The 144,179-nt window shown below is 39.6% G+C and overlaps 4 protein-coding genes across 5 annotated transcripts; 2 read left to right on the top strand and 2 right to left on the bottom strand.

Annotated features, from left to right (window-relative positions):
• Nucleotides 1-82,259: 82,259 nt before the first annotated feature.
• LOC139739122 (quinone oxidoreductase PIG3-like) lies at nucleotides 82,260-103,405 on the bottom strand. Of its 2 annotated transcripts, none has more exons than XM_071649741.1 (7): nucleotides 103,301-103,405; nucleotides 95,073-95,240; nucleotides 93,290-93,398; nucleotides 92,626-92,784; nucleotides 84,139-84,351; nucleotides 82,929-83,125; nucleotides 82,260-82,478 (listed from the first exon to the last, which is right to left on the bottom strand). In XM_071649741.1, the coding sequence occupies exons 1-7, from the start codon at nucleotides 103,370-103,372 to the stop codon at nucleotides 82,260-82,262; spliced, it is 1,137 nt and encodes a 378-aa protein (XP_071505842.1). In that variant the 5' UTR covers nucleotides 103,373-103,405. The 2 variants fall into 2 exon arrangements, with proteins under 2 accessions (XP_071505842.1, XP_071505843.1); XM_071649742.1 differs by lacking the exon at nucleotides 103,301-103,405 and adding an exon at nucleotides 95,540-95,621.
• An 8,253-nt stretch (nucleotides 103,406-111,658) lies between these two features.
• LOC139739137 (uncharacterized) lies at nucleotides 111,659-117,252 on the top strand. The gene is made up of 5 exons (XM_071649754.1): nucleotides 111,659-111,669; nucleotides 111,886-111,991; nucleotides 112,696-112,868; nucleotides 114,336-114,414; nucleotides 116,959-117,252. The coding sequence occupies exons 1-5, from the start codon at nucleotides 111,659-111,661 to the stop codon at nucleotides 117,250-117,252; spliced, it is 663 nt and encodes a 220-aa protein (XP_071505855.1).
• Nucleotides 117,253-119,767: 2,515 nt separating this feature from the next.
• On the top strand, nucleotides 119,768-123,831 carry LOC139739135 (uncharacterized). The gene is made up of 3 exons (XM_071649753.1): nucleotides 119,768-119,868; nucleotides 121,055-121,230; nucleotides 123,728-123,831. Exons 1-3 carry the CDS (start codon nucleotides 119,768-119,770, stop codon nucleotides 123,829-123,831), a joined length of 381 nt encoding a protein of 126 aa, XP_071505854.1.
• A 10,911-nt stretch (nucleotides 123,832-134,742) lies between these two features.
• Nucleotides 134,743-139,180, bottom strand: LOC139739120 (sialate:O-sulfotransferase 2-like). The gene is made up of 4 exons (XM_071649739.1): nucleotides 139,081-139,180; nucleotides 136,466-136,669; nucleotides 135,817-136,023; nucleotides 134,743-135,104 (listed from the first exon to the last, which is right to left on the bottom strand). Exons 1-4 carry the CDS (start codon nucleotides 139,178-139,180, stop codon nucleotides 134,743-134,745), a joined length of 873 nt encoding a protein of 290 aa, XP_071505840.1.
• Between the last annotated feature and the right edge of the window lie 4,999 nt (nucleotides 139,181-144,179).

Genomic DNA, 144,179 nt, shown 5'->3' with positions numbered 1-144,179 from the left:
TATCACTATGGTCACACCATGGTCATGACATGCGTGATGCGTATCGTGGTACATCTCTGTCAATCACACACACCCACGCACACACACACACACACACACACACACATATACTAGGTGTTTCAAAAAACATTTCCCACTTTTGATCATAAATATTTCAAAAACTTTTCATTCGATAAAACTGTCATTGATATGAGTATAATAGCTGGATAGTGTGTACAATTTGGTTGAAGGTAATTTGCACGTGAAAGCATAAATCAGTTTCATTAAATCTAAGATTGATTTTGAAGTAAAGTTTCAGATTTTGGTCAAATTTTAACCCTCTGTACAAAAATTGAACTTCGCACAGGAACCAATGATGTGTATGTGAGTGTGTGCTGACAATGGCCCTGAACAATGGACATGCCTGAACCACCTGTTGACTAGGCGTCAGTCTGGCGCTCCCTGGCACATGAATGCTTAATCAATAATTCATGTGATTGCCCTGGGCACCGCTAGTCTGAATTCATGCACGGTAAAGTGCTTGCAAACACCACATTTCATTCCAGCTGGCAATCATTTTCAAATTTTGCTTCTCACATATCACTAAATTTGGGATATAAATAAGCATGAATGATCTAAAGTTCCTCATTTTAATACAACTGTCTACTAATTAAATAGTCTGACAAATTTTTCACTTTTTCGATAAAAAGAAATCATTTTTGGTAAAGAGTTCAGCAGCATTTATCATTGGGGCGATTTGTTTCAGAATAGATTTATTTAAGGCTCCATATACACAAGTGTATGTATACTCTAATTGGTTTTCTTTACTTCCTGTCACCACGTTTACGATAGAACAGAAGGTATTCATTGTAATTTTGTTTTTCAGAAGTAGGGAGAGCACTGACGCGACTCAACGACAGTATCGACAGGCGTTTGACTTTACACAGATACTGCCAGAGGCTGAATAAAAACTAGCTGTGATAGTGGAATTTCTCATGAATGAATAATAAAGCATTCAAACCCTGGCCATTGCTCAGGACCATTGTCAGGGTGTTAACCACACACTCCCATACACACCCATTGACCCCTGTGCAAAGTGAAATTTTGTACAGAGGGTTGAAAATAGAGCAAAGTCTTGAACCTAACTGTGAAATTAATCATGGATTTCATGAAACTTATTTATGCTTTCATATTTAAACCACCTTCAACCAAATTGTACACTATTCAGCTATCACTCATATCAATGACAGTGTTATCTGATATATAGTTTTTGAATTATTAAGAATCAAAAGTGGAAAGTGTTTTTTGAAACACCTAGTAGATATCTGCTCACATAGAAAGGAGAACTAAAAATCAAAAGTCCCCCCCCAAAAAAAAAAAAAAAAAAAAAATCAAACACATACAGGCCAGCATGACTGTTTTCAGTGCGAGCACGCATTGTATCCGGACTTTGGTTCGATTTTGTGTTCAGTTTTGTCAAGAGTCACCCTTATACGCGTACCGGATAAACTTCACATTTCTGTTCACAGTTTAGTAATCCTCATAGCAGCACATTCATGAAGCAAAATAATTGTCATCATGACGCTACTGTACTGTACGTCACAAAGACTATACACATTTTGTTTCTTCATCGGTTCATTTGTTTGTTGTTTCCCGTATCTAGTGTCAATAAGTTGTGAAAGTTATACAGCACAATGTGACATCTACTATATGTTTAGTTTAACCTATTCCCTGCCTTAGGGGAAATAATAACAAAATAATAACAAAACAAAATTGAGAATGGACACTGGAAAAATGTGTATGTATGTGTGTACGTATGTATATATATATATATATATATTATATAAATATATATATATATACCGGGTGTCCCAAAAAAAGCGGAACGGTGGATTTTCAGTACCTTGTGTTCTAAAAGTGATATGTTTTTTAACATCATTAGAAAGAAAACTTTCCGCAGAAGACAATGATACCAAATCATAAAATTTGGTTCATTACTTCTTATTCTACGCCAATTCCTGACAAAAGCAGTCATTTTCAAATTTCGCCAGATTTCTGCGTCTTATGAGATAATAATTTGAGTGCTACACGCGATCCATACGGTGAATATTGTGTAAGCTCAGTGATCCATGTCAACAAAAGATACAGCTTACACATTGGGCACGGGCCAGAAAAAAAAAAAACACTGTGTATGTGTATGTGTCTGTGTGTGTGTGTGTGTGTGTGTGTGTGTGTAGGCGCCCAACAGAAAGCGTTATCTTTTGTTGACATGGATCAACGAGCGTACACAATCACCGTATGGAACGCGTGTCGCGCCCAAATTATTATCTCATAGTCGCAAAAAATTGAAAATGACTGCATTTACAGAAATTGGCGTAGAATAAAAAGTACTGAACCAAATTTAATGATTTTGGTATCATAGTCTTCTGCGGAGATGCTCTTACTAATGATGTCAAAAAATATATCACTTTTAGACCGCAGGGTACTGAAAATCCACCGTTCCGCTTTTTTTGGGACACCCGGTATATATATATATATATATATATATATATATATATATATATATATACTATGTACTATTGATTATTATACCTGGTCCTATACAAAGATATATGTACACTGGAAATATGCAATTACAGAAATATGGAATGTGTGTACATGTCAATGCAAATGACTGCATTTAGAACGTAGATCTATTGGAAATAAAGAAATGTGGCACTGGAAAATGTGTGTATACATACATGTATGTAATAATTTTATATAGTATATTATACCTGGTCCTGGAAACTATACACAGATATACATATACTGGAAATAATACAGAAATATAGCATGTGTGTACATGTCAATGCAAATGATGACTGAATTTCATGTGGAGAGTTAGATTTAGAAATGAAAAAGAAATGTGGATAAGAAAAAAAGAATACCATGATAGTCATGCCAAAACGTTTACTTCTTGTCACTATGTTCCTATCGTGAATAACATGCATTTCAAATGTGGCATAGTGGATACGACTCCCGACTCCCGATCGGAGAACCCGAGGAGTTCGAGTCCCAGCGCTTACGTCCTTGGACAAGATTTTTTCCCCACCATGTCCCTCTTGACCCAGGTGTATAAATGGGTACCTGGCAACGCTAGGGTAATAATAATGGCAGCTAGGGCCCTCTGGTAGAGCAGTGGTGACACTGAAGAGGCTACCCTTGGTAAATAAGACATTATTATTATTATTATTATCATTATTATTATTATTCTTATTAATATTATAAATATCAAATGCCAGCCTTGGAAGTGCAAGGTTGTAATAAACTTGACACAAACCCTAAATTGAATTTCTGTGAGTGCACTCGAGAAAATTTACCTTTATACATTCTTTGTTCCAAGGACACTACGTCATTCCCAGTTAAATATAAATGAACACTACTCAATCTAAAGCAATTTTTCCTTGACCAGGAAGAATGGTGATATATTCGGGTGAGACACACAATGGCCTCGATACAAAGGGTGTTGTATGATGCCCTACTTTTTTTTAATAACAAAGTAATTAAGAATATTGGTCTTTTGAATTCATTCACTTCAGGGCGGATGGTACCACGTCTGTAATTATGCTTTTTAACATGTAATAACACTATTGTTGAAACAGAGAAAGTTACGAACGCATATCGTTATTGTAACGAGACAAGCGTGGCAACAATAATGCACACATCAGCAGTCTTTCTAGACTTTATTTCTCTACGACTGTGGATGGAGTTATTGTCACGCACTTGAACAGATTATCTTAAACCTATATAGCTCACTTATTGGAGAAGGTAAAATTGGTGTATGAATGTGTTTACAAACTTCCTGTTACGTCTGATGTGTTCAACCTCAACATCTGTTTTGTGTACATATTGTGAAGATTATGGTCGTACGTTGTATTGTCAACCGATGGTGTTCAGTGAATAAAGTGTGTAAACGTGGTTTAAAATCATAAAAGTTTTACTCCGTTTCATTATACTTCAGAGCAGGAAAGCACAACAATTATTTTCAAGTTAGACAGCATCAAAATAATATGTTGCTAAGCTTGTTTTCGTGTTTGCGGAGATAATCATGACAACTGTTTCAACATCTCTTGTAGGTTCTATGAAGAATACAAATGACAGAAAGTAAACAGGGTAATATTTTATATTGTCCATGACATTTCAATTCATGGTTTGTACTCTTCCTTTTATTTCTGCATCACAGTTGCACTGTACACCATTGTCCGATGCTGCCACTGAAAGCCCGAAATGTTTTCACAAGATATCTTTACGACTATAACCTGCTCAAATACTCCTTGTATTCTGTAGCTAAATCAGGTACACCAATACAAAATATAGGGAAAAAAGAAGACATCATGATGTTTTTGCAATATTAACTTGTTCACATAAGGGGGAAGGGCAGTACCCTCTCCTACAGTAGTTACAATCTAGCCCACGCTGCATGATCCTGCAGGTTCCCAGATTGCTTCTGCGTTGTGATGGTAGTAAGAATCCAGCACGTATGCATCTTTTTACTAGTACCTTATAAATACATGAAGGTACATTGTAGCTGTTTTCTCAGTGCATTCCCAATCCACTTCGTGATATATCGACAATGGACATTCCAGTTCAATTCCATATATCTGGCAACATTAAAGGCAATAAAAATTGTATCTCACTGCAGTAAAAATATACAGAATACGTAAAGGACACCCCAATAAGTATCATGCGCATAACATACATACTTTTATGAGTTTGAAGAATTCCTTTTCATCAGGTGCTAAAAAAAATATCAAACTGGACTTTTTAAAGAAATGTATTTTTTTTTTTCAGGAGTCCCATCTAGTAAACTCTTCAAATTACAGAAAATCTTGTGAGAAAGTGACAAATCAGGCAATCAAAAATCAGTTTTGTTTCAAAAGGTACTCCATCTAAGTGACCAATCAGAAACCTGTTGGCATGTTTTTACCTCACTTTGACCCCATAGTCAGGCAAGACTCGCTAGCTAAGCTGCATGGTTTTCCATACTGCAGGTGATCCACACTATATAATAATGCATACGTGAGAGTGCTTTAGGTGGAGATGCAGTGCACTTGATGAGGGTATTTATAGTGGTGCAAAATACACTGTATACACGACATTGTGAATACCCAAGAGAGCGCTGCATCTCCACTAACATCACAATCTTAATTCTGTGCATTATTTGATTTATAAAATGAGTCATTGAACTATCTTTAGTATGATTTGAGATAATATAACTTTATATTTCAATATGATTAGGCAGCTATTCAATTAGCCATACAGCAACCATGTAAAAGTGATTTGATTTATTTACTGCTCTGCCAGGATAGCCCAATTCAGCAAAAGTTCATTTCCAGCGCAGTTCTGGGATAAACATAACAATCATAAATATACATCATAAAATAATTGTATACATGGGCATATAAAATAAGAAATACAATGCATGTGACAGTACAATGACTAATAGCATAAACAATGCACCCTATCATCAACAGTATACAACGGAAATACAGAAATTCTGCTGACATAAATGACAAAAAAATTAAAATGAGATGTAAAAATTACAATACATCAAATTTAATCTGCACATAATGCATATGATATAAAATATTTGTTTGTGGTTGAAAGTCCCAACAGTAAGACTGTTTCTAATGACATAGAGTAACTGATTTAAGAGCTTGCATGCAACTATACACAGGGCATTATTATGATATTCTGTATTATAATTCTTCACTATAAGATGGGCATCGGTTGGACTTACAGTTGTATTATGTTTTTTCAGAGATCATCGCTGTACAAATCTGATAATACATTTACATATGTATACACTTGTATTTAAAACCAAACATCTTATACAACATAGATTGTGTAATGTGAAAGGCAGCTATTTTATTTGCAACTAGAAATGTCGCTATGGCGACTGATGCCTCCGCCATAATGCATGATTCTCCCAATAGGTATATAGTACAATGTCTTTACAATGTGTGATGAAAGTTTCACATAACTGGCAAAATATTGAAATGACAGGTTTGTCAGAAATATCTTGAATGCTTACTTTCCTTGAACTGGGTTTGCTATAGTTGTCTAAGAGTGCAGGTACACATATTTGGGGAATTGAGGATTTTTATTTGACTTCTGACCGACCTTTTTATAAGTTTATGCATTGAGTAATTCTCAAGGTATGAAGAAAGAGTGATCGATTTTTTTTTCCATTTAAACCTGGCCTTTGACCCTTAACCATTGACCTTTGACCTTCTGGCTGGTTGAATTTCCCAGAGAATTTCCATTAGGTAATACATGTATATATCAAGTTTTAAAACTAATAATGCAAGCATTGCATATACTAGTATATGAGGGAAATAGAAAATTTTGAGGAGTTCACCTTGACCTTTGACCCCCTGACTATTGACCCATAAGTTCCATAGATAATCCCTGCCAGTCAGTACATGCGTATGTACCAAGTTCCATGAAAATACATTTAACCATTTGTGAGAAAAGTGAAATTTAACATTTTCACCTAATCTTTGACCTTTTGACCTTTGACCTTATGACATGAAACTCTCTCTGGAGAATCTTTACGCAGCAGTACATGTCTACACTAAGTTTCAAGAAAATACCTTCGGGCATTCGATAGATATGGGGGAAATAGCAACATTTTTAGCATTTGACCTTGACCTTTTGCCAATGTCACTAAAATCTACTCAACTAATTGCCCCATCATACATCATCCTTGGACCAAGTTTGGTGAAAGCTGCTTCATCCAGTTTTGAGTTATCACGTAAACAGATAAATTTTAGGATTTGACCTTGATCTTTGACTGCTGACCTCTGTTCGATTTCACTAAAAAACTAATCAAGTAATTGTCCCATCATACATCATCCTCGGACAAAGTTTGGTGAAATTTGCTCGATCCAGTCTTGAGTTATCGCGTAAACAAATACAATTTCATAATTTGACCTTGACCTTTGGCCTTTAGCCGATTTCACCCAAAATCCAATCAAGTATAAATTGCCCCAACATACTTTATACTTGGACCATGTTTGGTAAAATTCCAGTTGATATTACTCAAGTTATCGCGTAAACAAATGCGGAAGGCCGTACGGACGGACGGACGGACAACCCGAAAACATAATGCCTCTGACACCACTTCTTGGCAGAGGCATAAAAACAACTCTTGAAAAGGAGTGTAAAAACTGCCCTTCAAAATCAATCTAGCAGCTCTTACAAGAAAATTCTATAATTTTGTTAAAAGATCAATATGCATACTAAAATGATTGCCCCACATTTAACAAGACATACTCACCCAATCACACATTATGGTATATACCTTTTTCTGTCAAAGGAAGGTAAACACCTCAGAAGCCATCACACAATTTATATGGGAATTGTTTAAGTGAAAAGCTTGAAACAAGGCTGGCAAACTGCACTACTCCCTTTTGGTAGATGCTTATGTATTGTACTTGTCAAATTTGCATAACTCACTGGCATGGTCATTAGAATACAGACACATAAATTGCAAAGTTATTCATATTTTTAACCCTCAAATGGAAAATGCTAGTAGTTGAGAAGTAAAGTGGACTTTTTATATTGTCTCCAGTGCACCGAAGTAAAGCTATGTTCACACCGACGCCGAATGTCGCGCTTTAAATCGGCGATCAATTCGGCGTCATTTTTGTTTGCTTTTCAAAAAATCTCACGATCTCCTCAGTTGTTATGCTCTGATAAGCTCTGATACGAAGTTCGTTCTCGCTTTTAGCGACAATTTCCCAAATCGCTACAGCTTCTCACGCTTTGACGCCGATTGGTCAGGATTTGCTACGCTTTAAATCACGCTTTGATATGCTTTAATACTCTTTGATAAGCTTTGATGCGCTTATCACGCTTTAAATAACGCTCTGATACGATTATCAAGCTCTCTTGTGCATTGAAAGGCTTTGTTAAGCTCTGTAACGCAATGGAAAATTTCGAGAACCCGATTGCATCCCGCCTCTGATCCAGAGCATATATAAAGATACAGCAGATACACAAAATCATTGCATCTTTGGCAGAAGAACAATATATGGAAGTTCAAGATGTACCATAGTATGAACCATCTTATGAAGTAGACATGACCTTTGTCTCCCTGCTCTATAACTGATGGGTATTTCCAGAAAGTTGGGGTCCAGTGTCAATATGACCATATTTCCACAAAGAGAGCTTCCTATTTTAACAGCAAGTAATCTTGACTGACTTTCTGTTGTTATGTGTGGATGGTTAATAGAGCTTATACATAAATAGATATGAGATCATATCTTTGTCGAACCATTTTTTTTTTTTTTTTTTGCATGTGTTTGTGCTGGTGTCTTGAGCCCCTTTATCCCTTTTTTCTGTGACATCAAAACAGCTTGCCTTCATATGCCAATATATAACAAACAACATTGTTTATTTCACAGAAGTCTGTATAACCATGCTACACGATGCAATGCCCCTTTAAAACTATAATGAGATGCACGGGGAAGTTTTTGATCAGTCTGAAATTGCGTCTAGAAATTGCGTGTACCAACGTTACACGCGGTGTCCAATTATTTAACAACGTGTAGTAACGTTGGTATTTCTGTCTTAAAAACTGCAGTGGACAATCTTGTACTTACAAACACCACATATCTGAATAAAAGAGTCATTCAGTGAATGCCAAATAATGACCGAAAATAGAGGCAAAATCATGTTGGCGCGCAACTGAAATTCCCCGTCGAAGAGCCATAAGAGCGGGCGGTGTCTCATGCACAATTTGTAACGTTGGTACAAACTCGCGCAGTCGGCATGATCACTCACACCGAGAGCGCTAAAAAATTCCCGCGAAAGTAAGCTACAGACTGCAATACTCGTATGTAGTTGCGAGGCGAAAGTGCTGCAGTGCGTCGCAATTTCGGACCACTCGCTCGGGATCGTTGACGTCATTCATGACGTCACTCGTAACGTTGGTACAGGCGTAGCAGAATACGATGTCGATGTTACGGAAAGTGAGGGTAAAATCTTCGTCTCGTCTTCAGGTGAAGCAAAACTGTAAGTACATCCCACCGCTGGTATTCATGCTGTATTTATGCATGTTTGTTCTTATGATTTGGGTCTTATATATATTATTATCGAAAAACTATTATTAGATGCAGAACTCTTTCGTACTGTAGTGGGATTTGGTTTGGGGGGATGGTTGGTTTTAACTTCCCCTTCTATCTACTGTACCTCACGACCTTAACCAGACCCGGACTGTGACTTTAACCTGACTAGGGGGTCACCTGACTGACACATCCAACTCTATATCAGGTGACAATAATTGACCCCCACGACCTTGACTCGACGCTGATGGACTCACGGTTTGGGAAAGGAAAGAACTACAAGGCATACACCTGTATTAATCCACCTGAATCAAGCCCATCGTCAGCCTGGCGTAGTTGGTAAGTTGATATTCCCTTGAAGTGGACTTAACTCCCACTTTATTGGCGTAGTCGGCAGGATTGCTGGCCTATTTGCGCGAATTTTGCCGATTTTAATCAACCGTATCGGTTGGGCTGCGAGGTAAGTCGCAGGGCAATGGCCGCGTAAATACATTATGTGTGTGTATTAATGTTCGCACATTACGCGTTGCACTGTGTGTATAATTACTGTACTGTAAGTTGTCGGTTCGCGGACCGGGTCGGCGCTGACTGCAGGGAGACGGGGATTGTCTCAGGGCGGTAGCGCTGAAAGGGGCGAGCGACCGGCGGGGAATCAAAAGTGAACGATTGTGTGCGAACTTACGTGTTGATTGTTATCATCGTTGTGTTTTGTGCGACGTCCGAGCGAGTGATTGGAACGATATTTTTGATTGCGAACTCGTGTTACTGTTTAGCGTCACATCGTATTATTATAGACCCCCGCATTCTAACCCTACTGAGTTTCTTGGGTTGCTTCATGATCTCCTCTCTGATAAATATTTTGATAACAAGACATGCATTATCATGGGAGACTTTAATATAAATCTCCTTAGTTATAATGATACTACAGTCTGTCAAGATTTCCTCAACCTTATGTTGTCCAAATCCTTCATTCCTTTTATAAGAAAACCTACTCGAATTTCCGATGTCACTTCAACTCCTATCGATAATATATTTGTTAATAATTTATCTCTTGATGTTACATCTGGCATTGTAGTCTCTGACATTTCTGATCACTTCCCGATTTATACCCTTGTACCTCAGTTTACAGCAAGAAAAACTCCAACATCTAACCATGGTATTCGTGACATGTCTGAACGCAATCTAGATAGGCTCAGGGAGGGATTTGGGTCCGTTGACTGGTCTCCTGTCTACAACGCAGGAAATGTAAACTCATCCTTTGAGGTTTTTATGAAAATTTTGATAGAAACTTGTGATAATCATATACCTTTGTTAAAACGATCTAAATCTAATTATAAAAGAATACCAAGACAGCCTTGGATCACGAAATCTCTTCTTGGGTCTAGTAATAAGAAAAACAGATTATTTTGTAGATACCGTAAATCCCCAAATGTTTCAACTAAATCTCGTTATGTTTGTTATCGAAATACCCTGACGTCTACGTTACGCTTAGCTAAGCAACAGTATTTTTACCGACAGTTCGATAGATGCAAATCTGATATACAGAGTACGTGGAAGGTGATTAACACAGCTTTAAAATCCAGCACTAAGGCGAATTCTCCAAATCGTATTCTGAAAGAGGGTCGCCTGATAGACAATCCAGAGGAGATGGCAGATGCATTCAATGACTTCTTCGTTAACCTTGGGCCAGATCTTGCCAAGAAAATACCTCGCTCCGGGACACCTTTTCATTCGTTTCTAAGGGATAGGAATGCACACACTTTGTTTTTTGTTCCCATTGTTGAGGAAGAAATTAAAGAAATTGTTCGCAAACTAAATAGCAAGAAAAGTACAGGTGATGACGGAATTTCAGTTTTTCTGTTAAAAAACATAATAACTGAAATAATTACTCCCCTTACTTATATTTTTAATCAATCTTTGTCGACTGGAAAGGTCCCTGAAAAGATGAAAATTGCTAGAGTCGTTCCCATATTCAAAAAGGGTGCTGAAGAATCGGTTAGCAATTATCGTCCAATATCTCTTTTAACTTCAATTTCAAAAATCTTAGAAAAGCTTGTTCACAAACGAACTCTTAGATTCCTTATCAACTGCAATATTCTTTCGAATTTTCAGTTTGGTTTCAGAAAACAGCATAGCACAACCCACGCTTTGTTAGCTTTCATTGATAAAGTAGCACATGCTTTAGACGATGCTTCCCATACTATAGGTGTTTTTCTCGACTTCTCGAAAGCGTTTGATACGATAGACCATGATATCTTGCTTTATAAGTTAAGCCATTATGGCATTCGTGGGACAGCTCAAGATTGGTTTAAAGACTACCTTACTAATAGAAAGCAATATGTTTATGTAAATGGATATGAGTCTCTTTTGAAAACAACTTCTTGTGGTGTCCCTCAGGGTTCCCTACTTGGCCCGTTATTATTTATCCTGTACATAAACGACCTCCAAAATTCGTCCCAGATTCTTTCTTTCATGGATGCTTTGCTGACGACACAAATTTATTTCTTTCACATCGTAACTCAAAACACGCTTATACATATGTTAAACAATGAACTGAAACTTGTCCAGTCCTGGATCCACGCAAATAAGTTGTCACTAAATATTGATAAGACGCATTATATGCTTTTCAGCAATTCTCTGAACTCTGTTTCTGATTATGTTAAGATCAATGGTATCAATTTAAACCAGGTAGATAGTATCAAGTTTCTGGGACTTTACATTGATAGTGATCTATCCTGGAAAACCCATATTAACTATTTAAGTAAAATTTTGTCCAGAAACATTGGAATTTTAAACAAGCTGAAATATAATTTCCCCATACGTATATTACAAATTATATATTCAACAATGATTTCCCCTTACCTCAACTATGGAATTCTAGCATGGGGTAATTCGTCCAAATTTTTACTTGATTCGCTATTCCTTCTATAAAAACGCGCCATCAGAATTATCAATAACGCCGGATATTTATCTCATACAAATGAATTTTTTCACAAGAATAAAATTCTGAAATTGATTGATTTGTTTGATTACAATCTAGGTATTTTCATGTATAAGTACTCAACGAATGATCTTCCTGATGTTTTTCTTCACATGTTCAAAAGAAACTACTCAGTTCACAATTATCCCACCCGCCAACGGGACGCTTATCACCTTCCACGTACTCGCACAATTTTCGCGATGAAAACAATTATGTATGCGGGACCGAAATACTGGAATGACCTCCCCCCTGAACTCAAAGGTTGTTTATCACTATCATCCTTCAAATGCAAATTAAGACAGTATTTATTGAATAATTACGCTACATCAGCTCATTGAAATTCTGTTTTGTGCTGTCCAGGACTATCCCGTTATACTGTACTCCAGGGTTGTTGTCATGTAAAACCAGACTTTAAGAGCCCAGCTGTTTGCGCCCTTAAATTCTATCACTGTGTTTATGTATATTTTTCCTTCTTTAAAGATAGCTGGGACGAGGAAACAGCTGGTATTTCACATTCTCACTGCACTGCAACTGGTTGTTCGATGTCTTTTTTTAATGGATTTGTAGGTGCATGTGTTCCCTTCTTAATACACGCAATGTACACATTTCTAATTCTGTCTGAACGGTATCATTGTTATTATAACTATATTAAGTCATATTGTATTGCCAGAACGACAATGGTTCATCCGCCTATATACAGCATGTGGCTTTTCCGATCCCTAACCTGCACTAGAGAAGAATTTTGTTATATAACTGTATATTTGTACTTTTTTATTTATTTTTTTTTTGTTTTTCTCTTATGTTCCGGTCATTGTTGTACCCGTGCTCCCCTTCTCAATCTTAAACTCTTTTTTAACCGGGACCTACGCTCAACAAGCTCGCTTTTTAAGTAGGTTCCTTCATATTTCTTTAGCATTCATTCACAGATTCCAAACTGAACAGATCGACCACTATTATGTTTTACATATTTGCAATATTCTATGTATGTCATGTATTTCATTTAATTTTGTTATATTTGATGTAATTTTTCATCGAGAAATATGAAAATAAATTGAAATTGAAATTGAAATTGAAATTTGTCAAATCGTCGTCTAAGTGAGAGATAGATTGACGTTCGTAAAGGCAACTGTTTAGTCAGACCGTCCTACTCTAGCTGTTCTATGTTACTGTTGTGTGTTAAATTCTCCTGGTAGTTTTGTAGACCTAGATTTGTTTCTCTGACTCTAGGTTTGTTGAGTGTGTTGGGTGTGTGTGAATACAGTCTGTGATTGTTGTTTCATGTGTATGACGTGCCCACCCAGCTAACGTCTGGGGAGCCGCTCGGGGTTGAAGAAAAGGAAACAGAAACAAAAAGAAAAACGAACAAAAACAAAATAACAAGACCACTTTTAGTCCATGAGCCAAATCTGAAAAAGCCCTTATTTTTCGATTTGGTTGCACCCCCGGAGGGCCCAAGATTTCTTGTTTCCAAAAGATAGGTACAAGTCTGTAGTTCATGGAAATGACATTTTTTACCTTGAACTCTTGATCGTTACCATGGCAACGCAGTCGATATATCACAACCTTTGGTAGTGTGTGCAATTTCAGTGTCAAATCAAGAAATTGGGTTAAATAGTTCAAAGTTTATTTTTTATGAACATATTCTTAGCATATAAATAGTATTTTGTAAGAATGTAGGTTGAATAAATTTCTTGAAAAATGATTGGTTTAAATGAACATGAGTGTTGCATTATGGGTACTAATGCCGTTTGAATGTCATGTGACTCTTTTCATTGTAAGTCATATCAATGCATTGTCAAAATTTTAGTAAATGTTATTTTATATTGGCATTATTCAACAAAAATGGACAAAATTCGTTATAACGGAGCATATTCATAAAGGATAGTGTCTAATGACTTCAATTTTCCCATATTGAGGCAGACTACCAATTTGTTACCATGGCAACTGAAGTCATGTAAAGAGCATGAAAACGTGATTCTGCCTACACAAAGCTCCAGTAAGGGCAATAATGTCTGTAAAGTCTACAGTCTTAAAACCAAAACTTCATTAAAAATTATTGACTGTCCCAATAAAGGACCAAAATGATTGACCTATGAACAATTAAATATTTTTGTCAGGTCAGTGTTCAGTGTCATTTCTAGGTCATTCTCAAGGTCATTCTCAAGGTCATGCTCAAGGTCATATGATACAGTGACATCTTGCAGTTTTATAACATGGTTATGTAATAAACACTGCAAAGAAAATAAAAAAATATACGATATACTAAGCAATGCTAAAGGAGCACCATGACATCAAAAAACAAGTTTTCAGATCATCAAAAAAGCGCCCTCTTTTGTCCAAATATGAAATAATACTTCTACATCTGAAGAAGACAAAGGTGGCGGAAATGGCGGAAATATTTCTTTGATGGCATGATCCAGGTGTAAGTTGTTTTTGTCATAAGGGAGAAAGCTAACCAGCTGATACACCACGAACAGAGAGCATTGATTACAATAGGTAAGTGTTTACAAAGTTTGTGTTAATCTTTGATCTCAATATTTAGAACTAGAAAACCAAGGTCTTGAAAGATTAGTCCCATATATTAATTTTCATGTAAGTTATATGAACTTTCATTAAAGGCTAAAGCGTAGTCTTCATTAAATCTCAGTTTGTCCAAGCTATCAAAAAGGAAATCAGTTGTTCAGATTAGGAGCATTGGCATTGTGACAAATAGATAACAATAGTCAGATTAAAATCATTATACCTGATAATCAAGATTAGGTAAAGAATATGGACCAATGCAAGAATTAGGTTCAAAACTGTTTTTTTCTTTTAATTTAGACCAAAATGTTAAACCAGGACCAAGATCACGATCACGTTATGAGCTGATGAATAAATATGTTATCAATACTACGATCATTGGTCTTTGCTAGTGAACAAAACCTTTTACCCTATCCTAATATTAAGATTTAGAATATGATTAAGAACATCATAGGGCTCAGGCACATATTAAATTAATATCAGGAATAAGACTTAGTGACTTAGACTGAGTCTAAGATAAAATATCAGGACCAAGATAATGGAAATGCCATGATCAAATTAAACAAAACAAAAGAAAAACCCGGTCAATGTTGGTCAAAATAAACGCTAAACAAAGTGGAAAAATACCGGAATTAAGATGATAAAATTTGATATAAAGAAAAAACATTCTCATATTTAAGAACAAAGTCAGTATGATTTAAACCAAAAGGAAGACCAGATCTAGGTCAAGGGCGCAATGGACATAGTGATCACTACTTAGTCCAAGCTACTCCTAGATTCCATGGCACAAGGTTGGCAAAGGGCCCATTGTGCCACCTCCGTGTATTTTCTTTCTTTTTCGAGTGATTGCTCTAAAATTTGGCGCAGATGTAAAACAAGTCATGATCTAAATTTGGTTCCATAAGAAATTTTGATGGTATTATGGTGACCTTCAGATATTCATTATCTGAAGGTTGCCACGTGCGGGCGCTATTTCATAAAACGTGCCACAAAGTAGTGAAAATGTAGACCATTTGATTTACATCTTTTTAAAATTGTTTTATCCCAAAAAATAAATAAATAACTGTCAAACAAAAATATACAGGATCTCCATTTCCATCGAAAACCTTTATTTCCACAGGCTCTTCCTTTAAATCACTTTCATAAAATCTCAGGGAATATTTCATTTAAAGTATTTTTTTTATTTGCACTTTATGTCATGTTTTATATCACTAGTAGATTTAATTATAAACTTGTTTGTGTATGAACTCTTTTTTTCAGATATGGATGCCTTTTCACTTAATGTATCCCACCAGCCGGTCAAGCGGTCAGTTGTGAGTGAGAGTACTTCTCCATCTATTCATGATGGACCACTACCTGAAAAGCAAACAACTAGAGCTAGCATTGCTCCAAGAGATCTCAGGAAATGTATCTTTTGCCAAGCAATGACCTATGTCAAGTCACACTCAGGTAGTAGGGTGGCAGAGACTCTTATAACTTGCCAATCTCAGGAGGTTGCCGAAAACATCCAAAGAGCCACAGAAGTCAGAGAAGATGAAGAACTCCTACTAGCCATCAGAGATCTCACAGTCAAGCACATCAGATACCATAAGAGTTGTCACAAACGCTTCATGAAGCGCAAATCCTTGGAACGCTTGACTCAGAAGAACGATGCTCACATTACAAGCTCATATGATGCTGCATTTGATGCCTTAAAGGAATACATCAATACTGAAATAATCAAGGATATGAAGGTAATGCAGATGGCTGATCTTCTTAGGAAGTTCAAAGAGCTCCTCTTTGATGCTGGCACTGAATCTGACTATCGATCAGAAAAACTTAACAGAAGAATAGTGAGCCACTATGGAAATCAGTTGTCTTCTTGGAATCCGAAGAATCGTTCCCAGTCTGAGATGGTATTCCTTGAAGAGGTACCAAAGGGCCAAATTGCTGAGGCAGGTGTGCAGTCTGCATCTACTTCTGTGGAAGAAGAAGCATGGAGCAGCGACATCATCTCAAATGATGAAAGTGAGGGAAAAAGCTTGCAACATGTGGTAGTTATCGTACAACAGGCTCTACTTCAGGTGAATTCAGCGGTCTCCCAACCCATTAGGCCTGAAGATGTACTCTCTGAAAAAAATCGAGTGAAAATATTCACTCTTAAAGGAGTGAATACAAAAAAGAGTGAATTGAGAGTGAATTTTGAGTGAATTCTGAGTGAAAATGTCCATTTTTACTCATTTTGGAGTGACCTCAAGGATCACTCGAAGATTTTGGAGTGATCCCTGAGGTCACTCTAAAACGAGTGAAAAATGAACATTTTCACTCAAAATTCACTCCAATCTCAGTCTAAATTCACTCTTTTTTTAATTCACTCCTTTAAGAGTAAATATTTTCACTCGATTTTTTTTTAGAGAGTAGATGAGAACAATGTTCACATTCCGAATTCTGCGTGTACAACCTGCTGGCCTGCATTATTCACGGAAAATGCAAGTTTCAAGTAGATCAATGGGTTTCTGTACCAGCTACCATCCATCGCCAAGTCCTCTCTATCAGTCAAGATCTCATACATGCCATGAGTCGGGGACGAGTAAAAACTCCAAAGCATGTGGCACTTCCTTTCCTTGTAAGAACCCTAGGTGGATCTTCAGAAATGATAACTGTCTTGAACAGAATGGGTCATGGTTTGTCTCACACACAGGTAGAAGAGATGGAAACTTCGCTTGAAGAAAATGTCTCAAAGACTTACTCCAATTTGCCAAGCAACTGACAAAATGGTGTATTTGAGACATTTTGTTAGGATATAACAGTGACCTTCAAGAAGAGACGCTCTCTGGACGTGGAACTACACACTGCACTAGTGGCATAGTACTACAAACTAGACGTCAAGAAACAGGGTTGTCACAGTCTTCCACCAATGCTCGAAACACAAAATCTGACGGCGCCGTCAACAATTGCAGGCGTTCCATTAAGCCCGAGCCAAATGCAGTGATGCCGTACCAATCAGTTCCAAGGAAAGGACCAGCTAGAGAAACTAGTAGTTGATCAAGATCTTCTGACAGCATCGTCTTCTGAAAATGCTGTAGCAAGGAAAAATGATTTTGCTTGGTTCTTGACTAGCTTGACTAGGTAGGAAGTGATGTTCCAAGAATGTGATGACAAACATCAGAATGTCCCAAGCTGGACTGCTTTTAACAGGCTTATTCAGGAGAGCGTACCAAGTCTGAGCATTATCAGCTATCGCCCGTCAATCGATGCAAGCCTGACGGTTATGTCTACTGTTTACACCTTGTTGAGTAGGGGGTGTGCGTGGCCGCATTAATGAAGAGGATTCATCCCCTATCACGTCGCAACCGGACAGTACCCCCGTACCTGATTTCCCATGCCCATGACGTAAGGCCCCTTCCCACTTCCCTCCCCTTCCCGGCAACCGAGGAGAACTGTGCGAGACTTGGAGACTGGCTACTTGCATACTACCGGTCCAGCACTTTCAATGTGTGTGATCACCAGCCCCTACCGATGATGTCTGGTACCCCTATGCGCCTACTCGTGGAAACGGGAGCCAAACCAGTGACTCACCATACCCCCATACCCATCCCCATCCGTTGGCAGGATGACGTGAAGAAGGGCCTTGATCAGGACGTCCGACTCGGGTAAGCCCAGGCGTACGGTTGACTTCCAGGCACTCAATCGCCATGCTACCCGCGAGACCCACCATACACAATCCCCGTTCCACCAGGCCCGTGTGGTTCCATCTAACATGCACAAAACTCTGTTTGATGCATGGAATGGATATCACAGCGTTCCCCTTGATGTGCGGGACCGCCATCTCACCGCCTTTATCACCCCGTGCGGTCGCTTTTGGTACCTCGTGGCCCCACAGGGGTACATCGCCTCGGGGGACTGCTATAGCCGCCGGGTTGATGACATCGTGGCAGACTTCCCAGCGAAGACAAAGTGTGTGGATGACACACTCATGTGGTTGGATAGCGTAGTATTCAGGATGCCTTCTTCCAGGTGGCTTGATGTATGTGGCCGCAACGGCATCACCTTGAACTCATCCACGTTCGTCTTTGCACAGCAGACCATCGAGTTTGCCAGATTCGAGATAACCCCAGCGACTGTCCGCCCCTGCCCGTGCTTCCTCCAGGCCATCCGCGAATTCCCCGCACCTGAGAACGTCACCGATGTCCGCAGCTGGTTCAGCCTGTAGAACAAGGTGTCCTACACCTTTGCCTCTGCAGACCAGATGCTTCCCTTCAGAAGACTCCTCAAGCCAGGCAGCCATTTTCAATGGACAGACATCCTGCAAGAGCTCTTTGATGAAGCGAGGGCGCTATGCATGCTTGACAGTCGGACGCATATTTTTTAGCTCTGCAAATTGCAGTTTAAATCCTATCAAATTTTTAATTTTCTTCGAGGCATCTGCGTTTTAATCGGTGATATTATAGTGTTTTTTACTATGCTGATCCATCTGTGATGGATTTTTTATCCTTATGTGTGAGAAATTAGCGAGAAATTTTGACCTACAAATTGGACCAACGTCTGCTCTGAGGTGGAAGCTCAAGCAACACAGCTCTACGGACCGACCTCACGTGTGTGATAGTGCAATCAAGATTTTCGTGCATCCAACAAGTAACGCACCAACATATGTGCCGACCGCCATCTTGGATTTTATGCCTTGTGGGATGTTTTTAAACATTTTTTGTAATAAAAGTATTTGTATGGTTATTAAATAAGTGTTTGTTTTGGGAGTATTTTTTATGAACAACGACAGCCTGCATTATGGCGATTTTACAGTCATTCTGGATCCCAGCCCTAGTAATGATTCTCAGCCTGATTATTAGAACCAGCAGCAGCACAGCTGAACATGAGTGTGGCGTCAACAGAGAAAATCTGCAATCAAATATCTTCCGTGACAACTGGATGGCATCATCTTCCGCCCTTAGTTTTTCGCAACACAGATTATACAAGCAAGAAAACCAAGTGAGCATGTTCCATTACTCTTTGTATTTGTTGAAGTCAAAATCACCAAGAACAATGTTGAGTGTGAAGAGGGCTAGACTTATGGCCTTTGTGTATGTTTTGCTGTCAGGTGATATTGAACTAAATCCTGGCCCCCGTAAACCAAAGTACCCTTGTGAAATTTGTAAGAAAGCAGCCAAATGGGGACAGAAAGCTGTTGAATGTGAACAGTGCCAGGGTTGGTTTCACGCTTCATGCCTGAAAATGAGTGATGACATGTATGATTATTTGTCAGATCATCCATCTTTTTCTTGGATCTGTTCTAATTGTGGAAACCCAAATGTGTCGTTTTTCTCTCTAAGCGCTACCAAGTTAGAACTGTCCAACAGTTTCGACCCATTGACCCAGTTACCAAGTAATGCCATTAACGTTTCATCAGATGATAGGCAAGACCTAGACATTGGACAACCTGTTCAAACATCAAGCCCAAACCCAAAACCTAAGACTCCAGTGTTTAGCAGAAAGAATGCAGGAGCCAATCCCAAGGACAACTATAAAAGAAGGAACAAACAGAAGCCTGAGTTAACAAAACGGATGAAAATGATTAATTTGAATTGTCAGAGTATAAAAGCTAAATTATTGAGCTTCGAAGCTGTATTGGCTTGTGAGAACCCAGATGTGGTAATCGGGACTGAGTCTTGGTTAAACAGCTCTATTTCTACCGGGGAAATTTTTCCATCATGCTACAATGTTTTCAGAAGAGATAGAGCGACTGATCAGAGAGGTGGTGGAGTTTTCATTGCTGTAAGAGATACCTTCCTTGCGTCAGAAGAGCCACATCTCCAAACAAACTCAGAAATTATATGGGTCTCAATCCACGTGAAAGGAATACCACCCTTGTACATAGGTGCATTTTATAGACCACCCTCGTCAAACTTAGAGTACTTGGAAGAGTTGGAATTATCGTTATCAAGAGTTCCAAAGAATGCTTCCGTGTGGATCCTTGGTGACTTCAACCTACCACACGTTGATTGGGAATCAGCCGTCTTCAAACCTGGTGGCCAGTACCCAGCAGTGAGTAGGAAAGTGATAGATATCATGAATGACAATAACCTACAACAACTTGTTAAAGATCCTACAAGAGCAGAGAATATACTGGACTTGTGCTTCACAAATCGCCCTGCATCTGCAGAATCTGTGAAGGTGGACCATGGTATTAGTGACCATGATATGGTGATTATAGCTAGAAGCTGTGTTAAAGCCCAAAGTTAACAGACCACCCAAGCGGAAAGTTTACATCTACAAGAAGGCGAACTTCGAGGAAATCAACAGGGACATGGAAGATTTCAACAAATCCCTCACTCACGATCGCATCTCCTCTTCAAGTATGGAGGAACTTTATACTGACTTTAAAACAGCCCTTCAGTCATCAGTTCAAAGACACATCCCCTCTAAGATGACCTCAAGTCGTTTCTCATACCCATGGATAGACAGATCACTCAAAAGGGACTACAGAAAGAAGAAGAGACTCTACAATAAAGCCAAAAGGTCACAGTCTCCCTATGACCAAGAAGCATTCAAGAAACTGAGAAGAAGTATTGACAGGAGAACCAGGAAGGCATATAAGAACTACTTGAGAGATGTTATCGGGGCCAGCCTAAGAACCGAAAACCCTAAACCTTTCTGGAAATTTATTAAGGCTAAGAGACCAGAAGTAAGTGGAATTCCACCCCTCAAAGTCCGTGGTAATATCATCCCAGGGGCAATGGAGAAAGCAGAGGCATTTAATGAATACTTCTGCTCAGTATTCACTGACGAAGATGACAACATACCAGACCTAGACGGTAGTAATATCCCGGATATAGATGATATTGTGATAACTGAAGAAGGAGTTCGTAAACTGCTTTTGAATATCAACCCGAATAAAGCTGCAGGTCCTGATGGAATACAAGGAAAGGTTCTTAAAGCCTGTGCAGGTAGCATTGCCCCAGCGCTGCAAAAGATTTTTCAGAAATCCATCTCTACCGGTGATCTTCCCAAGGATTGGCGCACCGCGAATGTAACACCTATCTACAAAAAAGATGATCGTTCCCAACCACAGAGCTACAGACCAGTCTCCTTAACCTCGATCGTTTGCAAATTACTCGAGCACATCATCCATGGCCATATCATGAAACATTTCGAGAGGTTTGGAATTTTAGCTGATCAGCAGCATGGCTTTCGAAAAGGCAGGTCGTGTGAGTCACAACTTTCAGGCTTGATCGACGACATACAGAAAATTTTGGACAATAGGGGCCAAGTTGATTTAATAATATTGGACTTTAAAAAAGCTTTTGATGTAGTTCCATATCATCGTCTACTTCATAAGCTTGAATATTTTGGAATTCGAAACAAAATCCATGTTTGGTTGAAGAATTTCCTAAACAACCGCCACCAGAGAGTTCTTTTGGAAGGGATTACCAGTGGACCCTTACCTGTGAAGTCAGGCGTTCCACAGGGCACAGTGATGGGGCCACTGTTGTTCCTCACCTATGTTAATGATCTACCCAGTAACCTCTCATCTAAAGTACGCCTGTTCGCGGATGATTGTATTTTGTATCGTGGGATTGAAACCTCTTCAGACCAAACTTCACTCCAAGCTGATATTGACACACTTCGGGCCTGGGAACAAAAGTGGCAGATGGGCTTCAATACTTCCAAATGCTTCGTTATGACTGTCACTCACAAATCAAGACCCCCTCAGTTCAGTTACTCCATGGGAAACAACACACTAAGTAGAGTCGATCATCACCCATACCTTGGAGTTGAATTGGCATCGGATCTGTCTTGGACCATGCATATCAACCAAGTAATCAACAAAGCCAACCGTCAGCTTGGTCTGCTGAGAAGGAATTTGTTTAGCTGCGACATACAAACCAAAGCCATAGCTTACATCACCCTGGTACGTCCACTCTTGGAATACTGTCACGCAGTTTGGGACCCAAGTCAACAAAACAACAAACAAGCAATCGAAAAGATCCAAAAAAGAGCTGCAAGATTTGCATGCAACAATTATGACAGATCAGCTAGTGTAACAAATATGATGAAGCGACTGGAATGGGAAAGCCTCGAGAGACGTAGAATCAAATCTCGCCTTCTCATCATCTATAAAGAGACCCAAGGATTAATCCCCAGCAATATTAAACATCTGCAAAGCTCCAATTTAACCAAGAGAAAACCAACCACACGACACTCCTCCAAGAAATTTGTGTACGACCATATAAGAGCAAATAAGAGCTGCTACCGGGAGTCTCTATACCCAAGGACAATCCCCCAGTGGAACAACCTCCCAGATAATGTCAGAGAAGCTTCTACAATCCAAAAATTTAAAGACCTTCTTGAAAATATTAAGTTTGAATAAGATATGCCTCCGACTCAAGCATATATTGCTACCTACATGTACGGGATAGCCACACCAGGCGTTTGTACATCAAGGATATCAAGATCAAGATCAAGATATTGAGAATACCTAAAATGCTTAATCACGATAAATAATGAGAAATGATAAGTTGAATGGTCATTATTTTACATTGTTACACATTTTAAACACAAATTTCTATCACGTGGGCCTGTTACAGAGCCAAAAGCTGTTCTTTGCACAAGAGACTCAACTTCCGTTTCCATGGTAATAACTTAGCAGACTGAGGTCATGTGGTAGAGTTAGAGTCAGCTTGCTTCCTACTTTGTGTAGCAAACTCATAGTAGTATGTACAGTTCCTTGAAGGATTTGACAAAAACTCTATCACAAAAATTGGTGCTGAATTTGTATAAATTTTGTGATATTCAATAATTTGACCTTGAAGTGACCTTCATATCCAGGAAGAATGAGCCATTTTCATATTTATTGCAAAAATCTTTAGTAAGTTACTTAAGCCTTTATTCCAAGACAAGATTATCCTACTAATTCGATTTCTTACAGAAAATTTTTACCTTTAATATATTGTCTCATTCTCTAGAAATGACATTGAATCGGCACATGGTTTAAGAGGTTGTGATATATCAACTGCGTTGCCATGGTAACGATCAAGAGTTGGAACCTAAGATCATCATTTCCGAAAAGTAGAGACTTGTACCTATCCAACGGTACCAAGATATCTTGGGCCCCCTGGGGGTGCTACGAAAATGCAATTTTCAGGCCTTGGCTCATGGACTATTTTGCCCGAGCGAGTCATTTTGTGAGTAGATTGGTGTTTGGTTGCGTTTGCGTCGACTAGCTTGTGTTTGTGTTTGTTGGTGCTTTTGAAGTTTTGTATTGCGTTAAGCTTACCACGCGAATATCAGGAACGCCAGCCCACGTTTAATTAGGTCTAGTAACTGTTCTGTTTGTAGTGTTACTGTCAGCTTTTGACGTAGTAGACCAGGACCTGCACTTGGTCTAACTTCTACTTTTTGAGTGCATACACACGCTGCGCACTGTACTGTAGCTAACTTTAGATCCGTAGCTAAGGTTGGTGGTACTGCGCGCTCATTAGTTTTCTGCGAGTGTGTGTGCTACATACACTGTGTTGCAGCGCGGTTCGCCGTCGCTCGCGCTTACTAATCGTTATTCGTGGTAGCGTTAACGTTGCATGCATATGCGGCGCGCGCGCTTGGTCTTGGACCAAACGGAGTACGGAACGCCGGTCTATTTCGCATCGTGAGCGTGGATTGCACATTGCAGCTGTGTACCATTCGCGCTGTACGTTGTAATAGGACGCTGCATTGTATTCGATCTACGGCCGCATTGTCCCTGTACTTATTGCATTGCATCAAGCGGTGTGTTGAACACCGCACAGTGTGAATGAACAGCGGACAGGTACAGCCGTTCCGTAGCAGAGCATAGCAGTCTATGGTACGCCAGCTGACTCTTCGTGCGTTGTCAGCTGTACTCCGTATTCGTTTACGTGTATTTTGTGGTGCACTCCTGTCATATTGTAACATTGTTTCTTGTTATTGTTCTTTTCTACTGTGTACCGTACTATCTTTATCTCCCTCTTCCCTAATTGGTAGGGGGTTGGATCGCTTTTGTGCAACCCACATAGCTCCCAACATTTTAATTGTTAGGTAGGTTTATAGGTTTATTTAATAGACAAAGGTCGGGTTTGGAGTAATAGTTGGATATTCAGTTGGCATTAATATTTGATTTATATGAGATATTGGTTTGGTCAGGGATAACACTTTTGATAAAAGCATAAGAGGAAAAAGTTGTTAGGATATATAATTTGGAATTATTTGGAAGGATAGGTTTAATAGTTTATTGAGGAGTTTAGTTAGGTATTTGTTTAAATAGTGAGAATTGAGATATATATTAACTCATTAACTGGGAAGTTTTGAGGAAAGATTGTTTTGGTTAATGTCTTACCTCAACATAGGGTGTATTGAATTGTTTGAGAGAATCTGGTAAGATTTGATAAAGTGTATGATTTGTAGGTTAACTGTTGAATAGGGAAATAATTCTTCAGGTAAAGTTGAAGAATTAGATAAATAGAGTGAGTATATATTTTAATTGAGTAGGGTTGAGAAGTATAAAGTTAAAATTAAAAGGAGATATTTTGGGACTTAGTGAATGGAATTTATTAAAGTAAGGTGAATTGTTTTGAGGGTATAGAATTTATTGTAAGATTATAAGTTGTGAAAGGCTGTGATAAAGTATTTTGGTATATAACTACTATTTTTGGTAGGTTTGGGATGTTAGTACAGCCAGTATAGGTGAATTATATAGATTTGGGATGTATACTCCTAGTGCAAGACCAGGTGTGGGGTTGGCCAGCCATGTCGCCACCCCGAGTTATCAGGTCTTGGAGACAGGCCCGCCCTGTCCTTTAGGAGGGCCTCCATCAACAGAGGGGGCAGTAGGACAACATCTACACCCCTACAACAGCTATCCACACTCTTGGCGTGGAACCCATGTAGGCGGACGTGCAGGTTGCAGCATTCCGTTAGGACGTCCACGGGTATCGACCCCATTACAGTCCCTTCCTACTAGGTGTTACCCACAGGGTCAAGGGGGTAGGATTGATAATGACAGGTTGGAGGAGCAGTGGTATAGTTACTCTGCACCTCAGTCCACAGGGGACAGCTCAATCCCAAAACCTTATGTGGAGGGATCAACCCGCTGTGGGGTGCTGCATTCTAGCTGGCGAGATTTAGCAAACATGAGTCTGAGTGGGTGGAATACCTCTCAGGAAGTAAGGAAGCTCCCATCCTTGCCCAGGTCAATCTCATTTGACGGGAAGGGAAATTGGGGAGCCTTCCATGCTAAATTCACCGCTTTCGCTGACGAGAGTGGGTGGTCGCCCATGCAGCGACGTGACCAAATGTGGTGCCTGAAGGGGCAAGGGAGCGATCACTACCGGGTGCTCCTTGAGAGAAACCCTCTTGCTAGTTACCAGGAAGTGGTGCTGTGCATGGAAAAGCAGTTTGGTGCTACCGATCCACCTGAAATGGTTCAGATGGAATTCTCCCGGGCCAAACAGTCTGAGGATGAAACCACCTTAGAATGGTCAAGGAGAGTGGTATCTCTTGCTAATAAAGCATTACCAGGAGTACCAGAGCCCCTCGTCCAGCGCCAAGCTGTTGTCCGTTTTTGTCAAGGTTGTCGCAAACAGGAGGCAGGCTTGTCTGCTCTTAGTTCGAAACCCAAGACAGTGGAAGCTGCATTGGAGTTAGTCACCTCCCGACATGCGGTATTGGGACAGGCTTCTCAAGGAATTCGCAGTTACTGGGAAGTGTGCAGTGCTTCTGTACGTTGGGATACTTCCCAGCCTACAGAGGCAGGTGTCCGCCAGGTAGATGTTAGTCCAAGGTCTCCCTGTCAACGTTCTGGTGAGCTTGATAAGGTTGAGATTGAGCAGCACGCCACACCTGAGGGACCAACGCCAAGTGTGGGGCAGCGAATACAGAGCCTAGAGCAGAAGTTTGTTTCTCTCCAGGACACTGTAAATCAGCTGTCAGCAAGGGTAGCCAAAGCGCTCTCGCGCAGTCCATCTACCACCACATCCACAGCTGACCCCTACTGCAATCCGTGCTACCTTTGTGGGAAATTTGGTCACTTCAAACGAGACTGTCCGGAGGTGGACAGGAAAATGGCTCTTGAAGAGGAGCTGTCAAACGACAGCGGGCCAGAGGAGGAGGCCACTCCCTGGCCCGAGCAGGAGTTGGCCAGTCCCGAGAAGGATTAGAGAAGCTAGGGGATATGGCACCTAAAGAGATCAAGGTTGCTTTTCCCCAAGCTCAGGAGTCGAGGGTTGTGAATCAATCTCGCTCCTCTAAGGATAGGTCTACCAAGGACTCAGAGCTGTTAATTGGATTATTTTCGTGAGTTCATGGAATTCGTAGAAAATATCAATCATACAGCTCCAGCTACAGATAACATTGAGGAAGAAGATGCGAGCTCAAGTTATTCGACTAGCAACTTCATTTTACCTGTAACGGAGGGGACGCACGAGAGTCTTAACCCTGATGGATCCACTGTGGAGGATCTGTGTGATGAAGACCATGGGAACCCACATCAGAGCTCTGAGCCTGATAAGTTGGGAACCACTCCTGCTGACCCGAACGAAGTTCTTCTGTCGGTCCCAGATGACCCTCCCAATACCATCCAGTTACCATGGGAGAGGTGGAAAGACACACAGAAGGGAGATGCAAGCTTTGCAACTCCTCATGAGTGGGTCTCCACTGGCATAGAGCCGAGGGATAAAACAAGGATGGTGTGGGACCCAGGTGGGAGGTGACGGGGGATACATGCGACACGTCCCGCATGTCACAGCATTGACGTTGGATCGCCTTCAAGTGCCAATGTGCGACTCCAGAACCAATGCAATCTTGGGAGGTGGGGCTGGATCATCATGTCCGCCCAAGACCTTCATAGCCCAAGAAGGACTCCAGAATTGGATCCTCCTACTGGGTGTGTGGATCCCACAGTCACCAAGTCCACTGAATTGGTATGGGCAGCTAGAGCATTGCTCCCATCACCAGCGGGTCCACATCCATTGCTGCCAGCCGGCTGCAACTGAAGCAGTGGCGTGGAGGAAGGCGTTTCCACATGCTTACTTCAGTTACAACACAACGGTTTCCCGTATTGGAGCTGAATAGTGAAATGCCTCAGCGGGTGTCCCACTAAGTCAGCTTTTGCTAGAGTTGTATTGGTGGCAGAGGGTAGGCAGGAGCAGGGGGCACAGGGCATTGATGCCACCAGCCAGGACAATGCCATCCCATTGTCTGGACCCCGCTAAGCTGGCGGCAGATACCAGAGGTGCTATGCATATAGGCCTCCGACTAAGTGGAAGTCGGTTCCAGAGGTATTTATTTATATTGTGTTATTGTTTTTATTCCATTTCTTATGGGAGACAATTTTGCACGTGCTTGATTGCATTTGTGGCAAAAATAATCTGGTACCGGTAATCTTTGTTATATTTTGGAAAATATTTTTAAAGTAAATTTGGATTTTATAGTGTAGGGAAAACCTCTGGATACTGAGGGGACCATGGTTACTCAATATTATTAGTGTGCGTAAACAAAGAAAACAGGGGACTAAATCATAGTCCGGGACGATGATTATAAATCAACAGGTGTAATTAAAATGTTTCACTATTGTTGAGTATTTGGGTCATTGTTGTTGCCCAAGCCAGTGTTCGTCTAGTGTTGAATAGGGACGTTTTGTTCCCAGTGTTTATAAATTGTTAACTGTTTTTATAGTTGTCCACGGTTGGACGTGATTTCCCCCTGTTTGTGGGATGTTTTATGTAGGCATAGTGAAAGGTGATTTTTATGGGATTTAATTTGGGTTTGTTAATCACAGTACGGGGGCTCCTCCTATTTAATAAAACGGGGGAGACTGTAGTGGGATTTGGTTTGGGGGGATGGTTGGTTTTAACTTCCCCTTCTATCTACTGTACCTCACGACCTTAACCAGACCCGGACTGTGACTTTAACCTGACTAGGGGGTCACCTGACTGACACATCCAACTCTATATCAGGTGACAATTGACCCCCACGACCTTGACTCGACGCTGATGGACTCACGGTTTGGGAAAGGAAAGAACTACAAGGCATACACCTGTATTAATCCACCTGAATCAAGCCCATCGTCAGCCTGGCGTAGTTGGTAAGTTGATATTCCCTTGAAGTGGACTTAACTCCCACTTTAGTACTCTCCGACTACGAAGAGTCCGAGTATTTGTGTAGTCCCACATATTCAAAAATAATTTAGTAATATTCGGAACTTGACAACGCGAAATCTCCCCTCACATTCAACGGAAATATCAACAAAATGGGAAAATGTTCTACTTCTTGCAGTTGAAGTTGATTTTCTTCGTCTTTAGTACCATTTCGTGAACATTTAAAATCAGAAATTTCACTTTGGGTTGTGTAGATATTGTTCTTTTGTTGACTGTTTTGAAGGTGTACCGTGGTCCGTGTGAATGAATGATACCACCGTAAATGAGTTTCCCGTATTCACCCGTCTCGTCGGGGCCCCTGGGAAGACGATAATGCTCTCCCATTTTCAGTTAACTTCCTCTGCGTATGAAACTCATATCTTTGACTTCTTTATTGCAGTCTAGAGCCTATCGACTGCTGTTGTTTTAAGAAAACTATTCTGCCGAGTACTAGAGTCCAGAGAGCCTATCCACTGGTACTAGTACTACTACTGCTAGTAGTACTACAGTACTACCTGGTACTAGTAAAGTTACTGGCGTACTGCTACTAAGATATCTAGTACTAGTATGTGAAGATGTGTACTTCTTCGACTGAGAGAGATGCATGCATGAACTTCCTGACTTGATTTTAGATGCTTCCACTGCTGACTTTGGTGGCATGTTTACGTGGGTTAATACTTTGTGTTTGAAATTGTTTTTTCCTGATGTTTAATTGTGTTGCTTGTGGAATATTAGCTTGGAATTAGAAAGACTGACTTCCTTGGGTTTTGGTTTGTAAATTTCAGCCTCCACTAGATTATGTCTAAAGAAAAATGGCTAAAACTTTTGTGAAGATACTGTAGTTGATTTATAATTTTTTAATCTAGATCTAGACCTTATTTGTTTTTCTTCTAGCTTTCCAGCTTTGCTTTATTGAGTCATAATCTTGAAGGTTTATTCTGCTTACCTTGACTTGAATTCGAACCATCACCACCACCAGATTTTCCTCACCAGGTCTAGACTAGTACAACTACTATTCGTATTCTAGCGAGGATGAACGGCAAGTTGTGGTTCGCTTGTCATACCAATGTTAAAAGGTCCTGTCTAACTTGTACAGAGTTAGTCGAACAGCAACCGATTGATTTTTCAAAATAAAATGTTCGCAACATGCAATATTCCACAGATTACTAATTATGATACTATTACAGTATAATTTGTGAGTTCCCTGCCCTAGCCTTGGCATAGTTTTGTTTTACAGGAATTTGTTTGAGCATTCCCAAAGAAATGTAATGGCTAGAAATACAGTAATTTTGCTATCGTTAATCAAGCAATGCATCCATTTGCTGTGTGGTCTTGCTGCTTTAAATTTGGTATTCATTTACAGTTCATTATGCTGCCCAAGGAGACATAGCTAGAATCTAGTTGTGTTACATCAGATGATGCATCCATCTGTCATCCTGTCCCATATAGCTTTTACTTTTTGTTTTTGAATAGAATTGTTTTTATTTGTGCTTGGCTCAGGTGTCCATAGACAATCAGATATATACTGTAAACGTGGAAATTTTCGCGGTACATTAATTTTCGCGGATTTCGCGCTACGTTCGGCTAGCGCGAATTCAAAAACGCGCGAATATATCTTCGCAATTCTCTATGCACATTTTGAACGGCCTGGTGCGCTTCGTCGATGATACTGCTACGTTGTACAGACATGTTTACGCATATAGCAGTAGCATCGCACGCACCGCATGCACCGAGCCCACGGCCGATTGGTGTTCTACATCCCCGTGACTACAGTACTAGTCCTACAGAACATGTACCTGTATCGACTAAAAATACATGTACTACGTAGTTGAGCGCTTGTACTCGCACTCGCGCCGCTCGCTACGTCGCTTATCGTACGCTGGCATCGCTGGATGAAAACAGCGACTGTGTATTAACCCGCTGCCGAGCGCGAATTTAAAAACCCGCGAATATGTTTTTGAGCCGCTCAGCGCGAAAAATTAATCGCGCGAAAATATTGACGTTTACAGTAGCTATTAAAGATAATTATTTCATTCTGCCCCTTTCCCTGCGGGTTCCATAGGAGTGCTTGGCATATGGTGCTGGATGCTGGATTCCTGAGTGCTTCCTGAGGGACCATGTAGACCAGTGGCTTACTCTTCATCTGGCCTCAACCCTTCGACCAATCCGGCTTGGGTGGTTCCATAGGAGTGCTTGCATATGGTGCTGGATGCTGGATTCCTGAGTGCTTCCTGAGGGACCATGTAGACCAGTGGCTTACTCTTCATCTGGCCTCTACCCTTCGACCAATCCGGCTTGGGTGGCCCACAGTGGGAGCTCAGATGACAAGACTCCATAATTAATACAATTCATAATTGTTGTTTCCTGCATTTTTATTTTCTTTCCTGAAAAGCAACTATGAGTCCAATACGGTTAAAGCCACGTCTGAAATTGAGAATACAATTTCGTCGGAGTAGCAGGATCTCCCAACAAAAGAACTCTTTGGACCTCATTGGTGAAGGAAACGAAGGCAAACCAACTCACTGGAGGAAGAAACTGAAGAGAGAAAATCCCCAAAGTATGAAGATGTTCGGAAGCTTGAAGCAGCACAGTCAGCTTACCGCAGAGCTACAATGAATGAGGAACAGAGGGAGCGGAACAGAGAATTATGCAGAGTGAGAGTAAGAAGATATAGGTTACGACAGAAAGAAGAAAGGCTGAAAGGAACAAAAAAGAAAATCACCAGGAAATCTAAGAAAGAGCAAGAAGCTGAGAGAAAAATATGGGCAGCCAGCAAGAAAAAAGAGAGAGCCCTCTGGTCAGAAGAAAAACGCAGAACAGTTAATGAGAACAGAAGAATGAAACACAGACAAGAAAAAGAAGAATTACAAAGACTGAGACGAGAGGAAGTGGAGAAAAGAAAGAAACTAGTGGAGCAGGAAAAAAACACGACAAGAACAAGAAAAACAAGATGAACAGAACACCCAACAACATGAAAAGGAAGCAGAGATCGATGAAGCATCCATGCCAGGTACAAGTTGGTCAAGGAGTTCTCGTTGAAAACTTCTTAGCAGGATGAAAGTTCCATCACCTCCAGCAGTCTTAGCTGATTTCCTTACAGATGTCATCACGAAGGCATCCCCAAAGAAAGCAGCAGCCATCAGGGCAAGTGGCATCTGCCTTCAGGGCAACTTGGACCAGCAGATAAGGGAGAGGGTAGAGCAGAAAATGTTGAAAACTCGCCACAACCGAGATAAACAAATGAGAGAAGTCCGTCGCCAATTTGCTTCAACATTTTCCATTGCCAAGAAGTACAAGACCATTGCTCGCAAGTTTGGAACCACCAAGAAAATTCAACGGAATAGAGCAGACAGATACAAAAGTTCACATGGTCTACCAAGAGCAGCAAAAGAGGCTATTGAGTCTTTCTATGAGGCCAATGCAGAAACCACAGCCAACAAGAAGGAAATCAGTAAGAAAACTGAAGAAAACGGCCTATCTAAAGAAGTCGATCGCATCACTGTACTGTGAGTTTAAGAAGTCTCATCCAGAAGTGAAGGTCAGCAAGTCCTCTTTCTATGTGGCACGACCAACACACATTAAACCAATGAGCCAAAACAAGTTGAATGGCTGCCTCTGTGAATATTGCCAAAATATTCACTTGAAACTACAATGTGTCAATGCCCTTTGTGTCAAACATAGTGAACATGAATGCAGAATCAAAGATGAGTTTGACTGCAGTAAAATGTCTCTGTGCTCAGACAAGCCAGCATGTGTGAACCGCAGTTGCAAAGAATGTGGAGTGAGGAAGATACAAGAACACTTGGCTCCTCTCCTTCATGCTGCAGAAGAAAGGAACGACAAATCCTGCAAATGGAAAAGATGGGAATGAGCCAGTCTCCACAATGGGACTAAGAAAATGGCACTAGTGGAGAAAGAAGGAACACTAACAGAGCTCATTGAAGAACTGTGTGTTGAACTGCAACCATTCTCCCTCCATCTCTGCAACTGGATCTGGCGGCACAAGGCCTACCAGGAAATCACCAAAAATCCACCGGATGGAGCAGTTGTCATGGTCATGGATTTCGCTGAAAATTTCCGATGTGTCCAACAGGATGAAGTACAATCAGCACAATGGGCTATCCAGCAAGCAACAGTGCATCCTATCGTCTGTACGTATAAGGGCTCTGAGGAGATCATTACACATTCGCTTGTCTACATTTCTGATGATTTGCAGCATGACTTCAATGCTGTAGAGACCTTCTTTCAGCATGCTGTTCACCACCTGCGGAATGAGCACCATGTGGATATCAACAGAATCATCAGGTTCAGTGATGGTTGCGGGAGTCAGTACAAGAGCAGAGGACCCTTCCTAGATATCTCCAACAACACTACCCAGACTGAGCATCATTACTACGGCTCATGCCACGGCAAAGGTGTTTCTGATGGGGAATCTGCTGTCATCAAACGGCAGGCATCATTGTCTGTGGCAGCTCGTGGAGCTCACATTCCTCATGCACATTCCCTTTTCCTGTACTGCCAGGAGAATCTGACACGAGATAATCCTTCCTTCAAAAGGGATGTATTCTTCATTCCATCATCGTCAATCGACAGAAATCGACCTACACCAAAGTGTGCCGTCAAGAAAACGCGTAGCATCCACGCTATCCGCAACACAGGGAGGCCAGCTGAAGTAGTGTGGAGAAAACTGTCTTGCTTCTGTCTTTCCTGTGAAAGTGGGAAGGGGAAATGCAAGAATAGCAGCTATGTGGAGGAGTGGAACACAGCCCTTCTTCACGTAGACAGCAACAGAGGTAAACAGTTCTACTGAGATGTAGAGATTGGAAGCTAAGATAATTTATTCAAATTTGCTTTGACTTGTTTGCACTTTGAACACAGAATTGTTTTCCTTTTATTTAATCATTTAAATCTTTAAAAGTCCTTTCCCCTGACCTTTATATTGCACTATGAACTCGTTTGCTACAAAGAAATGTGTGTGTTGTTGGTTTTTTTTAGCAAGTGTACAATGTTTGATATGAGAAAACTTTGAAATCAAATATTAAGCTTTGATCATGGGATGGGTACATTTACATTCTAAACTATTTCAAATTTTTGATTTTCCTTACATACCTTCCCTTTCTTTTCCACACAAATATAATAAAGTGAATATGAAAAGTATTGAATTACGTGAAAAATCTTATTGTAACCATCCCTGGCCTTGAATATCTTTATGGAAATTCAGTTATATTTCTGAATCTTATTATGAATAATGCAGACAGCCCTAGTACTGCTGCTGGTGTTGTCCTGGGGACTGCGGACGTCGTCACACCACGGTCTGCGGATGTCGTCACACCTGGGCCTGCAGATGTTGTCACAGCCGGGCATGCCAACGCTGTTTACCCTGGTCCTGCCACCAGCGTCGACTCTTGTGTCTGCAGACATCGTCACAACTAGGCCTGCTGATGCCAACCCTGACCCTACCAACACCGTGTACCCTAGTCGTTCCACTACTATTGACCCTGGGCCTCCTGATGCTGCCTCTGGGCTTGCCAACACTGTGTACCACGGTCCTTCCACTGCTGTCAACCACGGGCCTGTCGCATCTCAACCTGCTGATCCTGTCAATGCTGGTTCCTTTGTTCTTGTAAGAGTGCCAGTGCTGGGACCCAGAAAGGAGGCATTTTACATAGCGAAGGTAATTAATAAATTAATGCAATGATGCCAGATCCTGTAATATCCACTGTGAATTTCTAGTGTGAGAACTTTAAGATGAAGAGGTGGTACTTCAATTCTCTGTTAGTGAATAGTATCTAAGATACATGATTGCTACTTTGTGAAAAAGAAGAAAAAAAATAGATTCTGATGTGAAGTTTTAATTCAGCAAGTGCAATGTGGTGATTTTTTTTTGTGCCAAATTTCTTCATTACTTGAGGCAGACCTATATGTTTGAGCTCGAGCCAGTATGTCAACAATTAAACAAACAAACAAACAAACAAACATAACTCCTGTGAAATGTTGTGCTGGAGGAGCTGTCATGGTCTATTGAACGTGTATTCCATACCTTGGGTCCTGTCTTGGATTCTGTGCTTTTAGGCACAGCACTCTGTTCTCATTTGCCTAGTCCCTCAGAGGGGACTTAAACCATTGGTCCTCTTGTAGCATACTTTCAAGAGCTTGCTTTCCTAGCAACCAGGAAACCTAAATCCTAAATTTGTGATTGTTTAATAGTCATTCTTTCAAAATCAGTTAAAAATAATGCTGTTGCTAATAACTACAATAGTTCTACGTATGCTTACAATGCAATCCTCTGTAACTGCTTCTTTTGTGCTTCGGGTTTTACAGGTCATCAGTAAACAAGAGAACAACCTGTGTTTGCTGTACATGAACGAGAGACACCCCCATCTCTACACATGGCCAACACAGGAACACCACTTTCTTCACCCACAAAGTGACATCATCAGAGTTCTTGAACCACCTAAACCAGTTTTAAAAGGGTCCCGTATGTTTTTTCAATTTCATACTGAGGAATAAGAGGATGTCTGCATTGATTTGAATGATACAAAAGGAAAACAGGGACACATTCCAGCCTGGATGAACAATTGACCATTAAAAACTACATGGTGTCCCTGTAACAGCGGTAATTGTGCATTCAATCTCTGAATAACTGTCAGTCATGTATGTTGGCTTTCAACTATCGTTAGTGATATTGCATAGTATGTGTCGGTTCTTTTACAAAGTTTTCTTGATGAGCTTATGTCCTTCACTCCAACTGAAGACTACTGTAGGCCGTGTGCTGCTGAGCAGGTCCGGTGCATTTGGCACATTTTGACATAATTGAAGTGTAAATAAGTTAGCCAAGTGCTTTTGAGTTCCTGCAGCCATGAAGATGTTGAGCTTGTTATCCTTGAAATTACAGTCAACTTCGGATACCTCGAAGTCGTCGGGACTGAAGAAAATGGTTCGAGGTATGCGGAATTCGAGGTACGCGTACGTACGTCGAATTTTCTTCGACTTATCCGACGTTTATCGATCTTCAACATGGTATCTGTTATAGTGCCTACCGATTGTTTGCATGCTTGTCAATTGGAATTGAATCGACTTTTATATGAATGAATTGAAGCAAAATCGGAATTGAAATCAAAATTTCAGAAATGAAGATTTTGGTGGCCCTATCGCGCCACCAAAAAAGTCGGATGTTTGCCTTTACTTTTGAAAATGAACAGCGGTAACAATTGGCTCCGTAAGATACTAAAATAAATGTCGGATGTTTGCTCATACTTTTGGAAATGAAAAACGATAAGACTCAGCTCCGTATGGTGCTAAAACTAATGTCAGATATTTGATTTTGCGTTCGGAAATGAATAAAGATAACATTCGGCTCCGGAAGACGCTGAAATAAATGTCGAATATTTGCTTTGACGTTCGGAAATGAAAAACAATATTCAACTCCGTACGATGGTTAGATAAGTGTCGGATGTTTCCTTATACTTTCGAAAGGAAATAGCAATAATATTCGGCTCCGGAAGATGTTAAAATAAATGTCAGATGATCGCTTTCATGTTTGGAAGTTGCAGTAATATTCTGCTCCATACGATGCTAAAATAGCTGTCTGATGTTTGCTTTTAAATTTCGAAATGAGTAACAATAACATTCAACTCATGATGATAAAATAAATGCTGGATGTTTGCTTTTACGATCGAAAGTAAATGGCAATAACATTCAGCTCCGGAAGATGCTAAAATGCATGTCGAATGATCGCTTTTACGTTTGGCATGTTTGGAAATGAATAGCAGTAACATTCTGCCACATATGATGCTCAAAAAAACATTGGATATTTGCTATTACATTTCGAAATGAATAACAGTAACATTCAGCTATGTTTGATGGTAAAATAAACGTCTGATGTCAGCTTCGACGTTCAAAAATGAAAAACAGTAACATTCGGCTCCGTGCGATGATAAGATAAATGTCGTATGTTTGAAATGAATAACGGTAATATTCTGCTTCGTACGATGCAAAAATAAATGACAGATTGTTGCTTTTCCATTTGGGAATGATTAACGGTATTAATCCGTTTGTTTTAGACATGGGCATCTGTATCACTTTAATAATGCTTAAGCTGGTATCTCACTGAGCGGCGAACGTTTGCGAACGTAGCGATTTGAGATTCGCCAACTTTTCTGACGAATGTTTGCGAAAAATCAAAGTTCGCTTCTGCCATTAGCGACAGTTAGCGACTTTTAGCGATGTTTAGCGACAATTAGCAACACTTTAGCGAATGTTTGCGAACACAGGTGGCGAATATTAGCGAATGTTAGCAAATGTTAGCGACAATTTTGCAAATGTTAGCGACAATTTGCAAATGTTAGCGACAGTTTTGCAAATATTAGCAACTGTTTGCAAATCCTTTGCGACAATTTTGCGAATGTTCTTGGACCTGGAAAAGTACCAGGCGATTGTGTATAGTAAGACCCATAAAACGACATAAAACCTTCCACTGAATTCAGATCTCTTGTGACAACCGTTCAAGATGGATTTCCAGGATATGGAAATAAATTTCTGCCAAAAAGAGGCTCAAGGTGTTGCTATCCTTGAAGAGCTGCTTTGTCAGGCTGCTGCTACAGCTATTCTTTCTAAAAAAGAAAGAGTGAAAATGTTCACTCTTGAAGAAGTGAATAACAGAAAAGAGTGAGTTTCAAGTGAAATTAGAGTGATTTGGACTGAAAATGTTCATTTTCACTCATTTTGGAGTGACTTCAGGGATCACTCCAATATTTTCGCGTGATCCCTGAGGTCACTCCAAAATGGCGAATCATATAAAAACGTTAGCGACACCGTATTACGACCGTTTGCGAATTCTAACGAGTGTTTTGCGAATGTTTGCGAATGTTTGCAACTGTTAGCGAAAATACAAATTCGCAAAGGTTCGCAAAGAAATTTTGAACATGTTCAAAATTTCTTTGCGACAAGAAAAACCGTTTGCGAACTTTCTTGCGAATGTTAACGAACCTTTTGCAACTGTTTACGAACCCTGGCGAATTCCCAAATTCGCTACGTTCGCAGCTCAGTGAGATACCCCCTTAAATATTCATTTTTCTATGTTTAGTAGGACCGATTTAATTTTTCTAATGTTTTTCTCCATTTTTGTGTGTGTGTGTGTGTCGCCAGATATTAATTTCGAGTAAATTCGACCAACAAAAAATAAAAATCAGTGATACTGGTGGCCCGCTAAAAGTTAGTGTGGAGCCCTGTCTATTCTATTCTTTATCATGCTCAGCCTATACTTCCACATCATATTCCACAATATTTTCATAATCGCATTGCTGAAAAAAAAAATCAGTGCGTGCATTCTCGGGAAAGAATGAATGAAACATACTTCGTGAAAGGCAAACAAAAAAAAAAGTTTTAAAAAGGCACTACGCAGGAGATTGAAGTTTGGACAGTGGAGCGTGATTAATGCCAAAGATATAACTGTCAACACCTATGCAGGTGCCCCACGACGGTTTAGAAATCTACGCGCACGGTATGACTATCATGATCAAGAATTAAAACACAGTGGTTAAAGAAAAGAAGATGATGGGGCATAGCGTAGTGCTATCGTAAGCACTCCATTGGCAAGGGTGCTATGTGCATACCGTGTACGTATGTAGGTAGGTGTTGGGGATTTTTCTTGTCAGCTGTGTACTGGGTATTTCTTTGGGCGCGCGATTGTTCTGGTCGGGAATTTACAGTCGAGTGTGAAAAGATTTGTGACATGTCTTCTTCGCTGTCCACGCACGCTTAATCGGAGATGCTGCTGAGTGATGTTTGCAATTTCGATTCGAGCTACATGCTGGGAAAAACAATAAGTTAATTAAGATCGGGACAGTAGATTTCACTTTGAGGTAACCGAACTTCGAGTTATTTTCTTCGAGCTACGTGAATTTTAATACACGGAAACTCCATAGGAACAATCGGGACTTTCATTTTGCCCCCGAGGTAAGTGATATTCGGCTTATCCGACGTCGAGGTATCCGAAGTTGACTGTGTATCATTATCTGTGAAGTAAGATTTTATGGTCTTAAAACCATACATGTGCTGCTCTTGACATTTTTCGTCTCTCATTCTTTAAGCTTTTTAATAGTTGAGTAAACTCTAGAAAATGCAAGAATACTGATTTGATTGCTGAAACTTGATCCTCAAGTTGACATATTGAGAACATACCTCTATATTACAAGGACACTCCATCGTAGTAACATAGGTGATGCATGCATGGATATGATAAATACAAGCATGTCAACCAGTGCCAGCAGAAAATATCATTTCTATTCACATAAGGACTAAAACTTGATTATCAAAAGCATGTTCACGTAGTTATGAAAACTTGGTTTGAAACTACCATTCTTCATACCATTGTTACTATGACGCGGTGTCCATGTAACACTGGTAATTTTGAATATATGATCTCGCTGAATAATTGCCAGTTGTACAGACCTACTATAAATTTTATTGGCATTGATCTACATTGCTTGGTATGTGCCAGTTCTTTCCCAAGTTTTAGAATGTTAAGAAATAAGCACGTGGCTGTTTTGATCCTGCAACTATGAAAAGGTTGCAGGTTTCTTTACCATTAAAAAATACATGGTGTCCCTGTAACAGCGGTAATTGTGTATTTAATCTCTGAATAACTGTCAGTCATGTACAGTAAACCTCGGATAAGTCGACGTCGAGTGAGTCGAAAATCACTTAACTCGAAGCAAAATAAAAAGTCCCGATTTTTCCCTATGTATTTTCTCTAAGAAATATTTGCATAAGCCGAAGTACGAGAGTCGAATTTCAGCTGTGTCGAAGTAAAACATTCAGTCCCTTTTGTACAAAATATGCGTAGTTTACATCACTTGAGCCGAAGAAGATTTGTCTGGCATTCTCATTACATTTAGAGGAGAACAAAAACAATCGGCATGTCGCAGAACCCCGTCCCTGGCCTGCTGCAGGTATAAGCATGCACACTCACCGCACCGCTCAGCACGCATGTCGAATACATGCACATGTATACATGTATACACACAGCACATCCATCCATACTTTATCCATACACTGGGCACATCCATACTTTATCCATGTCAAGCCAGAACTCCTTGGTCAACCAATCGCTGCTTTAATATTTTAGTGACAGGCCAAGTGGGCGGAGCTTGTTTGTGCGTGCCCGGCTGGCTGTATAGTTTTGTTCAATGGAGGTGGGATGGGCCTGGGAGAGTGTTTGTCTCTCAGGGTAGGTTGACAGAGATGGCTACCTATGTTGCACCATGGACATACGATAGCACATGCACATTGCCACATTAGCGCAGACATTCTCAGAACTACGTTTAACTACTAGTACTTGTATTGATACAAATTCCATGTTCAATTTAGAACAAAATAAGAACATTATCTTCAAGAACAGACAAATTTGAATGCAAACACACACACGCACGCACACACAAACACACATGCATGCAAATGTACTATAATACATGCACATAACTGTGAGTCGAAAAAAAATCGACTCTCGCGAGAGTCGAAGTTCACTTAAGTCGACGCATTTTTGTCAGTCCCGAGAGCTTCGACTCATGCGAGGTTTACTGTATATTGGCTTTCAACTATCGTTAGTGATATTGCATAGTATGTGTCGGTTCTTTTACAAAGTTTTCTTGATGAGCTTATGTCCTTCACTCCAACTGAAGACTACTGTAGGCCGTGTGCTGCTGAGCAGGTTTGGTGCATTTGGCACATTTTGACATAATTGAAGTGTAAATAAGTTAGCCAAGTGCTTTTGAGTTCCTGCAGCCATGAAGATGTTGAGCTTGTGATCCTTGAAATTATATCATTATCTGTGAAGTAAGATTTTATGGTCTTAAGACCATACATGTGCTGCTCTTGACATTTTTCGTCTCTCATTCTTTAAGCTTTTTAATAGTTGAGTAAATTTCTAGAAAATGCAAGAATACTGATTTGATTGCAGAAACTTGATCCTCAAGTTGACATATTGAGAACATACCTCTATATTACAAGGACACTCCATCGTAGTAACATAGGTGATGCATGCATGGATATGATACAGTGTTAAATACAAGCATGTCAACCAGTGCCAGCAGAAAATATCATTTCTATTCACATAAGGACTAAAACTTGATTATCAAAAGCATGTTCACGTAGTTATGAAAACTTGGTTTGAAACTACCATTCTTCATACCATTGTTACTATGACGCGGTGTCCATGTAACACTGGTAATTTTGAATATATGATCTCGCTGAATAATTGCCAGTTGTACAGACCTACTATAAATTTTATTGGCATTGATCTACATTGCTTGGTATGTGCCAGTTCTTTCCCAAGTTTTAGAATGTTAAGAAATAAGCAAGTGGCTGTTTCGATCCTGCAACTATGAAAAGGTTGCAGGTTTCTTTATAAAATTATGAATTATCAGTGAGAACTATGACTTCATGTTCATTAAAATCACCAGTTTTTCATTGGAAAATGGACTACTCCAGAAGTGTATTGTTTTTTTTCATTCAGTTCTCAATACTTTTTCACAATCTAGTTAACAAATGTTGTGAATATCATTTTGAAAGCTGAAATTTGATGCTCAAGTTTAGACATCAAGGATATACCAAGGTTACAGGGACACCGCGTCCTAGTAACATTGGTAATGTATGCATAGATTTGATAGATATTAGCTCAACAAGTGCTAACAGGAAATATTTTTATTCCCCTTTCCACAAGGACTATCACATGACTATCAAAAGTTTGCCTACATGGTAACTAAAAATTGGCTCAAATCTACCTATCTCTCTACCAGAGTTACCATGACGCGGTGTCCATGTAACCTTGGTAATCTGAAGTACACATCTATCCACACCACAAGCATACATGAACCATAGATTTTAATTGGCATTTGTTTGAAGAGTGGAACTTCTTCTTTCAGCAAAGTAACACAGGTGCAGAATAAATGAGATTATATTAATAAAAACTAAAAGAAGGCAGTTTCATGAAGATTTAAGCTACATCATACATTCTGAGAGAGACGTGATAGGTGCATGGAAAAAAGAATTAATGAGAGATGTGCCATCATTTTTGGTCAATTACTCAACCAGCTAGCATGCATTGAATTAATTACAACTACTTACTTCTCGTGGATTATTCTTCTGCAATAATGATGAATCATTAAACTTGTCTACAGAAATGGTGTCCATGTAACATCGGTATTTCTTCAAATATATAGCAGTGCATTAAAAAAATCTAAGAGAGGCATAACTGTAATCCCAACTGTAATATATTACTATTAATAAAGATCATTTAAAGGCAAATTCAGTCTCCATTACATAGGTTTACATTTTGAGGTGTATGTCACACATTGGGGTCCCAACTTTTTGGAAATACCCAACTACAGTACATCCTAGCCCTCGAGGTGGAAGAGAGAGAGGAAGAACAGCAAAGACAAGAGGAGGTTGAACTACCAGCAGGAGGGAGAAGACCATTCATCAGGAGCTGCTGGACCAGGCCATGGCTCACTGAAGAAAGAAGACAGCAGTACGGCCAGTACACTAGCCTCCTGAACACACAACTGAGATTAGAGGACCCTGTTGTCTTCAGAAACTTCACAAGAGTGACCCCTGAGGTGTTCGATGAGATCCTGGAGAGAGTGGCATTAGTCATCCAGAAGCAAGGGACTAACTACAGGCACCCTTTGTCTGCTGGCCTCAAACTGGCAATCACCTTGAGACATCTGGCCACTGGGGAGAACTACAGATCACTGGCATATGGTTTCAGATGGGGTATCTCAACCATATCAGAGATGAATCCAGAAGTGTGCAGGGCCATTGTAGAGGCATATAAAGATGAGGTCTTCAACATACCTACCACCCCTGAAGCATGGAGCACCCTTGCCCAGCAGTTTGAACAGAGATGGAATGTCCCACATGCAATTGGTGCCTTGGATGGAAAGCACATAGCCATTAAGAAGCCAGCAAACACAGGCAGTCTCTACCACAACTACAAGGGGTTCTTCTCCATACCACTGCTAGCATTGGTAGATGCAGAGTACAAGTTCATCTGGATTGAGCTGGGAGGTAAAGGACACTTATGTCTGACTCTCAGATATTCACAGACTCTGAGCTCTTCGAATGCCTAGAAGATGGGTCCACAGGGCTGCCTCCACCATGCCCTCTCCCTGGAGAAAATCAGCCTGATATTCCCTACTTCATCCTGCGTGACAATGCTTTTGCCCTGAAGAGCTACATGATGAAGCCATACAGTAGAAGAGGGATGACAGATGAGCAGAGGATCTGCAACTACAGGATCTCAAGGGGGAGAAGAGTGGTGGAGAATGCCTTTGTCCGCAACCACCTGCAAGGGGGAACCTCGCCACTGTGGATGCTAGACATCAGAGAGATCATCTCAGAGAATACTTCGTCTCTCCAGTGGGTGCTGTTGACTGGCAACAAAGAATGGCTGGGGTGGTACTTCCTGACTGAGTTAAGAAAGGAGTGGCTCAGATACTGTCAGAAGCAGATGATGAAGATAAAGACTTGTGTGTCTGGAAATAAGAACATTCTCCCATATGCACACTTTGTTTATTTTTAATATAAGTCTGAAATAATTTTTGTATTATGTGTACTTGTGAAGATGTTATTATTATTGATGTTATTGTTGTTATGTATTTCATCTGCTTGAAAATTACATAAATACAGACTTTATTGATTTTTTCCCCATGAAAAATCAGATAATACTACCATTGTAAATCAGGAGTGAAAATTTAAAGAAATCAAGTTGTAGAATTTGAAATTTAGATATGTGCGATAAAAGATCTTTAAAATACGCAATTTTTTGTTAAATTGATTATTACAAATTATTATTACAAATTGATTTTCTTACTAATTAAAAAAATTAGTAAGAAAATCAATTTTGTATGTGAGATAAATAACCCTTACTGTAACAAAGAAAATAAAACAAAGGAAATTACGCGGTGCGTAATATATGTCCCCGCCGGAAGTAGCATTTAGTAGCAAAATGTACAATATAGGTAAAAAGATCAAGGTCAAAGGTCAAAGAAGTCAAAGGTCAAAATTCTATGTAGAAGTTTTGAAGCCCTCACCTAGTGCCATCACATAAAGCAAATGGAATCGAAATCGGGTTAGAAATGGCAAAGGAGTAGCATTTTGTAGCCAATGTACAATATAGGTAAAAAATCAAGGTCAAAGGTCAAAGAAGTCAAAGGCCAAAATTCTGTGTAGCAGTTTTGAAGCCCTCACCTAGTGCCATCACATAAAGCAAACGGAATCGAAATCGGGTTAGAAATGGCGAAGGAGTAGCTTTTGGTAGCAAAATGTACAATAGCATTTTGTAGGCAATGTACAATAAAGGTAAAAAATCAAGGTCAAAGGTCACAGAAGTCAAAGGTCAAAATTCTGTGTAGAAGTTTTGAAGCCCTCACCTAGTGCCATCATATAAAGCAAACGGAATCAAAATCGGGTTAGAAATGGCGAAGGAGTAGCATTTTGAAGCAAAATGTACAATATAGGTCAAAGGTCAAGGTCAAAGGTCACAACTGAAATTCTGTATAGAAGTTTCAAAGCTCCCATGTAGTGCTATCATATAAAGCAAATAGAATCAAAATCGGGGTAGAAATGGTGAAGGAGTAGCATTTTGAACATTTTGATCACACACGGACGCACGGACAGACAGACAGACGGACACTCAGACACACACACGTACGGAGCCCGTTTCATAGTCCCCTGCTCGAACTCGTTCGGCGGGGACAATAAAATGTAAAACATTGTAAAATTAAACAAGGAAAAGTAGAAATTACGCGGTGCATAATATATGTCCCCGCCGGAAGTAGCATTTAGTAGCAAAATGTACAATATAGGTAAAAAGATCAAGGTCAAAGGTCAAAGGTCAACGAAGTCAAAGGTCAAAATTCTGTGTAGAAGTTTTGAAGCCCTCACCTAGTGCCATCACATAAAGCAAACGGAACTGAAATCGGGTTAGAAATGGCGAAGGAGTAGCATTTTGTAGCCAATGTACAATATAGGTCAAAAATTAAGGTCAAAGGTCAAAGAAGTCAAAGGTCAAAATTCTGTGTAGAAGTTTTGAAGCCCTCACCTAGTGCCATCACATAAAGCAAACGGAATCGAAATCGGGTTAGAAATGGCGAAGGAGTAGCATTTGGTAGCAAAATGTACAATACAGGTCAAAAATCAAGGTCAAAGGACAAAGAAGTCAAAGGTCAAAATTCTGTGTAGAAGTTTTGAAGCCCTCACCTAGTGCCATCACCTAAAGCAAACGGAATTAAAATCGGGTTAGAAATGGCGAAGGAGTAGCATTTTGTAGCAAAATGTACAATATAGGTCAAAAATCAAGGTCAAAGGTCAAAGAAGTCAAAGGTCAAAATTCTGTGTAGAAGTTTTGAAGCCCTCACCTAGTGCCAGCACATAAAGCAAACGGAATCGAAATCGGGTTAGAAATGGCGAAGGAGTAGCATTTGGTAGCAAAATGTACAATACAGGTCAAAAATCAAGGTCAAAGGTCAAAGAAGTCAAAGGTCAAAATTCTGTGTAGAAGTTTTGAAGCCCTCACCTAGTGCCATCACCTAAATCAAACGGAATTAAAATCGGGTTAGAAATGGCGAAGGAGTAGCATTTTGTAGCAAAATGTACAATATAGGTCAAAAATCAAGGTCAAAGGTCAAAGAAGTCAAAGGTCAAAATTCTGTGTAGAAGTTTTGAAGCCCTCACCTAGTGCCATCACATAAAGCAAACGGAATCAAAATCGGGTAAGAAATGGCGGAGTAGCATTTTGTAGTCAATGTACAATATAGGTAAAAAATCAAGGTCAAAGGTCAAAGAAGTCAAAGGTCAAAATTCTGTGTAGAAGTTTTGAAGCCCTCACCTAGTGCCATCACATAAAGCAAACGGAATCAAAATCGGGTTAGAAATGGCGAAGGAGTAGCATTTTGAAGCAAAATGTACAATATAGGTCAAAGGTCAAAGTGAAAGGTCACAACTGAAATTCTGTGTAGAAGTTTCAAAGCTCCCATGTAGTGCTATCATATAAAGCAAACATAATCAAAATCGGGTTAGAAATGGCGAAGGAGTAGCAAATTGAACATTTTGATCACACACGGACGCACGGACGGACGGACGGACAGACGGACGGACACACAGACACACACACGTACGGAGCCCGTTTCATAGTCCCCTGCTCGAACTCGTTCGGCGGGGACAAAAATGAAATATGATAAAAATAAATTAAAAAAAAACTTTGTGAAAAACTCAGAATACTAAGTTTTCCAGAGAGTTTTTCTATTTATTTTTTATTCTATTGCCTTTTCTATTTTATTGTTTTATACAGGCAGTCCCTGTTACGCTTTCCTATGCTTTGAGCAAAACTTTGATAAGCTTTGTTACGCTTTGATAGGCTTTAATGCGCTCTAAAAACTCCCTGCTTTACTCAATTTGTGACAGATCGCCTCAAATTTTTAAACAGTTTAAAATTTTTTTGGCGCTCTTGCCGAATGTCCCGAATTGCTCAAAGCGTTCTCATGCTCTATTACGGTCTGTACACTTTAATTGTCCCCGCCGAACGAGTTCGAGCAGGGGACTATGAAACGGGCTCCGTACGTGTGTGTGTCCGCGTGTCCGTCCGTCCGTCCGTCCGTCCGTCCGTCCGTGTGTGCGTCCGTGTGTGATCAAAATCTTCAATTTGCTACTTCTCTGTCATTTATGATAGCACTACATGGGAGCTTTGAAACTTCTACACAGAAATTCAGTCGTGACCTTTGACCTTGACCCTTGACCTATATTGTACATTTTGCTACAAAATGCTACTCCTTCGCCATTTCTAACCCGATTTCGATTCCGTTTGCTTTATGTGATGGCACTAGGTGAGGGCTTCAAAACTTCTACACAGAAATTTGACCTTTGACTTCTTTGACCTTCGACCTTGATTTTTGACCCATATCGTACATTGGCTACAAAATGCTACTCCTTCGCCATTTCTAACCCGATTTCGATTCTGTTTGCTTTATGTGATGGCACTAGATGAGGGCTTCAAAACTTCTACACAGAATTTTGACCTTTGACTTCTTTGACCTTTGACCTTGATTTTTGACGTGTATTGTACATTTTGCTACAAAATGCTACTCCTTCGCCATTTCTTACCCGATTTCGATTCTGTTTGCTTTATGTGATGGCACTAGATGAGGGCTTCAAAACTTCTACACAGAATTTTGACCTTTGACCTTAATTTTTGACCTACATTTTGTTGTACATTTTGCTACAAAATGCTACTCCTTCGCCATTTCTAACCTGATTTCGATTCCGTTTGCTTTATGTGATGGCACTACAGTAGGTGAGGGCTTCAAAACTTTTACACAGAATTTTGACCTTTGACTTCTTTGACCTTTGACCTTGATTTTTTACCTATATTGTACATTTAGCTACAAAATGCTACTTCCGGCGGGGACATATATTACGCACCGCGTAATTTCTACTTTTCCTTGTTAAGCTTTGTTACGCTTTTCCGCCACTTTGCTCGCCGATTTAATTCGCCATCAATTCGGCATCGGTGTGAACTAGGTATTACAAGCAGCAATGCTATGGAACGGGAAGTTGTCCGAGATGACACTGACATACAAACAAAATCTCATGGCTGTCTTGGTTGCAAAGTCAAACATTTGTGTATTTTATTGTTTTTGCAGCCTTAATTGACAAAATATTAATTCAATATACTGACAGATGCGTATTTTGAGTATTCATTTGATGTTTAATATGTAATGTAATTTGTTATTTATCTGTAGTCAATATGTGTTCATGAAAGTGTGACAAAACCAAATTTCCATTCCATGTTTTTATACATAATTTGGACAATAAAGAAAAGAAATGAAATGAAATGAAATGCATGGAAGTTAATTTCTGGTCCCAAGAAGTTCAATGTATGCAGTACGACTAATGTCGTTGAACAGTTACATGTACATGCCTATAGAGTCAGCATAAGTATCAAATTTTGAGACATATATGATGAATCATTGTCAGACTGCTAATTACTGAAAAGTGAGTTAAATCACTCATTCTACGACAAGTATGAGATCACTGTACATGTAACTTAAAGAGGTATTAGAAATATGAATGAAACGTCAAACTGTTTCGTTTTTCGAAAGATAAAACTCTCCCTGTCGAGGATAAAACATTTGTCTTCCCCTATTATACCTGTAGTTACGATGAAATAACATGACAAACATTTGAGTTTGAGAGCGCTTCCTCAGCCCAAAAGGAGAATAGATCTTATCATGATAATGATATGCATATGATCCCGCCACGTCATAAGTAGGAAACAGCGGAGCTTGTGGGCATCGATCGAGCTAGAAAAGACGAGCTGGTACGTGCACTTACACATTTTCTAGCTGAATCGCATGTTGCAGGGAGGAATTACATACAAATTTCGGCAAATCAATACACTCAAAATTCTGATTTCTGCAGTATTCAAATGTAGGTTTAGGAAAGGAAAGCTTTTGAAAAGGTACCACTATGCCACTTTCATGTGTTGTACACGTAACACACATGTACACGGAACAAACAGAAAAATCCAGAAATGTTTTGGCTTTGACTGACTTTTCCCAAGGACACTGCTACTTGACAAACGTGGTTTCGTTTCGTGCGAAATACCATGTCCAAATTTCAGCTTGCCAAACATTCTTTAGTGTACTCAGCACACTTCAAAGATGAATACATGTACATGTATTGATGAGTCTGTGGTAAGGAAATTGGGTTTCCCTTGTAGATTTCAGTTGAAGCGTTTCTCAGATCCGACAATCAAAGCACTGACATGTTAGACACCTACAATGGTCAAAACATATTAAATTTCAAAACTGCTTCCATCCTCATAATGTCATTACTTAGAATTTCTGGTTCTGAATTTCACACACTAGACATTTTTCTGTTAGAAAATCAATTTTGAAATAGTAGTACGCTGTAAAGTCCATGTGTGTTGTGAATATGCTCATTTTAATCTGTTTAAGGCTATTTTTAGAATAATGTCAAGCCAGGTCAAATGATACTACATTGCATTTGTAACTCAAAATGGAACAAAAGAAGGAAAATGATTTGCAATTATTAGCTATAACTCATCAATAATATTGAAATGGCACACAATTCAAAGTCGGTATATTCAACACCCTATAATTATTCAATATTGGAATTTGAAGGTTTGTTGATTTTTGAATTTTTTGATTATTGAAGTTTTTTAGCTGTATTTTGAAGGTCATTGTCATGTTAGACAAAATAATTGATACCAGATCCTCTAAAAACTCATTACAGCCTACCAATACTGCAAATATAAACATGATCAAGCATTCTGTCTAGGAGAATATTTTGTAATTTGGTGTAAATCTTGTGTGTCTGGAATATGCTAATATTAAGGAATTTACAGCTATTTTCAAAGCAATTTCAAGGTCAAACTAGAAATGTCGCTACAGCGACTGGTTATACTCCCGCCAAACAACATTTCATAAGCTTTGGTCAAAACAACATTTCATAAGCTTTGGTCAAAAAAACTGAGGAAGTAGTTAAATCCGCAAGATCTTTCCTTGATCTTCTGCCATTAATATGCCGTTACCATGGCAACGTACTTTCGGGTACTGTCGAAAAATGCGTCTTGCACATCTACAAAGAAAGGCACACATCTGTACCAAGTTTCATGGAAATTGGGCAAAAACTGAGGAAGTAGTTTGCAACACAAAATTTTCCATCATTTTGGCTCATAATATGTGAGCTGTTACCATGGCAACATACTTTTTGTCACTGTCAAGAAATGTTTCATGCTGACCTATATCCTAAGACAAACATTCAATATGAATTCCATGAGAATTGGAAGAACACTGATGAAGCAGTTTTGCCATGAAGCATTTTGCCCTATATTTTACCAATAACATGCCGTTACCATGGCAACGCACTTTTTGCCACTGCGGAAATATGTGTCTTGCACATTAACATATTCAGATGAACATCTGTACCTAATTTCATAAAAATTGATCAAAAACTGTGGGAGGAGTTCGCGACGCAAGATTTGTACCCATTTTTGCCCATAATATGCCGTTACCATGGCAACGTACTTTTGGGTACTGTCAAAAAATACGTCTTGCACATCTACAACCCAAGGCACACATCTGTGCCAAGTTTTATGGGAATCGGTTGAAAACTGAGGAAGTAGTTCACGACGCAAGATTTGCAACGGACCGACCACCCGACCGACCGCCCGACCGCCCGACCGTCCGCTGATTCCTATATATACCCCCTTCAAACTTCGTTTGGCGGGGGTATAAAGATCTGGAGATGACTTGAAATATCATTTGTAGCTTAAAAATAGAATCAAAATGGAACATGATTTGCAATTTTCAGCTTAAAGTCACCATCGGAGATACAGAAATGGCACACAACTAAAAATCAATGTACACACACTTTAACCTTATGGTTACGGAAAATTGACTGATTTATTGTTTTTTTTTAATTTTTTTAGCTGCATTTTCAAGGTCATTGCCAATAAGACAAAATGAATTGTGATGTATTAAGGAGGGAGATAGGACAGACAGGCTTCTGTGGATCTGATTTTTTCAGTGTGTTACCCCACTAAGGGAGGAAAAAACCCTTATAGGAAGTATCCTCCTAGTTGGATGTGTGTGTGAGGAAGATGTAGGAACTTTTGAAAGAGCAGTATGGCAGGGCGAAGTACAATTTGTGCTACTCCATGTTTTCACAGAGGACTTCAGCTACGGTATCGGGCTTTGGTTCTCCTAAAACTGATGTATGCTCACACTGCAAAGGACATGATTGAGGCACGCATCAAGACTCAACAGGATGACTGATGCAGAAAAGAACCCCTCCTTGAACTTCTTGTTCATAGGACAGGTGCACGAAAAATCCATAAGTTACTCTCAATTAGCACTTGTGATATCTTTTGACCTCATGCAGAACCAACCTCTGCCAAAGGCGACCATTGGTGACAGAAGAATAATATGCCTGCCTGCAGGGGTATTATGTCTTTGGGACTATAGCTCACTAACCAACAGGAGAAAGAGGCAAGCAAGCTGAATGGAATAAGAATGATTTGCACTGAGGAGAGCAAGAGATGAGGAGAGGGACCAATCAGGTGGCTAGTGCCCTTCGTGTCTCTCTTTGCTCAAGACTGAAATTAAAATTCTGAAATGAAATTCACTTCTATCATCTTAAAAAACCCCCAACTAATTCAATGTAAATCCCTTAAGCTGATCAAGAGTAAAGTTATTGATGTACTATTGACAATTCATTCTGTAAGAACCCTTCTGGCAAGAATTGTCAAAGGACAGCAGCCCCTTACCATCTCCATCCTAGACTAAAACCATGCAGGCCATACTGGAGGAGTGTGCAGAGAGGGAACATAACCTTAAGATAGCATGCATCGGGGAGGAGCACGCTCTCCGGATGTCAGTTCTGCAAAGAGAGCACTAGAGACGAATGGAAATCTTGGAGCTGGAGAGAGAGTACAATTCTCATCGATTAGAAAATGAATCAAGCTCTGGTTCTCCCAATACTGATGTGTGCTCATACTGCAAAGGACATGATCGAGGCACGCATCAAGACTGAACAAGATGACCGACGCAGAAAAGAACCCGTCACTGAACTTCTTGTTCAAAGGACAGGCGCACGAAAGTTCCATAAGTTACTCTCAATTAACACTTGTGATATCCTTTGACCTCATGCAGAACCAACCTCTGCCAAAGGCGACCATTGGTGACAGAAGCATAATATGCCTGCCAGCTGTGGTATTATGTCTTTGGGACTATAGCTCACTAACCAACAGGAGAAAGAGACAAGCAAGCTGAATGGAATAAGACTGATTTGCACTGAGGAGAGCACTGGGGAGAGGAACCAATCAGGTGGCTAGTGCCCTTGTGTCTTTCTTTGCTCAAGACTGAAATTAAAATTCTGAAATGAAATTCACTTCTATCATCTCAAAAAAACCCCCAACTAATTCAATGTAAATCCCTTAAGCTGATCAAGAGTAAAGTTATTGATGTACTATTAACAATTCATTCTGTAAGAACCCTTCTGGCAAGAATTGTCAAAGGACAGCAGCCCCTTGCCATCTCCATCCTCGACTAAAACCATGCAGGCCATACTGGAGGAGTGTGCAGAGAGGGAGCATAACCTTAAGATGGCATGCATCGGGGAGGAGCACGCTCTCTGGATGTCAGCTCTGCAAAGAGAGCACCAGAGACGAATGGAAATCTTGGAGCTGGAGAGAGAGTACAATTCTCATCGATTAGAAAATGAATCAAGCTCTGGTTCTCCCAATACTGATGTGTGCTCATACTGCAAAGGACACGATCGAGGCACGCATCAAGACTGAACGAGATGACCGACACAGAAAAGAACCCGTCACTGAACTTCTTGTTCAAAGGACAGGCGCACGAAAGTTCCATAAGTTACTCTTAATTAACACTTGTGATATCCTTTGACCTCATGCAGAACCAACCTCTGCCAAAGGCGACCATTGGTGACAGAAGCATAATATGCCTGCCAGCTGTGGTATTATGTCTTTGGGACTATAGCTCTATAACCAACAGGAGAAAGAGACAAGCAAGCTGAATGGAATAAGAATGATTTGCACTGAGGAGAGCAAGAGATGAGGAGAGGGACCAATCAGGTGGCTAGTGCCCTTCGTGTCTCTCTTTGCTCAAGACTGAAATTAAAATTCTGAAATGAAATTCACTTCTATCATCTTAAAAAAACCCCAACTAATTCAATGTAAATCCCTTAAGCTGATCAAGAGTAAAGTTATTGATGTACTATTAACAATTCATTCTGTAAGAACCCTTCTGGCAAGAATTGTCAAAGGACAGCAGCCCCTTGCCATCTCCATCCTAGACTAAAACCATGCAGGCCATACTGGAGGAATGTGCAGAGAGGGAACATAACCTTAAGATGGCATGCATCAGGGAGGAGCACGCTCTCCGGATGTCAGTTCTGCAAAGAGAGCACTAGAGACGAATGGAAATCTTGGAGCTGGAGAGAGAGTACAATTCTCATCGATTAGAAAATGAATCAAGCTCTGGTTCTCCCAATACTGATGTGTGCTCATACTGCAAAGGACATGATCGAGGCATGCATCAAGACTGAACAAGATGACCGACGCAGAAAAGAACCCGTCACTGAACTTCTTGTTCAAAGGACAGGCGCACGAAAGTTCCATAAGTTACTCTTAATTAACACTTGTGATATCCTTTGACCTCATGCAGAACCAACCTCTGCCAAAGGCGACCATTGGTGACAGAAGCATAATATGCCTGCCAGCTGTGGTATTATGTCTTTGGGACTATAGCTCACTAACCAACAGGAGAAAGAGACAAGCAAGCTGAATGGAATAAGACTGATTTGCACTGAGGAGAGCACTGGGGAGAGGAACCAATCAGGTGGCTAGTGCCCTTGTGTCTTTCTTTGCTCAAGACTGAAATTAAAATTCTGAAATGAAATTCACTTCTATCATCTCAAAAAACCCCCAACTAATTCAATGTAAATCCCTTAAGCTGATCAAGAGTAAAGTTATTGATGTACTATTAACAATTCATTCTGTAAGAACCCTTCTGGCAAGAATTGTCAAAGGACAGCAGCCCCTTGCCATCTCCATCCTCGACTAAAACCATGCAGGCCATACTGGAGGAGTGTGCAGAGAGGGAGCATAACCTTAAGATGGCATGCATCGGGGAGGAGCACGCTCTCTGGATGTCAGCTCTGCAAAGAGAGCACCAGAGACGAATGGAAATCTTGGAGCTGGAGAGAGAGTACAATTCTCATCGATTAGAAAATGAATCAAGCTCTGGTTCTCCCAATACTGATGTGTGCTCATACTGCAAAGGACATGATCGAGGCATGCATCAAGACTGAACGAGATGACCGACGCAGAAAAGAACCCGTCACTGAACTTCTTGTTCAAAGGACAGGCGCACGAAAGTTCCATAAGTTACTCTTAATTAACACTTGTGATATCCTTTGACCTCATGCAGAACCAACCTCTGCCAAAGGCGACCATTGGTGACAGAAGCATAATATGCCTGCCAGCTGTGGTATTATGTCTTTGGGACTATAGCTTTATAAACAACAGGTGAAAGAGACAAGCAAGCTGAATGGAATAAGAATGATTTGCACTGAGGAGAGCAAGAGATGAGGAGAGGGACCAATCAGGTGGCTAGTGCCCTTCGTGTCTCTCTTTGCTCAAGACTGAAATTAAAATTCTGAAATGAAATTTACTTCTATCATCTTAAAAAAAACCCCAACTAATTCAATGTAAATCCCTTAAGCTGATCAAGAGTAAAGTTATTGATGTACTATTAACAATTCATTCTGTAAGAACCCTTCTGGCAAGAATTGTCAAAGGACAGCAGCCCCTTGCCATCTCCATCCTAGACTAAAACCATGCAGGCCATACTGGAGGAGTGTGCAGAGAGGGAACATAACCTTAAGATGGCATGCATCAGGGAGGAGCACGCTCTCCGGATGTCAGTTCTGCAAAGAGAGCACTAGAGACGAATGGAAATCTTGGAGCTGGAGAGAGAGTACAATTCTCATCGATTAGAAAATGAATCAAGCTCTGGTTCTCCCAATACTGATGTGTGCTCATACTGCAAAGGACACGATCGAGGCACGCATCAAGACTGAACGAGATGACCGACGCAGAAAAGAACCCGTCACTGAACTTCTTGTTCAAAGGACAGGCGCACGAAAGTTCCATAAGTTACTCTTAATTAACACTTGTGATATCCTTTGACCTCATGCAGAACCAACCTCTGCCAAAGGCGACCATTGGTGACAGAAGCATAATATGCCTGCCAGCTGTGGTATTATGTCTTTGGGACTATAGCTCACTAACCAACAGGAGAAAGAGACAAGCAAGCTGAATGGAATAAGAATGATTTGCACTGAGGAGAGCAAGAGATGGGGAGAGGAACCAATCAGGTGGCTAGTGCCCTTCGTGTCTTTCTTTGCTCAAGACTGAAATTAAAATTCTGAAATGAAATTCACTTCTATCATCTCAAAAAAACCCCAACTAATTCAATGTAAATCCCTTAAGCTGATCAAGAGTAAAGTTATTGATGTACTATTAACAATTCATTCTGTAAGAACCCTTCTGGCAAGAATTGTCAAAGGACAGCAGCCCCTTGCCATCTCCATCCTAGACTAAAACCATGCAGGCCATACTGGAGGAGTGTGCAGAGAGGGAACATAACCTTAAGATGGCATGCATCAGGGAGGAGCACGCTCTCCGGATGTCAGTTCTGCAAAGAGAGCACTAGAGACGAATGGAAATCTTGGAGCTGGAGAGAGAGTACAATTCTCATCGATTAGAAAATGAATGAGGCTCTGGTTCTCCCAATACTGATGTGTGCTCATACTGCAAAGGACATGATCGAGGCATGCATCAAGACTGAACAAGATGACCGACGCAGAAAATAACCCGTCACTGAACTTCTTGTTCAAAGGACAGGCGCACGAAAGTTCCATAAGTTACTCTCAATTAAAGGGAAGGTAAACCCAAAGAGCAATGTGGATTGAGTGAAAGCAGCAACATTAGTAGAACACATAAATGAAAGTTTGAGGAAAATCGGACAATCGATGCAAAAGTTATGAATTTTTAAAGTTTTGGTGTTGGAACCGCTGGATGAGGAGACTACTAGAGAATATGACGTATGAGTGGACAACAATACAAAGAAAATATAAAGGAAATTCAACAAAAATTCACTTTTCTAGAATTATGAAAGAGCAGTGGACCAACCGCTTTCAAAAAGCAGGGGGAATAATTGCTACCCTTAACATATGTCAATATCAAATTGATGGAATTTGTACTTTTCATGAAAAATGGATTTTTGTAGTATTTTCTTTATATTTTCTTGGTATTGTTGTCCACTCATACGTCATAACCTCTAGTAGTCTCCTCATCCAGCGGTTCCAACACCAAAACTTTAAAAATTCATAACATTTGCACCGATTGTCCGATTTTCTTCAAACTTTCACTGATGTGTTCTACTAATGTTGCTGCTTTCACTCAATCCACATTGTTCTTGGGGTTTATCTTCCCTTTAACACTTGTGATATCCTTTGACCTCATGCAGAACCAACCTCTGCCAAAGGCGACCATTGGTGACAGAAGCATAATATGCCTGCCAGCTGTGGTATTATGTCTTTGGGACTATAGCTAACTAACCAACAGGAGAAAGAGACAAGCAAGCTGAATGGAATAAGAATGATTTGCACTGAGGAGAGCAAGAGATGGGGAGAGGAACCAATCAGGTGGCTAGTGCCCTTCGTGTCTTTCTTTGCTCAAGACTGAAATTAAAATTCTGAAATGAAATTCACTTCTATCATCTTAAAGAGACCCCTAACTAATTCAATGTAAATCCCTTAAGCTGATCAAGAGTGAAGTTATTGATGTACTATTAACAATTTATTCTGCAACAACCCTTAAGGGCAGGAAACGTCAAAGGACAGCAGCCCCTTGCCCATCTCCATCCCCGACTAAATCCATGCAGGCTACACTGGAGGAGTACGCAGAGAGGGAACATAACCTCAAGATGGCATGCATCAGGGAAGAGCATGCCCTCCGGATGTCAGCTCTGCAAAAGAGAGAACCAGAGATGACTGGAAATCTTGGAGCTGGAGAGAGTACCATTGGTGATTCTCACCAACTAGAAAATGAAGATTGAACATGTGCACAGAGAATAAAACCTGGTGCCTGATATGCGCCTTTGAATAGTAATCATCGCGCACCAAATTGAAGTGTGAAGGACAGCAACTCTTTGTTCTCAAAACAACCATTCTCTCCTGCCTCTTGGGAGATGATCTCAACCTGGCTTATTACTGCAATCAATTTTATTTCATATTTATTTCAAAATTCATATCATGAATGCGAATTCACATGATAGCGAAGTTGTACTCACTTTGATGCTTAAAATCTTGTTATAGCTTGATTTGACATGAAGATCTTTCCATAAAGATGATAATTTACGGGTATTCAGAGAATTCTGATAACTATAATTGCTACAATTTTAGCGATCTTACTGTGCTTAGACACTGCACGAGTGATCGTGGCAGCTTAGTTTGAAATCATGCCATTTCCCCCTGCACGTGTGTGATTTTACTTTTAACCAATGAACGTTAAGAATTATCTTAGTTGCCAAGAGAGGGCATGGCTTAGGAGCCTTTACTCACTTGAGGACAGGGTTGGCCCCTGGATAAACCCTGGATAGCCCCTAATATATACAATGAAACCCGTCATGTAGCTGGAGTATACATAAAAGGAGAAGGAGAAGCAGAAGATGAACATTTTACCACTTCATCAGCTGATATCATCTTCAAGATTTTTCCCCCTGGCCCCTCTCACCTGAAGTTGTATCTGTACTACAAACAAAGATAAGTATTCAAGACTTTCATACGTTGTCATCAAACATTATAAACATCTTGGATGTATGTCTAGATTATATGATAGAGGTCTTTTGATGACCTGATAGATAAGATGAGGATATTTTATATTTCTGGTCTTGATGACAATTGACCTTGATAAGGTTTAATACCCCTGAAAGTATGTGGTGGCAGCTAAGTTATAAAGGAGGTTTATCAATGGAAGGTTGCCTCATTGGTGAATTTATTTCTACAAAGGGGCCAATAATCCCCTACTCGCGTGATACCATTATAATTATTAACATTTATATTATTACTTGTATTGTTATTGTTATTTTTATTATCATTATCAGTAGTGTTATTGTTCTATCTATTATTATCATAATTATTATTATCATATTATAAGGCATTGTATTATTAACACTATTGCCAAAACTATAACTATTTGTTATTTTGTCCAAACGCACCATTTCAGCAAAACCGGGGGTATTTGGACGAATGATCACGCTCTACTCAATGCGACACACAGGGTTTGTTATCAGTAGTGGTAAGAATGATAGTTAACATGAAAACCAAGGAAGTTTATAATTAGTTACCTTCAGTGACATTTCTGGTTTAATTATCGCTTTGTTTTTCGTTTAAGACATGTTTCCTGCTATCAGTTGGTCAGGCGGCAGAGGAGGAGCCTCAGGACAGTAATGGGACGGTGCCTAACAGGGAGGGACGGGAAATAGGGTTGATGGTAATAGAGAGTGGGAGTGGTGGGGGTGTGAGAGAGGATGGAGGTGGGGATGAGATTGAGTTAATGGATGAGATTGAGCAGGATGAGGGTGAGGAGGATAAGGAAGCATTTTTGTCACCTAAAGGCTATACATTAAATACAAAGCAGAGGACATCATTCGCAGATGGTGGAGAGAAACCACTTACTGGAATTGATTGCTGAGAGAATTAGCATACTACAAAACAAAAAAACAGACATAAAAACAAATGAAGAAAAGAAGAAATCATGGGAGGAAATTACAAGGTTGTTTCAAACAAAGATTGGACATAAGTGGAGTTCAGCGCGAATCAAAGATCAGTGAAAAAAACTTTGGATCAATGCAAAAAAGGAGATTTCGTCCTACCAAAAACAGAGCCAAGAAACCGGAGGGGGGCCACCTCCATCATGCTAAAGGACATGTGTCCCCAAGGTTTCCTTCAAATGAGAAATCCGTATGACGACACATCCTGTGATAATGAAGCAGTTACTGTGTTACAGAATCTAATTTAGCACATTGATTTGAAGAAGAAGAAGAGTGAAAAAAGCCAAACCTTAGCATAAACTTAACTTCAATTTCTATTTTCAACGCAGTTCATCAAATTCCCATCAGGAGCTGAGGCAGACCGTGGGAAGAACTAGTTCTTCGCCATAGCAGGTTTCCCGAGTGTCTTGGGGCTGTGGATTGTACACATGTGGGTTTGAACTCTGCTGTCCTCGGTGTTAATGAACACGTATTCGTTAACAGGAAGTTCCGTCATACCATAAACGTACAAATGGTATGTGACGCCAAATACGTCATCACCAACGTCGTGGCCAGGTACTAGTACACGTACATAACTTGTATGCTATTTTCCCCTTCTTCTTCTTATTCTCTCCATAGAGGGGCCTTGGGTGTAATTTGCGAGAGAGAGCACTAGCATTCTCATTTAGAGGGGCCGGGTGGTGAATGGACCAACAAATAACCCTAATTCCCTCCCCTCCCCCCCCCCCAAAAAAAAAATGTATTATATACATATGTATATATATTACAAACATATTATAATGACACATCCAACTAAATGAAAGAAATAAAGCAATACGAAAGTAATAAGAAACTAAATTAAAACAATTTTGGGGGCGGGACGGTGGAGGGGGTAATGCAAATATGACATAATGAGCAATTTTGAAATTTCAATTGGAATATTTTGATTCCTTATTTCTTTTTAGAATTGTTTGAGTTGGGATGGTATGCCAATGCAGCCTGTAAACCCCTATAATTTCCAAAATTTTCCAATCTTATCTGTGCCTCTATTAAGATATTGATGTACTTCATAAACACACATTTTCATTTTATTTTTTTGGTCTTCTTTTCAGCATTTAATCATTCTTAACGAGAAGGGGTGTGGCGGGCCGATTTGGAATTTCATATTTCTATATAAATGAAATTGATTTGAATAATAACTTTATATTGAATCTTTGTGTATTGGGGATTTTTGTTTTATAATTTAGATGTAATTATCTACAATAGGCCAACTTTTGCTTCAATTTTGTGGTTTAATTTGTTATGAGCGATGTAATTATTCCCTCTCTTGAAACACACTATTCATTTGGAATAAATAGTTATACAAAGACAGAAAGGAATGCAAGATACAAGATACAGGAAAGAAAAATGCATGTGAAAGTCTGACTGAAATTAAATGATTTAATTGTCAATGACAAATACAGCATCTTTAACTTAGATTAAAACAATTTGGATATTTTGAGAAAAAAAGAGAGTAATTGAATAGAAGTTGTAGAAGTATTGTTAGTTTCTATAGTATTGTAATTGTCATAAAAATCATCATGATTGTGATTGTGATGACATTTATAATTTCATTATTATTACTATTAATATTAATGTTATTACTTGTATTGCTGTTACTGTTACTATTTTTATTATCATTATCATTACTGTTATTGTTATATTTATTATTACTATTATTGTTATTATCATCATTATCATTATTATTATCATTATTATTATCATTATTATCATTATCACTATATCATAAGGCCTTGTATCATTAATACTACTGCTATAACCACAACTATTTGTTATTTTGTCCAAACGCACCATTTCAGCATTTAACCGGGGATATTTGGACAAAAAGGAGATTTCGTCCTACCAAAAAGAGAGCCACAAAAACCGGAGGGGGGCCACCTCCAGTGCCTCCGAGTTCTATCTCCATCATGATCAAGAGCATGTGTCCCCAAGGTTTTCTTCAGATGAGAAATCCGTGTGACGATGACACATCCTGTGATAATGAAGCGGTTACTGTGTTACAGTTTCTCTTGCGAGGTACCAGCAGAGCAACGGAATACAAGAGGTCGATTACAAGATTAATTTTCTACTGGGTACATTGAAATCATATTGTATTCTTCAAGTGTTCTTTAAGCTAGGCCTGTAACACTCTGCACTTGATAAGAAGTAATTGAGGAAACAGCCCATCACAGACGGTGTAAATTAAACTATTGAATCTAGCAATAGCATTAATATCAAACAAAATGATACTAGTTATCGTCTGCACAGCTCCAATCACAGCAGTGTGATCCCATGCATACAAAATCATGTGGTGTAGAAATGACATAGCAAGTACCTCAACCAGAGCATCCTAGTATTCAGTAAACGTCTAGACTTGATATTGAAGAATGCATCCAATTTTCACTTGTAGAAAGTTAACATTCTTTATAAAGTTGCTGTTTCAGTTATCCTTCCGCAAGAAGGGTCTTCTCAATGCACTTACGGAAATATACCTGTAGATCTTATCAAAAAACTTGCAATCTTATCAGTAATTATGTCTACAAACAGTCAGTCAAGAGTACGTAAACGAAACCAGTTTGTTCGCCTGCAGCGATGCTCTAACGAGTTACACTAAACTACTAGTAGTATTTGAAATTTGGGATCGGATCGATCGGGTGCACAATCACAACTTACGCAATTCGTACGCAGCACACCCATGTGATTACATTATGCAATCTAGACTTCAACCTAGGAAATTTGATGTTTAGCTTTTAATGGAAACGTGTTTACAAGGACCAAAAACGTGAACAAAATTTTCAGCAAGACTAATGTTAAGTCTAGAGTAGATGTGAACTTCATTCTTTGTACTTCTCACAAGCTCGACGTACGTAATAGTACGATCTTGCCTTAAAATCGATCAGGAGGCAGGGAGGGGGTAGGCCAATTGTTTCTCCTTGTTTTTTATGCCTTGTAGACTCATAGAGCTAAGGTAGAATGTCAGTTTACTGATGTATTTGGTTTTTGATGATATAAAAATGTTGTTGACAATCAAGAATGGTTTTTAATATTGTTGGCAATGTTAGAAGAGATGGGTTTCAATAGTATAGTGACCAAAAGTGACGACTGATAGAAGACAAAATATATATAGATCAAGATTGAGATACTGTACTTAGTCATATGTTTTTTATTGTTTTCATGATTCATTCATTCATATTAGATGAGACCAAGGAGAGACACCAGAGGATGTCAAAGAGAGGTGCAAAATTTGGGATCCGGGATCCCTGGATAGGGGAACATGGATAGATTTTTTAATGATATTCTTGACTTTTTGGACCTCTCTCTCCGACTCCGGATTTTCAATATACAATAATAATTTTTTCACAACACAAACTATTTGACCATTTTGGTTTCATCTTCAGTAGATGTGAATTTTTAATCCTTTTTGAATTTGAATGCAGAAAGAAACATTTTTTGTGGTCTTAGTAAAATCATTCATTTATTAGTAATACCAATCAAGAGAAAATGTTTGCCATACATTAAGAATTTAGTTTGATGTGACAAAGCATACCTCATTAGGAAAACAGTTTATGTACTTTCGTAAAATGAATCTACCGTACTGGTTTAAGGTGGTACTCTTCAGCATTGTTTGCCCACACTTTACATTGGTATATGAAGTATTTATAAGTCCAGGCATTGTGGCAAGATTACTATGGAAACGAATGTGTGCTATAGAAAATCTATAGCTGAAGTCAGTATGTTATAAAGGCATAAATAAGGAAATTGTTTATAAGGATGTGTTTTACATGCAATTATAGCATGTATGGATGCATTATAATGCATCTTCCTTTCAGCAGTTATTGATGCTTAGTGCATGTACAGAGTATGTACACCCCCCTTCCCCCCCCCCCTTTTTTTTTAAACTCTGACTCTTGAGTATTGTCAAACCCATCTGGAGTGGAAAATCCTGGGTAAGGATAAACAGTTGTTTGTGCTGAACAAGCCACAGTCCAAAAAGGTGCATTCTCGAATAGCGAATGTTTACATGGTGTTAAACAATACAGAGCCTGGTGTTTTACTTGCCGAATAGGCATAACTTGCATTTTTTTTTTTTCAACTTGTGCACCTGATCACAGTATCATCCCCGTATCTAGGCTGGAGTCTGGCAAGCAAGAGGACCTGTACCAACCTGGGTTTCCAGCCACCGTGTTAGTTTGGAGAATCTGGACCTAACTTGTCTGCCATTGATCCCCCCCCCCCCCCCCCCCGATAGAATGAGTGATATCCATATTTTGACTTCACTTGGCATTAAGAAGAGTGGTTCATTTTTTATAGTGATGGTTCACATTTTGTATGTGAGGATTGTACTAGATTGTACTATAAATTCTCATAATTATATCATAAAATGTTTCTTGAAGGCTATGGAACAGGTTGGAAAAACACAGACAGTTGTTTTTTTTATGAGAAGAATCTACCTGTTTATACAATTGCCGGGAGATAGAATCTCGAGGCCAGTAAACTATAAGCGAATATACATGCAAACACAAACATATTCACTTTTTTTAACATACTTATCAAATTTTTTCCAGAGGATATCTTGTATGCTCTGTGATTCAGTAATAGTTTTTTCTTATCATTTAAGTGCATTTGCTTTCATTCTTAATTTTTTTTTTTTAACGTTGGTAGGATATTCCAAAAATAAAGGGACCCCAGAGGCCAATACAGCAAGATATCTACATCTTATCAAGATAGCTGCTTGTGTCTCAGTTGTTTTACAGTACATTTGTCGTCTTTGAAGACAAGTGTGATGAATTAAATGATCAATGGATCGGCATATTGAGCATTTGCAGTCACTTTGTTGATTCTGTGGAAGGAGGGCAAATTCATGTGCCAACACAAAAGCTGTGTCTTTCAAAGTATCTGATCACGTTGGTGGCATAGGAACTGCTATTCATATTGATGTCAGCAAAGATGAAGTAGACATCTACCCAAAACACTTCTGCCACAGTTGTTACTGCCAGATAATAATCAATAGGCCTACTGCAACTAAGTGGCAACCAAAGAATGACTGGAGACCACATAGTCGATTGAACAAATGTCATACATGTGATCTGTATGAGCAGAGTTCAAAACCAGGACGGCCAATCAAAAAACGAAAGCACAACCCTGGTCGCCCACCTAATCCAAAACCTGATGCAACCACCCATTTCAGACGCATGACACCGAGTAATATTGAAAAAATGGGCGATGACGGGTTTCACATTGAGCGAGGGGAAATCTTTTCTTGTGTGTTCAATTTGTATGTCATCGTCTTCCTGCCCTATCGAAACATCATGCCATCATTCGTTTTGTATCGACTGTATCTCTTCTTTGTATCGTGCCACTGTGTCTGTTAATTGTCCTGTCTGTGACACCTTGACATGGGTGTATGCAAGGGGGGTCGGGAGGGTCGTACGACCCCCCCCCCCCCCCCAAAAAAAAAAAAAAAAAAAACATTTTCAGAAGGTCCACTTTTTTGTAAAAGACGTTTTTGTTTTTTGAGGGCTTTTTACCCTATATACAACAGGAAAAAAAGTGACCAGGTGGTGTTCCAGCAAATTGTCAAAAAACCTCGTAAATTACGTAACTTAGATTTAATATGCCATACCTTATTTCTAAGCCGCACTGCCATGCCGAAAAAGCTCCGCTCCCTCGCAAAGGTAAAGGTCCAAAAATTTTGATTACAACCCCCCAGAAAAAAATCCTCGATACACCCCTGCTTGATTCCTTTCACAGAAACATTCACACTGCCACACTACATTCAAACACTTCTCAAGGACCTCAAGGTCACTTGCAGAAACAATGAAATACTGTTTGTAACTATGTTTTGCGAGACATCTAAGCACTCGTGTCTCCAGAGACAGGTTAATCAACATCTCACATTCAGAGCTTACAGCATTTCTAATATATTCTTTAACGTGAGAACCATCTCATTTTACCTGTTTTGATACCTCTATATAGGCTTGCTGTTCTGTAGTCCTATGATATGTATCAATTTCCCTTTAGAACCTAAACATTGGACATCATTCTTTTTTTTTTTTACTGTACTTCATCTCATATACAAGCCTTCATTTTCCTTGCAGTCTTCCTGAACAAAATCTACAATTTGTGTTATGTACGATTATGGATGATGAATTGCAATTTTTTTTTTTTTAAGATTTCTGCACAGCAGCTCGACAGCTCAAAGCAAGTAAAGAAATAACCTGACTGGCACTTGTGTAATATTTCTTGCTGTTCTTGTAGTTTTGGTGATGAAGGTGGTGTTAATTTTTTTATTTTATTTTATTTTTTTTTTGTGGTGGGGTCGTTGCTGTTTATTTCGCTGTAATACAATTTGAAACAGAGTACTTACCACCGAAGTTGTTTCTCGAAAAGTTATGTACTTGGTAGCTTACCATTAAAGTAGTTTCTCCATAAGGTATGTCCTTGGTAGTCTTAATCAAAATATCAGAAACTCATGTGAAAACAAAAAACAGTTGAAAATTAGTCGACATGATTCTAACTTAAGGCTGTTGAAAAATCCAAGATTATTGATTAGTTACTTTATGACAATTTTAGAAAATGAGAATGCAGTTTTTAGTATATGGCATCAGAGAATATTGGAAATTGCTCCAGAGAATATTCTAATGAAATATTACAGCTCATTATGTAAACCTTCATTGTACGTCATGGAATTCTCAATGAATATTTAGATAGCATCTTTGCTTTTGGGATGAACCTTGAAGTCCCAGAGGTGACTTGTTTGTATTTATCTGGTACGTTGTACAATGTAAGTTTTTAGGCTATTGTAATCAATGCTCCTCTGATGGGATGAATGTTCTTTGAGAATGAAGCAGCTTTAGGACTGTGTAGCTCATCTAAGCAGCATATCAGTAAGCATCATAAGGCACCGCCTTTGTTCACATATCGCTATGGGCAGGTCTGTATAGCAAGGTTTTCATTTTCACGAAAGCAAACAACTTCTTTAGTTCCTTTCATTTCTGGAGTTTGTATTACTATGTATGCCTACTCATATAGACAATATCTCAGCATGATACAGACAGAATTCATAATCAAGAATTCATTTGACTGGAAACATTGACAGGAAAGTAGTCAGTATAGGCCTATAAATCTGTCTGTTTATAATCCAACATTTCTTCATGAATCTTACTCCACTGCATTGCATTAAATGCAAATATCAGTGTCAATTCACCTCAACTTGTAATATGTTTTAGCATTACTTGTATATGTCTGTTGACTGCCAGAACTACAAACAATTGCATTTTGGGCGAAAGTATTCAGCCAAGACGGCATCAATTGGCATGACCACTGTCACATTCTTTTGCTTCAAAGGGAGTACAGAATGTTCCCTATACACATTCTGGAACCCATATCACAAAGACATTTGCAACTACAAGTATTGTGAGTTGAAATAAGAAATTAAAGCTACTACAGCAGCTAGCAACCAGAATTTTCATGTGTGAATATTGAAAAAGTACATGCTGCAGTGTAAGTTCAACATCATAGAATCTACTTGAACTAACATTTGTGCAATGCGGCATAACTCAACACTGGTATTTGCAGGATGGGCAAAAATGGAACAAAACAGAAGGCGGTAGCATAATCTTTGCATCCCAACAAGCAAGTGTGCAGGGAAAGAAGTCTGGCACTTGAAATGGCAGCAGTGGAGTGCGCAGTGCTGGTTTCGTCTGGAGACTGCGGGAAGGGATTCTTCTGCATTGATTCTACAAACGTTACTATTTTTTAAAGCTAGAGTCGGACGTCAAATATCAACAAGACCTTTGTGCCTAATTATGGAATTATGAGTTCAAATAAACCAAAAGTTTGACTTTTTTCATTTTCACTATACCGTTACTACTACAACATTACAAGTCCTAACGTTAAATGGAACCCCGCCTACTTAACAACGATCTACAAACCAAGAGTAGCCTCTTCCGTCAAAGGCCTGACCCTTTCCCCCATAGTGGGCCATACGATATGGGACTGCCTGCATGTACGGGATATCGCGGGCGCGAGAGAGTACAGCATCCCGTACGTAAGAAAGGTTCTGCAGCTCGGTATGTCACGTTCTGTACTTGCATGTTAAAATAGAAAATAAATACAATGATGATAGAAATCATTGCAATGGCCAAATATGTCAGCCTCACAATAGAACAAAACTGGCGTGTAATGAGTGCTTTGAGCGAAGGTAAATAGTATTCAGCTGGAAGACATGACAATTCTCGACAAAAGCATCAACCTTTCATGATTTTTTACAGTATGATTTGCCCAATCCTGTCGGCAGAGAAAAAAAAAACAAGAATGGAAGGAACAGTTGCCAAGCTAACACACATGTTCTAAAGAACAGACTACCACACTTAAATTTCTTTTAAAAAATTAAAAACATATTAAAAATCTTAACAAAAAATGGTGCTGAAAGTACAGAAATTAACAAATTTTCAGTGCATTTTTTAAGACCTAAGCTATCGATAATTTAAAGACAATTGGGTTTGATGCCTACCCCCTTGATGGCCTGCCAGAGCTTTTGAAAATGTATGTGATAAGTTGTGAATATTCATACTGTCTCTCAATTCCTATTTTTCATTGGTTGTCAGGAAGAAAGGGGTGGGAAATTTTGAAATATGAATATTACCATCGAACGTCATGTAACAGACATTTTCTCCTGACGCAATGCGCATGCATGGCTACACGTAAATTGCGCGTGTGTGTATGAGTACGTGCTTTTACTCCACTGTTAGGATCATTTTGACACCAAGTCATTTGATCATGGAGGTCATGACTCCTAAAACCATGTGGTGGCAGCAAACCAAGTCTTAGACCAAGGACACTCTCGCGTTACAATATATATATATATATATATATATATATATATACATACATGCCTTTATGTTTGACATGGTGGCAGCGGGAAACGGATCTGTGCTATGATGGATTTATGGTTATGGATCATTTATGTCGACAACATTCAGAACGAGTTTGCTTCGTTCGGGCTGCAGTACAGTGCGCGTACGAATGACTAGGCACGTCAGTGTGTAATTGTCTGTAACAGGTTATCAAGCTCAGCCTATACGTTGTGTGTGATCCCATGCAATACTGCCATGGATTTGACGTGAGTAAACCTTCGTTGGTTTAATGTATCAAGCTAAGGATACATTTTGAACGCTTGTTCAAGTTGCCCCGGGTTCGACACTCGTCACCATGGATGTTCAAAGTCTGTATACTAACATCCCACATGAGGACAGTGTACAAGCAATACGCCACTTCCTCCATGACCAAGCTAATGAGGACAAGGCTGCAGATATAGACGCACAACTCAAATGACAGAATTCATTCTGAAACACAACTTTTTCTGGTTTGATGACAAGTATTATCTACAGACAAAGGGCACCGCCATGGAAACTAAGATGTCACCGACGTACGCCAACATTTACACGGCTGCCCTGGAGGAGGAATTTCTGTCAAGCTATCCTCAGAAACCTACAGTATATGTCCATTACATTGAGATTTGACTCATTTCACCCACACCACATCAAACAATCAATTGTTTATAGTCAGATGCTTTGCTTCCGCCAAATAATCTCGGACGAGGATGTGTTTGACAGAGAGGTCCTTGCACTAGGTAGACAATTCCTCAAACAAGGATACCCTCCAATAATGATCAGGAATGCAATTCGTAGAGTAAAAGGGAAATCCCGAAGAATTCTCCTCAACCAAACTAAGTTGGAGGAAAACAAGGCACGCCTTCCATTTGTGACCACTTACCACCCTGCTACCAAATCTTTCATGAAACAAGTCAGGCAAGAATGGCCTACACTGGCTCTCGTCCCGAGTTAGGGAAACTTGTTGGGAGATCAACCTCTGCACGCCCAGCATCAGCCCCCAAATCTCAGAAAATTGCTCATAAGCACCAAACTCCCAGCACCTTTACCACCGTGTGGTAAGACACCATGTGCTAAGCCTAGGTGCCAAATTTGTAAACACCTTAATACTGACACCAGGGTGAAAATCTCCAACAATGCACCCTCCGTCCACATAGACTTACCTGCAATTCCAGTAATGTACTGTATTGTCTGATGTGTGCACAACGCCCACACGCTGTCTATATTGGTGAGGCCAGCACCAAATTCTGGATGCGCTTTGATAATCACAAATCATCCATCCTGAAAAATCGGAACGACCTTCAAGTTGCCAAACACTTCAACCTCCCTGGCCACTCACTGATAGATGTCAGAGTGCATTTTCGGGGAAGGTTATCAATCAGTAGAGGAAAGAAAACTCGCCGAGTTACAAGTAATCGTGAAAAGTAAGAGTTTTCAAGGTGAAGGGTTGAACAGGGATTTATCCATTCTTAACGGTTACTCAGTCTTCCGTTAAAGAGAGGAATAAGTCATGACAGGATTCTAAGATATTTTTGCAAAATATCTTTCTAATTGATAACAGTTTCACTTACACTGTTGTTTAGAGAAATTAGTGGGTTATTCTACCTGAGATTATGATAAATTATAGCAAATATTATGATTTAATGTCTCCATTTTTATAATCAATTTACTCTTTTGTTTTATTTTCTACAGATGGATTCACACTGTCATCCTATTACTCATTTGCACTATACAATCAATTTTACACTTGCATGTTCAAATCTTAGATTTCATTTAGTGAGACACTGAACTGTGGCTTTTGTAATTGATTGATCTGTTTCTTAACAGGAATTATTATACCGCCTTCATCCTACCGATGATTACTGTATTTTGAGTCACGAAACAACTCAATTGTTGGAGCGCTCTTTAACCTATTCCTGAATTTGTCTATTATTTTTGTAACTTTAATATGGTACGTTGATGAGTGCAGATGTTGGTATCGTAACATGTGATAATACAAAGTAATTGGATGCCATTGTTATGTAATAACAACAGGGGTGCACACCAACACATTTTTTCTGCTGTTCCAACCTGTTGGTCGGACCAGTTGGTACCCAGTTTTTCCATTTTTTACTGTTCCATTCCTGAAAAATTTACTGGTCTGACAGTGATTTTTACTGGTCCTGGGCCGTCGGACCAGTGCCAGTGTGCAGCGTTGCATACTGGCATACTGGCATGCCACTGGTCTCTTGCTGGTTTTCAACTGGTCTCTTAATGGTATTCAACTGGTCTCTTACTGGTTTTCAACTGGTCTCTTACTGGTTTTCAACTGGTCTGCAACTGGTATTTAACTGATCTCGTACTGGTATTCAACTGGTCTCTTACTGGTTTTCAACTGGTCTTTCACTGATTTCAACTGGTCTCTTTGGTTTTCAACTGGTCTGCAACTGGTATTCAACTGGTCTCTTACTGGTATTCAACTGGTCTCTTGCTGGTTTTCAACTGGTCTTTCACTGGTTTTCAACTGGTCTTTCACTGGTTTTCAACTGGTCTCTTACTGGTTTTCAACTGGTCTGCAACTGGTATTCAACTGGTCTCCTATTGCATGCAACTGGTCTCTTACTGGTATTCAACTGGTCTCCTACTGGAGTGCAACTAGTTTCTTACTGGTATTCAACTGCTTTCCTACTGGCATGCAACTGGTTACTTACTGGTTTTCAACTGGTCTCCTACTGGCATGCAACTTGTCTCTTACTGGTATTCAACTGGTCTTCTTACTGGTGTGCAACTGGTCTCTTACTGGTTTTCAACTCGTCTCTTACTGAGTATCCAACTGGTCTATGTATTACTGGTTTTCAGTACTGGCTTCACACTGGTATTTCAAATGGTAATTTGTCATCTTATTCCAATTTCCACATTGAAACCAGTAAGAAACCAGTTTACTTTGCTGGTTTCTACTGGCACCAGTTGGCTACAGGTTTCAACTGGTACCAGGTGACTAGAAAGCCACTGGTCTTCACTCTTTTGTTTTGTTTTGTTTGTTTTGACCTGGGTATAAAGCCAGCAGCATCCCAAACTTTCAATTTCAGCCAGAGGAAGTAAGGTCAGACATATGTGATCATAGAGTTGAGTACAATATGTCATTAAACTAGAAGCCCCTTGCCTCCACAATGTCACGTGCAAGAGCGTATTCGTAATTGATGTTTGATACCAGCAGCATTGTCCCACGCATTTTTTTCCTGCAAAGCATAGCATGGAGCATAAATATGGAAATAAGTGCTTAACTCACTCTGTGTCTTTCTGTACAGTCTTTCATTATAAATCTAAGCATCAGAAATGGGTTGCAATTATTATCACATCTTTAAGTGATATGAGCTCCTAAAAACAGGAACTGTGAGTATTTTATTTGATAATCCGCAATATTAGCACCTTTTCTTGCCGTGATCAGTTTTATCATGGAACGCTACTGTGTCCCACATATTGACTTTCGTGTGTGCTGTTATTGTTTGGTCGGTAATGTCGGTTCGGACAGTGATGACAATGTTCCTCTGAATATTTATGTAAATCGCAGATCCAGTCAATACAAATCCAAAAAAAAAAAAACTCTTCTTACCCACACAAGTGTGAAAAATTAGTCGCGGGAAAATATCTACTTTTACAGTATCAGATATCATCTGAGCGTGCTACGTATCGTTACTGGATGAAGATCTTCAGGAACCTTGTAGACATATCGCTTCACAATGCCTATGAGCTGTACAGGCAAAACACAAATGATGTCCTGACATGCCAGAACTTCACTGCTGAAATCATGGAAGGCCTGTGCTTTGATGACAATGCTCAACCAGGAACCACAAATGTTAACCGAGTCAGTATGGAACATGCCATCAAAATCCTCCCAGGTACCAAGGAAAGAGGATGTCAATCCCATCCCATCACTGGTGTCCTGGATGCGACGTTGGTGTACATGAGAAATGTTGGGAGAAATTAGTGCATCAACGTCACACTGCCAAACGTGGCAGAAAGCATGCTGCACAAAATGATGAAATTTAAGCTGTGACTCTGACTCTTGCTCTTCATAGCTTGAATCAGTCTTCTCTCTTTTGTAAGAGATACTGTACGTGTACAGTAGTATGTTATGTACAAAGTAGATGACATCCTGTCCTGTAGTTTGTAACAATACATGAACCTCATTCATTATGAAGCTGTAATATGAGGGCTATTTCAAATTGAGTGTACACTTTTGTAAAAACTGGTTTTTCACTTGTTTGGTCCATTTTTAGCATTACCTTTACTGGGTTGGCAGTTTTGTTTGATGGACCTTATCAACACCAACCTACTAGTTGCAATTTCAAGACAGTTCAAGTAGTAATTCTCTTAATTTTGGGAATTTTTTGTGTATTCTTAATGGAAAATGGATTCTCATTCAACATATTTAATAAAGTTCATTGACATCTTGAATAAATTTAATGAGTGTTGAATATTAATATTACTATCTAAGTACAACCAGAACTCAGCATTTTGAAGCTTGTTTGATGAAATTTGACCCATAAATGTGGAACTTGTGAATGTTTTTGTAAAAGGTATCTTTTCTGTTAAATAAAAAAATTGTGTCCTCTCCAGAACATTACGTGACTAGCAGAGAATGAAAGCGACAAAGATGCGCCAAAACTCTGCTTATTTAATCTTCAGAATGTATGTAAGTTAAGACATATGACAAATCAATGAACATAATGTGTTGGATATGTTTTACTGCTTGGTTATTTTGATGTATAAATTTTCCGCTACAAGTTTGTCCTCTCCAGAACAGGAAACTTTACCATTTTTTGAAGCACTAAGGATTTTGCTATCTATTGAGGTGGTATAGAAATAATTGTGTACCTCAATTCAACATGATGAGGTATGATTTTCTTTCTAAATTCTTATAGATGGTCAGTATTTTACATCAATGCAGTGCTAAACAGCAAGTCCTCTCCAGAACATAGGTAGTTCATCTTTTAACAATGTTCAGAAATAAAAATTTAAACAATAAACCTCCTTCTTTTATGTCAGAAAATAATGATCTGTGGTTGCATACAGTAACAAAATAATCAAAAACTGAAGTTTCAACTACACTGTACTAGAATCTTATTCTGGAATTGCTTTTCATTGGTTCATCTATGTAATTAAGCAATGTCGAAAGTCAGTAGCAGCAATACTCTCACAACATATGTTGATAATTAAGAAAAATCAATGTGTTATTGTTTGTAAATGTTTAAATGACAAAATCCACTGTTTATGGCAATTACTTACTAGCCTGGTAAGCGACAAACTGAATGGCTTTGTGTTGTTCTGGAGAGGACATCTTATATCTTAACACGTTGTTTCATACACTATTTGGTCATTTGTATCTCAAACTAACTACTGATTTGATTATTTCCATTCAAGTACTTGACTCCTGAACACCATGGCAGATAACAGTTCACTTAAAGTTAAATTCAATTGGAAGCTGAGGTCACTCAGGTCACAAACAAATAAACTTGACAAAACAGACAAAAATGACTGTGGAAAAAACAGTGGAACTAGCAGAAGTGCAATGTTTGTAAGAAATATGAAGGCCACTCAACCTTCAAGATTCAAAGAACACCTGGAAAATGATGCTGCCCGAATATATGTAAGCATAAAGGATAAGACTGAGAAGCAGAAGAAGGAACAAAGGCAGAAATGGTCAAACTCTAAGCAAGAGCAACGAAACAAGGGTGAGAAATTGAGTCAAAGAAACAATGGTAAAAAAAATGTTTCAAAGATTTGTCACCAGAAGAGAAGGAGTACTTCAAGCTCAAGATGAAGGAATCAGAGATGAAAGTCTGTAACATTACAATAACATCTGGCACGTTTATGCAATAAAGTAAACAAATATTGGTGCACTGTAATTAACATATTAACTCATTTCCTTGGAGTTGGTTTGTTGTTTAAACAATTGTCCTCGCCAATATACTTCGATAAATTAAGGTTTGGAAGCTCATGGTTCATTGGTTCTTCCACTTTACACCTAAATAAAACACTGAACATCAAATTTGAAATCATATTAAAAGAATTAACTAGAATTTATGATGTCACTACATAAATTTCACCCCATTCATATCACAGTTTGCCCCGTCACACATTTATTTTATGGCAAAATATGGCTAGCCTGAAGTTGAAATGAGTACACTGACACTTGATAAGTAACATATAAATACACAGAGAACCATATTTGTAGCAGCTACAGGCTTGATAAAGGTGATGTGTTTCTTGTTAAATAAAATGTCCTCTCCAGACGCCTATTTTTGTTACCATATTTCAATAACTATTTAAACATGGACTTGACGCTCTATAATTTTAGATATAACTGGCATATACCCTAACGTTTCAGAATCTGTATATTATTTCCCCTAACAACTTTCATTTTTGACCCTCTGTGAGAACAAAAGTGTACACTTGGTGTGAAATGACCCATGTGATATGTACTGGAGTAACTTTTTGTGTGTGAGAGTAAATTTCTTTTTTTTTTCAGGCAGAGTGCATGGATGTATATTTCTGTTCAAGACAACATATGAGACAAACAAAGAATGCAAAACACACAATTCTCAGTCTTCTTTAAGATCATTTCAATCTTTATGGTGTATCATATTGATATGCAGTAGTCACAGGACAAAAATTGAGTATGTATACAAATGTGTACCACAGGTACACTTGATCATGTACTGTGTTCAGGTGTGGACTGAAGTGAATTTTGACTTCCATCGTTTGTGAAATAGCATATCAATACAGCACATGATTTTACTTACCACAATGATTTCATATCTTTTTTTAATGATTGCATTGTAGATTATCACATGTCAAACTGAAGTGAAAACATTATGTTACAACTTAGTATAAATGGTATTGTGAATGATCATTATTTTTTTAGTGTGCTTTCTACTGTATTTTTTGTGATTTTCTTGTGCGTGATTCATTTGGAAGGACTAAACTCTATTTATCTTTGTTTTAATTGATGTTATCATTAGCATTTATTATTATCACAATTATCATGAGTTGATACTATATAAATACTATTTTCACCATGACTGTTGATCACATATTTATGACCTGGTGTAAGTTTCGTTTTTTTTTTTCTTTTTTCTTTTTTTCATGACATGCAACTTGGCTCATTTTCATGGAAATTTTCCCATGCATTATGTACATGTATCTATTTTCTTTTGTATTTCATTGTTTTTTATTGCATGGAAATATATCATTTGTATAGGAATGGGACAATATTCCTTGTTCAAGACATATATTCCCACAAATCATGATACCAGTTACATGATTGTATGATTTGAATGGTTTCTTTTTTTCTCTATTATTTGTACACATAACCATTTTTCTTTTGTATTTCATTGTTTTAATGTTTCTTCTGTATCTTGAGTTTTGTTTGAAATAAACTCCTGTCTCTAACTGTATAATGAGCATTTTTTCCTGTTGCTTCTGATGTGTTTTCAATTGCTGTGGTAATGAAGAAGAAATAGTGAAATTGATATGGCGGCCATGTTTGATAATATGCTATGTGTGATGATGAGTGTGTTACGATTGTATGGATTGAGTAGCTGATGTACTTAGCTTTATAAAAATGTATGGATTGCTACAGTTTGGATGCTTGTGGAGTCTGCAGTATGAGTGAAAACACATGAGTGTCCTCATGGTTGGATACCTATGGGCATTGTACACTACATACACTGGGACACTGCTAGGGTTAAATACAAATTTGTAAAGGTGCAGGAAAGAAAGGCAAACCACTGGAGGGAACTCCTCCACATTCTGGAGGCCCGGGTACTCTTACAGGGCCGGACTTACAAAGACATGCGGCGCTCTTAGAATTCCTGGGTCTCGAAGGCCAAAGATACCACCTAAAAAGGACCAAGACTGGTAAAATGGCATTGTTTTGCTACCATATTTCTATAAAGGTCAATCTAAAACTGAGAGGTCAGTTCAATGAACTGAGTTGGACTGTCCAGACAACACATTCCCAATGGGCAGGCCACTTCACAGTAGGACCTGCGGACACTCCCCGCCCCTACCCCCTGATGACCATGGGGATATACATACAGAGTAAGTTAGCATATCATTTATATTTTGGCTTTGTCAACACAAAATTTCAGTGTCTCAAGAAAATAACCAATATGAAGATATTGACCAAAATTTTCTCAAAGTAAAATGTGCAGAGCATGTTAACTGAGGAAGTATAAGTATGTCATGTCACTGTACTATCTAATCACAGATTTGCTCTTCACAAATTATCTCAAAATAAAAAGTGTAGAGCATGTTAACTGAGGAAGTACATGTATAAGTAAGTCATGTCACTGTACTGTTAAATCAAAGATTTGCTCCTCTGCGACTTAGAATATATGCATTATAACCTTATCTGTTTGTTATTCGTGGACATCTATCAACTACAAGAGGATAAACTTTGAAAATGTAGGCATGTAAACTGTTAAATGTTAAAGTCTACAAGTGATAATTAGGATTTAATAAGATAGATTTTTACTCCTATAATTTCATTTTATCCCTGTATTTTCTTCCTCAATAGTCATTATGTATTCTATTTGTCATGGCTTAACCCTTTGAACCCGAAAGGCCGGAATACCGGCCGCGCGCAGAACGTGCAAATACCCTAAAGGCCGGTATACCGGCCAGAAATCATGTGACTTTGATAACTTGAGTTTTAACTGTCAGGTGACCCCCTAAATATGACGCCATCTCACTACAACGATGTGGAGAGATTCTTCGGTCTATACTTTCGTTGATTACGGTTTGGATTTGCAAGTTTTGAGCTATAAAAATGGCAAAAAGATGCTATTCTGCAGAGGAGGCTCGTGCGATAATCTTAGGTGAATCATCTGGTGATTATGAGGAAGCTATTGACAAGTCATATTATAGTCAAAGCAGTGATTTTGAAGACGAAACGGACACAAATGATGAGCTAGATGCTGCACAAGGTAATGTACAATCTCAGCCGGGTATCAGCGGGGTAATTAGCAGCTGGGATGCCGTTAGAGCTGGAGCTGGAGGTGATCATATTGGTGATCGTCGAAGTCAAGGGGGCGTGGCACAGTCAGGGAGTGAGGTTATTGTTTTTATAGCTAACATTACTATTGTTGATTATCATTATGATTATAATCATTAGATCTATTGTCATACTGAGCTATTATTGCAGCTCAAATAAGATTGGAGTAACTGTAATCATAACCACACTTCACAGACCTGTGGTTATTTGTTCTTGTTGTATTTTTTGTATGTATTACCAATGTATTCAGTCATTTAGCAAAATATGCTCAATATATGCAAATAATGCAGGGTGAGGGTCACGACCATCTCAAATAATGCGGGGTTCAAAGGGTTAAGTACTAGAATGACCAGCATGCTACATAAGCACTTGCCCGATTGCCCGGGGCAATTGCAAATCAAAATCGGGCAAGTGTTTTTGAACAATGCTAAGAACAAATGCTTGCCCGAATTGGGCAAGCAAAAGTTTTGAAGCCACCTTTTTTTCCCACTTATTCCCCCTACAAACCCACAGGGACAAACATACAGAAGCCCAGAAACAATGATTGTTTGGTGATCTGCATCGCACTTTACATTTCATTTCAGGAACTTTCCAACATTTACGTAAAGAATCCCAAATATTTCTATGCATCTCTCTATAATGCAAGTACTATATAGTATACAGACTACGCGTATTCACCTTTAAAGAAGTCTACCTTTACACATCGTTAAAAGTTCACCTACATCCTCGCTAAGAAACGATTTTATTCACTGCCTTCAGTGCATGATGAGATGACAGGTAGCCAAAACCATGCTAAACCATCTTTTGATTTTGTTTAATAGCTCCTGGGCACAATAAGGCCATACCAGTCACAAAGACAATGGATGTCACAAGCGTACAACGGCTTCTCCTGTTCTGATTGGGTTGCTCATGCAAATCACCGAGCTTGAAAATAGTCACAATATTTATGTCTTGATTTCAATTGAGATGTTGGTTCACAGAATCCCGGAGGAAAGTGCTTTTTAAGAGTTATACCTGCCTATGCAGTTATCTGGATTAGAGATGAATTGCTAGAACCACCAGGTATCTATGTTGGGTTCAAAATGACACTGTTTCATTATTTTCATCAAATCTACATATCTTTATAATACTACATTGCATACAGAGTACATGTATTCATAATACAATTAATCATTCTTGTTGGAAGTGTTGCAGTTTCCAGTAGCAATAAAGAGGCAAAGATGATTTTCATTCTATTTAATACCTTTATTTACACCAAGACAAAATAGGGACAATACACAAAATTTGCATTTTATGATTTTATTTGATTTATTATTTCTATACTTTTCCTTATCTGAATCATCATGAGTGCACTTTTCATGGACTTAAATGTTATGTCCTGAATAAGAATGAGGTATCACTTTAGATTTACTTCATTTCAGGTGGTGGTCCTACACTGAAAGTAAAAAAAAAATATGAGGCTGTGCTTGAGGCACATGTAGTGTCCAGGCAGTAGAGGGTTTCGCAGACCAGGAAGCTGAGACAGGCTTTGAAGGAGACATACCAACTGTTTACCACTTCTTTTGCTACATGTGGGTAATGTTGGAACATTTTAGCATACAATTAAGACTTTAGACAATATTTATACTGTTCTGAAATTATAGGCCCACTAGAGAGTTTGAGTGTACCTGAAGAGAAACACAACATTAAAATGAAATGTTCAAGTAAGATAGTCTAAACACAGCTATGCAAAAAACAAACAAACAAACCCAAACAAATATCTCTGCTTACAGGACTTTGATTAACTGTATTCACGTGAATGCTAGTTACTTATATCGAGTAATAAAACAGTATATGTCATTGTTATCACCCCTAAGACAGCTGTTATTTACATTGAGCAGTAAATTATGACAAATTATGCATGTGTTACGCCTGCTAACATTTAAAAGGCTTTTCGTTTATATTACGGTGTTTGTTGTTTAAGCTTCTTAGATGTTGTCCTAGAAAATGGAGAACTACATTTTGCATTGAGAGGTGAGCGAGAGAGGAGGACTGGAGGAGAACCCCTACATGTAATGGTTTCTGTGACAGGAGGAGAAGAACGTTGCCATTCTGAAAGAGATTTTGGATGTTCTGAAAGTTATTGCAAATAAGTAGTACTCGAAATATTAACGAATGTACTTCTCACCTTTGTGTTGTTACGAAAGTTTGACTTTCTTATAGGTAAATAAGGACTACTTGTAAAGACACAGACAAATACTAGGTGTTTCAAAAAACATTTCCCACTTTTGATTCTTAATAATTCATAAACTATATATCAGATAACACTGTCATTGATGTGAGTAATAGCTGAATAGTGTACAATTTGGTTGAAGGTGGTTCTGAATATGAAAACATAAATCAGTTTCATGAAATCCATGATTAATTTCACAGTTAGGTTCCAGATTTTGTTCTATTTTCAACCCTCTGTACAAAATTTCACTTTGCACAGGGGTCAATGGGTGTGTATGGGAGTGTGTGGTTAACACCCTGAATGGTCCTAAACAATGGTTAGGGTTTGAATGCTTCATTATCCATTCATGAGAAATTCCACTATCACAACTAGTCTTTATTCAGCCTCTAGCAGTATCTGTGTATAAAGTCAAATGCCTGCCGATACTGTCGTTGGGTCTCGACAGTGCTCTCCCTACTTCTGAAAAACGAAATTACAATGAATACCTTCTGTTCTATCAAAAACATGGTGACAGGAAGCAAAGAAAATCAATTAGAGTATACACTTGTGTAAATGGAGCCTTAAATAAATCTACTGTGAAACATATCGCCCCAATGATAAATGCTGCTGAACTAAAAAATGATTTCTTTTGATCAAAAACTGATTTCTTTTTATCAAAAAGCGAAAAATTTGTCAGACTATTTAATTAGTAGACAGTTGTATTAAAATGAGGAACTTTAGATCATTTATGCTTAATCCCAAATTTAGTGATATGTGAAGCAAAAATTGAAAATGATTGCCAGCTGGAATGGAATGTGGTGTTTGCAAGCACATGGAAACGTGTGCTTCCTTTTTCCATGTGCATGCAGTTTACCCTTTACCGTGCATGAATCCAGACTAGCAGTGCCCAGGGCAATCCACATGAATTATTGATTAAGCATTCATGTGCCAGGGAGCACGAGACTGACGCCTAGTCAACAGGTGGTTCAGGCATGTCCATTGTTCAGGGCCATTGTCAGCACACACTCACATACACATCATTGGTTCCTGTGCAAGGTTCAATTTTTGTACAGAGGGTTAAAAATTGACCAAAATCTGAAACCTTACTTCAAAATCAATCTTAGATTTAATGAAACTGATTTATGCTTTCACATTCAAATTACCTTCAGCCAAATTGTACACTATTCAGCTATTATTTATATCAATGACAGTTTTATCGGATGGATAGTTTTTGAGCTATTAATGATTAAAAGTGGGAAATGTTTTTTGAAACACCTAGTACAGTGTATACACATGTTATTTTTTCAACATGTTCCATATGCATCAGTGTGATATGAGAAAGAACAAGAAGACAGCACCAAATGATCTCATTTTGAGAGAAAAATGTACAAAATCTAAACACAAGAAGGACTGTGATGACCACCAGATAAATTTTGTAGACAGTCAATGTTGCATTCATCAAAGATTAAAGACTTAGGGAATGGAGAATCAAAACTCAGGTGAGGTCCATTCCAATAAATGGATGCTAAAAAATGGAAGCGAAGCTGGCAACAAGATAATTTCTGCTTCTCACGAAAACAACTGCTCAGCTCATCCCAACATCGACAGAATGCAGTCTATTACACTTCAGTTCCTCCAACCCAACACAACTTTTCATCTGCAGCCTATGGACCCTGGGGGTCTATTATGGATGGAATGATGAAGAAATACTTTTTGGCTCTGGTTGTAATTTGGAAGCCAATAAGACAGCATGTAGTGACTCATCTTGAGGAGAGGAGATTTTCGAGAGTATAAACACAAACCTACTGGCATGTGGCATAGACGAAGATTTTTTTGACAAATACCTAATACGATCTTGGCATGTAGTGTGTTCAACTGAAATGTTCTTCTGCATCTCTTTTGTCATTGCGGCTGGGGCGAATATGCTAGGGGGAGCACTGCCTAGGCATAGTTGTACTGTACAACCTTTTTATCAGGTTGTCTACACTTTGAGCTTCAAGACAAAGGTCAAAGATGTCCATCTGCATATTATATAATGAAGAAAAAGGAAGCAAGTAGACTCTACTGACTCATCTCAACTATGTCCACACGGCAATCCTCACCAGGTACTCAATAAACTGATAGTATAAGGCCAAGAGGAGAGGAATATATTCACCACTATGCCTACCAGAAACCACCGAACCCATTGCGGTAAAGCTGCACATGGTGATTGTCGGTTGGCTTCATGATAGAGAATCAGAGGAGGAGATGAAAAGCAAGAAAGTAACTAGTATCACAAGAGAGGAATAAGCATTATGAAGATAATACCCTATTCACACTGAGAGTTAGCCCGCTTCAAATTTCGACCTGAAGCGAGATAATATCCAGTATGAAAGGTTAAAAAATATTCAGCCGCTCAAAGACACGCTCAGGTCTATTAATGCCAGTATTACAGGTATCTTGATTTCAGCTTAGTCTAAATCAAGTGACCCATGAATGGGAAATCATACATGCTGCTTCTGGAAAACTACTGTCATACTGCACTGCATGCATGCCTGCTATTGCCACTGGCACTCTGTGTGTTGTAGTATCAAAAGGGATAAACAAACCAAAGATGATAGACGACAGAAATCCAAAGTTTCCTGCGAATTTACGAGTGACTTCAAAAGCGGCAGGCGACTTGCATGTCGACCTGGCTCACTTTTTGCAATGAAAATTTATGACAGCACACTCACAAGCTTAGAGTAATGTTGTGTAATGACACCAAAAGTTATACCTATCCCCTTCCAGTATGATAACGGGATATATCTCTTCACCTCTGGTGAGTCAATGATCCTACCTAACCTCTCCACCTGTACTGAATCACTGACCTTTATCATCCCTTGAATATACCACCAGAATGTTAATAAAAGGATCCATTGTTCCCTCACTGTGTTAAGCTGTATCAGAGGATGCACGCGGCAACTCGGGTTATGGTGAGGTTTGGATGCTGCTAGAGATTACAGCGGAGAAAATCAGATGCAATTTTGATGGGAACAAGCTGAGATTCCCAAGTGAATGAAGGCACAGCAGACAGATTCGGGGTGACTGGAGTTACATACTCAAGAAAACAGTTCATTTTCACACAAATAATTTATCCAGTCTGACTACAAGAAACAGAGAGATTATAATATAAAGCGTGGCAAAAAACCTATCATGCAGCGTTACATTTCGCATGAAGCATGCGAGACCAATGTAGTATCCAAAGGTATCCCACATAAATCTCATATCAACTTCACAGACTACTAGTAATAGTATAACTCTTGCAATTGTGTTTACTGCATTACAATTTCAATATAACTGCAGTAAACTATCTGTACCTGTTTATCTAATTTAATTTCTATTGCAGAGACTGATGATTTTGGAATACATACATTAAAATCGATATATCAGTGAGGCAGTAAGTACTTAAAAATGCATAAGTGCCTTATTCAGACCAGTATATACTGTATACGCTATTTATTTAGCGAGTCTACTTTTTCGGAATCAGGACTTCCCAACAAATTCATGAGTAGTTAAATTCGCGATTGTGGAGTACAGTTCTGAATGGAAAAATGTCTGTGTGCAAGTCACGCTCCCCATGTCGGGATGACAGTCGATATTTTCACATTTATAAATCTACAAATAGCGCCCGACTCACAAAATTCGCGACATTAAAAACCCTGCAAAATAGTCAGCGTATTCAGTACCGGGAAATGTGATCACTTATGTGTCCTGCCTGAGTCATGTGACACCACAGTCACATTATCTGAACATATAGAATCTATGGAAGTAGTATCATATCTGTACGGATATCATGTACAATAGACCTTTCAATAAAAGTATTTTGTAAAGACGAAGACATGTTTCTATGTATGTACATAAACATACTTTCAGCATATGCAATTGAAACAAACAGAATTCATGATTCATATTTCATAAGAACACAGGAACACAGCGCATGTTTCACAGCTCACTGTGTGGGCTTGTCTCTGTCTGCTGTACACTGAGGAGGACTTTCCCCAGGGTCTTGTTCTCATCCATGTACCGGTGGGCCGCTGCTATTTCCTGCAGCGGGAAGACACGGTCGACGATGGGCTGAAATACAGGGGCCTCTCCCGGGGACGAGGGTGAAAAGTGTGGCAGCGCCCTCTCTGTGAATGATCTCACCAGCTCAGCCTTGTACTGTGTGATCGAAACAAAAGGAGTATTTTACTTCATGATATTCATGAAATCCCTTTTATCAGCAGAATTTGCTGCAGTAAAAGCAGGAGTAGAAGCCAAGGTAATGGCCAGAAACAACACAGCAGGCTCTAATCAAAACAAACTATAATAAAGGGGCTCCTGTCTCCGAGTTACAAAAATGTTCTTCCAGAAAATTCGAGCTTCCTTATCACATTTGCGAATTGCCACTAGCATTCAATGCATACAGTGTAGGCAAGAACTTTCGCTTGCAAAGCTTGGCTCTCGCAAAATTTGTAAAATTAAAATGCACGCAAACATTTCTCATTTTACAGTAGTCACGTTTGAAAAGGAGGTAAGTATTGTAACTGTGTAGTGGAACTGGACTTGCGAGGGCCCTGTAATGCAAAACACACACAAAACCAAACAACAATAATCACTATGCTAACTGACCTCATTTGATCTTGATCTCAACGTTGACCCCAGAATCCTTATGCGCTTCCGAAGGATGCTTCCAAGAAAGGCGCCCTCCACCTTCGGTCCTCCCAGTAAGCCATACAAAACCCATGTGCCATCTACAGCAATGGCTCTGACATTTTTCTCTACATATGAGCCACCCACACAGTCCAGTATGATATTAACTCCTTTTCCTGTGAAAGGAAAATCAAGCATGTCACTAATAATGATGATAATAAAGTGGTCTTTGTAATCCAGAGGAGCATCTTTAGTGTTGACTGTTCTACCAGAGGACCTGCCACTGTTTCTACCCTAGTGTTGCCAGCTACCCATTTTTATACTATGGTCAAGAGGGATAGGGTGGTAAAAATATTTTGGGTCCTCCGATTGGGAGTCAGGCATCTCATCCACTATGCCACAGTGTCCCTACACTAGCAGCATATCAAGAGGCTTGCCAACCTCTGCTAATTAAAAATACCAGTGCAGGATGAAAAACATTCTTCATGAAAAAAAACCCATAGAAAATGTAATACGATAAACGGGATACATCACAGCACTTTAACAAGTCCAAAATGTTTGAAACAATAAAGAATGGATAAGGACATACTACTGTGGAAACTGCATACTGTTGTTTGTAATACTTAATGGTCGGTGGGAAATGGTATGATGCAGGTGAAATGACTGAGTGACAAGAGTGGTAGGAAATCTCTATTTATACACTATGCCTTCTCTGGTGCATGTGCATGGGCCTTCTGTAGTTTGCTATCTACTGTAGATCAATTGTTACTGAACTGGGCTTGGGAGTCTGTGCTATTTATCTCCTCTCTTTTCCATCCAGAATGCATTTATACCTAATCATTTTTTTTTGTGCTCTTGACACACACTTGTCATGTGGAATATAGCATTCATGACGTCTATGAACTACACTTCTTTAGGTATGTATGATAGTGACACAAATACACAAAACAAAACAAAGAACAAACAAACAAACAAACATACTTTGATTAGATATCTTTGACTCCTTCCTGGATGGAGGCATGAAAGATCGTCCTGAAAGTCAAATGACAAAGTGTGCGAGAATCCCCAAATCTGTAACAAAATGTCAAAAAAAGGGGCATTTCCCACCTCCACCCTCGTACCCACTCACTCCCTTTCCTGAACTCCATGCCCCAAATCAGATGAATTGCTATAAGATTTAAGCAAATACCTTCTGTCACTTCCAGAACTTTCTCGGCAAAGTCCACCTCCTTGTAGTTGAAAGCCTCCACTGCACCAAGACTTCTGGCCTTGGCTAGTTTAGCCTCTGTTCCAGCCGTTACGATAGGAATGCCTCTCGCTTGCTTGACCAACTGTGTGGCTGCTGTCCCTACTCCGCTGCCACCAGCATGGATCAAGACTGTGTCTCCTTCTTTCAGACTTGCTGTGGGAGAGAGTAAGGTTAGAACAAACAAGATGATGAGGTTAAGGACAGGAAATAACTCCTGGGCCCTGTTTTATGAAGAGTTGAAATTGATTATATACTTAATTTCTACTGTAAGTCTATGGCAGCCTGTGTGGTAAGGAAATTTAAAATCGATTTTATCTTTTGATAAAACAGGGCCTTGGGCACCATTTCATGAAAGTTGTCAGCCCTGGGGGGCGTTTCATCAACGAGTTCATCGGAGTTTTCACCGACAAATTTGCTATCAGCCAATCAGACCAAGGATTTCATTAGCTTTTAACAGTTGTCAGTGTAAATCCTTGCGTCTGATTGGCTGATAGCAAATTTGTCGGTGAAAACTCCGACGAACTCATTGATGAAACGCCCCCCTGACAAGTTGTCAGTCTCTAACAATCACCATAGTAGCAGTCGGTGATCAGAGCTTCTCAGCCAATCAAAACCTAGGATTTTACTGACACTGACAACTTTAAAAAAATGGTGCCCTGATGAATAATTCCTAAATTATACAAGTAATAAGAAGTATAATTAGAATTCTATTAGTAATAATGAAGTATAAGTCGAAGAGGTTAGCATTTCCCAGGTGTTTAAGGCAGTGAAGTCACATAATGAAATTCAAAGTAGGTAAAAATTCCAAGCAGTCCCAGTTGGCTATAAATACCCGTGTCAGTGAGCAGCAAGCATCTTTTCAAAGAGAATACGGCTTTAGACAGACCAGCAACACCAGTATTGGGTGTAGCTCACTGGTCCTTCTCATCATACAGACAAGCAATGAATAAAGCACAATCATTGCTGTTCCAAGCTACGGAGCATTCTTATACGTATGGACATCTCATGTCAAGCAATTATTGATAAGCAGAACATCAGCATACAGTAGGGCCCAGCAGTTTTGACTTCTGTACAGTGTTAGAAAGGGAGGGTTCAGAACTGAAGAGTATCGATTAAAATGAGATGCTGGGTGGGAACCTCTTCGACTTATACTTCATTATTACTAATAGAACTAGCAGCACCCGTGGAAATCCACGGGTCTGAGGGGTTTTATTTTTTTTTCTCATAATACGATTTTGCACATTTTTATTGAAGAAATAAAAAAAAAAGTCTTCTCATTCTTTCGTTAATTGTGCTGTCTTCTAAATGACCACCCTTCCCAGAAATTTGATAATACATTTTTGTAGTATATGCCAGGCGATCCGGTCCATTGGTAGGGATCATTCCCGCCACTACTTGCTTTTATTATAGAACTTGAGTTTCGAGGGGTTATTTGCACCCGTTGAAGTCCAACAGTTGTCTTGTTGCCCCTCACCCCTCCCCCCCCCTCACGCACACACACATTTCCACCTCCGCAGGGCAAAAAACAAAAACATTCAGGGAAAAATTACCAAAAACGCAGATGAGATTCCCCGAAAGTTCTGCCCACAGGTTGTTCCCGTTGAAACGGGAAGATATTAACACTATGACTTTGATTACCCCCTGCTCTTGCATCCACGCGGGCACCCGCGGGAATCCACGGCTGGTCTCAAGGCCTCGGTTTGTTTTGTGTTTTTTTTTCATGTTTCTTTTCCCCACGTTATGAGAGAAAAATAAGATATTTTCGTCTTCATAATTTTGCTCCCTCCTTGTTGTTTTTAATCACCAAAACTTGGCTTGATATATCATATCAATATAGAACTACATCTGCTTCAGATTGTACATTATCATAATTAATATTAGGCCTACAATTATTGCTCCTATTATTGTTATTATTATATCATTATTATCATTATCCTTATCATTATTATTATTATTATTATTATTATTATTATTATTATTATCATCATTGTTATTATTTGGGGAGGGGGAGATCATAGTCATCAGGTTTAATAGGCACCCGTGGGAGTAGGTTCTCACGACCTCGTATTTTTTTTTTCTTTAATATTTTTCCCATGTTATGGAAGAAAGAAGAATACATCGCTGCATTCGTCTTCATTTGCTCCCTCTTTTTTTGTCACCAAAACTTGGTTTGATAGACCATAGAACCACACATTCTATTTCCACTTGCAATTTTAAAAATAGGCGGTCGGCAAAGCGAGGTTTTCCTCTACGTCCGCTCATCTTATGAATATGTATGATTACAGCAGCTCTGCAGTAAACGAATGGACACAGCTGCGCGTGTAATCTGATATGTAAGGGTACGATCGGCAAATATATTTAGCCGCGTCCTAAACAGTCTGCGTACAATGACACCGGACTTGAGAGCAAACGGCGAGCAAACTAAATGACGTACCTGAGCTGCATATAGTATTATGCAGTTGTGCAAAATACAATTACATAACCAACGTTCGTTGTTTTCATTTGGGGACGCCAATAATGGCGAACTGTACGTAAATGCCCTTGTAGTCCATGTCACGCACACACAGATTCGTGAGACCATCGTCAATACATTCAGTACACGTAACAGGCGGAGGCAAAGGTACATCACAGAACTATATACACACAGTGTAGAGTGTGTATAGAGTTCTGCGAGGTACATTGTGTGTGTGCGTGCGCGTCCGCCGGAAGATGTCAGAGATTTCGCTGCACCATCATCTTTAGTATCCCCCAGTGTCTCTGCAAGCTAAAAGATGGAAGATCGAGAAAGCAGGAGGCCAGCGCAGGTTCCGTGAATATTGAAACGCTCGGCTCTTTCGTCACGCACAAAAATGCATTATGCATGTAGCTAATTAATTTTTCTTTTTCGTCCTCGACGTCGACACGGAGGCGGAGAGGGGACGAAACCCACGCCATTCGATGTAGGATACTCTCCTGCGGCCGACGGCACCGGTCGCAACTGCCCGGAGCCGACGGCTCGGGAGGAGATAGAGAAACCAGCAACGCCGAAATAAAACAGGAAATACATAAGGCCGCGACAACAACAACAACTTCGAGTATTATAGTATAGGATTCTAATTATACTTCTTATTACTTGTATAATTTAGGAATTCTATTACGTAATACTCGTATAAGTCTTCAGAGGTTAGCATGTTCAAAGTTCCGTACAGAAGTCAGTCTAGTGACATGAGTGAGGGCAAGAGGACATGAAGGATGATGGACAGTTTTCACAACAAGGTTGAAACTTTAGTCATGACACCTCATGCATAGAGAGTGTCTATCGATGGTGACACACATTGTCGCAAACAGGAGAAGAACTCAAGCAAAGTTTGCTTGAGAACCTGCTAGTATAAGGTGCAAGACATACCGGTAGGTTTTGAGTATGATATCATTTTGATACCTTGCGTGCTTTAACTGGAGCAGGATTAAGCATGATAGCGAAGACAAATCAATACAATGGACCTCTTGTACCGATTTTCCAATCAAGACATAATCATAACCATGTTCCTTAATTCATGTACATTTGAAGGAAGAATTAGACATTAACCAGTTCATACTCCGCATAGTAATATTGCAGCAATAATTAGAGGCAACTCCATTGCCATTTTGGGTTGATATTAGAGTTTAAATTCATCAGTTTGGTGGACCGAATCTCCTAAACGAGTGGCCGAGTAATGTGTCGCCATTTTCCAACGGACAACGTAACGTGATTTATGGTTTTGTGTCTTATCTGACTCGTATTAGGACATTGTTCTTAATTGAGATACTGATATACAGGTATACGCATATTATCACAATTTACATGTCCCTTTCTAACTCAGCAGAACTGAGAATTGTTGAACTAATGTGGAATCAATTGTTAGAAGGTAGAAGGTTCAAAATGTACCAGCGTTCGTCCAGTCAGTTGTGGACAAGATTTCGTTAAGACCTTTATACTCAATGCGCAAAAGTTTAGAAGTTGCGGCGCTTCTGTAGCTATGAGCTGAGAATGTGATACCCCTTTCATATTGGCATCCTTGGATGTCTTACCAGACCAGAGTCTGGGATGAACGCGGGATGACTGTGCTCCCAAATCCTTAAATGTATGTGAACACGAGGTACGTCCTGTGGTACCCTTTCATACTGATCTCGAAGACAGTACAAACTCGGTACATGTTCCCATAGCAACAATACATACATAATTGTATGCAGCAGTCAGTACAGTGTACAGGGATGTATACGTACAGCCACTGACAGTATATTAGTTATATTTTAAGTGTTAATACAAGCAGCTGCGAGGGACTGGCTTTCAGTCTCCGCTCCAAGATGCTTGTCGTCACCGATTTGTTGGGACGTTTCAAAGAAATTATGAGTTTGCTTTCTGAACTTGCTCGTTGGAGATGTTCTGTGCATTTAATATACTCGTGAAGAGTTGATCGGAACACAGAGTTTAGGGTTGGAGGTAAAAGAAGGCACTTTAATACCTGGTTTATACCTTTCATATCTCTAATGTGCGAACGTGGCCTCATCTTCCGGTAATGTCGTAAGAACTAGATGTCTCAGCATTTGTGTACGTTTTGCCGAAACGAGTGCAAGCAAGGAAATTTGTTTTTGGCTCAAGGCACTGAAGGAATCTATAGTTCATAGGTATCTTGAAACGATAACTTGAAACATCCCAAGTCTTGTTGTATTTAGGCTTGCGAGGGTCGGAGTTACATACGCCCTTCATAAGTCTGACTATAGGGGCTGTTTGCCTATGTCATAGCTCTCGGTTTCAGGTCTATGAGTTAATCGTGGAGTGGGCTTTGTTGAAAAGCTATGCTATAGGCTTAGAAAGTTGACAACGTGTTCTGTAGATGGGTTAAAAAGGATCACAAGATTGTTCAGAATACAACCATTGCTATTGTCTTCAAGCACCCTCATTTGTTTTGTTTATTGTCTCGCCGTGATGATGAAAGGAACTTTGCAGCGTGCTGCGATGTGTCTGTCACTTGTCATCGCTAGCAGAGAGCACCCATGCAGGCGGCTAGCAGGAGGCTCATCGGTGGGTGAGGGTGTGGGGCAAGACTTTTCTCATGGAGTAAAAGAGGTGGGGCTATTCGCATTTCGAGCAATAATGAGAACAATGGCTGCCGCCGGCATTGGGGCAGTGAGGATTACTCAGGTCACCTTGTTCAGTTGAAGCTTGTGGAGGACTGAAAACGCTCTAGGGTAAAGAAAAAGGCATCAAAATTCAGGGCAATAAAACTTGGCTTCTATTTGACATGAGGAGCGAACTGGTGGTCAGGGGAACCGAGATGCGAATTAAGGTCAACGTCAGGGTCACTGCTAATCTATTATGTAGAGTTTGTGGAGTATGCAATGAAAAACGTGTATAGTAATTAGCTGTTCATGTCTCTGCGAAACAAGCAGAAAACTTCAGAATTATCTACATCTGTTGAATGTGAAGCTGATGTCCAATTGCTAGACACCAATTCCAATGTTGGCTGTGAATTCGTTCCGGTCAGGTATGCTACCAGCTGTAGAAATGTCTGACCGGGTTATGAATAAGCACGTTTTTTGTACACAGGCCACACAGGGCTTCAAGACCGTTCTGAATTGCAAGAGGTTCACACACCTTGCTATGCGGGGAATTCTGTTTGGCACTCCAGACTCTCTGAGCAAAGGAATTGTCATTGCTCAGAATTAACTACTTTCCATACTGAGATGCTAGCATCGCTTGAAATTATCACGCTAATGAAGGTGGAAAATAATTCTTTGTCTTGCGAGACAGCTCCACCACCAAAGAATGTTTTGTATCGCATGACTAGGTAACGAAACCAAACTTTGTGTCGAAGTCATCTTCTGCTTTACGCAGAGCATTAGTTGATTTATTTTTTCTAGTCACAAGTGACGAGAATGTAAATTTCTTTGTGGAAGGCATTAAAATCCCGAAATTTGGTTTCGTTGCTATACAAGATTGAATTTCCAAGGGCAGTAACCTTGTCAATTTTGTTCTGAGGAAAAAACTGAAAATCCTTTGCTGGGAATTAATATGAGAACCAAGGAAGGTCTCGACGTGCTTTGGGTTGAAACTGGATTTGTCGAAATCCTTACTAAAACTCTTTAAGAGTGACAACAAGTTGATCATAAAATTGGCTTTGTCAAGACACTCTTCTCTGGTGTGAGAAAGAATATGAATATCCTGCCACTACTCCTCACCGAGGCAAAGACAGGTTTCATAACTTCAAGGAAAATCTGTGGGGTCGAATTAAGGCCAGATAGAAGGCACTGAAGGGATGCAGTAAAAAATACTATTTCCATTCGAAAGACTTTGCTTGATGAACAAGGTGAACGGATACTGATAAATATGCACCCTTTGGAGGGGCAAAATGAAAGCCTTAATCAAGCGAAACTGTTCCACTCTGAAGTGTTCGTATCTCATAAATTTGTTCAAGTTTTTCAAATTTATGATTGGACTTAGACCGCCAGGCTTTGGTAGCGCTAGAATAGAGTTGATACTCCATGTGAGGAATCTCGCTAATAGCTTGCTTTGCGAGAATCTTCAGAGACAATTCTTCATGGGTTGCCTTTTCCTCCTTGGTAGAATGTACATTTTGTAGAGGAAAAATTTATTGGTATGGGGTTGAAATGAAACTATTGGTTTCATAGCCAAATATTGTGGCCAATATCCAAGGATAGGGAATTATTTTGACCAGTCATCTTTGGAAAGCTTGAGATTTCCAGCAATGAACGGTTTTGGACAGTACTCATCCTTTTTTTTTTTTCATTTTGCTGGCTTGCGTAGAGACATTCATGACCCACGATCTATGCTTATGTGACACTTGTCAATTTTTCTCAGATGTCTTTCTGAACAACTTTGTATCAAGTGGAATCGACTCGCTGCGCAAGTGTTGTTGAGAAGGGTTGAGAAGGGGTTTCAAGATACCTCGATGGTGCATGCTCAGATCATACAATAAGCAAAGCCCGGGAGTGTCGGGCCATCGATGGTGACATGAGTTGTTTAATTCTCGTTGTGTCAATTGCATGGATGATTATTCGTGCATGATCTGTGAATTTCAGAAAGGATTTATCTTTGTGGTAGAAGTCCCTTCACTACATTTTGTTGTAGAAGTTGGGAGCTCACAAGACCCAAGTCCTCGTGAAGGAGGATCGCCCAAATTTTACTCTTGATTTTTGGTGTGAGAACTGCTTGGGCGTTCGATGGCAATTGAGCATTTGCTTCGCGATTTTATAGAGACTTACCTTCTGATGTGGCAGTGTGACTGCCTTCATTAGCAAATCAGCCAGTTTTTAAATTTGGCCCAAATGAGATCAGAATTTAAGTTAAAATCAAATTTGGTACTAGGCTTTGAAAGAGTTTGGCTGTATGGGCATGGCATACGGATCAATTCGGTTGTCAAAATGACCATAACCACAAGGGCAGAGTCAAGGCCACCCATACAGGGCAACGCAATCAGGTTTGCCGGGAAGGAGGCTGGCATGAGTATATCGTCGTCTGATGAGCTGCCGATGGGGTTGGCTAGCTCGCTGAAGTCTTCGATGGCTGTCCCCACAGACATGGCTCGCATGTCCGGACTAATTGCCGGGAGGAGGAGCTCTCCTACACCAGCTGGCATGGCTTGCATGCCGTTTCTCATTACAACGGTGTGCCGCCGCCCTATCCATGAAGCGGGAGAGTATCTCGGATAGATTAAAGGTCTCTCTAGTTGAGCTTCAAGGCGGCCTTCCATGCCCTGATCTCCCCGCGGGGATGGGGGCTGAGAGGTAGCGTCGTCTTCCCGATCACTAGACATTGGAGTTTGAGATGTATAATCAGGGAGGTGTCTCACCTCCCTGGTATAATTCACTGCCGTCACACTTGAAAAAGATGCTTGCTGCTCACTGACACGGGTATTTATAGCCAACTGGGACTGCTTGGAATTTTTACCTACTTTGAATTTCATTATGTGACTTCACTGCCTTAAACACCTGGGAAATGCTAACCTCTGAAGACTTATACGAGTATTACGTAATAGAATCTTGATGCATCAACTTAAGGCAGGGAAGTGGTGCACACACAGAGTTACACAGAGCTTTTTTTTTTTTTTGCTTTTGTTTGTAATACTCCATTATCCCACCTATTGCAGGGCCAGAGATTTCTTTGAAGTTACTTTGTTACTATTTGACTTCATGTACAATTTTCATTCGTTTGTGGACTTCCACTATCTACACAGAAAAATGGCACCAATCAGGCTTTTGACAATCATAATGCATGTAATGCAAGACAGTTGGGGGAGGGGGTGTAGTATTTCATAGAATAACTCTTCTATGGGAGATGATGTTGTGATCTCGCAACGACGGCAGAAAGACACATATGTGGCATGGCAACAGCTATTTCTAGTTTGCTATGATGCGCTGGCAATAATGCAATGAAGAAGATGTGTTTACCTACAAAGTACAACAGCTGAAAGGCAGTCAGCCACACTTCTGGGATTGCAGCTGCTTGCTGTATGGTCATGTGACTTGGAACAAGCATCATGTGATCTTCATGGACTGCAACATACTCTGCATTACCTCCTCCAGGTAGCAGGGCCATCACTCTATCCCCTATAGACCAATCAAAACAATGATTTGTTAAATATTTTGAATCATGATACCCGTATATCAACATCACAAATTTTTTGATCAAGTAATGTTGTCATATCAAGTAAAATCATTCATCAACTGGAAAATGTGGTGAGATCAATGTCATACATTGTACGCAGGCTGAACATACAGATATCTTGACATAGGCAGTCACAATACTTTTCTTTAAACATAAAAATTACTTTCACATGTATTAATTATTGTTATTACAAACATGCAGATAACTTTTTAGATTCATGAGATTCTTTGACAAGTTTCTGGTGATATTAAAGTCACAATGGCTTTGTTATTGAGAGCTATGCACGTTACACTTGATACAAGAAAAGATTTATAATGACATATATATTGCCAGTAAAGAAGCAAGAATTGGTTGTCTGCAGTAACTGGTCTCTAAGCCCATAAATACTTCAATCAAATTAAGAGACATACTAAATGTCCCCAGGAGAGAATGATCACTACCACTTGCCTTTCTTCCATCTGCCAGAGGTGGAAGGTCCCAGCTCATGGACCTGTCCTGCTGCTTCCAGTCCCAGGATGGTAGTGGCTCCGGCAGGTACGGGGTACAACCCTCTCCTCTGGATACCAATTTTAAAATACGATGAACAATAACAATAACAATATAATAATAATAGTAATAATAATAACAAGGAAAAGTAGAAATTACGCGGTGCGTAATATATGTGACCCGCTACAACAAAATGATCCTAAAGTCGGGCGAGGTCGATTATTTGAAAATTGCATGATATAATCCCCTAATCTTTCTGCTTAAAATTGATATATTACACATTTTATAAAAATAATCGGCTGCGGAGATGTCGATGTTTAAAAGAGAGCATGTCGAGGCGTCTGGAAAATCACTGTTTCGAGAAAAGCGCCCTAAAAGTCTTCCTTTCGACGCAATCGCGATCAAGGGACACGCAATTCAGTTTTCACCTCTGGACAATAGAAGGTAAGGCCTAGCAACCCCCTAAGAGTTCATTCAAGCACATCAGCGTCGGCGGTCTCCTCACCAACCAATCAGTGACCAGGATGTGAGAAGCGGCTGAGCATAGCGCACCCCGCCCGCACGCACCAGTCGACTGGGCAGTGTGCGAGCTTCACGCTTCGGTTAGCAGCAAGCAGCAAACTGACCAATGAGATCACTCTGGTCGTTGTTAGGGGCGGAACCTATCTGTGGCGCTCAATCCAAATTTTCGAACCAGTTTCTGCTTCGTTGAAACGCCAAAAAACATGGCTCAGAAAAACACTATTTTTTGGTCTTTCCTTTGATCATTTTGCTTCAAAATTTCGACAGATGATAGAAGACATGTTAGGCTCCAATAATATATCAAAATCTGAAAATCGTAAGTTTTGACCAATTTTAATGCTCTGACTTCAAACTCGATTTTCACGGCTTCGACCGTGCGCGACTTTAGGACCTTTTTGTTGTAGCGGGTCACATATGTCCCCGCCGGAAGTAGCATTTTGTAGCCAATGTACAATATAGGTCAAAAATCAAGGTCAAAGGTCAAAATTCTGTGTAGAGGTTTTGAAGCCCTCACCTAGTGCCATCACATAAAGCAAACAGAATCGAAATTGGGTTAGAAATGGCGGAGTAGCATATTTTGTAGTAAAATGTACAATATAGGTCAAAGGTCAAGGTCAAAGGTCACAACTGAAATTCTGTGTAGAATTTTCAAAGCTCCCATGTAGTGCTATCATATTAAAGCAAACAGAATCAAAATTGGCTCATAAATGACAGAGAAGTAGCAAATTGAACATTTTGATCACACACGGACACACACACGGACACACACACGTACGGAGCCCGTTTCATAGTCCCCTGCTGGAACTCATTCGGCGGGGACAATAATGATAATAATGATAATAATGATAATAATAATAATAATAATAATAATAATAATAATAACAATCAATAGTCAATAGTCAATGAACAATCATTATTTAGCCTTGCACAGTTAAAGCTTTTAAATGCTTTGCATCAAGATCCATTAACCAATAACCCTTGTGTGTGAGTGGCCCACAGAGAGTACTACAATGGACTCCTGTTATAATGAAGTCCTTGGGACTGGCAGTTTTCTTTCGTTATATAGAAATTTTGTCATAACCGAACAATCAAACAATAAAAAACATGGAGCGGATAATGTTGGGGCTTGAATTTTTACTTTGTTGTAACTGGAATTTCGTTATTTTACCCGTGTTTGTCATAACGGGAGTGCACTGTACTAGTACATTACCATTACCATTACCTGCAAGGTGTCTGCCCTATTTATAGCAGATGCTGCTATCTGAATCAGGACTTCTCCTGCACCAAGCTGAGGGAGAGGCGCCTGCCCCACTCTCAGAACCTCCGGACCTCCATGTTCTGCTTGCAACACAGCCTGCATGGTGGATGGATGACAGCAAGCCTGAACAACCTGTCGTGGTGAACATAGTCAAGAGAGAAATTCTAGTTCATCTTTGAATTTAATAACATGAGGTCAACCGTTACATATCTGCATTAAAAAAAAGGAAAAGATTTGGCAATTGTATTTCCTCTTATTTTAACAATCTTTCTTTCAGCAACAATGGTTCCCACCCCCCCCCCCCCCATGAGAAAAAAATGAGGATTACATGTATTTTGTAAAGGGATATGAAAAGAGCCATTCTGAGGTCACCAAAGGCACTGCAGTCTGCAGGCAGCTAGCACACGTCAGTAGATATGAAATCGACTCACCCTGCTGTAGTAGCAGAGACTCCAACCCAAAGCACCTTCTGATCTGGAGATTCTCCCACCTGAAACCCTTAGCAAGCGGGAGACTCCAACTGAAGCATACATCACAAGCACTAAGTTCCTTGCGGCCGGGGTCCAGGGCCCTGGAAGCTATACAATCTCAAGCGAGAGAACAGAAGATATTGCAAAAATGGGCTTTTGGCGGGAGATCTCCCATTGAAAGCAGGAGATCCAGAGTTGGAGTCTCTGTAGTACTACATGTAGTAGCTGTGCTAATGGAGCGCCTGCCCCAGGGCCATGTAGTTTAGGTTTCTATACCCCTTTCAAACCAAACTCCTCCGGACTTCACCCGGGCGCACTTTCGACCGACGTCTGGGGTGCGATTTGTTTTGAGTAAACATGAGGTGCGGGCAGAGCGCCATTTCATACTGGAGGCTTGTTTGGAGTGCGCTCGAGCGCATTCATTTCAGCTTGGGCACAGGTTACTGTAATACCTCTTCTGCAATTTATCATACCCTTTTGAAATCAAGTCAAAATACTAAGTACACGTGTAATGTTAGAGCAATTAACATTAAAAGATCAAAATCATACTTCCTCATTACTTATCGTTACAGACTGTTAATAATTATCATCACTGATTTTATTGTCATTTAACTTACATTGCATGCATACATACTGCACAGTGAAGTAGGTTCGACACAGTTTTTTTTTTTTTTACACACGTAGACCTAATTTAAACAGTTATTAAGTGATAGAAAGTTATGAACGCTTATGCCCATGTTCTAGCCTAATGTCAATTACCGTATAGTTGCCACTTGTGCGTATTTCCTATGCACTTCCGGGTTGGCGAACTAACGATAGGCACTGAATTAGTTAGCCGCCATAGAAGGCCACATATTATTAGCGTGTGTTATACACACACTTCAATGTAGGATGCATTGTGCATCATCGCGTCTGAAAAACTGTATTAATCTACCACCTGAAATCCATTCTAAATCAAAAACGGTATCCTCGCGTTAACAAGGCAATCGCCAAATTGTGTCTCGCCCATTCGCGTACAGAATCAATATCTTTTATAACTCCCAGAAGTTAATTGACCTGCTTATGACTTTTGACCTTGTGGTGACCTTCAACACCCTAAGGAACATTTGTGACCCGCGACAACGGTTTCAGGCAAAAGTCGCAAGAGCAAATTCCCTCCTAGGCGGGGTACAAAGATCTTTACCGTTATTTTTGTCGATTTGGGTTTTTTGCAGAAATCGAATCGTTGATATGTTTTCTACATCTACACTAAATTTCATAGCATAAAACTACGTTTTTCCTATTGAAAATGGAATTTTAAGCACCCTATGTTGGATCGCACTCGTCAGTTTCGAGCTTCTTTCGAACGCCGCGCCAATATCCCCAGCGTTGGTACGGCGCAGGGTCTCGCATGCGATTGGCTGGTGCGTCGCACACATTTACATAATTCGGCTTTCGGAGACACCAGTTGCAGCATTTTGGGAATGCTTTGTCCACGCGTGCATGATTGCATGCTCCATTGTTCTTGCTATAGTGGTTTATACGCTCGCTCTGTAGTGCGTGCTCTTCGTTTGGCTTTCTATCCAAACTATTCTACCGCATTGTTCGACAAAGGAAGTGAGAAAAAAACCATGTAGCACGACATAATCGTGTGAAAAGAAAAAAAATAGTCTACTTGTACATGTAGTAAAAATTATGACAGCAGACTGACTCAAGGGCAGGATGATGAGAGGAAAGGAGAGGTCACATGTAACCAGTTATATTCAAATACTACACATCAAGATCGCACCAAACTAACGAGTCGTACGTGTTTGTTTGTTTGTTTGTTTAGATATAATCAACACCACCGAACAAGGCAACATATGCTTGGCTTGTAAAAGCAAACATACAGGAATCGTGACCCTTGCCAGCACTGGCATTTTTCTGCCTTCAAAAGGGTCGCCAATGATAAAGTCAAATCAACAACAATGAAAACGCGATTTGTAAATGTGTGGATTCGCCACCCGCTCCTGTTACATGCACATGGTCATGGCGTGTGGATGCCATTGCGTAATGCGTGCACCATACACAATGTACACCATACGTGCAATTATCGTATCCGCCATCTTGAAAGACGTACCGGTAATTACGAAACAAACCCGAGCGAACCGCATTGTTTTTCGGCTCCATACGCTGAGCTTCTATGAAGGGTGCCCGGGAAATTTGACTCTCTCAGTGAGCCAATCAGAAGGCGATGTGGTTGCTAGAGGCTGAGCTTAACATCGATTGGCACCATCGTACCGATGGGTGATTCTCACCTCGCATCGCCGCTCGGACATTGTCTTTGAATAAGGTGAAACTTCAAAGCCCGTTTTCTCGCAATTTTGTCAGGCTAACAACTTAAAAAGTGCATATTATTTCGCTTTCCATGCCCACTTATGGTCCCGAAGAATACAAGTGTTTTATATCAATGCAAAGCTTAGAAAATGGGCTATGTGATTCAGTGAAAAAATAAATTTTCAAAATGCCCGACTTTTGCCTGAAACCGTTGTCGCGGGTCACATTTACCATCCAAGTTTGGTCACAAATGGACAAAAGGATCAAAAGAAATGAGCCATAATCAAAATGCGCCCTATAAGAACATAACGTTGGGCCCTAAAAGTTTGACCCCTGTCTGTGACCTTTGACCTTGTGACGACCTTCACCTCCCCAAGGGACATCTTCCCTGCAAGTTTGGTCACAAACAGACAAAGGGATCAAAAGTTATGAGCCATAAACAAAATGCGCCCTAAAAACTTAACATTGGGCCCTAAAAGTTTGTTGACCCCTGTCTGTAACCTTTGACCTTGTGGTTACCTTCAACTTCCCAAGAGACATCTACCATCACCCAAGTTTGATTGCCATTGTAGCAACATGTGCTGAGTTACGTGTGATAAGAGAGTCTTGCAAGTAAACTTTAACGTATGACCTCAAATGACCTTTAACCTTATCATGTGACCTCTTACGGCACTATAACATGAAGGTCCCCCCAGTGCATCCATCACCCAAGTTTGATTGCCATTGTAGCAACATGTGTCGAGTTACATGTGATAAGAGAGTCTTGCAAGTAAACTCTAACGTATGACCTCAAATGACCTTTGACCTTATCCTGTGACATCCAACGGCACCATAACATGAAGGTACCCCCAGTGCATCTATGACCCAAGTTAGGTTGTAATCCAAGCAACTTATGTGAAGTTATTTGTCAAAAGAGAGTCTTGCAGGTAAACTTTAACATAGAAAAGAGAGTCTTGCACATACGGTACTCTTTAATATACCGGTATGACCTCAAATGACCTTTGACAACATCACATGACCTCTGACAACACCATAACATGAAGATAGATACCCCTAGTGCTTCTATCACCCAAGTGTGGCTGCCATTGCTGTAACAGTTGCCAAGTTATGCATCATAAGAGAGTCTTGCAGGTAAACATTTGTGACGGACGACGGACGGACGACGGACGGACGACGGACAGACGCCATTTGGATCCCTTAGTCTCGCCTTCACCTCCGGTGGGCGAGACAAAAATGGTTTTGTCACCTGTTACATATGGTAGAATACATTTGGATTACAATTATTTGTGTTTTTACTGAGTAAAAAGGTGAATTACGAATGAATTTTGAGAGTGATGAAAATCTGTTGCCCAAAAAGCTGAGTTAGTTGCTGCTAAGATTGTCAACAACAAACAGTCTATTGTAGTTGCCTCTTTCTACAGACCAACTAACAATAATGTTGACTACATGGTGGATCTGAGTAGTAGCATCAGCCAGCTTTGCCAAGATAATCCAGGCGCTGCAGTTTGGTTTGCTGGAAACATAAATCTGCCAGATATCAACTGGGAAACCTCAAGCATCATCTCGCATCAGTACCAGCGTACTATCAATGAGGCTTTCTTGAATCTACTGGAGTCAGCAGGTCTTGAGCAAATGGTTGATTTCCCAACTAGAGGGGATAACACGCTTGACATCATCTTGACAAACAGGCCTTCCCAAACAAATAAATGTACAGGTCTTCCTGCTCTAAGTGATCATGATCGTCTTCATGGATGCTAATGTACAAGCCGGCAAAAGAAAGCCCATTTGGCGCAAGATTCTTCTGTAGAATAAGACCGATTTTGACATCATCCGCTCAAGGGTGCAACAGATGTCAACAAGCTATACCTCCAGATTCAATTCTTCTACACCAATCGATGACCTTGCCGATGCTCTCCAACAAGAACTTGATAAGATCATCAGTGACTGTGTTCCTTCTAAGATGACCTCAACTAGAGTCAATCAACCTTGGTTTAATTCTAAAACCAAACGCATCCTGAGACGTAAGCGTCGTGCCTTCAAAAAGGTCCGCCACACGAATAAGGCCAGGTACTGGGACCGCTTCAAGCTTCTCAAGAAGGAAGCCCAAAAAGTGTGCCGTAATTCCTACAACAATTATATATGTGCATGACATCATCCACAGTGTACCAGCTGGCTGCAGAAACAAGAAGTTGGTTGCTCAAGTGAAAGCTAAGCGTTGTGACCACATAGGTGTTGCACCACTGAAATATGAAGGTTTTCTTCATTCGGACCCAAGATCTAAAGCCAACATCTTGAACAGGCAATTCTCATCTGTCTTTTCAATTGATGATGGAGCCCCTCTCCCAGACCTTGATGACAAGGAGTACCCTACTATGGATAACATCAAAGTCAGTGAAAACAGAGTGATCAAGCTTTTGAAAAATCTCAAGTTCTTCACTGCCTCAGGTCCGGATGGGATACCAACTATGCTTCTGAATCGAGCAGCCGTGGAGATTGCACCAGCAGTGACTTTACTTTTCCAAGCTTCTATCAGCCAAGGAAAAGTGCCTTCACAGTGGAAGAAAGCTCAGATAGTTCCATTGTTAAAGAAAGGACATCGCTCTGATGCTGCAAACTACAGACCCATATCTCTAACATCCGTGTTGTGCAAGTTATGTGAACACATAATACACTATGCTGTAATCCATCACCTGACCGACAACATCATCATCTCAGATGCCCAGCATAGTTTCCGCAAACTGAGATCGTGCGAAACACAACTCATCTGTATGCTGGATGACCTTGCCAAGGGTTTAGACATGAAGTCACAAATTGATGTGGTCCTTCTCGATTATGAGAAGGCTTTCGATAAAGTCTCCCATCGACATCTCATGGAGAAGGTTCAGCACTTTGGAATTTGTGGTAAGACAGCAGATTGGATATATCCGACTTCCTCCACTCACGCACACAATCTGTTCTTGTTGATGGCCAGGAGAGCAAGGAATCCCCTGTATACATCGGGAGTCCCACATGGAAGTGTCTTGGGCCCCCTGCTCTTCCTTATCTTCATCAACGACCTGCCGGACTGTATCTCAAGTTCATCTGTCAGACTATACGCTGATGATAGCGTGGTTTACAGGCACATTTCTTCACCTGATGACTCAACCGGCTTGCAGAGGGACTAATAATAGACGCAGTTCAAGAATTGTCTGCAGGTCACCAACAAGAGGAATCCTACACCATTCAAGACCATGTACCGTGTACTAGAAGTTGCCAGCTCAACCAAATACCTGGGGGTCCATATCGATTCAAGATTGAATTTCAACACTCATGTGGATACCATCACCAAGAAAGCCAATGGTACTCGAGCCTTCTTCTCAAGCAACCTACTTCACAGCAGTCAAAAAGTCAAAGAAAGTGTCGACACAACATTCGTCTGGCCAACTGTCGAATACGCAGCGACTTCATGGGATCTGCACACACAACGGAACATAAACAAGCTTGAGCAGGTTCAGAGAAGTGCAGCTCGATTTGTCATCAGCGACTTCGAAAGATCAAGCAGTGTCACAGCTATGCTGGATCATCTCAAGTGGCCTTCACTGCAGGAACGTCACTCCAAAAACGTCCGCTGATGATGTATACTATAAGATCAGACATCACTTGGTTGACATCCATTGGCAGACTTACCTGACCCAGCTCTCAACATCTACCAGAGGACACAGTTCCCGATCACTATCCCTCACACCAGTACTACAGCGTATGCCAACTCATTCTTCCCACGCACCATCCGGGACTGGAACAGCCTGCCTGTTGATCCCGCCGCATACCCATCCCGCATCGCCTTCAAATCTGCATTGAGGGAACTCCGTAGGATGTAACTCTTCATCCAGAGATTTTTACTTGCGCCTGATTTCAGATTTCTGTTGCCCCGGTGCGGCGTATGCCTATCTCGCAGTGCATTCATCCTCGACCATTTGAGGGGAGCACTTTACCGGAAGAAGAAGATCCTTCACGATTTCATATTTTTTCAAGATCGTAAGTATTTCATCAATTTCTACTCATGTTTACATGTGAAATAGCGCTAAGGCCTATGTGTGCATCAAAATCCCATAGGGGTGCTGCAAACCGGACCCATCCCCGACACTGTTGCAATCCTCAAAACTGACAAAGAAAATGAATTTTATAATATTTAACACAGTTACACGAGGAATCCTTACAATGCCAGGCCTCTTTTGATAGTAAGATTGACTAAGAATAAGATTTTGTATAAAGATACAAACACGGGATGATATGGCAGTTGCTTAGCAACAGAACAAAATCTTAACATTTTGTTAAGAAAGTCATACTTTTGTAAAAACAGCGCGACACAGACGATTTAAATTAGAACTATGAGTATGAAGGCCATCTGGACAATCTGCCATCATCCGAGTTATTTCATGAAAATGACATGATTCTGCCATTTAAAATTCTGGCATCAAAAGAAAGCTCGTCAGTTACTCTTCAAATAAAACAATTTAGAAACAAAAATACCCTTCTAACGTTAGTACTTTTGAAGATATGGTTAGTGGGATTCCTTGGGGTGCTGCAAACTGGACCCCTGCACTACCCTGCAGCAAACTGGGTCCACTAGAAATGCTACTCCAGCTTTTCTCGCAATTTCCTTGCTTTTCATGTGGTGATTGACTAACAATCAGCAACTGTTAGGCCCTATTTCTAATTTATTGGATTTGCATGCAAATCTAAGTTTCTGTCAGCTACTTTGTGTGCAAATGTTTATAGACTACGTTTATACAAACCCAGTTACATACGATTAAATTTAGGGCCTAGGTCTAGACTATGTTTGTTTAGGGTTCTACATCTAGATCTGTTTTGGTACAGTAAATGTAGCTAGGCCTAAAATTTACTGGACATTTGAAAGAAAAACAGTTTAATTTAGCCTCTAACGTTAGGTCTAGACCCTCTGACGTTAAAAATTATCCTTCTTTGTAACGTAATAGAATTATATCAGTGATCAATCCCAATGCAATGGGACAAGCAAAGCTTGGCATTTTCTTTTGCAACTTTGCTCACTTCGTTTCGTCTAGAAATTGAATAGCAATTAACATAATTTAAATCCTATATGATGGGTCTACAATCTAACGTCAGATCTGAAAAACAGAATGTTTCTCTCTTCTCAACGCATGACTACGTTGGTGCAGGGAGCTAGCTTGTGAGATTAATGTAGGTGGGAAGAGATCCCACCTCGATCCCTAAACCTGAAACGGACCCTGGCCCTGCCGTGGTTGGTGTCTCAGAATAATGTGGCACACAGCACAGGAGAGTTTCCACCTTTTAAACACATCAGTCATCAATACTTGTAACTACACGCAGCGCTGTGCGCAGCACAGTGTCTGGTCAGGCTACAATACTTGTAGATCCCAGCCAGATCTTCATCAATTATTACCATACCTGATTGAGAATGCTGAGGAGGAACGCAAGAAACAGCAGTAATAGCCCTAGCTCTGGTATTACTACTTTCATGGATACTTCTTGCTGAATCTTTGCACACACACGTAGAGGTTCAAAACTACATGTCATGATGTAGTAGGATGCACGGCTTAAAGGGATCGTCTGCTCACACTGGATCACGCATGGCAAAAATGGTTGCTTGCCGATGCGCGCCGTGATCACCTGATTATTTCGGCTAAACTAGTCACGTGATCTCATGTCCTTGTTTACGTGCTCGGGCTTGCAGCACAGAATTGAATAGTGAGTTCTGTGTGGTACCAGCTAGCTACAAGCTACGGCGCGGCAAGTACGTACACGAAACGTCAAACGAGCAGCAGGCGAGCTTATAGCGAGCCATCCGCCGCGCCGGCGCGCGACAGGCTGGTTCACCCGTCGTAGTACTTGTAAATTTAGTGTGTGTTGGTACATGTATGGTAGTTAGGACTTGGGAGCACATGTGGAGCAGACGGAGTTAATGTGTGAGTTTTCTTCAATTTGGTGAATCTCGTCTGAAAGTCGCAGGTGGCATTTTCACTTTACATTTCCGCGGTGAAATACGCACTGCCCTGGTAACAGACACAGTGTTATTTGAATGGTATGCTTGATATAAATATCTTTTTTGATCGCTTGCGAATGAAAAATTAAACATGGTGGGAATCAGAAAGAAAAGAGATGGAAATAACGCAGCAAGTGCTGGACAAAGCAGGAAGATGAATCTAAATAGATCAAGGAAAAAGCAGACAATGACCTTGTCCACAAGTTCAACAAAAAATAAAGCAACCGCGAGAAGAAAGAAGGGAAATGATCGCAAAAATGTGACGCGAGAGATAGATCGGCTGAAAGCCAAGTTGGCATCGCAAGAAGGTAAAGGTGTTCAAGGACAAGCAAGAAGACCACAGGAAAATGTGATGTCTGCATCCAAGGTATGTATATCAATAATATGGCTATCAATAAAAGTTCATTTTCCTAGCATAACGGCAACAGCGACCCTAACTGCGACAGCCGCCACACGCAGTGTGGCGGCTGCGCCGTGCTCCCATAAAAGATCTTCATGTTGAACAAACGGGTGCCTTTGCGGCGCTATATTTCCTTAATTTTTCAACAGAAACTACTAGGATTACTTACATGGGTCGATGAAACCTAAATGACTATCATCGGCGACTGTTTGATGCATTTCATTGCTTGTGATGCACAAAATGATGTCTTATAAGCAGCTCACCGATGTTCACAGAATTCACAATCACTTGCACAAGCGCACAGAATACTTAGGAACTAACATAAGCGAAACTGCGGGGAAGCCGCCAGGACCGCGCCTGGCGGCGCGGTCTCCGGGGCTACAGCGACCCTAGCCCCGGAGACCGCGCCGCCAGGCGCCACACGCAGTGTGGCGGCTGTCGCAGTTACAGCGACCCCAACACGTACCAGAGTACCAGCTGGTCAAATTGCCCCTCAATGAAACAGGGTTAAACTTATGTATTCACCTAACTAGCTAGTTAGACAGAAAGATCCGTCTGTCCGGAAGAGTCTTTTATTTCTTTTACGTTATCGCTCTCCTCCGTAGACTATAAGGAGGGGATCCGTGAAGCCAGATGCAGTCTCCATGGAACATTTCCCCGATGACCAGATACAGACTGATCTTTCGGTCAAGTATTCACCCTAATCTGTGTGTAATCAATGCAACCAGCACGAAAGCTCCCACACTCCAGTCTCCAGTCAAAATAACAACCGGACAATGACAATGTTTCAATGGGGTGCCCCAAAGTTTAGTCTCACCCTCATTATACTTTGCAGAATTTAGGTAGTGACTACCAAGGAATTTAATAATCCTGAAGTATTTGATACATGTATCATAATTCATATGACATTCTCTTCTCACTCTCCCCCCGTGCATATATCTTTGAGTCCTACAGTTTTGAATGTTTAACAATAATATAGATGTGCAATCTCTGGGGACTGAATAACCCCTGGGCGCTCCTGATCCTTAGCGTTGAGGCTGGACGCAGTGTAGGGAATGCATTTATGATGCAGGGAAACAGATGGTGCGATTGAGAATCCTGTATTTGTTGCTCTGTCTCTGTTTAATTTCATGTTCCTTTCTTGTTTGTTTTTGTTTTAATTTAAGGTCATAACTAGACGAACACGCAAGGCACTTTTGGAGACGAAGAGAAGAGCAGAACAGTCCCAAAGTGAGGAGAGCTCTTTGGGAAAAGTTGATATCACCACAGAGGACAAGGAAGGACAAAAACCTGATGGAAAAAATGATGCTTCCACTTCCACCCCAGTGTCTGTGGACACAGCGGTAATGACTGAAGCTCTGTTCAACATTTAGTGTACCAGTAATGCTTATTCAAGTGCTAAAAGCATCACTCCAATTCATTTGCAGAGACTCCAACCCAAAGTACCTTCTGATCTGGAGATTCTCCTGCCTGAAACCCCTAGCAAACGGGAGACTCCAAGTTGATGTGTCGTGCGAAGTTCCTAGGGTTCTAGATGCTCTCTGGTGCTATCCAAGGCTTATTTTTTCAACGTACAATAGCAATAAGTAAGAAATCCTTTCAAACGGGAGACACAGAGCCAGGGCGGGAGAAATTGAATCTCAAGCGGGAGAACGGAAGATTTTGCAAAAATGTGTTTTCGGCGGGAGATCTCCCGTCGAAAACGGGAGAGTTGGAGTCTCTGCATTTGGTAATTAACTTGCCAGGCTCGTTCCACATACCTAAATGTACAACTGTATGCATTGTACTTGTTTTTATCATATTCTCATGGGGAAAGAAAATTTAGAATAGCACAGTACCGGTACATAGAACATGTTTATGATGAATAAGAGAAGACTGCCTATTGCTGTTTTTTTTTCTTTGTAAATCATATATATCTATGGTTAAAGCCACTTAACCCTAACTAGGCCGGGCTATTTAGGTAGTTGATACCGTTGACCGCGCGATCGCGACGAAAATTGGCATACACATTGCCTATGATGTAATCTAAAATACCGTGAAGTTAATTTTTCAAAAAATCACCATTTATGCTAAATCATGCTAATTTATGCATGATGATGCATAAAATCAGACTATTTGGTATAAATCACCAAAAAAAAGCTCAAAACAGGCACATCTTCTGTGTAAATATTCTTTTTAGTGTCCTTAGCAAATGTAATAAAAAAAGATTGTATCAGAAAAAATTCTTAAGTATTTTATTGTTTTTTTAAATTTCTTATGTATTTCTTTGTTTTTTCGACTTTATGTTTTCCATTGTTTTTTCGATGAAATTTGTCCGCGACATCGCTCTGAACAAGAAAATATGTTATTCATTGATTTTAATCAATAAAACACCAAAATAATCATGCTTTTATGAAATTTGCCAGTAAGCACAGTTTGCATTGAAATTTGCCAGTAAGCACAGTTTGCATTGAAATTGTACACGAATTAACGTTTTTTAGCAATTTTTGGTCTAACATGCATGTACATATTTAGGTGTAACTTCAGAACCGCGCGCCCGGGCGTTGCAAATTTGGTGTCAAAAGATGCGGGAGACTTGAAAGAAAAAAGTCATAAAACGTCGCGGCGATAGCTTTTTGCGATTGCGATACATCGCGCGGAACGTCGAGGGGGGGCCTTGGAGGCCCCCCCCCCCCCCCCCCCCCCGGCCTAGTTAGGGTTAAATGTATTCAATATGTTGTCAATATCATATTTTTTTTCATGTTGACAGACTGACCCTTTGTAAATTTGTGTACCGATACCATTTGATGCTAGAGATACCATGTAAATTCCATCAGAATTGCTGAAAAATTAGCATTGCTTTTTTTACAGTAAAAAAAAAAAATTACAAAATTAATTACAAACAGTATCATCATTTTCATCCTGAAACTGGAGAATTTCTGATGTTAGGAACACAATCATTGATTCAAACTTCCTTTTATGGGATGAAATCATTGACAATGACCTATTTCCTGCCCGTAATATGCTCGAATTATTTAATGGATGCGCCCTGTGTAATTATCATCCAGTTTTGATCCGGGTTTGTCCCACATAGCTGGGGTGGCTGAATTCACCTCACTCTAACAGCAACGACTGGTACTCACACAATCTTACCTGATTTGCGACATCAACTTTCCAATAATCATATGTAGTGATCCAAGCTCCTCCTCCATCTGACTCTTCCATGTCTTCTTGTATCTCATTCATTTTAAATCTAGTACTTTCCTCATAAAAGATGGTCATAATCTTTCCTCAACACATGCCCTTACCATCGCACTTCATTCGCCCTTGCCAGCTGTTCAACTGATTCTTCCCAACCAAGCACCTCCATTGTGAATGTCCATCAGAAAATAATTATTTTATACACCATGTAAATTTTCTGACAGTGAAACAACATTTTTGAATCAGTCGCCTTTGCTGTAACTGATTGACAAATTGCCCTCCATCAACATAAATAATATGTTGCCTTTGCTGTTCTCATTTTTCTCTCTTTTTTCCTAAAGCTGTCAAAACTGGAGAACCTGATTGGCAAAATGGACACGGATGACCCAAGTCAGCTTCCAGACACTCTCACTAAAATAAAACACTTCATATGCAGTTCTTGCAGTAAGTGCATTTCTTGTTATGTTTATAAAACAAACAAGTTAAAACACTGTGTATGATCCTAGTCATCAACGACTTGTATGTCATGCATGGATGTGCAATCCAGTTTGATAGTCAATAAAGATTAAAAAGTTCAGCATGAAAAGAAGTATTTATCCTTATGAGGGATAGAACTTGGGCTGTTTGAAATATCTGTTGTATGTTCTGTAACATGTGTACCGGTACATGTTGCAAGCAGTCCATAGAATGATGCAATGTAATTTTACTTGCCCACTCAGACTCCATATTATAAACCAGAAAAAGTGTTGATACAGTCCTTCAACTTTTCTCTTACTTACTGTGAAGTGATACCACTGCATTGTGAATTTGCACAACCATATTTTGTAACTTTGTTTGTTGCCATGCACAGCTAAATGTCATTCTGTGGAGGTTGTCAGCAAAGCGGTGGAGCTCGGCATTGTCCCCAAGTTGGTGTCGCTGTTGAAGAATGAGGACACAACAAAACTGCCTGTAAGAGATTAATATCTGTTCAATACCAGTGATTTTATCTTCAGGGTTCCAGAGACTCCAACCCCAAGCACCTTCTGATCGGGAGATTCTCCCGCCTGAAACCCCTAGCAAATGGGAGACTCCAATTTGATGTGCGCACATCACGAGCGGAAAGCGCGAAGTTTCTTGCGGCCTGGGTCCAGGGCCCGCTTAAGGGCCCTTGAAGCTCTGTTCTAGATGCTCTTTCGTGCTATCTAAGGCTTATTTTTCAACATACAATGATATTAAAGTAAGAAATCATTTCAAGCGGGAGACACAGAGCGAGGGCGGGAGAAATTAAATCTCAAGCAGGAGAATGGGAGATTTTGCAGAAATTGGCTTTCGGTGGGAGATCTCCCGTCGAAAACGGGAGAGTTGGAGTCTCTGGGGTTCATTGACTGCTCCAATAAATAACATATACTTCATTGCATGTATTGCTATGCAGCATGCAGAAGTCCTCCTGTTGTTTTGGACAGTTCTTTGATGGTGTCACCATCCAGGGACATTGTTCCCACAAGCTCTGCAACAAAACCTGCAGTTTCCCAATCAAACTACCCTGAATCATCGTTGTTGCTATATTCAGGCCTTGGCTTGGACCACCATAAAATGAAAATGTGATACCACTTTGTCTCAATCCTTTTACTTAACCCATTAAGGATGGGCTGATTTTGCTACAACACACATTTCCCATAGGCACTTGCCCAAGTATACTGGGGACTTGTCCTCAGTGGGTTAAGATGGGAAATCACTAGCTTCAGACAAATTGCCAGAGTAATGTAAAATTAAAAAAAAAAAAAAAGAGAAAACATACAGGCATTTCTGAGATGCCATGGACTTAAATATGTACCAAAAAAAAAAAAAATTATTGTTGCTTGGTATTTTTGTCATGTTATGCAATATTTATATTGGGCAAGATATAGCAGTTATGAGTGTGTGTAGATCAACTGAAGCTGAAGACTATTTTTGTCTTTTACTAAAGTGAGTTTATGTTCATTTGTAATTTCATTCTGTGTTTTATGGATTGTCCTTGTATGCGTGTGTAAGGCCTACAGGTGTATGTGTGTGTGTTTGTGTACATATGTATGTACAGTTCACATGTAAATGTATTTGCGTACAGGTTTGAATGTGTGTGTATAGATGTTCATTATTAAGTCATCAGTAGGATACCTAGCCGTCAATCCATTCATTCATATCTCTGTCTAACCTACAGTGGGAAGCCTGTTGGATGCTGGTTAATATCACTTTCTATGATTCAGACCAATGTGAGACACTGATGAGTCTAGAGATCGTACCATCTCTTGTCAAGTTAGCCTCTTCCAGTGACCAAAAGGCCCAGGAGGGGGTGAGTTGTGAGATATCTTTCCACAGTTTGAAAGTCACAATGATTGTCAGAGTTAGATGAGAGGCATGTGTTCTCTCATCATGTCGAGTATACATGTACTTCTTCATTGGCCAAATCGTAATTTGTTCTTTTTTGGTCATACGTATTTGGGGAATTAGAGGAGCTCTTGTGGCTCAGTGGATTAAGCCAATGGACTCCCAATCCATGGTTCCTGGTCCCAGTCCCCCTGGCTGTAACAGTTGCCCCCACCCCCCCCCCCCCCCCCCCCAAAAAAAGGTTTGTTTTATGTTTGTCGGAGCCAGTAATGTAATATTCCTTCAAGAGTGATACTTTCTGGTACTGCATGATGAGTAACAGAGCTGGAAACTTAATGAGTGCACGGCAAAAGTGTCAAGTGGCAGGTAGAATTATTTTGGGTCACGTACGTGGCAAGATTGTCTAAGCAAATATGACTGACTATACCATTGCCTTGAAGAAATCACCAATCAGTGAACATAAGGGACTTAATGTGAAATGCAAAAGTTGCACTTTCTGACTAGAAATGTACTTGAATAATATCCACAAGATGTTTCTGTGTGACCATTGAAGAAATGTATGAAGGCATCTGTTCATGTTCTTCTCTTCATAATACAGGCATTCGATTTATTGAGGAATCTTGCGGGTTCGTGTGCAGAAATGAGAGACAAGGTTCTGGATTCTGGAGTCAGTGATGTGCTTCTCAGGTAAAGTATAGCAGAGACTCCAACCACAAGCATCTTCTGATCTGGAGATTCTCCCGCCTGAGACCCCTCGCAAACGGGAGACTCCAACTTGATGTGCGCTCGCGCACATCACAAGCGCAAAGTCCCTTGCAGTATAGGGTTCTCGATGCTCTCTCGCGCTATTTAAGGCTTATTTTTCAACATACAGTGAAATTAAGTAAGAAATCATTTCAAGCGGGAGAGATTAAATCTCAAGCGGGAGAACGGGAGATCCTGCAAAAATGGGCCTTTGGCGGGAGATCTCCCGTCGATAAGCGGGAGAGCGGGAATCTCTGGTATAGTGCGAAAGAAACCCACTGCCCGTTGGAACCTAGTCAGTGGCAAAATCCACAATCTTGGAAAAATTACACAAATATGGTATATATACCGTGCACTGAGAGGATGTAAAACTTATTTAATCAGAAGTGACAAGAATAGTTCTATTTCTGTGACTAAAGGAATTTATAATTCCTTGAAGCTTGAAATAGTGCATGATCTATACAGTCAACCTTGCATTGCTTGAATCGGATGGAACTGAAGAAAATTATTCTATTTATGGAAATTTTAGGATTCGCGTACATTATATTGTAAGAAGAGGATAAATAGGAACTTTTATATTGCCCTCAATGTTCATCTTATCCAGTGTCAAGGTATGTGACATTTAAGTTCTTTTATTTCATCTCCAACAAATTGAAGATACAGTGAAATGTCTAAGTGTGTCACACAAAATCAGTACAACAATGTAATAAACATAGTAACATGTAATAAAGAAACAGGAAATTGTTAACAGAGATACAAATAAATGCTATATCTTTATGGTAAACTCCGAAACATAGTTGTTGGAAATGCAAGGGACTGCTAAAAACCCTCATTTAAAAGAAAGAAAGAAAGAAAGACATTGACTGTATTTTGTTTTTATAGCCCTGTATCAAATTTGTATTAAGAAAGATAGTTGTATTGTTCAAATAAAATTGCTCATAGGATCTGTCTACTGCAGTAGTGGATGTGATTTACACAGTGGTGTATGAGGTGATACTGTAGCAGTGTAGACATAGGAGGATTTAAAAAATTTATCAATCGTATATCTCTGACAACATTCATGGTACAATTGTACAGGACACATACCACAAATATGTTGTCAGGGTATAGCACAATATTCTCTATCGGCATTTTATTTCAACATCGTTACATCATTGCAGTGTTCTTTAGTCATATGGTGCTATATCAATCATTCTCCAAACAGGATGTAATTGCTGAAGAATTTATTGTAGGACAGTCTGACTGAAATATCTGTGAAGTAGTTAATATTCTGGTGCACAAAGACAGTATTTGACCCTTGTTGTTGCATTTTCATCGCAGACTACTAGAAGCAGCTGATGAGGCCCCCCATGAAGTTTTGGATTGTGGGATCTCCCTCATTGCAAACTGTTTCAGAACAGCTTTTCCATTTCCAGAATCAAACAAGGTAAGACTGATATTTGATGATGAATATAGTTCCACACCCCTTTCCCCAACACATGCATGCACATGTTTGGCTCTTACCAAAAAAAAAAAAAAAGACAAAAAATCACAAAATGACTCTAAATCATAAAAAAAGAGAGTGAAATTTCTAAGCGCTAAGTTTGCTGGTTCTGCCCTGAGATTCTTCCCATCATCAAAGAGGGATAGGGAACATTGACCTTTGACCAAAACAGTGATGGGCACTGCCTCTCTTGACACACACACACACACACACACACATGCACAAAACAAAACAAAATAAAACAAAACAGAAAATTATTGCATGGCCCAATAGGATGCATGAAACTGGCCATTCATGTACAGAGTAACAAGTGCAGAAAGTTCACTGACAACATCAGACAAGATTTGCTAACATCGTATCTCTCAAGGCAATGTCGGCTAATGTTCATCATGTATAATACAGTGGTGGATCTAGAGGGGGGCGCAAGAGGCTCACGTTCCCCCCCCCCCCCTTTTAATATTTATCGTTAAAAACAAAAACAAAAAAGAAAAAGAAAAAAAGGAAACGAAACCCGGAAGTGGCACCAGAAATATTAGTTACGCCCCCCCTTTACAAAATTCCTGGATCCGCCCCTGTAATATGTTAATTTTTTTTTGTGAGTGTTTGTTCAATTGTTGTTGTTTTTTGTTTGTTTGTTTGTAATGCAGGTGGCACCCTTCATCCTACCATTGGGTAAGCTCCTGTCTCACAGTCATCCAGTGGTTGTTGAGAAATCCTGCTGGGCCCTGGATTACATTGCTTACGGACCATACAATCGCATTGCTGCATTTTGCACTACACATGAGGACAGCATTTGCAGGAAGTTGGTGTCACTTCTCAGGTAATGTGTCATCAATGATATCATGTTTGTTTCTATTGGTATCATACACTGCATCTTCATAGCTGCATCTTATATCAGTTAATGCTTAGTTACACATAAATGACATGAATGGCCTACTCATATTGATACAAAATGCTTGAAAGAATGAATGAATCTAGCATACAAATATACTTGAGTTTCTTGTTAAAACAATGGGCAGACGTGACTCCAAAAGAACTATTCACTGAGGGGCGCAGCCCTGAAATGAATAGTTCTTTTTGAGGCACCGAGGCCTATAGTTTGAACACGAAACTCAAAATTAGGTGAAGTATATTTGTTTTATATTTTGGATAAAAGATTCAATCGAAAAGAAGGGGAGATTTGGGGAAATGCAAAGCGATAAGTCGTCTGGTGGATGCAATGTTGTGAAGGGATCCTACATTGACTGTGCCATGAAATATACCATAAAGAAGCATGTCGCTGTGCACGATGTGGGTTAAAAATTTTACATTTGACAAGCGCAATGCATGGTGTTAAGGTGCGAAGCAATGCACAATGTCAGAAATGTTTGTATGATGTCACAATTGTTTGTTAGAAATTGATACATTTCACCTAGTGACGGTACGAGCAAAGCGCAATGTCAAAATTGCTATGTGGCGTCACAATTGTTTTGCTAGACATTGATACATTTCACAGAGTGACGGTGCAAAGCTGCGCACAATTTCAGAATTGCTTTGTGACATCATTTTGCAAATAGTATACTATTTGCAAAATGTTGTCAGAATTTTGCAAATTTTGCAAAAAAAAAAAATTGTCATTTTGCAGATAGTACTTTATACAGTGTCAACTTTCTGAAATAGCTGAAAATACCTACAATCACGTGAAGCTCTTTCAACCAATCATTAGAGGATGAATTTTTGATCCAAAATATAATGGTGGATAAATCCTATGAACTGCGTAGAAAATAATAGTCAAACCCTGATTACTAGTTGGTTCTCTTCAGTGGTCAGGGGATATTGGATTGTAGCGCAGAAATCTGATGAAAATCCACTTGAAAATACAAAACATGTTGTAAATGTTCAGAAAGAAAAATAATAATCTTAAATTGGCTTGTGATATTGTAATAAATATTATATTGTTAGCCATTCTTTCACAAACTCCTGTGTCATAATATCAGATACTTTCACCTCATATCAGCACAACTCAGTATGAACTCCAGGGTTTCAATCCCAAGTGTCACCATTTCTGTTAGAAAGTCATTCTTTAGTTTGTGTAATCAGCTCCCCTTCACCTCTCACATTAGAAATTGATTTTTGATATGCAACAAGATAAATTGCATTAAACTTGGATTATAATGATCACTCACAGGTGAGATGCATGTAGATTAATCATCCTCATTTTATGTATTGCACAGAGTTCACATTTAAGAGAAAGAGCAATGTTTGATAAATGTTTGTTTTTTACTGGCTTTTTCTTTTTGCCATGCAGTCATGCCGACCAGAAGGTTGTTAATGCTGCATTAGCAACACTTGGAGCTATCTCTCATGGAAGCATCTCACAAACACAGGTACGTAGGTTATCTTTATTCTAAGATGTGATGTGTGTTTCTGCCACCAGAAGCAAAAATACTGTCATAATTTTGCAATCCTACAGACTGTGCCTAAGTGTGGATTCCAAGTAGATGCATTGTTAATGATAGTACCAGGCTTCTAATACGATGTAATGATTACTTGATTGGCCTGACTTCAAGTAAAAGAAGAGTGATAAAAACAACAACACTACAATTGAAATTTGAAGCAGTGTATGGAAAAATTGCTAGCTAGCAGATAAATTACACTTACCATGAGTGCAAGTTACAATTACTTCTCTGTGCGTCATGGCATTCATAAGTAAAGAGAGTCATTTGCATACTATAGTGCTCATGGGCGTAAATCGGGGGGGGGGGGGGGAGGGGGGGAATGGGGCATATGAATCCCCTCTGAAATGGAGGAGGGGGGGGGATGGCCTGTACAATCATCCCCCCCCCCCCCTGAAATTTGAAAGAAAAAAAAATGGAGGAAGCAGAAATGTGATTGCATCAATTTTGGCATATTGCATGACGTTCGTACGCCCGCCTTCAGACAGGTAACAGAGTTCAACAGTATTCTATCTTGTAGGATAACAGAGTAACAGAGTTCAACAGTATTCTATCTTGTAGGATAATGTATACAGGTAACAGAGTTCAACAGTATTCTATCTTGTAGGATAATGTATTCATGATATTCTCAAGCGCTAGCTCGCTTCGCTCACTTGTGAAGAAAGTAATATCGACATATACTGTATGTTATGGTCCAGACATTGACAACATCAAACAGTATAGACCTACATGTAAACATGCTATGACGTGAGCAACTTGGGACCATCTACAAAATACGTGTATTTACGGGGGGGGGGGGGGGGGGGGGGGGGGGGGGAGTGTTAGGGCAGACAAATCATTTGTCCCCCAAGCAATTCCCGAGATGAGGACAAATCTCGAACTTTCTTTATGGAAAATTGTCCAAATACAAATTGTACTGCCAGAACTATGCACCAGATCGTTGAATTGCAATCATAAACATGCAAAAGCTCCGCTATACTGGATCCCTTTGGATAGACTTTGTGCACTTTTACTTTTAGGGAATTTTTTTGAGAATATAGGGTTCATGGGGTCAAAGGTCAAGGGCAACACTTCAAAATTTTACTATTTCCCTCATGGAAAAAAAATCCAAAATTTCACCAAAAATGTGCACCAGATTGCTGAATTTCAGGTCTGAAAATGCAGAATCTTCCTCGTGTGGGAGGGGGGATACCCCTCCCCCCGCTCCCTCGCATAGATATGTCAGAAACGAAAAAGGTCTTCATACTTTTAAGGTCTGATTTTCCGTCGAAAGTCATCTGACAAGAAAAAAAAAAAGCAACAACAAGAACAAAAAGTCTTCATATATATTTCATGCAAAAGAGTGGAACATTCGATCCCTGTAAAGTGTGTGTGTGTGGGGGGGGGGGGGGGGGGGCACCAAGCTTTTCTCTCTCTTCCCCCCACCAAGGCTGCGCCGGTCCGGTTATGGGCTTGTAATCATGGTGATGGTGACTATCGCCGATCATCCCCCCACTCCTCAGTACGGATTTACGCCATTATAGTGCTGTAAAATAATATTCACGGAATTAGAACACAGTAGTGGTATCATTTCTTCAGAAAGGAACCAATTCATAAGTTGAATTGATCACAAGTTTTCCATGTCTAACTGCTTTTAAAAAGAAAAAAATCGAGTAAATTGGGGAGCTATTTAACAAAGAGCAGCACAGAGTCGTAGGTATCATTAGTTGTAAAAACTGCAGTTCATATGGAAACAGAAAAAGACCAATCTGCTTTGTACTTCATTCGCTATGGTACTGCACAATTAAGTGTAAACCTTTTGTGCAAAATATAATGCATTACTTTATTCATGCAGCTGATACATCAAATACAACTATGTAGTGCCTTACACAAATACTAAACCAACACTGCAGGTGATTTTGGGCTCTGGGTAGAGTACATGTATTGCTCATTCTGTATTCCTTTCATGAATAAAGTGGTTAGTTGATGAATTACATTTGATATGTTTGGCAGGTTTCATGTGCGATCATAGCCTAATCAGTTAATATAGAAGGTAGAGGGAATAGCACCAATCAGCTATTGAAAACATCATGTCAGCTGTATATATTTGTATATCTAATGTATTGCAAACAGGTTAGTCAAATACAGCTCAGCATCTGGATACACATAATGTAATTGATAGCAGACCATTCGTAATGTTATTTCATGTGCACAACATTTTCTGGAATGCATGTTCTTCCATGGGAAAACACTTGTTCTGTAAACAAATGGCAAGCACGCATCTGTTGCAGTCGATAGTTGGCTAGTTGGCTGTGATGGGCTCACTTGTGATGCTGCAGATATTGCATCCACAGACAATTTTAGAGATTTTAGAGATAAAGATATGTATTCTGTTACAAAAAAAAATGATCTTGTCGACAAATGAAGTATGAAAATTGAATTGAATTGAATTTATTTCTCAAAACTGTATCATATTCTTCTTTTCTACCACCTCAGGCTATTCTTGGGAGTGGAGCACTTCAAAAGTTCAAAGACTTGCTGGAACATGTTGATAAGAAAATAGTCATGAGAACACTTCTTGCCGTGTCAAACATCGCAGGAGATGGCAGGGAGCATATCAAGGTCAGGGAGTGTTCTTTCAGTTCAAGCAGTCATGGGCAGTTTTCCAGCACACTGCCCTACTTTGACAACAGGATAAAACAAGTGGCAGAAAGGAGTTTCGTAGTAAATGGGCAAAATATGTTTTTCTCTCAGATCTCCATTGTAAACTTTAATAATTTCTCAATATAAGGTTATCTAAATACTGTACTACTCAAAATACTGTAAACTTTTAGGATAGCCAGTTACTTATTACATAAATTGTTATTTGTATATCAAATATGGCACTTGCTTCCTTCTGTCAAATACTGTAAAAGTGGAAACTTTCGTGGTGTTGAAATTTTCGCGCATTTCGCGCAACCATAAACTAGCGCGAAAATAAAAGCACGCGAATATTTTTGTTTGCCATATGTTCCCCTGCGTGATGTCTTGATTCCGCGGAATTAAAAACATGCCAAACTCTTCTTACCCATCCAAGCGCGAAAAATTAGTCGCGCGAAAATATCTGCTTTTACAGTAGATAGTCCTTCTGTTTAGAGAAATGGCTCGAACAAAACTACTGTTTTCAGTCATGTGGATGTGTACTTAATTTTGATGTTTGATATATGCAATGCATGATGTAATGATTATTATGATTATTACTTAGAAGTAGCTTGTTTCTACAGTTACGTATAATGATATTGTAAGTAGAGCATGCATTATGTTCAGAAACATTGGTCTGAATTCGCAAAGGTGGTTTAAATCGAAACCATGGTCTGTGCAAATTTCTTCTACGTAAATATGATTGACAGATTGCGTATGCCAACAGATGTCCAATACCAAATACATGTTGATATGTGCATGTCACAGCTACACCTACATCATGCTTATTTTAGACCATAGTCTAGATTTGTACCATGGTCTAAGTTTAAGCCACATTTGTGAATTTGGGTGATTTAGTTTAACTTATTTTAGAATTTTCATATTTTTCTGTAACTGACAGGTAATTCGTCTCACTTTATCAGCTCACATGTGCCAAAGGCTCGAGTGAGCTAATGCAGTCATTCACCATCTGGTGTCCATGGTATGTGCATCATACTACATCTTGCAGAAGTGATGCATGTTGGCCCCTTGTTTTTTGTCGAGCCCACCGGAGGTGCGGGGAGACTTAAGGGATCGCCTGCGGTTTCTGTCCGTCCGTCGTCCGTCTGTCGTCCGTCTGTCGTCCGTCCGTAACGCTACAAAAACTTGAATAACTCTCTACTGAGGACTTTAATTTCAATCAAACTTGGAGGGAAGAGTGGTTATACAAAGTTATACATTTGTGACCCGCTACAACAAAATGATCCTAAAGTCGGGCGAGGTCGATTATTTGAAAATTGCATGACACAATTCCCTAATCTTTCCGCTTTAAATTGATATATAACACATCTTATAAAAATAATCGGCTGCGGAGATATCGATGTTTAAAAGAGAGCATGTCGAGACGTCTGGGAAATCACTGTTTCGAGAAAAGCGCCCTAAAAGTTCTCCTTGCGATGCAATCACGACCAAGGGACACGCAAGTCAGTATTCACCTCCGGACAATAGAAGGTAAGCCCTAGCAGCCCCCGCAATGCTCATTCAAACACAGCGTCGGCGGTCTCCTCACCGACCAATCAGTGACCAGGATTCCAGGAGAAGCGGCTGGGCATAGCGCACCCCGCCACCACGCACCAGTCGACTGGGGAGTGTGCGAGCTTCACGCTTCGGTTAGCGGCAAGCAGCAAACTGACCAATGAGATCACTCTGGTCGTTGTTAGGGGCGGAGCCTATCTGTGGCGCTCAATCCAAATGTTCGAACCAGTTTCTGCTTCGTTGAAACACCAAAAAAACATGGCCCAGAAAAACGCTATTTTATGGTCTTTCCTTTCATCGTTTTGCTTCAAAATTTCGACAGATGATAGAAGACATGTCAGACTCTAATAATATGTCAAATTCAGAAAATCGTAAGTTTTGACCAATTATGATGCTCTGACTTCAAACTCGATTTTCACGTCTTTGACCGTGCGCGACTTTAGGACCATTTTGTTGTAGCGGGTCACATTTTATTGTACACGAAGGTCACCTCAAGGTCAAAGGTCACAGGCAGGGGTCAATGAACTTTAAGGCCCAATGTTAAGTTTTTACAGCGCATTTCGATTATGGCTCACAACTTTTGATATGTATGTGCTTTTGTGGCCAAACTTGGATGGTAGATGTCCCTTGGGGAGTTCAAGGTCACCACAACTTCAAAGGTCACAAACACTGGTCAACAAACTTTTAGGGCCCAATGTTAAGTTTTTACGGCACGTTTCGATTATGGCTCATAACTTTTGATCCGTATGTCCGTTTGTGACCAAACTTGGATGGTAGATGTCCCTTGGGGATTTGAAGGTCATCACGAGGTCAAAGGTCACGGACACGAGTCAATGAACTTTTAGGGCCCAATGTTAAGTTTTTACGGCGCATTTTGATTATGGGTCATCTCACTTTTGATCCATAATTGATATGTCCATTTGTGACCGAACTTGGCTGGTAAATGTCCTTGGGGAGTTGAAGGTCACCACAAAGTCAAAGGTCGTAGGTGGGGTCAATGAACTTCCGGGATTTAGAAAAACATTAATTTCTTCTACACAAATGGGCGAGACACACTTTGGCACTTGCCTTGTTTACCTTCCAGGCTATTATAGATGCTGGCATTGTTCCCATGGCGATCACAGTTCTAAACAAAGGAGAGCCAGAAACGGCAAAGGATGCAGTGTGGCTCCTCAGGAACGTGGCCGTGGATGGAAATATTGACCAAATAAGGTAATTGGTTTCTCACTGTGATTGATGGCCTTTTGTGTTTCTGGTGTGGTGCTTTAGAAACGGTCAAAAAATTGGTCTTTGTAGGATTTGTTGAAGATTTGTTGCTCCTTACATAACTCTCTTGTAAGAGCATGATTATGTGTGAATATCACAGAATCCAACAATTTTTTGGTCTGTTTATTAAAGCTAACATAAAAGTGGATTTGCACTTTAATTGCCTCGTCAGTGGCCAATAGACTAAATCCAAACTCGAATCAAATTCATCTATTCCCTCATATTCACAATTAAATGTGCGTGTCTCTTGATTCACTGCAGCTTAGCATTGATATGACGAGCATATGTCTGCAATACACATTTATAAATGCATACATAAAGCAGGGCTGCACACTAACCGATTTTTTTCTACTGGTCTGACCTGTCAGTCGGGCCATTAGGTACCCATGTTTTCTATTTTTACTTGTCTACTCTTGGAAAAGTTACTGGTCTGACAGTGATTTTTACTGGTCCTGGACCGTCAGACCAGTGCCAGTGTGCAGCACATGCGTAAAGAAATTGCTTGCTTCCCTTGTGACTCAACAGGGAAAGTCGAGTACAAGTCACATGATCCTACATGCACTCTGAACCTGAATACTGTACCTGCCATATATTTAGTGAGTCTAGGTTTTTGTGAATCGGGACTTCTAGACAATTTTGCAAGTTGTCAATTTTGCGATTGTGGAGTCATTACTGATACCGATAAGTGCATGTGTGCAAGGCACATTCATGTCGAGATCAGAGGTAATATTTTCATGTGTTTTCGAGTTTGCTAATAGCACCCAACTGGTGAAATTCACGAAAATAAGAACCTCGCAAAATGTCTGGCGCATACAGTACTTTGTTATTTTTAGGGGTTGCTATATCTGCATGCCTTATAGGCTATAGCAAGAGTCCATTGTATGTTTTTATGAGGATGATGATCACATCAGTTTGATACCATGTAATATGAAAACTTGCTATATTAGTAGCTGTGAAACCATGAGTTAATTGTATGTCTTTGTGCTGAAGAGGATCACATCAGTTTGATTCAGTCACGTGATTCCTTATTTGCAAGCCTTGCAAGAGATGCCTGACTCTACAAAAGAAAAGCATCATAAAGATAGAAGACCTACAATGTAATTACATTTTACTCCTCACTCACTACTGTTAGGTACCTTGTGGATGTCGGCACCATCCCTGCCATTTGTGGTGTGCTGACTCCAGAACAAGTAGACTTCCTGAAACAGTCTCTGAAGAGCATTGAGGTATTCCTGCGCATCGGGCAAAATGATGCTGCCATGTCAGGCAAGCCGAATCGCAATGCCCAAATCATGACGGCTTGTGGAGGTAAGGTGGCTACTGCACATTTTCTTGATGCTACCAGTACATAAGAAAGTAATTTATACTATAGGTATTTAAAAAGTAGGAAATTTCACACCCATTCTGTATACAAGTTTACTTTTATGAAGGTAATGGGAGGGAAAACATTCAGAACAGTGAAGAAGTTCATGTAGATTAACAGTTTTTGCAATATGCAGTTTGTCATGTTTCTATGAATCAGTGATACCAGTAAACAATTGGGTGTGGAAATTAGACGTAATGACAATCTTGTTACCTCAAAATTCTCCCGTTTAATACGCACATGAAAATATTGATTGAATATACTTTTTTTTTTTAAAGTTTAGCAGTATTAGCTCTCATTCCTTTACAAATTCACATTTTGTTGAATAAATATAACATTATTTTATATGAAGGATACATCTTTTTTACAAATTCATGTAAAAAGAAGGGAATTATCGAAGGTTTTTTATGCCCATGAAAGGAAGACTTTTGAGGCTCATGACATTATCATGTCATCTAATTTGCATATGTCACCAACTGATATTTCTGCTCTGGGAAGCATGTCATAGATTTTTTTAAATTCATAATTTGTACTTGTTATGTTTTGCCAGAATCAGTAAAACTTTCACTAAGCTCTTTGTTTGGCTGTGCCAATTGTACAAAAGTCAGTTTAAGCATGGAGTAATCTTTTGCTGTAGTACATGAATCTTATTACAGAGGGAGGTTGTGTGCTCTAATCTCTGCAAATAAATCATCACAAAGTTTTGATTGTTGGTTACTGCCTTTATGATGTAACCCACACTCAAAACTTTTACATGCATATTTGTCCCCGCCGAACGAGTTCGAGCAGGGGACTATGAAACGGGCTCCGTACGTGTGTGTGTCTGTGTGTCCGTGTGTCCGTGTGTCCGTGTGTCCGTCCGTGTGTGCGTCCGTGTGTGATCAAAATCTTCAAATTGCTACTTCTCTGTCATTTATGAGCCAATTTTGATTCTGTTTGCTTTATATGATAGCACTACATGGGAGCTTTGAAACTTCTACACAGAATTTCAGTCGTGACCTTTGACCTTGACCTTTGACCTATATTGTACATTTTGCTACAAAATGCTACTTCTTCGCCATTTCTAACCCGATTTCGATTCTGTTTGCTTTATGTGATGGCACTAGGTGAGGGCTTCAAAACTTCTACACAGAATTTTGACCTTTGACTTCTTTGACCTTTGACCTTGATTTTTGACCTGTATTGTACATTTTGCTACAAAATGCTACTCCTTCGCCATTTCTTACCCGATTTCGATTCTGTTTGCTTTATGTGATGGCACTAGGTGAGGGCTTCAAAACTTCTACACAGAATTTTGACCTTTGACTTATTTGACCTTTGACCTTGATTTTTGACCTGTATTGTACATTTTGCTACAAAATGCTACTCCTTCGCCATTTCTTACCCGATTTCGATTCTGTTTGCTTTATGTGATGGCACTAGGTGAGGGCTTCAAAACTTCTACACAGAATTTTGACCTTTGACTTCTTTGACCTTTGACCTTAATTTTTTACCTACATTTTTTGTACATTTTGCTACAAAATGCTACTCCTTCGCCATTTCTTACCCGATTTTGATTCCGTTTGCTTTATGTGATGGCACTAGGTGAGCGCTTCAAAACTTCTACACAGAATTTTGACCTTTGACTTCTTTGACCTTTGACCTTGATTTTTGACCTATATTGAACATTTTGCTACAAAATGCTACTTCCGGCGGGGACATGTATTACGCACCGCGTAATTTCTACTTTTCCTTGTTTTTTTTTCCATCACTCCTTTCCTTGGCTTTCTCTGATACCGCATTTATGGGGGTTGCACATAAAGTACATGTATGCCATGGTTGTCAGAATACAACACGCAATTACATGTACATGTTCATGATATATTGCTTATTTCTAGCATGTGCTTGTGTGTTGTACCATTGGCAAAGCAGTGCTTGTCTCCAAATATTAATACCACATCTGATTATAAGTTGAAGATATTTGTTGGGATACATGGATTGGTCAGTAAAACATGACAAAGAAAAATAGATACAGTATTGAAAATAAAGAAATATGATGCAATTATTTAGAGAGTAATTATGCAAAATGTTAACCAATAATAATATGACTGTTGACAACCAAGAACAGAGTGTGGTCATAACAAGTTATGTGTGCTCATTCAGAGGAGTTTGGTTTGGCATGACATGCCAATCATGGTGCTTAAACTTTTTTTTCTGCTCTTTGCGTATGTGATGTATATGTTTGTAATACTGTATGTATAATGTTTGTATTTTCAACCTGTATGTGTGGACCCCTCTGAAAACCAGCCTTTGGCTGACGAGGGTCTTCCACCCCATGAGTGGAAAATAAAACTTGAATTGAATTGAACTGACATAATCTACCGTGTCAGGATCCATGCATGATCAGAGTGTTAGTGAGAGTTGAAATGTATTCTATTTGCCATCTTGTCTCTCCATCTATAGGCCTGGCCAAGCTTCAATCCCTCACCAAGTGTCAGGAGGAGGACATACAGCCACTACAGACGACCATTTCTGACCTCCTGTCTCGTTACTTTCAAAATCAGTAAACACTTTTCTCACGACAGCCGTGCTTTTATTTGTACGTGTTTTATGTCTTCTTTAAGTCTGCAAGTAAATTGTAGGACATTGTATTACATAGTTTGTGATCTTTTATTCAGACTGCTGTTCAAAACGCTTGACTAACTGTGCACTAACTATTTAACTATGCAATTGAACTGGCTGAACCTTTTGTGTGCTTTGAGTACCTATTGACATAGGACACTATGTAGTGTTGTAAATACTGTCCACATTCCTTGGTGTAGATAGGGTTAAAGCTTGATGTTTGAGTTGACTGCAACAGAGTTAAATTATACAAATTGAATGTTAACAGTTTTGTCAATATTAGAGATTGAATTAAAAAAGTTACAGAATTTTAACATTTCATGTTTTATGGAAAAGTGAAATTGGGTACAGCCACATATACGTATCTTTCTTTACAATGTTTTGAATCATCCTATAAAAAGATTCTTCTCGCAATGTGCCACTTGATATAGAAATTACGCTCTTGTTAGCTCCCAACTCCTGAACGCTGTGTACCATCGCTATTTTTCCCTTCTCTTCTATTCTCTCTTTTTTTCCTATTTGGGTACCCCCTTATTCTCGTCCCTTTTTCGTCCTTTTATATTCCACATTGTGTTGTCCTTTTGGTCAAATGATATTTAAAATACCTTATTTTATTTATTCTATGTGCATGTGTTCTGTTTCTTTAATCAAAAAAAAAAAAAAAAAGAACTGTTACAAGCCATGATGTTTTGAAGCTTATGTCCAAGTCAAGTGATTCGCTTATTGACGACAGTCTCCTCCACCTGTATACTTAAAGATTTGTCATGAAATATATGTATTAATCACATGATTATACAAGGTGTAACTAAAAAGTAACTGAAAACATTTTCCACTTTTGATCCTTAATAGTTGAAAACTATACTATATCAGATGACACTGTCATTGATGTGAGTAATAGCTGAATAGCGTACAATTTAGTTTGAGGTGATTTAACTATGAGAGCATGAATCAGTTTCTTTAAATTCATGGTTAATTCTAAAATTAAAGGGACTGTACAGTACTGGTTGAGGTGAGGATTCAGCTTGTAACGTTTTGTGAGATATTTAGAAACCACTCTATGAAATATTAAAGAGCATACAATTCTAAGGGGAATCAAAAGTTTATCTGATGAAAGTCGGTTTTGAAATGACTGAGATATCTAAAAACAAGGTGAAACAAAGAGATCGTGGCCTCTCAATTTTATTATGATTGCTTTTTTTTAATATCTCAGCCATTTCAAGGCCAATTTTCATCACATAAATGGTGAATCCTTCTTGAAATTACTTGCTCTTTTGTATTTCATAAGAGGTTTTTCATTATCTCACCAAAAAATGTTATGAACCTGAATCCTCACCTCAACCAGTACTGTGCAGTTCCTTTAAGTTCTAGATTTTGGTCAAAAGTACAAAATCAAGTTTTGTACAGAGGGATGAAAATAGAGCAAAAATTTTGATTTACCAAAATAAAAATTGTAATCAAAAAATCATTGTGGAAATCTGTACAAGAAAATTTGCTCACAACCGTCATGGCGTACAATTTATGAAATTTCCATCGGACTAAAGCCATTTCCGTACATGGATAAGAAAAGATAAAGAAATGCACTCTTTCTTCATTTTTTTCACTGTAATGTATCTGTATATTGTTTGTTCCTATGTAGTGAAAATTCAATATGTACAGGGATGAAAACAATCACAAGGTATCTGGTACAATTGGAGTGCCCTGTTTGATTTCACTGTGTATACTAGTCAATGTCGATTCACGTACAGTACATGGAGTAGAAATTGCATCAGATAGTTTATTCTAGCCATCTCTTTCAGTGGCGGATCCAGAGGGGGTGCACCGGGCACATGCCCCCCTTTATTTGTTTGAAAACAAAAGAAATAAAAAGAAAAAGAAATGAGGTGAAACCCCAAAGTAGCAACAGAAATATTCTGTGCCCCCCCCCCCCCCCCTTTACGGAATTCCTGGATCGGCCCCTGTTTTTGTATCCAGTCTGATAAATCAGGAGGATTACTGACAAAGGTTGGCTGAATATGAATCTCTCTTCTCAGGAGCACCAGCTGTCTTCTACCTCAGAACTATACAGAGCAAATGAACGAGGCTGGCTTGCCATTAATTCGTTCTCATGCATCGCATTTCATTTGTTTACATAAAAGGGGTTGATTACTCACACTCGCACAGATAGAGCAAGCTTACCAAGAGATTGGAGAAATCGCTTCATATGATGTATGTGGATAAAATCTACTCCACAATCGAACAATCATGTGTGCATTTATGAAATTCTCTTAAAGACCAGGGAATTTTTGGTGCAACATTTCATTTGTGTTCCAGTAATCTAGTGCTGCCATGCTGTTGACCCTGCATTGCACCAGTTTATGTAGCTGCTCACTGGAGCTTGTATGGACTACAGGTAATAAAATTTTGTGTACACCCAAGTTGTACAAATTGCAATTTCACTCCTTCTGTACTAAGGATGGATTCATCTTGTGCTTGTTCAATGTTGAAAGGAATCGGACCTGTTTGACAGCTGTTACATTAGATATCTTGTTATATTCATCCTTGTTATAAATGAGGTTCCACTGAATGAAATATATATTTCTATATCTATAATGTTTAAAAACATATTATTGCCCATGTATGTGCTGCTTATCTATAAATGTATATATTTTTTCTACGTGTATATAAATCTAAAAGCAGATGAAGAATGCATACAACTGTTCAATGATCCTTGTATCAAAATGTCATGAAGTCTCAGGAACACAGAAAAAGCCGAAGGGTATGTTTATTCAGAGCTATGACCCAATGAAGACCCTACTTCCAGTTAAAGTACATTGACTAATTAAGCCTACAGTAATTTTCACATATATACAGAGCACTTTCCTTATGATGTACACAAAAAGAACAAAGTTTTGTTACAACAAAGTAGAAATTCTGTTCCCAAAATTATTATATCTGCAAATGCTTTACTGTTGGACTATAGCAAATTTCAATACAGCATACAACGAAAGAAAACTGCCAGTCTTAAGGACTTCTTTATAACAGGAAATATGAATTGGATGTTACAAATACATATACATTACAACAACAACAAAAATGAACCCAGGACAGAAGTTGAAAAGAAAGAGTAGAAAATAAATGAGCGATTAAACATATACAGTCTGTAGATGACGATTGTGTAAATCGTGTGTGATACAATGTATTTCGTAATAATGGGTTACATTAAATTCATTGTGATTTCAATTTGTATTTGTGGATTATGATTTTTTTTTTGTCTTCACTTGAATATAATGTGTAATTTAATAGTATTTTTGTGTGTATATGTGTGTCTGTGTGTTTATGTGCATGTGTGTTGGTGTATATGTTTGTTTTTATGCAATAAATTGTTTTTTATGATTGAACTATGCCTATACAGTACACCATGTATCCCCACATGCATAATGTAGTTGCTTTCCTATAGTCAGCATAGGCCTAGAGTGAAGAGCTCTGAAGAAGATTCACACATGTAAGTTTCATGGTGTTTTCATCCCCTTTTGGTATATCGATTCAGTCCAATTAAAGGCCCACAAGCTCCTGGAACTGACGTCTCCTAAGATCTCTATCGGTGTAGACCCCCCTTGGACCCACCAAACACGTTCATAACCAGTAAAGAACCCCACCGTGCAACAATGTTCAGACATGACATGCGTGATATATATATGTGTATATATATATATATATATATAAATGACTATATACAGTATATATATACATGTATATATATATATATATATATATATATATATATATATATATATAAAATGAATAACAGCAATAGGTTTCTGCTCGGAGTCCAAGAAAGTATTAATTCACAACAGTAGTTCAATATGAAAACTCCGTGAGAGACGTAGTTTTCATATTGAACTACTGTTGTTAATCAGTATATATTATATATCAGTTATACTTATTCTTTTAGATACTGCATTCTGCAGATTTGAATTGGGAGGTGTCGTTCCCGCTGTTGCTGTCGAACTCATCATCCCCTACCCTTGTCAGAAACACGCGTGCACAATGTACAAATACTGTAGGCCTAGTGCCTTTGAGATAAAAAATGTCATCAAAATATTGGAGCGTTAATGGTCGCTATATATATACTGGAGATATTTTACACTAAGATGTAAAACCATACTGTGAGTAGGCCTACTTCGTGTGTCCATCTTATATATTGGTTCAGGTCGGAACAAAATCATATCATCCGTATAAGAAATACGTATTTTGTTATACATGATGTTGCAGAACATGTTGTCGGACACGAAATTTGCATTCCCCAAAATGTTAACATTAGACATTTTGAGAGACGTGATTACCAACGATTGGAATGAATCTCTTTATTGTATACAGCACATAATCATAAAAAGCTCGCACGCATACCAAACATGGAAGACGACCTGTTCAATTTGAAGTATATTTTCAAATATATTTTTAGTGTTATAAGGTCTTCTTTGTTCAGGGTAGCCTCTTCATCAGTGTTGCTACTATGTTCTACCAGAAGGCCCTGCCATTACCCTATATCAGGGCCGGCGCAGCGTTTTCAAAAGTAAGGGGGCCCACTTCCGGGTTTCATGAGCTAACAAGCAAAAAAAAAAACGAAAAAGAAGAAAAAAAGAAAGGTTCTCAGCTCATCTCTCCCCGTTCACTTCCGGGTTTCTCCAGCTGACAAGCAAAAAAAAAAGGTCCTCAGCTCATTCTCTCCCCTTCCATTTCCAGGTGTTTTCACCTGACAAGCAAAAAAAAAAAAATAAAAACAAGGAAAAGTAGAAATTACGCGGTGCGTAATATATGTCCCCGCCGGAAGTAGCATTTAGTAGCAAAATGTACAATATAGGTAAAAAGATCAAGGTCAAAGGTCAACATTCTGTGTAGAAGTTTTGAAGCCCTCACCTAGTGCCATCACATATTAAAGCAAACGGAATCGAAATCGGGTTAGAAATGGCGAAGGAGTAGCATTTTGTAGCCAATGTACAATATAGGTTAAAAAATCAAGGTCAAAGGTCAAAGAAGTCAAAGGTCAAAATTCTGTGTAGAAGTTTTGAAGCCCTCACCTAGTGCCATCACATAAAGCAAACAGAATAGAAATAGGGTTAGAAATGGCGAAGGAGTAGCATTTGGTAGCAAAATGTACGATACAGGTCAAAAATCAAGGTCAGAGGTCAAAGAAGTCAAAGGTCAAAATTCTGTGTAGAAGTTTTGAAGCCCTCACCTAGTGCCATCACTTAAAGCAAATGGAATTGAAATCGGGTTACAAATGGCGAAGGAGTAGCATTTTGTAGCCAATGTACAATATAGGTCAAAAATCAAGGTCAAAGGTCAAAGAAGTCAAAGGTCAAAATTCGGTGTAGAAGTTTTGAAGCCCTTACCTAGTGCCATCACATAAAGCAAACGGAATCAAAATCGGGTTAGAAATGGCGAAGGAGTAGCATTTTGAAGCAAAATGTACAATATAGGTCAAAGGTCAAGGTCAAAGGTCACAACTGAAATTCTGTGTGGAAGTATCAAAGCTCCCATGTAGTGCTATCATACAAAGCAAACAGAATCAAAATCGGGTTAGAAATGGCGAAGGGGTAGCATTTTGAAGCAAAATGTACAATATAGGTCAAAGGTCAAGGTCAAAGGTCACAACTGAAATTCTGTGTAGAAGTTTCAAAGCTCCCATGTAATGCTATCATATAAAGCAAACAGAATCAAAATTGGTTTACAAATGACAGAGAAATAGCAAATTGAACATTTTGATCACACACGGACGCACAGACGGACGGACGGACACAGAGACACACACACGTACGGAGCCCGTTTCATAGTCCCCTGCTCGAACTCGTTCGGCGGGGACAATAAAAAGGTCTTCAGAGAAAAAAACATATAACCTTATCGCCGCCATACTTCAAGATCTCTATTTCTATTTTAGTGCCACTTACCTACTTCCGGGTTAAAATAAGTGTGGGGGCCCAAAGTGATGTCACCTTATGTATTCCTTTGTATGATGCACAAAAAGTGTGGGGGCCCGAGCCCCCACGTCCCCCACGGCTGCGCCGGCCATGTATTATTTACACCTGGGTCTAGAGGGACATTGTGGGTAAAAACACTTTGTCCAAGGACGTAAACACTGGGCACTGCTGGGCGGGAATCGAACTCGGGTCCTCCGTAATGGGGGAAGTGGGATCGGGAGTCTTATCCACTACATATGCCACGTCCAGCGCTCCCACATGTTCACCATTTAACGATGATATTTTGCATTTTGATTGAATGTTTAGTTCCTTGTAATATTTTGAGTATCTATTCGACGTATATTTGTAATGAAATTTGTTTTCTTTTTAGATCTTAAAAAGATGTGATTAGTGTCCATAGTGAACGTAAAACAAAACCAGATATTCATTTTACCATAATGTATTTATGCATAACTTGGACAAATAAAGGAATGAAATGAAATGAAATGAAATGAAATAAAATGAAGTGAAATGAAATAACTCGATGCGTCTGAAAGTGGCGTCATGCACCTTCCTAGCCTTAGTGCAAACACTAATTGAGTACTCGCTAGAGCTCAATGTGTATCATGCATCAAAATGTAAATATGTCGTGTTTGTGCTTGCCCGTGAGTGCACATACTTTATGTTTTCAGTATCTGATCTCTTTATATAATTGTTTCTCGGTTAGATGGTATTAAAGACCTAAAAAGCACGTGGGTATAGTTTCAATGAACATTTGCAAACTTTTTTTTCTTTTTCTTTTTATTCTATATACAAGCACTATGAATTCTTGTGGTATTTATTAGTCACCTGGAAATGTGATGCTGATTTAGTCCACACTGTTATTTCATTTTTCATTTCAATTCATTTTCATATTTCTCACATATAGCACAAAAAGTATATTAATACGAAAACTACACAAATATAAATCAGATGAAACTTCACCGGAATGTACAAAAGTTTGTCTTGGTATAAACACAAGGTCTGGGTCTTGCATGCATGAGAGTTGAGCTATAGTCATAATGCGAGAAATGATGGGACCTGCGTAAAAGCAAGCTTGTACAGCCGCAGGTCCCGTGATAAATCAGATTAGACAAGTTGTCATGACAAGACAGGTTGTCATAATAGTGCAACCCTAGCCTGGTGAACATTGCTCCGACGTGTCACAGGCCAAGAAGTCGTCTTCTTTAGGAATCCTCTGTGTGCCACAATAATAACCTCTCCATAAAGGTTTATGTGTGAAATTTGTGCACATTTAACTCATTGGCCTAAAAAGGGTTCTTTAACATCAGTTACGTCCTATAAATATGACCAGTAGCTGGAAAATCTGGTTTTCCTATACGTGTGAACCGATAACAAATTGATGAAATGAATTGTCTGCTGAATCTTAACGCTCATGCTGAATTATCTTTAAAGCCATGTATGATGGATGGGCTTAATCTCTGGTACCAGCTAGACTAGCAAATATTGACCTACGCGACAGTGATGCATTTCGGGAGAAATCTCGACAGTAGGCCCTTAAATGGTCGCTCAAAGAGGCCGTGGCAGAGTGGAATAGTTTGCCCGTACAGATCACTCCACTTTGCCCAAGTAAATAAGATGACATGATATAATTACTATGTATAATCTTATTTTGTCTTTTCTCAAAGTTAGGCAAAATGATGAGAGATTACAAGCGTATAAACAATGGAGTTGGTCTGAATAAGCTATATATTTCTGAAAGTCATCATTTCTGCATCTTGTGGTCATATTTCTTATTGAAAAAAAAAAACTGTCACCAGTCTCTCCTGCAGTGTGGCAGTTTAACATACCAACGGAAAAAAAATATATATTGTTTCCGTAAGGGAAACAGCGAGATTTGACACCCGAAGCAATTTGTACGTGGTTACGAATCACAAAATGTACACTCTGTCACCAGTAGTTGCAGACTTTTCCATAATATAAGCTGATCCAGCTCTTTAGTTCTTATGAATCAAATTGAAATTACATGAAAATGAAAATGAGACATTTCAATGACATTGAATTTTAAGGTGGAAAATGAGCAAAGAAAATGGGATTCCATTGGGATTCGAACCCGAGACCTATATGGATTGCTAGCCCGGTGCTCTACTGATTGAGCTATATAGAAAGCCCTAGTTCAGTGTTCGTCCCAGAAACCCTGAATGCTCAATGCTCGAAATACATTGAAATTTAGCATTGAATTTGATTAGATAATTGTTATGTTATCACACTGTACCTGTATCATAAAAACCTTATCACACACACAAACACACACACACACACACACACACACACACACACACACACACACACACAAACTTGTATCGGCATGCAAACCGATGACTCGGGGAAAAAGATTCTATTGAATTACCTCACAACTTCCATTGACGGAATAAACCGCATTGATTGTTGACAACTGATGACCTATTGAATTCCAAGTGGTGACGGTTTGTTCTCTTTGTTAGAGGTCACCAGTTAGAATACCAATACATGTACACACGCACACACACACACACACACACACACACACACACACACACACTCATACAAAATTTATATATCTATATGAATATCATCATCACATTGCTGACAAACGTTTCAGATATACTTGAAGACTATAATGGTTTGCTCGATTTACTCTAATACATGTAACCGCTGGACAACATAATTGTGATAATTACATATAACTGATACGATTTCTTGACATACACGCTTAGAGATCGTAGGCTGTTTTACACAATCATTATCTTTATGCACATGGGACACTGTCCCAAAATTGAGCAAAGATGGACACACAATAAACAAAATGTTCAAATTCGGCTCTGATCAGAATAAACTTCGGGTCATTCAGGAGGGCGTTTTGTGCCATCGTATTACCACCGGAGGAGTTTCTCGGGCTCCGGCAGTAACTCGATCTGTGAGCGGGAGAAGAACTTTGACAAGCCAAGACATAGCCCTAAGATCTCTCGAAGGTTATTTATGATAAGGATCAGAGGACAAGTCCCCCTTCATAGACATTGGATGTGGAATGAGTGAATGCAGCGATATTAGTAGAACACATCAGTTAAGTTTGAGGAAAATTGGACAATCCGTTCCAATATCGAATGAATTTTTGAAGTTTCTGTTCAGTCACTGCTGGATGAGAAGACTACTGCAGCTTGTAACGCCACCTTTGAAGAACAATGTAAAGAAAATGTAAAGAAAATTCAGCATAATTATTTTCACTTTTCTCGTATAATAAAAGACACTTTATTTGCCTCTTTCAGAAAACAGGGGAACAACCTAGAGCTGTTTAACCTTCTAGTATAGTTCGAGTGTCATATTGTAACTCTGTTACTTTAACCACGTTCGGAGCCAATTTTGTGCGAATTTGAAAACTCAATATTCGTATGGCCATCTTGTGTCAATTTCGGCACAGCCTGACGCCATTAGAGGTACATGGCACGTACAATACGTACTGCCGTCATTTTATAAGCAAAGTTCCGCAAAAGGTCTACATCATAGTCATATAGGCCTACCTTGTAGATACTTGACGGACGTTTGTATGGCTAATTACACATTATAACTTTGTACTCGATATATTCTGTGCTCATTTTAAAAGTATTGGCATGTTTATGTCACAATTTTATTCAGTGTTACCTGCACAAAAACCAAGCTCTTAATTCCTTCACTCCATAGCAGAAATATTTATCCATTCAGTCTGGTAAAGGGTATTTACATCGTTTTGATTTCTTGCTAACACCATAGATAGTGAGATGGAGAGAGAAAGAAAAAAAAATGATTACTAACACGTCCCTTTTACCACTTGATCGATAGAGTAGGGCTATAAATCATGTTTGTGCTGACAACGACACGACGCGATTTGCAGAATAATTTGTTCGTCGTATTCTGTCATAATGAACTACATGCCTTCACGGGTATTCAAGTCGTTATGTTCATTTATTTGTTTATTTCACAATTGTTTCATCGAGAACGAACGCATGGTGATCCAGCAACCCGCATTACGTTCTAGAGTTTTGGGAACAATCCCGATGAAGTGGTCAAACGCACCAAATCGGCTGACATACTCAGGTGGTGATCAGGCCCACGGGTCACTGTCACTACATGTATTTTCCCTGCAACGGCAGACCAGGTGGAGACTGTTGAAGAGTCAGTCACTACCGGAAGTTTGGACAAGAGGCGAGATGGCGACTATGTGCCGATATGGTGTATAGGCGTGGTTCAATCACGACAAACAGTCGCCAAAATCAATTGAGAAAAAAAGTCATCGCGTAAAAACATACATACGAACGGAAACACTCACATGCACACACACACACACACACACACACACACATCATTCTCGTATTGTCAAGGTATCTTTTCTTGGACATCTTTGAAAGCGTTGAACGTTGAAAACGCATAATTCTATATGCGTCAAGGGGTTCATCATTGGATTTATGCATTATAAGGAAAACGCGCCATTTCATGTTCGTCACATTCACAGTCGTCATCTCGATGACTGTTTCACAGATATAGATAACTGAGCAATATTTCCATTTACCTAAACCTACAGTAGGCATTTCCTGACAAGATCTCTATATTGTATTGTGAATAAATAAAAGATGGATTATCGTAGTACAATGTACCAGGGAAGTGGTAGTGCCTTCCCCAATTGCCAAGAATCTGGACAAGCTTTTATACATTGGTTATAATAATGATGACGTTTTTATTTCTAATATCTTCCTCTGAGGACATAACTTGCCGAGACAAGATGAGTTTTTATCATTCTAAGGCAAGATACCAAGCTTTAAACTAGTCCAATGATCAGCAGCAAAGTCATTTTGTATGCTAAATGTTATATTTTCGAATTGAGGTACGATGAACATCGTGTCTTCTTGGTCAAACGTAGTTCAGTGCATATGGTGGGAGAGTAAAATTACCATCTCTAAAAATCGCCATCACTTCGCGGATAGTTTCGTTTATCGCAGTCTTGTGCTCCTCAGTAAATGGATCGAATGCCGTCCCGTTTGGTCGGGTCCTCTTGAAGTTCCCCGTCGCATGATCCACGGTACACTTGAGGCGACGTTCCAGGTTCGGACTGGCGATGCCGAGAAAGGACACGATCCGGCCAAGCTGAGTCGCCAAGTCGGTGACGAGATGCTCGTAGTGCACAACCATGACTCTAGGCCCGAAGCGAGCCAGAGCGTCCGTTGTGATCTTACTCCACCACAGATGTTCTTTCAAGACATATCCATCCCATTCTGAGGACAGAGGGAAGGGATAGGTGAGGAGTATATAGATACAAAATAGAGACATACACTGCAATTTAGTTTGTAAAACTCCTCGCCCTGGGGTTGTTGTTTTGTTTTGTTTTGTTTTGTTTTGTTTTGTTTTGGTTTGGTTTGTGTGGTGATATCACTACTTTCATGCGTGGAAGATAAACGCTTCTGCGTCAGTTGCTGACAAAAGAGCGACAATAATCCAATGAAATTAATTGTTATCACATTAATTGCACCTCTTTTGGCAACGGTAATTCGACTTGGAAATGCTGCTAAAAGGAAATACCATCCTGACATTATTTTGCTTCGTATGAAAACAAAGACAGAGACGTAAATCATTGAAAATTATGGGATATAATATGTTACTGTTAAATGATATAATACATGTATATACATAACTGGAGTGTACTAACGTTATAATGAACGCGATTATAACGAAATTTCAATACATGCATAACGAAAGAAAACTGCCAGTTCCTAGGACTTCATTATAACTTATAGCGGGAGTCAAGAGTTGGCGGCAACCACTGATTTCGTCAGAGAACGAGAAGAATGACAATCACGTGCGCATATATAGATCGAAAAGCCCTCATCAAAATGATCACCAGGCTAGCTACTGACAACACACCACCATCACTTTTTGTAATTATTTAATGTATATAGTTCATTATCACGTTCTCTATTTTTTTCCAACCTGGAGTCCTGAAGGTCTCCTCAGCAGCATGGCCGATGTGTCCTTTCCCTTTTTGCCGATTCCATTCAGCCACAAGGGCGTCGTACGGATTTCGAAGCAGCAAAATGCCACCTTTCCAGTCCAAATACTCGTACCTGCTATAAAACCAGTGCATCTTCACCACCAACGTGCATCCGCAATCCGCCGGTTCACACTCTCCCAAAAAGCCTGCAAACCAACGTAAAGTTGTTGAAGCTCGGTATAAAGAAATCCTTATTGTTATCATTAATATTATTATCATTATAACTGTTATTGTTATTGAGAGTCACCAGAATAATTATCATTAATAAAATGATATGATACTTTGGTCGATAACGTAGAATCTACAACTAACTTCCTGACACTTACCTGGCAAAATTATGGCGACTTACCGAAGTTACCACAATTCTGTATTAATTTGAAATGCTTCATTCCCATTGATTCCATGATAAACAATATGTACAGATTTCGTGTGAATAACTATTTCCGGAAAACATCTGAAAACTCGATTTTGAGAATTCAAAACTATCTCATTCCATGTCTGAATGACATACAATTCGATACGATTCCCACCTCTCTTCGTAGTGTTTCACATCACCCTATATTGGAGTAGGGCTCCATTTCAACTTACCACCATTCAACAAACTCCGATCGCAGAATACGCTGCCTGTGTAGACCCCCGTTGCCCTCTCGATCAGGTAGCGTAACCACGTGTTGCCAGACCCAGGGAAACTTGCTAACCCCAGTAGTGGCAGCGTACTATTCTCAGCCAGCGAGGCACGTTCGCAAACAGACTGAGGAACCCTCGTCGTCTGAACAGTCTTTTGGGAAACATCTGTAACACATTCATGTTCACGAAAGAAGAATGATGTACACTGTGAAACTGTGGAGGCTATCTATATTTACATGGAGAGAATCAATGGACTAAATATCTCATCCAGGGGCGGATCCAGGAATTTCGTAAAGGGGGGGGGGGGGGGGGGGCGCAAAGAATTGTTGATGCTACTTCCGGGTTTCATCTCATTTTGTTCTTTTTATTTCTCTTGTTTTAAGTGGATCCACCACTGTCATCTAAAGCGGTGACGGGGGGGGGGGTGCGGTTGTTACCACCAATCATAGTGCTGGTGATTACAGGCATACTTTGGAACAACGTATATTGAATTTGAATTTACACCGAATTTATTTTTCATATTTTACAACATCAAAATACAATATCATATATGAATTAACGCCGGGACAATATTTACATCTGTAGACGATGACGAAAATCTTTAAAATTTTATAACTGACTACAAAATGTGTACAATGACGTTTATAAGCAAATAATTTATTAACACAAAGTTATGTCTGAAAAAATGACAGAACCAATAAGGAAGGGGTAACTCCCCCGCCTATTCGGTATGGTTTGTGTTATTTTTTCGAAATACGTGTAGGTAGGCCTATATGTATCAAAATAACATCAGCAGAACTTCAATACTCTTGCACCTCGCCTCTGGAAACATCTTCAGTCAAACATCCGTACTGTACCCTCGCTTTCAACGTAAAGGAGATACCACATTAAGACTTACGGTATTCATTTAAATTTATTGGTTTTTCCTCTCCTATCTTTCTGTAAAGCACCGCGTTATTAATTTGAATTACTAGTAGCAATTATCATTAGTAAAAACACATCCGTGAGAGTTTGATGAAAATCGGACAATCCGTTCAAAAGTTATGAATTTTTGAACTTTCTGCTCAGTCACAGCTTGTGATGTCATATGTGTAGACCGATACTAAGAAACTAAAAAGAAAGTTCAACATATTTTAACTTTTCTCGCATGATAAAAAGAACACTTGACTTGCCTCTCTCAAAAGGCAGGGGGAACAATATTACCCTTTACATACGTCAGGACAAGTCAAGGAAATGCGCACTTCTGTTGTTGTTGTTTTTTTCAAAAATGAAATTCTGTGAAATTCATACGATTCAAACAGCCCATGAGTTTGACACTATGGCACACGGGACCGACACATTAAGCCGGGAAGCCCCCTGAGATGTCGAAGTGGTGGGCTCTTTTTACATGAACAGTGTCGAACTGATTTTTGGGTTGTATAACTCGTGTGACTCATGGACCTTTTTTTTTTCAATGTCGAACTCGTGGGCTGCATAACTTCAGCAATGACCCAGAAACAATGAGATCGTAATAAAAGGCGGGTCCCATCTTTTTATTAGGACCATTTTGTTTTTTGTACCTCGGCTATTTCAGAACCAATTTTATGTAAAAAAGGCTTTGAATTTCTCTTAGAATTGTACATGTATGGTGCTCTTTAATATTTCATATGAAATGTTTCTAATCATCTTGTGAAAAGTTAAAACCCGAATCCCAAATTCTACCAAAACGATATAAGCAATCCCTTTAAATTCCTTTCACCATGACGCGCAATCTTTATTGTTGCACACAAGGAAAATTAGTGTGTGTATAAGTACACACACACACACACATATATATATATATATATGAAATTGCATTATATATTATATGACACATCAGGTTATTCATATAATAATTATTCTGTTGGTAGGTCCTGACGAAGGCCTAATGACGGGCCGAAAGCTTGACAAATAAAAGGGAGACTAAGATCGAGAGCAACGTCCCGCCTCAGTCCAATTTCTTTCAATATATATATATATATATATATATATATATATATATACTAATATATATATATATATATATATATATATTTATTTATTTATTTATTTATATAATAGTGGGATGATGCAAATATTTTTACCGAATATATAAGTTGGCCATAAAATGAATGTTATTACATGTATCAATTTATCAGTTAAAGGGATGGTACAGTATTGGTGGAAATGAGAATTGAGCCTTTATTTTTTTGCGAGATACCAAGAACAAAGAAAACACTTGAAATAGTAAAGAGCATACCATTTTTTAGGGGAATTCAAAGTTTATTTGATGAAAATCGGGTTTGGAATGACTGAAACATCCAAAAACAAAGTAAAACAAAGCCATCGTAATAAAAGGTGGGTCCCACACTTTATTAGAATCACTCTGTTTTGGATATCTCAGTCATTTAAAAACCAATTTTCATCAAATAAACGTTGAGTTCCTCATGGAATTACATGCTCTGTCATATTTCATAAGAGGTTTCTCATTGTCTCACCAAAAACATGTTAGAAACCCGAAATTAGGTCTCAACCAAAACTATACGATCCCTTTGAGGTTCAATATCAAAATCACTAACCACTGACGATGGGAGTCTCAAGGGTTGTTTTCACGTTGTGTGGAAACCAGGGTGCTCTGTCGACATCGGATGCCCCGGTTGGTTCCTTCACCATTCGCATAATCACCTTTCGATACCAAATCGATGGTACACGGTAATCCGTCGAGAATTCAAGCAAACATACAACAATAATCACCAGGGAACTCATTAAGAAGAGCAGCATATTGTTACGAAACGCTTTCATTGTCGCGTCTGATATCATCGCTTACAGATCCTCTAATATTGGCGTCGACTCACTGACAGTATAGACCAGTTCGTAACTCAACTTTGCGCATGAGCAGAAAAAGGTCATTTGTACCAACAGGCATTTTGGTTTATTAATTCACTAACATAAGTATCTGTGATGTGATGATTATTCATGTGATCCTTGTCTGAATAGTGCTTGCCAGCACATCCACCTGATGTGCTTTCCAGCACATCCAGCCTGGTATTTGGCAATATCAAGAGAAAAGGGTTGTTATTGCATTCCATACGAAACAATGAATTAGATGTCTGCTAAAGTGTCCACTGACAGACTATTCTGGTCACCTGTTCTAAACACAAGCTCATGCTTTGTTTGAACACGAATTCCATAAATTGGTATGTCGGGCAAGCTTATGCATTATACCGCTTTAAAATGAGTGAAGTGCCTAACCAACTGAGAAAAAAGAAAGGTCATTTGCACCAAGGTGTACATGAGCTAATTACGAACTGGCTCTACAGACGTCGGCAGCTGCTGGTATCATGACGTCAACAATAATATTTCCAACTTTTTTTTTCTCTCTCTCTCTCTCCCTCGGTAAACAAAATGACGAGGTCGCCAATTATAACACAATCAATTTTTTTCCTTCAGCAGCCAACAACAATCTCATAGAGACTTTGGAGAATTTGCCTAAAATGAATTGTGTGTGTACCTTCAGTGAATACCGAAATATTAGAAGAGCATATCAATGAAGGCTCACTTATTAGAAATTAAAAAAACAGACAATCTCTTCAAACAAAGTTGTGAATTTTGATAGTTTAGATAAAATCATACCCAGAAATGAAATTACTCAGAAATCATAGAAAGGAGGCTAAATAAAACATTTCGTTATGTCTCAGTATTTGAATAATAACACCGACATTTACAATGAATTTCATGTAGTGATGTAGTGATGGCATGATGAAAAAGCATCATGTGGTTTCAACTCCTTTACTAGACCCAAGGGGAAATGCAGTTATCATGTATTATGAACATAATGATACTAGATATTTTAGTAAAACGTTTTCTGACAATGATCATCTCCAGTTATTTCCATCTCTCCCCGACTTTTAATATAATTCAATCCCTCTCGCTCACAAATTTGCTATTTCACATACCCCTTGTTCTGTTTTGACAGCGATGAATAATCAATATATTTTCACCTCTATAAGTGGCAGTATTATGATAATGCAACAGCTGTTTCAGGTTTCAGTCTATAAAACACGTTAACTATACTTCAGTAATTCCCGGAGTTAGTAATGCTGGCGTGAATATAACAGTTTTGTTTTCTTTTGTTTTTTCCTGAAACCCCATCCCCTCCCCACCCTTCTCTCTTACTTTCTCTTGGGGTTCCTTTCAAGCGAAAATGAAACAACGCTCGTTATTCCGAAGGTTCGTTATTCCGAAGGTTCATTTATCCAAAACACACAAATTTCCTATACGTAGATGATCGTTAATCCGAAAATGAAAAAGGGTTCGTTAATCCGAACATTAATTGTGGCGTTATTCTGAAGGTTCGTTATTCCGAAGGTTCGTTAATCCGAAAGTGAAACAGGGTTCGCTATTCCGAAGGCTCGTTTATCCGAAAATGAAATAGGGTTCGTTACTCCGAAGGTTCATTGAGCCGAAAATGAAATAGGGTTCGTTATTCCGAAGGTTCGTTTATCTGAAGGGATATAGGGTCCGTAACGAACCTTCGGAACAACGAGCGTTGTTTCATTTTCGGATTAACAAACCTTCGGAATAACGAACCTTATTTCATTATCTGATTAATGAACTTTCGGAATAACAAACCCTATTTAATTTTAGGATTAACGAACCTTCGGAATAACGAATCTTCGGAATAACGAACCTTCGGAATAACGTACCCTCGGACTAAAAAAACCTTCGGAATAACGAGCTGCAATCATAAATGGATATGGTATACAGGTATAGATGATAGAGAGACCCTATCCTATCATGACATTAGTGTTAATGCTGGACTCAAGGTATGCTGAAGCAGTAATCTTGCAGCTCACTTTGCTTGCTTTATTCAACAAGTAGGCCTACAGTCTCGCTAGTCTCGTTCGTTTCAGACTGTACTTTTGTATCTCATATCAACACAGACAGAGTTTACTAACTGTATAGGCCTACTAATACCCAGTATGTGCCTAAATACCATGTAAATGAAAACTATGCATGTAATGAGCGTACTGCAGACTTCATATTACTGCATCTCAGGGCCTATAAGCCCATTTGACCTGTATTATCAGAACAACGTATTGTTGCTTGATTGGAAACAGCTCAATACATTATCGTCAGTGTTTCTGATGTACATACAGTAAAGCTACAAACAAAAGAAACAGTTTCAGCAGAAAAACCAACAAGAAGAAGCATGCAAAATGGGATCGGTGAGGTATCATCCCCTTATACCCCCGTCACATCATTAAGGGCGGAATGAGCCGGAATGCCTCCCGAATTTTCGCCCATTCGGGGAAGATGACTACAGAATGCTCCCGAATCCACCCGAAAATTCGGGAGGGATTCTGAAACATCCGTGGAGGGATTCTGCCGGTTTTGAACATTTTCAAAACAAGCCGAATACCCTCCAAAATACTCCCGAATGTGGCCCCGACAAATTTCATTCGGGCCACATTCGGGATGTATTCGGATGGAATTCGGTCGAATTCGGAGAGGCATTCGGGGCATTCTGGGCATGCCGGAAGAGAGAGGAAAGAAAGACTGAGAGACAGAGGGGGAGACTGGAAAGAGAGAAGGAGAGAGAGAGGGGGAGAGAGAGGGAGGGAGAGAGAGAGAGAGAGTGTGTGTGTGTGTGTGTGTGTGTCGGTGTGTGAGAGAGAGAGGGGGCGGGGGGAGGGAGGGAGAGAGAGAAACTTATTACGTGGAGTGAAGATAAAAGACCAAAAAAAAAAAAATAGAAGAGAACGAGAGGTAGTGGATGGATGGAGCCGCTTAGCTGTGATATTAACAGAATATATGGTTGGATTTTACACCATTTTTTTGTAACCAATTAAGAATCAACACAATTTTTCAATTTCATGAGATTAATATACAAAACATCAATTTTCATAATAATATTTAGATAAATTCTTATAACTGTTCAAAATATTATTATAATAGCAGCTGAATAGGACGAATGAGCGGCAAGAATGACACAATAGCCTCGCGAATATATAGCCATGGCTATTTGCGTGCAGGGAGGCATCCCATTCAGCGCGTTACATTGACCATATTCGTCCCGACTCGGGTCGTCATTCGGCTCTATTCGGCTGTAATCGGGGCATCGGGCCACATTCGGCTCGATTCTGGCCACTATTCGGGTTGGCATTCAGCTTTATTCGGGATGCCCAAAATTGATTCGGGTCAGTTCTTGGCGATTCTGCTCTGATTCGGGTCCTATTCAGAACCTAGTTGTCTCTGATTCGGGGAGCTCCCCTAATCAGAGACGAATAGATTCCGAATCCATCCGATTCAGGCCATATTCGTGCAGAATCAGTCCAAATTTATTCGGGAGAATTCGGTTCTGGTGTAACCCTGGCTTTAACCCAACACTGTGTACCCGATTAATAATTTCAGACATTCAACACAGGGGGCGCAGATCATTTTTAGTGTGCGTATAAATGCTATTTCATCATCATTATGGGTCTGGGCCTGCTGTGTGTGTTTGAGTTGTATTGCACAGTTACTCTTGCGTTCTTGACTTATATCTATGTTAGGTTATTATGCAATGATGTGACACGACAGTTTATTGTAACGTTCCAAATACTCTCTTTTGAGGTGAAAGATAAATATTCTGATACGTATTTGTTTTGATGAATATTTATGACACTGAATAAGATTAATATGCAAACTCCCAGTGCAATGACAGTCATCGTCGTTTAACAGCTCCATTCATGGAAGTGATTGGTATACAAAAAGTGACGTAAAAAACGTGTTTAATGGTTGACAATTATCAATTCAAACCCCGACAGCCACCACTCAGTACTGAGAGGTAATTACACTACAGAACTCTGTACTGATAAAAAAAAATACTAAATTTGATTAACTAATTAAATGAATAGATAAGCACAAGTCATTATTCCATAAATTGCTTTCAAAAACTAACAAATAAAACTAACAAAGGGATATAAAAAAGATTCTATTTGTGGTGACAATGGTAGATTGTGAGGCCATAACATAACGCCATCATCCTTGCATGCGTAATCTAACTAAATCACTGTTTCAAGAGAACTACTCTAAACCTTTGAAACCCCGTTTTCTTGTCCCTATAGAGTGTTTTTGGTAATTAAAACAAATGTACCAATATTGATAACACCACAGTGTATATAAAAATTTAAGGTCAAATTGACCCCAATTAAAATCACTCGACTCAACATTAGAGAGCGGTATGAACAGTAAAAGGCATTCACACGTTGCTCATTTTTCACCATCAATGGCACGGGAAGACTCTTAATTCCTCTCTGCCTCTTCCCCACCCTCCCCCTCATTTCCCTATTTCTGTTGATGATACGAGCATTGTTAGCCTTTCAAAATTTGTGGTTAAATTAAACATAGCTAAAAATCCCTCGACTCAACTACAGAGGGCGGTATGAACAGTGAAAGGCAGTCACAGTTTCACACTTTGATCATTTTTCACCATCAATGGCACGGGAAGACTTTTCCTCTCTGCCTCTTCCCCACCCTCCCCCTCATTTTTCTGTTTTCGTAGATGATACGAGCATTACTAGCCTTTCAAAATTTAAGGTCAAATTAAACATAACTACCTCAACAGACTCAACTACAGAGGGCGGTATGAACAGTAAAAGGCACTCACATGTTGATCATTTTTCACCATCAATGG

This window comes from Diadema antillarum, unplaced genomic scaffold (genome assembly GCF_040938485.1).
Source record: "Diadema antillarum isolate AM-2024a unplaced genomic scaffold, OU_Dant_1.0 seq00000783_RagTag, whole genome shotgun sequence".
In the NCBI taxonomy this organism is placed as follows: domain Eukaryota; kingdom Metazoa; phylum Echinodermata; class Echinoidea; order Diadematoida; family Diadematidae; genus Diadema; species Diadema antillarum.
This window is presented reverse-complemented; position numbering and strand designations above follow the sequence as displayed.

Bases quoted from the DNA above. Each gene is read 5' to 3' on its own strand.
- LOC139739135 (XM_071649753.1), top strand. From the start codon at position 119,768: ATGGCGATCACAGTTCTAAACAAAGGAGAGCCAGAAACGGCAAAGGAT. The intron at 119,869-121,054 runs GTAATTGGTTTC...CACTACTGTTAG, and splicing joins GGAAATATTGACCAAATAAG to GTACCTTGTGGATGTCGGCA. The intron at 121,231-123,727 runs GTAAGGTGGCTA...CTCCATCTATAG, and splicing joins AATCATGACGGCTTGTGGAG to GCCTGGCCAAGCTTCAATCC.
- LOC139739122 (XM_071649741.1), bottom strand. From the start codon at position 103,372: ATGAAAGTAGTAATACCAGAGCTAGGGCTATTACTGCTGTTTCTTGCG. The intron at 84,352-92,625 runs GTAAACACATCT...TCTCTCCCACAG, and splicing joins TCAGCTGTTGTACTTTGTAG to CAAGTCTGAAAGAAGGAGAC. The intron at 83,126-84,138 runs GTATTTGCTTAA...TTCCTTTCACAG, and splicing joins AGTTCTGGAAGTGACAGAAG to GAAAAGGAGTTAATATCATA.
- LOC139739120 (XM_071649739.1), bottom strand. From the start codon at position 139,180: ATGCGAATGGTGAAGGAACCAACCGGGGCATCCGATGTCGACAGAGCA. The intron at 136,670-139,080 runs GTTAGTGATTTT...AATGTGTTACAG, and splicing joins TGAGACTCCCATCGTCAGTG to ATGTTTCCCAAAAGACTGTT. The intron at 136,024-136,465 runs GTAAGTTGAAAT...GTTGGTTTGCAG, and splicing joins TCGGAGTTTGTTGAATGGTG to GCTTTTTGGGAGAGTGTGAA.
- LOC139739137 (XM_071649754.1), top strand. The intron at 111,992-112,695 runs GTAAGACTGATA...TTTGTAATGCAG, and splicing joins CATTTCCAGAATCAAACAAG to GTGGCACCCTTCATCCTACC. The intron at 114,415-116,958 runs GTACGTAGGTTA...CTACCACCTCAG, and splicing joins GAAGCATCTCACAAACACAG to GCTATTCTTGGGAGTGGAGC.